We start from the raw sequence: 144,179 nt of genomic DNA, 5'->3' as shown, positions 1-144,179 counted from the left end.
TCATTCTATCAAAGAAATAGGTGACTCCTGCTAGCCAGCCACACAGACTGACTGTTTTCTCTTTCCCCCTCTGACAGATAAATTATTGAACATATAACAAGGAAATTTTCCTTTAAATTCATTAACAGTTCCTCCACACACTACAGCAAGCTGTTATATTTGGATACCTTTCTCTCATAAGCTTCAGGCTGACTTCTGTCTCTTCAAAATGGTTTCCTGGTGGACACCAACATGGTTATGGTGCTGTACAACCTCCTCCTGCACACAGCTCCTCCCTGTGTTTTATCCCCAGTGCAGCATGAGAAGTACCAGGCTCCTGAAAGGCCCCAGAAGGTTCCTTCCTACCTTTGAGATTTTTACCCCAGACTCCCTGTGAAGCACAAGAACACCCCTGCAGTTTGGAATTACACCTGTCTGGCCCCTCAGTCTCACTGAATGCAGCAGTGCAGAGACTGCAGCATGCACTGCCCCAGCTGCAAACATCTGGCTGGGAACCTGCCTGCACCAGCCTGCAGCAGCTTTCTGATGGGGCACATGGAGGGAGTTCTTCCCCAAAAACACTGAGAGCAAACCCTGTCCCATGGGTGTGAGCAATTCCAGAGGTGCCACAGGCAGCCCCAGGTGTAACCACCTTCCTTCCCTCTCCAGGATGCTCCCCTCACCCTGAGAAGCTGCTGTGCATCCCACTGCACACTATAAACAGACTTTCTATCTGTTGTGCAGAACATAAAAGAGAAGTTTGGTTGTCAATCTCCCATTATTTCTGCTGCAGATGTAAGGAAAGGCGGCCTGGTTTATTTAATGGGCACGGTGTCACAGGCACCAGCCCTGCAGCAGCCCAGGGGCACTGGAGAAGGTTACTGCTCCCACTGCTGCCTGCTCCCCTGGCACTGGAAGAGCTCTGAGCACTCATTTTCTGGTGCATTCAGTGACCTGACCTAGACAAGGTTTCAGCAAGTTACTCCAGGATCTGCATTTCCTCAGCTTTGTCACTGGAGCCATCAGAACCTGCAGCACAGCATTTTCCCTTGACGCAATTATTTACCCACAGGGAACCCATCTGAAATTTTCTCCCACACCCAAACCAGCACCGAGCACAGCAGCTGGATTTAATCCAAAACCCAAGAACTTCCCATGGCATAACCTGGGGGTTGGCAGCCCTTGCTGCCTCCCACACCCTCCTCCTCCAGCTGTCTCACCCTTGCTTGCTCTTTTAACTACCAAGAATCCCTAATTCCTGCTACTAGCTGTCCAAAGTCTCACATGTAGAGGAATCATCTCCCCATCTTGCTTGTATTACAAAACAAATTAGAGATATTGAAGTGAAGTGTGTTAATCCAGTAATTATCATGGTTATAATGAGGCAGTTTAATGATCTTGCTAATTGTCTGTTCAGCAAGACTGGACTGGAAAACATTCCTTACCCCATCCACCCGTTTAATTCTGCTTAGATCAGATGTTTCCTGTAAATGTAGCTAGTGTGTATCACTACCCCATCACCAAATTAATCTTTAAAACTTGCTGCAGGTCTAACCAAAGGCCAAGTATTACATTGTAAGCAATGTCTATGTGGCCACAATCAGTAGCTACTCAGCTATATATTAATTCAGACAAGATTGCCAGAGGAAGCAAAAAGAGAAATAAAGAAGAAGTCATCACAGAAAAATCTCTGTGACGACTAAAATTTTGCTTATGGATTGCCTGTTAAAGGTCTTAAAATCATCAGCTGAAATAAGCTGCCTGAAAGTTGCTTCTGCCTAATCACCTGCTTTGCTGTTTATTCTGCTGCAAGAACCCCCCCTCAGCCTGTGGCTAAATACAGGTGCTGTCCCAGAAACCCCTGCAATGGCCCAGAAACTTCATTCTCCAACTCCTGCACACCTCTGAGCAACTCGGGACCCCCTGCCTGGCTCGTCAGAGATCATTAAAAATGATCTTTACAAAAGAAAGCAATCAAGAACGGGAACACAAGTAAGTGTTCACTGCAACGAAAAAAAACCACATCCTTCAAGCACATCAGCTTCTCTGCAGGAGTTGTCATGCATATGCTAATCCTGGAGTAAACTGCAAGTAATTCCAAGCAATGAAGCAGTAATTTAGCTCATGTTTACTGTAAGCAGCTGATACAGCCATGCTTTGCCTGCCATGGCTTGTTCAAAACCCCACATCTCATCCTTCCAGCTCTCATAGCTGTAAAAAAGGTGAAATAAGTGTTCCTGCAATAGGCAACGTTCACCAAGCACCTCAATGCAGAATTCCTGTGTTTCCCCAGCAAATGATTGCAGGAGAATTGAAAAAGAATGAAGAGTCTGTCCACTTAGCCAAAACCACACCTCTGAGCTTCAGAGGTAATTGCAGAATTTCTTCCAAGTACTAACCATCTCCCCGAGATCCCCACCTCACCTGCTGCTACAAAACAAAGGTAACTTGTCATCAAGCCTGGTAATAACAGTGCTGTGAGCAGCCACCCCAAACCCAGAGGTCAGACTTAAACTGATATTAAACCAGCAAAACTCCACCAGTCAGAAAATACAGTGATTTGCAAGCAGTTGGGGACCCAACCTCTGCCCCCAGCAAGTTTTGCACCACAGGCAAACAGCCCAGCACACACAGGCCAGGCTGTCCAGCCCAGCAGAGAACAGACAAACACCAGGAGTTCTCTCTTACTGCAGCCAGATCTTAATGCTCAGCACCTACCAGATTTTGTTTCTAGCGCATTTGACACGCTAGAGAAATAATTAATAGTAATTTGAATTAATCATTGCGAGTTCCATTGTAATTAACAGCAGTGGTTAGCATGCCATATTTATGAATACAGAAGTGATGCATGGGATCAGCCCAAAGATTTAACTGAGCCACTGTCCCGTTTCCAGCAGCTGTCAGCAGCAAATGCTGGAAATACATTTGCAAGGGCAAGGCAGGCGTCGAGCAAAGCTTTCCCTGAACATCCTTCCAACCTCCAATGGCTCACAGCTGAGAAATTTCCTGAGCCAAAGCCTGCCAGGGCTGAGCAGCTGGCACCCAGCAGCACCCACAAACTCCTTGTGCTCTGCAGAACATCTCTGCCTGTGCCTCAAAGGCCAAGCCCCAGAGGGTACAGGCAGTTTCTGCATGCAGCACTGTTTCTTTACTTATTGGAGACACAATTCTCTCACATCACTGCAGGAGCTATCACAGGACTAGAGCACTCCTTTAGCCAAGTGCTGAGTGTAACTTTGCTGAGGAAAGGGCTCACAAGTGAGACAACAGCAGGTAATGCATCTACTATAGTCTAATGATTTCCCATAGCTGTAAAATTTACTGTCACTGCAGCATCTGGCCATGATAACCAGAGGGTGCAATCAGGAGAAGGTCTGTAGATAAGCATTAGATTTCATTAAAACCAACCAGCAGAGATTAAAAATGAAGACAAGACAAGCTTATCAAGACACAAGTCCTCTTCTCAGTCCTATCAGCTCTCCTATTAAACTGTATCCTCTGTCCCAGGGATGTGCCTGACTGAGCAGTGCTGGGTGCAGGAGCAGCAGGGAGCAGAGGTCAGCCCAGTGACACTGCCCTGCTCCCCACCCTGCAGCACACACACACAGGATGGGCCTCACACGCCAAGCAAGACCTGGGAATTAAAGTTCATTTATCAGCAATGGGAAAAATATTCCCTTGGCAGGAGAAGGAGAGGTCAGGTTACAGTAGAATCTATTAAATGACTCTGTTTCTCAGCACTCTTCAGAAAATAAAGTGGAAACAGCAGAGTGATAACATTAGGTGGAATCACCAGCAAGATGAGAATTGAGCACCGGGGAGACAGGAAAAAAACCAAAGGGGTATGGCTGAACTCATTTCCCTCAGATCTACACAGACACTTATTCTGTGCTTCACATGCCTGGTGGCACAGCCATCCACAGGGGGATGAACTGCAGGGTGCACAAGTCAAAGAAAAGATATTGAATAACTTCAGCCAGGTTTTGGTGTAAGCTCCAAAAGCCCCTCCAACTCAGCTGGGCAGTAGCTGTGTGCAAGTCAGCTGTTGCACCTGAAGAAAGCAGCCTTGTGTGAAATCCTAAATAAAATACACAATGGTTATCAGACACATGTTACAGCAAGCAAACCACTGGGGATGATGGAGAGTCTTGCTTGTTTTTTGGCTTTTGGTTTTGTTTTGAAACGATTTTGCAATAACACCACTTCAAAACAAGCTGCCATATATGAAGTGGCAGAGTCAATATTACATCTTAAATAAAACACTCATTTGTTTCTTACTGTGCCTTCAAAATCATAAGCCTCTGGATTGCAAACACCTTTCTCAGAAAACCTCAGATTAAGAGGTGTGGTGCTGGCAGGCAGGATTGTTACCAGCTTTGTATGATCCTCAGCAATACAGCCACACTACAAATGAATTTGCATACCAGAGATCCCTGGGGCCAAATAAAGCAAAACTGCTCACTATTCCTGAGCTGTAACATGGCTCCAAACCATCCCTCTATCCATTCACCATTCCTCTGTTTATTGGTCCATCTCCAATATGAACAACTCGTGAAAAGTTTGGGGTAAAAACTCTGCAAAGGTGAATTTAAGTCAGAACCAATATTTATTCCAAGATTGTTCCTCAGTCCATTTCATCTACTCCCCAGCTCTCCACAATAAATCACTTGGGCTCCCCATATACTGCAGCACATGAGATCTCAACAGCATAGATCAGAATACACAGCTGTGTTTATGAGAAAGAGAAACTAATAAATGAAAAATTATTTGTGGAAATTGAATCTGCTAGACAAATGCTCAGCAATAGATTAACATATGCTGCATTCGCAAAAAAACACTTTAACTCCAGCTTATATTAAATATTGGGATCCCTGAGTTTTCCTCAATGTTCTGCATGTCTTGATATATTGTAAGCAGCATATTTTGTTAGCTGCATATATCCATATCTCTCTAATAACTTTCAATCTCCTGGACTCCTGTCATTTGGACTTATATTTGAAGAGACACTTGAGACCTATAGAAGAAGGGGAAAGAACCCAAACCCAATACTAAAAGCAATGTGCTTTCACTGCTTTTGTCAGTGGAAATTTTCTTTTGAGCTGTATAATTGAAAAGCAATGCAGTAGCACAAAATATTACATGAGATGAGGAACATTTCAGTGACAGCCTTGCAGCCCACAAATCAAAACATAATGCATTGTTTATCACAGATAATTTCAGGCTTTCCAACCCATTTTAATCTTTTTGTTAGCTTTTAAACAAACTCTCTGTCCCAATTTTAGAGACAGGAATGAGAAAAAACATTTGCATTCTCTTCTGAAGAATATTCATTATTCAGGGTAACAGAGAGAATAAACTGCAGAATATACTGCCCTGCTCATGGTAGCTACTCTTTGCATGATAAGATACAAGCCAGTGAACCATCACAACACATTTGCTTTATTTAGCTTTTAGGAATCTGTAACTAAGCTGTAAGCTTCTCTGTTTCTATTCCTTGGCTTTGAATTCATTCTCTACCTTATTTTAATATTTTCTAAATTTAAAAAAAAAAAGCCTCAACAAAGTCAAACCTTTTTCATGCAGATGAGGATGCCAAGAAATAATTCAGTAGCAGATTTATCCCTGAGAACAGAAACACATTTTAAAAGTCATATCTCCATTTTTAATCATTTTTACAGTCTAAGAGAGAGCATTTCCTGGTGAGGTATTTTTCCTCCTGCCTAGAGCCAAAGTCTGTGTAACATCTGAAGTGCTGAAAAATCTACAAGAAGGTCAGAAATGTAATTCTGACACCATTTTTAATTCAGCCAAAGTCATTCAAAGGAGAAAAAACCAAAACATCTTAGTGGTCTATAGGTAAGGAGAATTTTAGCCCACCTCTGTGTTACCAGGACATCAGTGTTGATGACTATTCTTATTTTCCTTACACATCTATCCATAGCCTTAGTATTTGCAATTATGAGTGATTCCACTCACCTCCTGAAGTCAGCAGAACTCCTAATGCTCACCCACTACAGCTGAATTAATCTCACTGCCTACTGATAGCAGCTTCTCTCCTCAGGTGACCCACTTTGACCTCAATATCCATATTTCACAAAACCCCAGCTCCCCTCCAGTGAGACCCCCCTGTGCTGTGTCAGCCACACCCTGCAAGGACAAGGGCCAACACAGAGGGGAAAACCTGTGCAAAGTCAGCTCAGTTTGCTGACACCACTCAGGTGTTGCTCATAGCAGGCACCTCCTCTAACAAGATTTGCAGTGCATTTTTTACAAGAACATTTGGTTAAATTAGTATCTGCAAACTACAGTGCCACACATGCATAATGCAGTGTGGCAGCTCTGAAGATTTAGTGAGGCTGCACAGAGAAGAACCCACAGTGATAAATGAAAAATACAGGTTTTCAAAACACAAAATTGATGTCTCAAGACACCTGTTACTTGCTCAGAGGATAAATGGAAAACTACCAAAAATCAGAATAGGTGTTCTCATTAGGCTGTTCATCATTTCTTACTCTATTCTGCACTGTCAGCCAAGCAGGTCTCTCTGGCTGGGCCAAAACTGTTGCTGTCCCAAATTCAGCCAGTGGGAGAAAGGCAAGCAGACAGCAAAACCTGGAACCAATCTTAACTTGCTCAAGGTGTAGGGATGTTTGAGGGACAGCCCAGAAGGTGATAAAGGACATTGAGTGTCCCAGTCACTGATGTGACACGAAGGACAGTGCAAGGTCTAAAGGAGTAAATTGTAATCCAGTGTTGGCCTCTAAAAAATTGCAGAAGTAGGAAGATTGCACTCACACCCTTGTGCTTCAAAGGCAAGAAACTCCTGCTGCTGAAATGGAGACAGGGCAGTCCTGCAGCTCTTACTAATACCTGATGTAGCAAATTTTTCAAACAGAAAAGCAAAGAAAATAGCAATGCAGGAACACAACAGGGTTTGAAGACACAGATTAACAGATTTCAATATTAATCAAGTTAAGGCAGAGTTGTTATTAGAGACTTCCCTTAAAGTTGCTTCTGTTCATGTATTTAATAATTTAGGTATTTTTACACATTTTCTGTACAGGAAAAAACAGAGAGAGAAATTGATTTTAGATTTCTGAACTATGCTCTGTCCTACTTCACAATTTCCACAGAGCTCCGGAGTGAAGCTCCGTCTGATTAAAATGCCAAGCAGGCATTTTGGCAATGAAGAGCAATAAAAATGCACAAGCAGGAATTATGCCTTGGTAACTCATAGCCATTATGTGGTTCTAACATGGATCCTGCTGCCCAGGAGCCCCAGGGAACAGCCCTGCCATGGGTGGTGCCACAGCACAGCCCCTGTCCCTAAATCTCCCTCTTTGCATCACACCGGTGAATATTGCTCCCTCCCACCAACTCTCTCATCCAGCTGACAATTCCCAAAAGAGGAGCATCTGAATAATCAACCAGCCATTTGCACAGCTGAAATAGCAATAAGTCAATACCAGGGTCATAAACAACCATCCAAGTTCTTTTTTGTGATATTGTTTGCAAACATTTCTACTAGTTCTAACAGAACGAGGTTGGGAGTCATGAGTGAGCAGAGCAATTCCCACTGCAGTTGGATAAACCCTCCCTTCCCAATCTGTTACAGCTGTAACAAGATACACATGGAGAAATAGTGTTGACCAAGGTGGAATAATATTTAGAGCAGAATGTCAGGTTCAGCCACAAATAGATTTGCCTGTGGAAGCAGCTGCTACACCATTAGAATCTTTTAATAAACTGTTATGAAGATTGACACCTTGGAAGTAATTAAGTATTCAGTATTTTTAGGTAATTACTGCAGCAATAACATAAGACGTGCTCATTTTCAGAATGAGGAATTATCTGTAGCTCCCATTGCTGTGCTCCTTTTAATAATCCATAATAGTTTGACACCAATGATTATTACTCCAAGCTTTCCAAGTTTCCAAACAAACTAATAGGAGCAAAAGAAACTGTTTACAGTCCAGGGGAAATCCCATGAGCTGCTTGGATGGGGTTTCTAGGGGAAGGCACACAGAAGGCATGATGCCAAGGCACTGACAAACAGCAAAAAACCCACATGTAAAGCTGTTGCCATCTTACTGCAGGGGTTCCATGCTGTTGTCTCCTTATCACAAAAGTTTCATACCTTCTTGGTGTTTCTCATGGGCAGCTCCTCAGAGCACTGCCTCTTTCTTCCTCACAGAGCAGCCAACTGGCTCCAGTTCCCCTCTCACCCAGCCACCCCACTCTTTTATAGCATCTTCTTCTCATTGGTTACAGCTGTGGCCTGGTAAAGTCAGGCCTGCTCCTAATCTTTGATAATTGGCCCAGCTGCAACTCCTTAGGGGTGAGATTACTTTCCCCACCATCTTTATTTTCTTATCTTCTATCCCCCTACATAAAGCAAACACCTCTAAGTCAAGATCCTGTGTAGGACAGAAAACCAGTACAGCAATGAAAGCAGCCATGAGCAAATGATGTCTCATCTCCAGCCGTGCTGCCAGGTTTGTTGGGACACTCTCACTGTGATGGGGACGCTCTCATACGGTCACAGCTCATGGGCCACCACCCAAACCAAGCTCCCCACCTTCTCTCTTCCACTGACACCTGGACTCAGACCTGTTCCCCGAGCCCTTTGAAGGGCACGGGCTCATCCTGGATGTCCAATCACTGCATTTTGAGACACCAGGACCTCTCCTGGTTCCACACTCACACAGCACATCTCCACAACTGCACACAGAGCCAGACTCAGGCTCACGCTGCTTCCAGGCAGCATTTCACCTGCTAATTGGAAAATATACAAACCCAAAACTTCCCATAGGCACACTGGTTGCTTTTGCCATGAGCTGCCCAGTTAAGCCCCCAAGGTTTCCTGTGAGGTAGTATTGGCAGGATCTCAAGATGCAGATGGGATTTCTCAGTGCAGCAAAGCTTCGCTGTGCTCCCCTGCACAGTGCCCACCTGAAGGTCATTTTAAGAGCAGAGTGACCGGGCCAGGTTTCAGTGCTGTCCCCCTCCTGCCCAGTGCCACCAGTCCAGAACTCAGCAGTGTCCCTGATCCCCCCAGTGCCAGTGGGCTGGAATGACATCCTTCAGGCCCTGACAGGTTGAGAGCACCTGCGCTCAATGGAACTGCTCTGACATCCTAAAAGAAATTCTGAGAATCAAAAATTAAATAAAAATAAATACACATCAATTAGAGAAGAAGGCCAAAGCCTAGAAAATGTTACTGAGTTAAAAAAAAAAAGACTGAAGCAATAAAGGTTAAAAGAAAATGGTCTTGTTGATAAAAAATGCTTCAGAAGCTTTAGAACTACCTAAGAGGGGTTTTGGCCTTATCACTTTCAGTAAATCCGGAGGTTTGTTTTGTATTTTACCTTAAAAGTCAAATTATAAACACACTTTGAACTGAAAACACATTTTTAAAAAACCTTTTCAAAATAGGTTATTCACTACAACTAACCATTTTCCCATAAACAGGCTTGGCTTTGACAGAAAAATGTCAGCATAAAACATAGCCACAGCTCCATTCTGAGCTGTGTGGCCCCTGATGAGAGGATACTCCTAATATGGCCATCTGAAAACATCTCTCAGTGCCCCACCATTGCCAGACCGTTTTTCCCACAGCCTCATCAGGATTTTTAGCTGCTGCCTCACTCTGCCCTCCTAGCAGAGGTGCTCACCAGGGAAGCTGAGTCCCGCTGTTCAAACGCAGGAATGTTGTTCTTGGATGGATAGATGCAGTTATTAACCCCCACTTTGTCTTCATTTGCTCCCATCACAGCAAAGACAGAAATACCTGGCCCATGCACAGCCTCTGCCCAACCCCATTAACGTGTGCTTACAAGAGCCGCCAAAGGAGAGATTAACAGCTCCTCATTTATTTGAAAGCGTTTCCTGGTTTGTGTTTGAAATGCACCATCTGTGCTTGCACCAGGATGTGTTAATGAAACCTGGCTCTTTTAGGGCACAAAAGTGATTTTAAGTGGCCCGGTGGGCTGGAGCCTGAACCAGAAGCTGCAGCTGTGACTGTCAGTAGCTGTGGTAATGGCACATCCACCTTTCCACCTGGAAAACTCATCCCCACAGCTGCCAGGAGATGTCTGAAGAAGGTTGTGAAAAAGCCACCACCAACATCCAGCCTCCTTCACAATTCAGACAAAATGAGGCCAAGGAGAGTTTAGCAGCAGCATCTCTCAAGTAATGATGGGATTCAAACAGCTGGAATAAAGGCAGACTCTCACAGATGGTTCTGACATTTGCTTTTGTTGTGGTTGAGCCAGTAGACTTTGGGATAACTGTGTCTTCAGGATCCCAAGGCTCTAATAAAGTTGCATTTGCCATCAGCTCTATTTTTATTTGCACTGCTACAGGAGGTACCTTGGCATCTGCATGACAAGGCTCACAAAGTGGATCACAGTGTGGATTAGGGCACAAGTTGACTCTTTAGATAAATAGACAAAACCTGCAACTAAACTGTGCTTTGAAGAGGAACTTTAAATTTTATTAAATCTGTTTGGTGCTCTCTGACTGTGTACTCAAGACAGACACCCAAGACTTGTATCCTGCTTAAGCAAGCAGTACAGGTAGTTAAATTCCACAGCAATTCTCTCAGACCCAAGCACATTTCCACAGCAGATAACTCAGATGATGCTAACAAAGCAATGGATTCACTTCTTCCCTCTCAGATGGTAATGCTGTTAAAAACACAAAGCCAAGTGACAGTGTTCTGGCTGGAAAAAGCCCATCAGTTTTGTGCAAAGATGACTCTTATTGAGTAACAATATCTCCTTCTGCTCAGAATTTCCATCATCTGGGGGAGACAGAGAAGGAAGGAAAGGAGGAGGTGGAAATGAGAGTGGGACAGAGGTGCCAACCCCTGCCCTTAAAGTATTTGTTCCATTTGGTAAAAGTGACCCAGCTGTGTTTCTAGAGATTAAAATCTGAGCCTCATATCAACAGTCTGCCTTTTCCTGAGGAACAACAGAGATTTCAACATCTTCATCTGGTGAAGTGGTACTAGTTATCATGGGAGAAAAATCACAATGTTTCATGTCCAGACCAGAAATTAGGTAAACTCTGGAAAAGCAACAGTAAACCCTGGAAACACAAAGTTTTAATTCACATTAAATATGAAACAAACCTACTAAGAACAGAGAAGTTAAAAAAAAGTTTGAATTATGCCCGAAGAGACCCTGGCCATATGTGGTGCCATATTCAGAAATTTCTTTCTAGGCTGCTGTGCCACTGTTCCATTTGTTAAATTATTTTTATGTTAGTGAGAATGATTAGGTTTCTTGTGCAGTTATTGGGGCCCGAAAGGCACCTTTATTTACCTCATTTATCATATACAGCAGCATTCAGCTGAAGTGTAGAGGTAAACAATCTTAAATAGCAATATTCTTGCTAGAATGCAGTCATCTTGACCACAGGAGCTTTGGAAAAATGCAGATTTAAACTGTTCACATTACTGTTTTATCTGCATTTCAGTCTGAATCACTAACTTATCATCTAGCTCAGCAATAAAGAAACATGGAGAGAAGATATTAAATATTTATGCTTTCAGTACCTTACAAGTTTTTTATTGAAATATTAATTGTAAAACAAAAGCACAACTGTTCCAGCTACCAGGAGCAGTAAAGGCAATACTTAAAGCCAACTAACAGTGCCATAGCCAATTAAGTTTGGTGTGCTAAAAGAATTGTTAGCTCAATTCAAATTTGTCAAGGGAAATACTTTGAAAATATATATTCAAAATATTTGTCAGTCACTTTGCAATCAGCACCTGCTAGAACTGTTACAGGATAAACATAAACTGGGGCAATATCTCCCTGCCCTGACTCCCCAGGCTGTGCAGAGTTTCTGTCACAGGATTCCTGCAGCTTTGCACACTCACACCAGGACTGACTCCTCAGTCAGAGCTGCCCTGGCCACGATGCTCAGAGCAGAGCAGGAGCCACTTCACACCAGCCCAGGCAGCCTTTTGTCATGCCCTTATGCCCTTTTCTTAAAAGGTGGTCTGTTCAATCAGAGCATGTCTTTTACAGATATTCATTTTAGTTTTTTACAAGAAATAAAAGCTTACTGCAATCTGAAAGAAACAAAATCTGGTTTTTGCTGAAAGAGCTTATAACAAAAGGCAGCCTGTGTGGGTGAGGTGGGGAGAAAGCCAGCTAAAATGGGCTGAAGAGAAAAATCAAAGACTAGTTGGCATAAATGAAGAAAAGCCTCCCCTTCACAGAGATTAAATTATTAATTATCCTGGAGAAAGGCCTGTGTTTACCTCAAACATGTTCAGTGCCTTAACAAGGGCCACCATCAGTGCTGCCTTCAAGCAGCACAGCACACACGGAGCTGCTCAGCTTATTGCATTACAGAGGATTTTAAACACTGCTGCTCCTCAAAGGCAGTGAGATGGGGTCAAGAACATAATACCCATTGCAGAGAAATCTAATTCCAAAGCTGGGAAAGTCTCTTCCCACCCCAAAATGGCTTTAGGTATTGAAATGAATCCTGTATTACAGCTAAGCTTTGGTCAAAGCAGAAATTCTGACAGATTTATTACTACCTTATCAAGTGACTTCATGGCTTCAAAAAATACATATATTCTTCTAAAATCCATTTATCTAGGCAGAATTTAATAGTTGCAAGAAGTATGCTCATTTAATTGAAATTTGCTCCTAGCGTGTTACTCCAGGGCTCTCTCCATCTGCAGCACCCCACCAAGGCGAGTGTCCTTTTATTCCTGCTGTCTATCTTCCACATTCAGAGCCCACTTAAAATCATGCTAAGGCACTTTCCTTTATGCCTTTGCATTCTCAGAAAATTGCTTTTTAACTTGGGTCAGCTTCAATTTTAACTTTATTTTTTAGGAAATGTTTTTTAATCTGCAGCAGCTCAGCATTTATATACCTCATTTTGCAGTGCTGCCCTGGAAGAAATGAAGGAAGTGGCCAGGCCCTCATCACCCCAAAGCAGTGCACTGTGTTCATCAAATGTGCTGTGAGGCACTGGGGAGACAGGAAAAATGGGCTGTAATTCTGGCTCAGCCCTCCCTGGCCTCCAGCAGGAGGTGAAATCCCTGCTGGGTGGTGCTGGAAGTCAGGACCTGCTCTGTGCTCATGGCCCCATTGGACCATCTCAAAGCATTGCACTCCTACAAACTTGCTGATTAATGAAAAGCTCTAAAAGCCCTTCCAAGAGCTGAGGACAGCCCTGGAGAAGGGTAAGCAGAAATTATCACTCAGCTAAAAGCTTTCAGTTGCATTAGTAGACATCTGGGATAAGCTGTTCAGTTGAGGGCACTTCAGAATGAGCTGGGAGGAGGCCGTGGGAGCCCCAGGTGAGCTGCAGCCCCTGGGACATGCAGGAGGCCGTGGGAGCCCCAGGTGAGCTGCAGCCCCTGGGACATGCAGGAGGCCATGGGAGCCCCAGGTGAGCTGACACCAGGGATCTGGGAGCACTCACTGACAGCACAGAGAGAAAAACATCTGCCAGAAAGGAAACCAGAAAGAGAGTGAATCTAAATTAGAAACTAGGAAGATGTTCTGGACTGTGGGGGAGGTGAGACCCAGAGAAGCTGTGGTCACCCCAGCCCTGGAAGTGTCCAAGGCCAGCCTGGATGGGGCTCTGAGCAGCCTGGAATGGTGGAAGGGGTCCCTGCCCATGGCAGGGGTGGGACTTGGGGATCTTCAAGGTCCCTTCCAACCCAAACCATTCTATGATTCTGTGACATTAAGAAAGCAGTGTTCCATATAATGGAGACTGTAAACATTAAACAAATCTTTGACTAAATGCATATTAGTAGAGAAACTCCTAACCAATTAATGGATGTAGGCTACACACTGAGCTCCTGAAAGTTAATGAAGAAACATTTCAAATACATATTCTGCTGGGTTTGGTTCCCATAATAAATTCTTAGTGTAGAGCAGTTGATGCTTCATATTTCCTTTAGTCCACTTGCAATCACAATGCCAAGTGCACTTATCTGAAGGACATTATTTTAATGAAGTCATTTGTGCCCTTAAAAATTAATATGTCAGAGCAGTTAAAGTCTAGTGACTGTAACCAAACCAAATAATGTATAATGGAGAGATGCAGGGAGAAAAAAATACAGCCTGAAATCAAGGTTAAAGTAGTTAACCTTAGGAAAAAGAGTTAAAAGAAAAGCCAACAGCAATTATACGTCCCCTTGACACCCCATAAAGAATACCATTACATTGTCATCACCCTACAGCATAGAGTTGTGAATTGAGATTATTAACCATCACTGTACTCTACACTGAAGGCACCATGAAATTTATCTTCATTCAAGGAGATAAAAATAATATTCTTGTGGTCTAGGGACACTTGACTTAAGAGAAGCCCCTTTAGCAGCACAGTGCCAGAGCTTCTCACACAGCCATGACTAGAGCAGTCCTTTTTGTTGTAAAGGGTTTTGTGCAAGCCAAACACATTGCAAAAATATGATGCAACATTCACTTTTGCAGTTCTTTAAGACAAGTCATACTGAAACTGCTATTTAATTCCATCCGTTTAGGAAAACTCTTCCCTCATTTTTGCATAAAGCCACAACAGACTCTTTTGGCAGCAGCTCCTTAAATTAGACCAGCTCCAACTCCGGGCTTCTTGTCTTTAAATAGTTCAGCTTTTCCCACATTCAGGTGAAAGTGAACCATGTATCATCTAAAATGCCTACCACATACAAGAATACGAAGTGCACCTGTTGATGTGCTACTACTTGGTCACTTTTCCCACCAGGAGATGTTCTCCAGGGAGTCTGTGATTCCCATCAGCAGTGACAGAGCTGGTCCCTGTGCAATGACAGGAAACGTTCACAGACAGAACTGAGGGTCCCTCCTCCAGCATTCCAGCAGATGTGCCTCCCACAGATTCACTGCCCTTTGGGGGGGTGGAAGGGGATTCCTGGCTAAGCATGCAGGAATTTAAACACAGGAAGAGTTTAAAAACTTCCAAATTTCCTGATAGCCAACACCCCCCCTCACTTTGAGCAAATGGACACGATGTTTCTCTCCTGCAGAGAAAGGCCATGCCCACTGAGCCCAGCAACCTAACACCGCAGCAGCTCACTTAAACTGCTGCTCACAGAGGGGTTTTCTTCATTATCAGCTGCAAACATTTCCAGACAAGAAAAGCACAATCACATTTGCAGATATTTATGTGTTCTTCTTGGCCCATGGAATTTACTGGTTTGATAAACTCCCTTCCCTTTTTAACACAACTTAGCAGTCTCCAAGGTGCACCTCCAAACTAGATTAATGTACCTCCAGAACATTCATAAGGTAAAGAAATGTAATTTAATTTGTGATTGCATAAACCAGTCACGGAAGCCTCCCAAGAAGCCTGAGTTTTCATTTCTTTCATAGTAGACATTTAATTATATGATAATTACTTACAGCTTGCAGCTCAGCTTCTACTTTTATGAAATATAAATTGCTCTTCACTCAAAAGTGCAGGATGAGCATTTAAAAGGCTTCATTAAGGAGGTTTTAAGATTTTTTTGACGACTTTCTTTAAGCTGTGGAAGGGAAAGCAGATGTACCTGTAGACTGAAACTTGCTTCACAGAAGAACAAAGTAGAATTGCTAATGTAATACCAGGATGGATGAGAAAAAAAATTAACTTTTAACAAACATATTTTTTTTAAATAACAAACAAAATATTTCTGTCAAGCTGCATGATAAAAGGGACCAGAAGGGAATAAGCAGTGTTGCCAGATCTCAGACATGAACAACAAGGCTCTTTATTTTAATTTTCCAGAGCTTGGAAACCTGAGTTTGTGTCAGACTCACACCATTATTAAAGCTGCCCAACCAAAAAGCCACTAACTCAATTGTGGCTTCCTAAAAGCCTAGAAAACAGGAATTCTGAAAGCAGAAAGTGGAAGACAAGAAAAATACCTTTTGAATGAATTCATGTATTGTAATTCTGTGACTGTTTTGACCTTGATTTTGATTTTAGACCATTAGGAGATGGCAGTGCTGGTACTTCTGCCCTGTCACATCTTCGCAGTGCCACAAGATCAGACCTAGGAACAAAGGTATGAGGACACAAAATAACCAAAGGCTGAGGTCCTGGCTGCTGTAAAATGTTGTGCAGGTGTTACTGCAGCTCCCTGGTGGCCACAGAAATATCTCACAGTGGTGGCACAAAGATGCTGCTGGCTGCAGACCCTGCAGGAAACCTGACCCAGGCAGGCACTGAGCTCTGCCCCAGGGCTGTGGCTCCTCCACCCCAGGCAGGGCAGGTGAGCTGAGGAAGGTGTGAGCTCCACCTTCTGAGTCTCCAGCAGGTAAGGCTTTCTGATTTCAGATTAGCACTTGGGTATGCCCATACTACTAATCCTATCTGGATTCATGAAACGTGAATATACAAAATGAGACAATGAACCTGACACACACAACCTGCCTGTAAATTCTGCTTGGCAGCTTTGTCTGCCACCCTCCAAGTCAGTGCCCCAGAAGGGAAATTCTCTCTGGAGCAGAGGAACACAAAACTTGAGATTTGCCTAGAGCAGTGCACTGTTGAGGAAATGAAGCAGATCTGAAAGACACAGATTGAAAGCCTCAGTTAAACTGCATTAAGTATTTGTATGGACACTCTCACTCAGAACTAAAAAATACCCCTGATTCAAGCGAGGCTTATTAATTCCCAAGGGAAAACAAAGCTTATTATGATTTTTTGTCACTTAAATTCTGAAGTAACAAGCCTACTGAGAATCTGATCATTTGGTTTAAAAGGTACTCTGGAATAATTTTCCTAAGGGCTCCCATCCAGAGCAGCATTTGCAGACTGCAGACACTGAGCACTCACATCACCCCAGAGCCACCTCTCTGCAGCTCATCAATTCAGGTGATGGTTTTTCCCTCTTCTGGAGATGACACACCCCAAATGGTCACTTTTAATTGTGGCCATGGGCAAGCAGTCCCCCAGACCCTGTCCTGACACAGAACAGTGAACAGTGCCCCTTACACCCTGCTGGCTGGAGTCAGCCATGGTCCAGGGGAAAATAAAGAGCCAACACCCTACAGCAAGCTGAAATGAGTAGAAAAGTTCATCTTTGTTTCATATAGTTTACAAAAGGGCAGAAAATGCCACACCATTTCATTCTGAATAGCTTCCTCCATTATCTACTGCAGCATGTAGCACTTAGCAGCTAAATAACAGCAAAGGAAGGAAATTAAGAAGTATAGAGGAGCAAAAGGAGTTGTATTTCCAGCTGAGACATGGAGAGAATTGAGAGAGGGTGAAAGGCTGCTTTGTGTAGGACTGCACATAACTTCTGTACCCTTACACCAACACAGCCTGCTGGGGTCAGGCTCTCAAACACCCTCATATTGATCAGTAATGTCTCAATCTGTAGAAATCCTCTCAATGCTGAAACAAAAACTACCTGGCAGCACATAAAAAATTGTAAAACATTTTTTGAGCAGAAGTGCTGAAGGAAGGTGTGCCTGGGGGCTGCCCAGCATAGGAGGGTCTCTCCCAAAGGGAAAAGGCCACTTGGAGCTCCTGTGAGACCTTTTGGCCACACGCTTTGCCTTGAAAGGACACGAGATTTTTTACAGCTGCTTTTCTGAAACTTATGTCATGTCCAGAGGGAAGAGGGGGGTTGAGAGACTGGGAGACATCACTGCCTTCTCTCTGCTGGCCTCTCTGTCCTATACCTATTTCCACACTACACCAGGAGAATCATTCAGTGAAATGGTTTGAAGGCAGTGGGGAGGTAAGGAGAGCACCTGATCACACAGACCCATAAAAATAAAAGGTTTCTCTTTAAAGTTCCATTAAATCTGGGTGAAATTTTGCATCTGCAACAACTGCACAATTAAGACCGCAAGAGATAAAGTTGTAATTTAAACCTATAATTAAAACAAAACTTGAAAAGAGCCATCTTTTATTCTTTCCAATCTGTTCTTTTAACATTTTATCAGTTTAAAGCACTTTTAAAGCACACAGCAAGATATAACACCACACTCCTCCCAGAAAGTGAAGTAGCAGGGCCTCAGAAAACATCTGCCATCAGGCAGGTGCACTTTGTGCTCCAGTGAAGAATGCCCCATTTTTCATAGTTGGATACTGCTGGGGAACCTCATTAGAAACCAAATTACTACCTGCATCAGGTTTACACTAATGTATTGACATCTACAGCACTTGTTAAATGAACCGTAAATCCAATACACTAAAGTCATTTTCAACTGAATCAAATCAGGTTTCAGTCAAAAGAATTACCATTGTCGTATGCTTAAAGCTTGGCACTTCCCTGGTGTCTCCAGCTAGATCATTTCAGACACAGAGAAAATTGTGAACCTATGAAAGAGCACAAGCTAAATTGGACTCACTGCAAGCATACTAAACACAGGGTGAGGAGTTTGAGGATGATAATTGACTCTAATTGACTACTTGGTAAAGCCACCCAGGCATCCACAGGCACTCCTCACTAATCTGTTTTCAACAGATGCTATTTTCTTCTCCTTAGTTAATTTATACTTTCTTATTATAAAGCACATTGTTTGCATTTCAGAGAATATTTTAATTTTAAATCTCCACCTCCTGGTACCCCTGGGAAGCAATGGCTTTGTGGGAGTGTGGGTCCTGCTGCAGAGCATAGGGATTGTGCACAGCCCTCCCCAGGTTCTTTCTCTACAGGAAGAAAAAAGCCTTCCAGGCCTTGGGAAGCAAATTCACACTCATGGGTTGTCTCTTCCCCTCACAGCCACCCCTGCTCTTCTTTTAATACTGATATAAAAATGTTTGAGCCACATGTGAGTGAGGACAGCATTAAACCCAAATTTCCTTTTCTCTCAGGGTTGATGATTTCTCAGTAAATCCAGGTCTGTCATGCAGTGTCTGACCATGTGCACAGAACAAAAGGGGATTTCAGCCAAGAGACAAAGCCAGTTTCCCCCTGCTCCTCCAGCCTACCTTTTCAGCTTGCTTAAACCAAGATATTTGAAAGGCTAATTCAAATTCAGTACAGCTACGAATTTGAACTAGCAGATTTGTCCAGCTTGATTTTCCTCCAGACTCACACAGACACTTTCCCTAAGTGGCCTTAGTTCTGCTTAATTCATTTCCCAGAAACAGAAAACAGCAAAATGTAAATTAAAAAGGAAATATATATGAGCCAGCTCCTCTATCAGCATAAATTGAACCTGGTACCAGCGAATCACTCTAACACTTAGAGTCTGAGGAACCAGCTCCTAATCAAAGTTTACATAGATTAAATTCATTTACTAGGCCAGACTTTAAACAATCTCTTTTGGCCTCTCACTACCTAAATCCCAGGCAGACTCTGTGCAAATCCTCCTCCCCTTTCCTGGGAGCAGTGCTGCCTCCATGCCCTGCTCCAGCAATAAAGAGATGCACCTCGGAAGAAGTGGCCACACAATAGAACAAAAAGCCACATTAAATTTATGCAGCCTGGAAGAAATTCTACTGATCAGTCAGAAATAATTGGTGACCTTCTAATATGAGAAGAAACCTCAGTGGAAGGGGTGGACACCACTTGCTTCCATTCATGCACAGAGCTGAGGCTGTCCAGTGTTCTCTCTCCTTTGGCCACTTTCCATCCCCATTTACCATTTCCCACAGTGTTTTCAGCCTGTTCCTGGAGGACACCAGCAGAAAGTCATCCTGCCAGTGTATTCAAGCACACACTTTTGTGACTCACCTGATACATTCATCAGCTGAGAGTAAAAGTGAGGATCACCCACACAGGGCATCTCATTCCCATTTTGTTGCTGAAGTGCTGGATCTATGCCTGGCACAGGACCCCTGAGCCTCCCAAAGCTGGCAGGGAGTCAGCCTGGCCCCTGAACCCAGCACACAGGCAGGCCTGGACCAGGACAGGCTGGCACAGCTCAGCAGAAGGCATTGGGCCATTTGCTCAGTGTGTTTGCTATCAAATCAAAGGTCAGCAATTCATTGCAGAAAAACAGAGAAAATGCTGGTAAACTGAGGTGAAAACACAGCCTCAAGTAGAGTGAAGATGGTTAGAGTGAAGATCACACTTATCTTGGAACAGATTTGTTTTCAATTGCTTCTACCTTCCAATTCCCAAATTCTTTTTTGTCCCATTCATTTTTGCAGTATATTGTTAGTTTCTTACTCCCCTGTGAACAAGCATCTTGCACACAAGTTTCATATAGGTGCAAGTCCTTTCCCTTGCTTCCCTGGACTGCCCAGTGTGGCCATCAGGAGATGGATGAGGATGCCATGGTGCTGACATCGATTCACCTCAGCCATTCCTGCAGTGAGCTGGGAAGGCTGCACCCTCCTCACCACATCATTGTCAACTCTCCTACACTTTAACCACGGTCATTTTATCCCCCTCCAGCCTGCAAAATAAAAGAGTAGGTGTTAATTTAGCAGCTGTGAGGTGGCTTTGCATCCTCCAGAGCCAGCTGCCATGGAGTACCTTCCCAGGATGCTCACCAGACAACCAAAACATTGGTGGGGTAACCAGGGGTAACCAGCACTGGCTGAGGCAGGAAATATGAACTGGAGATCTCTAAAACTAAACACATGAGAAAGAATGCAGTCTGATTTCACCGTAGCTGAGCCTGTAACACACACCCTCTGTGAACCTCATGTTCTCCAGGGGATTAGGGGACCCCACGACTGCACTGGGCTTCCCTTTATGGAAGACAGAAAACCTGCAGGGCAAGCAGGGAACAGAGTCAGAGAAAAGCCTGGTCCATTGGGTAAAGGGAAAGAGGTTCAAAATACTGCCAATGAAAGGGCAATGCCAAGAAATTGAGGTTAGTTCAGAGCCAGTTACAAAAGCTCAGAACAAAGAGTGGCTACATGAGCCTTTAAAAACAACTAGCAGATCCAGAAATAAAAGTCAATCTTAAAGTGAGTTGTAAGGGAGATACATGAAATCCCCAAAATTGTAACAGGTCAGAAAGGTCCTTTCACGGTAGAGATCTCCAAATACAACACAACAAACAAGCTTGCTAATGCTGAGAGAGTCGGGATCATTTTCTTGTAGTACAGAGTCTGTGCCCAACTGTAGTGCAAACCAGACAGCAAGTGCATCAAGCCACATAATCAGCACAGAAGGATCAAAGCACCTTCCTCAAACATCTTTGATGAAGGCTTCTGACTCTTGAATTACCTCCTATGCTTCAATTTATTATTTTTGATGACAATATTTTGTTTTCATCCAAACTAATTATGCCCAAATCAATGGTAATGGTAGATTTGGCATCAATTATCCCTGTAGATGCTCTCAACTTAAATCATCCCATTGCACACAGATGATTCCCTTGGCTACCTCCTGCCAGAGCACTGACACCTGAGTATTTATTTCACTCATTATTCTTTTGCCCATCACTGGAATTTGATAGAAACAATATAAATGGCTTCCCCCTCCTGTGTCCAGGCATCAGAATTTGGGCTCCCTCAGCAGTGAGCCACTGTCCAACAGTCTGCTCAGAAACTGCCCTGAAACTGAGCTGTGCTCACAAAACCTCCCTCAGTCACAGACCCTGTACCAGACAAGGTGTCCCAGCAGGTCATTTGTGGAGCTTTATCAGTACAAGACCAGGTTAACTGATGTACCAGACCAGAGCCTCTTCATTTAAATTACTGGAGAGTCAAGAGTTCAAGAAAGCTGAAAACTGTGGGGGTTTTTTTTGCATAGCATAAAGACTTACACAGTTTTGCGGCTGCCTCTCCAGTTGTCCACTTCTCCAAGTCTTCCCTGGCCTGGAAGGGATTACTCAACTCTGAAAGAGAAGCAAAGCCCACAGTGATTGGGATGACAGATGGATCCACCTGCTGGCATAAAAGCCACATTTTCTGTCTACTCCACTTCAAAATCAGAAAATGGGAAAAAAGTTGCCTACTGGAAGTGAAAGGCTTCTACATTATTATTTACATTATTATTATGATGTCCACCTTTTTTCCTCATATAAAAAAAAAAAATCACCTAGGTAAAAAGTAGTCACTTGACTTTCACAGAAAAAACCATAACAAAATAGATGCAAATATTTTTTGTGACATTCTGACCCAGAATGTAAAAATCATCTCAAAGAGCCCCTCTACATCTGAAAATTGTGTTTACTCTTGAGACAAGTAGGATTAGTCTCAGTGACAGATTAATTTGCTTTTTTGATACAGAAAAAGTGCTCTGTGGGGTGAATGCAAACACTGCAGGCTCCAGAGGACTGCAGGAGAGCATTTCACCTCCAGGTCACTGCTTCAGGTTCCATCTGGAGGTAGGGACAGAAGAATTTTTAATGCCTGATGTTCAATGGTCCATGTGAAATGAATTTTGTTGTTGTGCCTTCAGGTTAACAGTACTGACAGTCTCAGTGCTGAGGCAAGAGCAGTGAGCAGCAAACCCTCCTGCACCCTGAGTTTCTGTTGCCATCTTATTGCAGAGGTTCCACACTGTTGTCTCCTATCACAACAGTTCCATACCTTCTTGGTGTTTCTCATGGGCAACTCCTCACAGCACTGACTCTTTCCTCTTCCCGAAGCAGCCACTGACTCCAGTTCCCCTCTCACCCAGCCACCCCACTCTTTTATAGCACTCTTCTTCTCATTGGTCACAGCTGTGGCCTGGTAAAGTCAGGCCTGCTCCTAATCTTTGATAATTGGCCCAGCTGCAACTCCTTAGGGATGAGATTACTTTCTACACCATCTTTATTTTCTTACATTCTATCCCACTACAAGTTTCCTTGCCATGGAGCAAAGTCTGCTCCTGAGCTGGCTGTGATGCAGTTCTTCAGGAACAAAACAAAGGATTTCTTGACATTGGGCCTTATTAACTCATTGCTTGTCACCAGAAGTAAAATTGTTCCAGGTGAATGCTGAAGGCAGCATTTATAACCCAAAAGACCCAGTGAAAACTCAGATCTGATGCAGAGATGATAGGCTGCTCCCCTCTAGAAGTTTCTTCTTTTCTTCCTATTTGCAGATATATGGCTTTCTCTAAAAGGAATGCATACAGTCCCAAAGCCTAGGAGCCTGCAGTTTTGGAGCATTTCCAGAAACACCACATGAAACACATTGCACCTGGAAAGGTCTGCTGTGGGCAGATGGAAATGAGCAATAAGCCATTTTTCCTTTAGGCAATCCCACAGCACCAATAACACTGCCCAGAGGCCTCATTCCCTGCCTGATCTGCATTTTGAGGTACTTTTTCTCCTGTGACATAACACACTTAATGTCTCTTAAAAGCAAAAAGCTACTTGAGATTTCCCAAGCTGAAACACCGTTTTAGAGGCCAGAACTGGAGACAGACACTTTGTGGCAGGGAGAGCACTGCTGCTCCAGCATTGCTGCTGTGCCAGCCCCTGCAGCAGTGACAGCACTGCAGGCGCTGGGGACAGCTGCTGAGAGGGACAGGGACACAGGGAGAGGGGATCAGGGACCCTGCCAGCCTCAGAGCCTCCTAAAACCACACTGCAGACACCCTTGTGATTCTCTGATGCCGTGATCCAAGGCTGTTCTGGTCACCTTCTCCCACAAAGAGCATCCTTCCAGAATAGCTCTAGCCACACCTCTCCCCTGCTCTGTACACATGAGATTGGAGAGGGGAAGGAAAAGGCAGCCTTGCACTTTTCCTGCAATGAGTAGAGGAAGCAAGAAATCAACTAATGTGTTTTCCAGATCTTGCTGTGATGCTCTATAAAAGAAAAACAGGTTCTTGCACCAGCTACCCACCCACAACAATTGATAGCACCTGATTTGGGGGCATTAACCTGTGCACACAAAATGTGTCAGTTCTTATTATTCACTGTAAACATGTCATCAGCATGGAAATATGCTCCACAAGGCTACTGAGGCTGGTCCTGAAATTGTAAACAGCCCATTAAATAGGAGCAGTAAATACTCCAAAGTGCTGTAGAACTTGGTCAGTTAAAAAAAGCACTAGACAGACTTTAAACCACAAAAAAATACTTGGCTCCATCTAAATCCCCTTCTTGCAATCCAATCCAACACTGCACTGCAGGAAATTGAGGGGAACAAAGCAAGCAGATAAAGCCCACACAAGGACAGGAAATACAGGAGCACTTTCACAGCTGCTGGTGCTGGAGCAAACCCCAACAGCAGCATGACAAACACTCCTCTGCAAGAGAGGGGGAAAGCATGGGCAGGGCATGCCTGTGAGCTCACAGCCTTGTCGAGATCAAAGGGGCACCTGAGCATCTCAGCCAACAGGAGCAGGACAGGCTGCACTGGTGGTAATGGTGATTTTGCACTCAAACACAGAACTGTGGAGGAGGCAGAAACAAGATGTGGCTCTAGCTGACAGGAATATCTTTGCTAAGACAGAAACACCTGATGGAGCTGGTCCTGTGTAACCTGGTCCCTGGCACAGGATGGGGACCTGGATCTTAGCACCACAGAGGAAATACCTGAGCTGATTTTTGCAGGGCTGGAACTCAGCTGATCCTCACAGCAATTTACACTGCTCTCAAGGATGGAAACCACACTCTTCTTTCTTTACCAAAGACAACAAAACTTCATTTACTCCCCTGATTGTGTTAACCAATATGAAACAAAGTAATTTTTAATAAAGTGTGCCATGGCAGAGAAAAATTGATACAATCACAGAGCTGCTATAATAGGATTTAATTCTGCTTCAGATGTGCTAGTTTTAATAAAAAAGGATTGAGCAAATCTAAAATAAATTACACTGAAAGGTCAGGCTTATTGCTTGTACAGTTATGTTAACTCTTCCACAGACATTTTTACAGACTGTATTTATGAGACCTTTTGATTTTCAGAAGAGGTATAAAATACGTCTGCAATTTTCTCATTATTTGCAGCAATGTTTCTTCTACAAGTGTCATTTCTTGGTACTTCAATATAGATTTATTTAATGGACATCTATAAAAAATTATGAGTTATTTATCAGGTGGTTTTGTTGAATTAGTGAAACTGTAATTCCCAACAGAAACTTAAAACCCAACTAGAAAAAAATTTGTTAAGGGAATGATGATTTCCATTTGTGTGCCAGTGACACTCGTGATTTCTTATTCATTAATCATTCCACTAGCATGTCATTTATTCAATGGAAAGCAAATAAATTACTTATTTTTATATATAGCTAAGGCCCTGATGCAGTGAACTACTCAGAACAGCCATGAATTGGAAAGAACTGTAGGCACTGAATCTTATTACAAGGTTCTTATTAATATTACAGCAGCACCTTGAGACCCCACCCAACATCACAGCCCACCTCACTTAGTGCTGCCATCACCCAGAGATAAATCTCCATCCTACCCCTAAAGGAAATACACATTAACAGACCTTAGCAGAGGAAAGAACAGAGTCTGCAGAGGAAGGAGCTTGCTGCAGTCCCCGAGGCGACAGAACAGCCTGGCAGTGTCCCAGCCCAGAGCCCAGGCTCTGCTCTCCTGCATGGCCTGACACAAATCCTGCAGGCTCAGCCAGGGACCCCAACAAGCTGCAGTGACACCATTGCATTCTTAGCCAGGTCCATCCTTACTTGAGCCCATTGTGTGTGTGAGTACAGAGGCTCTCTGCTGCTTCTCAGTGCTTTTACCCAGCTCAGGGGAACAGGATACCTCACACTTGGAAAAGGAACTGTCAGTCCTACATCAATGTTGATATAACATCTAGACACCATGTCAGTCCTACATCAATGTTGATATAACATCTAGACACCAGAAGCTCAACTCTCTACAGCCACACCAGAGAAATCCTGCTGAATTGGACCAAAGAAATGATTGGAAAGAACAGGAAATCCAAGCCAGTCTTGGTATCTGTCTGTATGCACAGCTCCAGGGAAGCTGGGCACCAGCCCACCAGCAGTGAGCACAGACAAAATGGGCTGGACTGTGTCACCAACTTAAAAGTAAAATCCTGGGTCAACTGTGAAGTTCTGCTCAATACTCACACCAGTAAAGAGTCTCTCCAGTGTCAGGAAACTGCACACAACACCTCTGACAGCAGCAGGATAATGAAGACTTGACACAGCAGCCAAGGACTTTCCCCAGGGGTCTTGGGTTTTAAGAGTCACTTCTATTCCAAAACACTGATTTTTATGTCATTCTAATGAGATGAATGGCTACTAGGTGACTAGGGAACTGGAAGAGAGTGTTGTCTTCATTTTTCTATTTGGAAAATACAGCAAACCTTAGAGATAACTCCACAAATCTGCCTCAACAGCTTAAACATCTACCAAGCTCCAGCACATCAGTTCATACACACTTTTCCTTCTGATTCCACTGACTCTGACATGATCTCTGTATCTATTTCCACCTATATAAGATAGAGATACAAACTACAGGCCCTGCTACAACCTGCAGTTACTGCTGCTGTGAATGATATAAATCCTCTCATGTCCCACAGGAATGTGGTCCCCTTCTGACAAAACCATCTATTTTGTCTTTTATTTTAATCGGTTTCCTGCCAGCTGGGGTCTGTATCCATCTGATCAAGTGAACTATGTCCTCAATCAACCCTTCCTGATTTTTCCCTCTCTATTTTTAAAAGCAATGGCCCAAGACCATGAAAGTAGTAAAAAATATTGCATTTTCTCAACTTGTAGCTAATTCCTGATGAGAAAAACATTTCTATAGCAACTCTTAGACAAAGCCCTCAAAGCCCTTTAAATTAAAAATAATTTATTAATGCAGAGAAACTGTCATTGCTGCCAGTTGTTGCCAGATCTCAGGTTGTAGGCACCTTTGTTTAACCAAGAGCAAGTCAGAAAACCAAGGTGCATAACCCAGGACCAGAGTCTGAGCAAGTCTCACTCATCTGCTGAATTTGCCCAAAGAAACTCACACTCATCCTGCTTTACTAATCACAGAGGAACCCCTCAGCTCTCACACACACAGGCAAGCTGGGAGTGACACACATCACTTCATCTGGCCCACAGCACAACAGCCAGGCCTGAGCAAGGAATGGCACAGCCACCCCAAACTCTGGGGACAGGTCAGGAATGGCACAGCCACCCCAAACTCTGGGGACAGGTCAGGAATGGCACAGCCACCCCAAACTCTGGGGACAGGTCAGAAATGGCACAGCCACCCCAAACTCTGGGGACAAGTCAGGAATGGCACAGCCACCCCAAACTCTGGGGACAAGTCAGGAATGGCAATCAATAGTTTCATTCACATCCAGAAGATTGTACTGAATTGCATGGGGTGTATCAATAGGGTGTTATTGGCTCCATATTATTTTCAGTTTCCTCCAGTGAGGAAGACTTTCCTTCTGCCCCACTCAGTTCCACACTGAACACTGCAAGGAGCCTTCTGTGCAGAGACATCCATTTCTGCTTGTGTACAACATTCATGGATGGCACTGGGACCTGGCATCAGACAGCCAAACAATCCTTGCACCCCAGGCTTCTAAACAAACTTTTAAACCAGTGGCTGACAGCCAGCATTTTAAGAAAATCCTGCAGCACCCAAGAAATAAATAGGCTTCCATTACTCTTGTGATTCTGATTCTGCCTCAGGTTCACTACAAAGTAACTTGCAGCTCAATAAATTTTGACATGTTTTCATGTTATAAAAACAAAGACAAAAACTTATTTATTCACTTTTTACCTCATACATCCCAAATCAATAATTGCATCTATTGATCGATGACAAATTCAAAACTTTAATTTACATTGAGCACCATAACCTAATAAGATGGCAACAACTGAATTTGTTGAAATCGATTTTCGTTTCCAACAGAAAATCTTCAGGCCCATAGCATAATAAGATGCAGTACATGGAGCAGTTAATTACCAGTATCACAAAAAGCTAAAATTAAATTTCTTTTTGAATATTGAAAGAAAATGCTGAGTCTCCAAGGCTGACACTTAAGAAAAAGAAATTTCTTGTACCTCTTCCACATGTTCAGTCACGTAACATTAATCAACCCTTTGTAACATAAATAAGTAAATTATTTCAGAGATATGTATGTATAGGAGCCATAAATTAAGGCTGACACACTTTGAAAGAGTAGGGGTTTTTGGTTTGTTTTTTTTTTAATTACAGTGGCATAATTTCAAGTCCCTGAAGAAAAGTCCTGCTTTTTGTGGTGCAGACATGCCTGCCTTCAAGCAGCCACTGAATGGGCTCTAATACAAAGCCAACACAGACCGTGCAGGCTGGCTCTGAGCACCACACCGAGTGCCACATTGGTTATAGCTCAGTTTAAACTTTGAGAGAGGCCTTGTAAGTTGAACATGATGCAACTTCTGGATGGGAAAACCTCCTCAAATCACCTCTTAGATGTCAACTAACCAGCCAGCCAGGCAGTTTGTGTGTGTGTGTTTGGAAAGGAATGGCAGCTCTGAGGAGACAGCTGCACTGCAGCCCTGTCAACACAGCAAGGAAGGAATTGCACAGAGCCCCTCAGAACTGCCACGCCACTGGCCTTGCTCACAGCGCATGGAGCTTCTCCAGCTCCACATTGCCTCCTTTCAGATCCAACACCACCACCTGGGGTCTGAACGGGTAACAACAGGGGAGCGCTGCTGGAGGAAAGGCAGGGAGGAGCAAAGCCCAGGCAGCAGTGAGACACAGGGACAGCTCCAGTGCCTCCCCTCACTCAGCAGCAAGTTACAGTGGCTGTACCTTCAATTTCCATTTACTAGCAATAAAAATAGACAGATTTAGCCATCAATCTACAGTTAATTACACACAGATTTTCCCAGCCCAGCTCTCACCCCTGCCCAGCACAGCCAATTTTTTCCAGGATTCAGCCTTTTTGCTCCCCATTTGAAATGTTGGATGGGGAGCCTGCTGTGAGAGCAGAGCTTGCACAGGGATGGGGCACTGTGCCAAAGCACCCCATCTGTTAGTCTGGACAGCTTTCCAAGGAGCCATGACAGCATGAAAATACCCATGATGTTAACTGACACAGCAAGACTTGAAATAAGGCCTAGAAGCAAAGGCTTAGTCCCAGCTAAGAGCACATCACATACCTGTGCATCTTCCTGCTCCTGACTTCACCCCCTTCCATCCCAACACCAGTCAGGACTTAAAGCAGGTTATAACAACAACTGGCAACCTCTTGTCTTGCTATCTGCAGAGAGCAAAGCCATCTGAAACAACTATAGCTCTTGAGTGAACCCAAAAATTGTTTAGGCTGCTACTGAGGACCAGGTAAGGTGGAACCACACATCTTTTCCCAGCTCCTCCATCCTGGTCTAGGTACCTCACCTGAAAAAGACTGAGGTCTATCAAAAGTTCACTGTGGAGCAGACAGAACTGCTACCAGCCAAAACCAAAGAAACTGGTCCTCCAGTCTGTCCTTTTTTTTTTTAGGTTATCCTGAGGAAAAGAACTGAGCACTCATTTAGGGCATGCACCTCCCCAAGCACAGTATCTACCAAGGCTACAACTTGCTTGTGATCAACAACTGCAAGAAAATTCATGGTTCCTACCTACCATTGTGTCAGCTGGACTTAAACTCCAGAGTATTTCATTTTATGAACACACCAGAGGGATGAAAGAAAAGGGAACCAGCAATACACTTTAATATAGGATCAACATACATTGGGTAACACTGTACTAAGAGACAACACAGCAAGGCTGTCACAAAAACATAGGCACTACTAGTATAGTTTTAGATTACAAAAAAATATAATTTGAAAGCAGATGTGGAACAGCCACACACCCCCTTAGCCACCATGGCCTGAAGGGTATGGGAGGCACAAGAGCAACAAAACCAAATCAAACGATCTTGAAAGTATCTAAGGACCAGAGCCCTGTGTACCAGAACGACCAGAAGACATCAGGTTCATATTAACTTTTATTTCCATGTATGTACAACTTAAGAAACAAATCCCAGATTGAAAAAGTTCAGAAGTCATCTTGAACAACACGACACTGACATACCTTTGAGGCAGCAAATATTACTCCTATTAAGGCTCTCATGAAAGGATGGATACCATGCAAATACAATTAAAGAGTACATTTCAAAATATGCAAACTAAGTTCAACTTTAAGTCTTTCAGAAAAAGAACATATCAAACATTAGAACTATGAGCCACAAACATATTTACATACATGCTTGGAGTATGTGTGAACCAGATAAAATTAAGTAAAATGTAACAATTGTCAACCTCTCTTTAGTCAGATCAGAACTACAGTTGGTGATCAATCCCTTCCAGCATCACAAGTGCCCATGTGTGCACCAACCTCGTAATTTTGCATTTACATAAACTGGTACTGACTGCAAAACTCCACCTTTTTTCAACCTGTGCTTTGGCATTTATTCCTCATCACTGAAAGTACTTAATCCCCCTAGTGAACATGGGCAGGAGGCATGTACAGAGTGCCTGTAACACAGCAGCACACAGCAGGCACTGCACAACAAAGTTACTTCCATTGATGCCAAAATAACTTTTGCTTTTATATATCCTCCATATAGCTACAAAGCCACAAATATATATGCATATATAAAAGCTAAAATCAGCTTGACAACACCATCAGGCACTTAGAAAGATTCTGATTAATTTCTGTATACTCCTTGCTCATCATCTCAAAGAGTGATAGCTGCTTTTTTTTTAAACCCTAACCAACATTAGCACTAAATCAAACAGCAATGCTAATCTACAAGAAAAAAAAAATTATGTAATATTTTACTATAGTAACACCACTTGTGCAAACCAGCATCTAAAGATGGTCTAATATTACCAGCAAGAAGACAGTTCGTTTCTTCTCTGTGTTATTGTAAGAAACTGAAATTAAATACAACGAAGGTGGCTAGCAGCATTAGCTTTTTGGTGTCATCACTAACATAAATCAAAAATACAAGGACTAATAAGTTGGAAATTATGAATATGTGAAAAGGAAACCACCACAATTGCTGTGACCTCTCCCAGGATGTTATGTGCACTGCTGGGGAGTCAAAGGTGCTAGGTGACTTTCTTCAGGCCTGATGTTTACACAAACTTTACTCCTGTCCACTGAAAAGGAATTAATTTAGCTTTCAAAATGTTTTATCTTGCAGCATTTTTGGCAACTCTAAAATTGCCTAAAGGCTCAAACTTTTCAGAAGTTTTCTGTCACATTACATTCAGCACTTACTAATTTCTTACAAACAGTATTCCTCGTCTAAGAAAATAGCAGTTAAAAGTAGAAAGATTCTTTCATTTCTGTCACCTAATTTTGAGTCACAGCAGCATATAATTTAAGATACTGCTAGGCACACACTGTGTGGGTATTGGCAACTAGAAGAATGAAAAAGGGAAAAGAAAGATCAATTTTCCTTTAATCCCAACCAGCAGCTGTTAGCAATTTTCTTTAGTTATCACTGTAGGACATGATGGATGGGAAGGCTCAATCTGCTAGGAACTGGTGTACAGTGTCCAAATGCTCTCAAGGACTGTTGTTCAACAGCACATTCAGTTTAACTGGGGACTACAGACTGCAAGAGGTAACAGATAGCTTCTGGGAGAATCTATCATTCTTCAGAGCAGCTGTCTGATCAAGGGGTGAAAGAACCTGAAAGAACCATTGCATGATCTTTTGCTATATGGTTTGTGTATCAAGTCATTGAGAAGAAAGAACATTAACTCAAGTGGTAACTCAAACCAAAAAATCTGCATAAAACAACATGTTGAGATATTACCACATTTTAAGACTTTCCATACACTTGGCAACACAGAGAAACTGGATACACAAAAAACGTGCAAGTCAAACAAAGCTAATCTACAATAAACAAAACCAGAATACACTTATTTCAAGACTTAAAACATTAAAATATTCATCCAATGCTAAATAGGACCAATAGAATAAGCTCTAGACCTAGCCATGTAATTCCATAAACATTTCAATTGGCTCTTTCAGCCTTTATTCCCCATGTCTTTTAACTTGTTTTTATCATTTCAGGCCATAAACTTAGTGAGTGGCACATGAGCCAAAATTCAAATGCAAGTAAAGCATCTTCCTCTCTCTATTCATAGCAATCTCCCAGGATTTGTGGTTACATATGCATGTAGCTGCACAGCCTTTCCATAATGACATGGGACATCCTCCTCCCAAGGATAAAGCAGGATGTTAACTGCTCCAATTGCACATTCTGAGGACACATGCCTCTTCCTGAGCACACCTATCCCACCTGGGCTGCACACTCATTTAAGAGCAGGCTCTGACTCCTATGACCAATCTCCTGCCTGGAAGTTGTGCCCCATCATTATCAGATGTACCTCTCAGCTCATCAGATGAAGTTCAACAGACAAATACCAAGTCTTACAAATATAAGCCCAGTGAAATAATTAATGTGGTCCCTGGACAAAGGCTACATTCCAAAATACAGAATCTAATATTTTGAATTATCTTTTGAAATGCTCAACCAATCATCACACCCATTTTGCCCCAAACCTTTAACAGACACTACAAAAAAAGCTGGAAATACCTCATCAAACTTAGAGATACAAATCCCAGAAAACTTCAAAGACATACCAATATATTTTAAATGGCATAGAAGAATGTGGGCAGAGCTCGAGAACTTTATTTTATAAAGTCCTACGTTTTACAAACACAGAAGAAGGTAGCCAATGCAAAGCACAAAATACAAAGAGTAAAGAGGTTTCTTTATCTAAAAACACCTCAAACCACTGAAGGAAGCAAACTGCACTAGAAGAAGTTTACAAGTAGTCTTCAAGGGAAGTACCATGTAAAAGCACACTGCATTAATCTAGACCTGACATTATGAGGGCATGTCTCACTGTAGCAAGGTCTGTACTAAACACCAGATCAGAGACAGAACATTAAAGTAAAACATCAGATGTCACAGCCACTGTTCTACTGATCTGGGAAAGGCAGACTCCAAAGTGAGCAGGAACTGTGAACCTGCTTAATAAAGGCCATTCTTGCAAAGTCAAAAAATCATACATCCAACACTTTCATCCCTTCATTAAAATAGAAATACTAAAAAGGAGCACTCCATAACATATCCCCATTGCTTCTGACTGACATGTTGAATAAAAGGTAAAAGAACTTTAGCAGAGATAATTAGAGCAACGAAGATCTTTCAGCACAGGGCAGCAGAGCTGAGGAGCCTACAACCAGAGAGTGAACTATTTTGTTTGCTACTTGAACAACCAGAAGCTGTGAGCTGACTACTTCCTTTTATGAGGCATAGAAAAGTTTTCATCTAGAGGCCATTGTGAGAAACACCTCACCCTGTGTTTAAGCATGTAGCCCAGCAGAAATCACTGATAAAGAAAAACAAAAAGTGTGTATTTGCTGGGTTTCCTTCTGAACATTTCACAGAAAATGTCCATTTAATGCAGAGAGCAAACAAGGATGTCAGTCTAATTAGATTTTGTTCTGTCATGCTCCTGATCCTGTCTAGTACTCCTCTGAAAAAAATCTGATTGATGATGAAGGCACAATTATACAAACCTTAACATTCTCTCTAAATGCAGCTATGCAAAAAAGGGAGAGAGGACAGGGAAAACAAAGGTGAAGTATATTTCTCTTCAAATAATTAAGTCAGTTTATTTTCCAACAGCCATATAAATTTAAAATATGAAACAACAATAATACAGCTATAGAATCTAGGGTTTTTTTCAAAGCAGCAGCATATAAAACATATAAAAGCTAAAACCTCAGCACAAGCTTCAAAAAACCAAGGACTGAGTGAATTTTGCCAAAGACATGGAACTCACAAAATACAGTACACAAAAATACTGGAATGCGTAAGATATAAAGCTACACATTTTAGGTAAAGAAAGGCGTTGTAAAGGATACAAAATTTGCAAAATTAAAGCATGGGACTTGGGGAAGAGTACCATGAATACAAAGAAGTTGGCAATTAATACACATAGATGGAGTGAAGAAAGTGGCAGTTTCATATTTAGCATTCAGTTTTCAGGTTCACGACTTCACTTTCTTAGCATCTTTTTTTCCAGAGTTCTCAGCAGCCAAATCTGCTTTTCTCTTCTGTGACTAAAGAAAAAAAATAAATATAAATTTTACAAGATAGTGGCATTACAAACAAAAAACTTAAATACATAACTGATTATTCAGGAGGGAATGTACAACCCCAATGCATTCTGGATTTCAGTTCACTTTTGTAGGATATAATGGAAAGGCAAACATTAATCCCTGACATAGACACTTAATTCTCCTACACTTTTTATATCCTTAAAATCATTACATGGTCTCAGTGGTGCAGGCACCACACATACCCTGAATTGGATAAAAAGATCAGGACCTTGACTTATACACAATTCTGTTCTAAAGATGACAACCCTTCAAAATAAAAGAAGCACTTTCATTTCTTCTTCCAGAAACTGCTATGTAGGGGAGGAAAAAAATCTCTGAGAAGAAACTGAAGCCACACATGATGTACGTAAGTAGGCAGAAAGTAGGCAGTGCAACTTTCTAAAAAAAGTCTTCCACTGCTACTTAAACAAAAGACTTCTCAAAAAAAAAAAAAGCCCTCAAATCCTATGCATTGGGAATACCTACCTAAGCAAATCTAGGAGAGCTGTGAATAGACAAATATTTCAGTTTAATCTCTCACCTCATGGTTTCTACTAACGCAATCAGTGCCTACAATTATCTTTTACATTTTTAAAAAATATGTAATTGAATTCTACCCCACTGGAAGTAAAGTAAGTGCTGCTAAACATACCGCTGTAACTTTTGCTCCTCTTTTCTTCTTTTCAGCTCTTTCTTTTTCCTCAATTTCCATATTTTCTTTTTCTATTAATGATATGAGAGTATTGCAGCGTCTCTGAAACTCCTAAGGAAAGAGAACACATCAAATTTTTAAGCAAATTATACAACTTCTCTTGCTTACATAACTATGTTCATAATCCTTTAACTTCAAAGCACTTACATTTTCCCCAAGTATTCAATAATACTGATCATTAGCTTGGTTACTATTATCTGTCTTTCCCTCAGTGTAACCTTTAGAAACAGGAAAGGATTTACTGTCCTCCTGACAAGGAGTTTTCAGGATTCTGTCTTCCAAACTGACATTCCAAAGACTGATGTGATCTTTCATCTTGGTTAATGAAGCAAATTACAGCCTACCAGCAGAGTACGCCAGATTTTAGGAAAGAGGTCTTCAAATATATCTTTAAAGCAGAGAAAAAAGGGAGCAAAGCTATCTTAAGCAACACTTTTCTGTGGCACACAGACTAGGGATGTTTTTTTGTGAAGAGACGCAAAAAGTAGAGCTGCAAATTGGCCAAAAATCTATTCAGTCTTAAATTGTAAACTCACTGTTGTGTTTTTATTCAAACAGGTCCTAAATGCTCTAAATGCTTTTAGCATCAACACTGGCAAGCCATCAGGACTAAATGCCATCAGGTTGTTTACACTTTAAGAAGTATTTCCAATACAACTCAAAATATCTGCGTTGCAGTTACTAATGGCTGGCTTGCTTAATAGAACTCACTTGACTTGGACAGTTTATTGTACCCCATTTAAAAGATCTCTTACAAAACACCTAACAGTACCTATTTTTATTATAATTATTCAGTATATTCTATGTATTATTGAGAACAGGATTGCATGGGCTTTTCTTTCCAACTCAAAGCAGGAAGCTCTCTTCTGAGGAAAAAAAAAGCCCAAAAAATATGTCTAATCTCTGCTAAACTCAGTGAAGCATTCTTGAAACATAGGCTACCCTAGAATTACCTAGTAGCACGTATCTTAACCTACAATGGGTCCATTTGCAGTGAAGGGAACAGGTGACCTTTTTGTCCAGAAATTAGTCTCTATTTTCTCAGCATCTGTAAGCTGGATATTCCTTCAGCCATCATGGATAAGACAGCCTTGGTGCTTTCCTGATCTGAACCTTCCCAAACAGGCAGGCATGGGACTCATCTTTGAGACATTCAAACCCTCAAGCTTAAGCAGTCTTAAAGTTCTACAGTTTCCACAGATTCCTCTACAAAGGACGCTCCATGGCCTTGGGCAAAAGCCATGTAGTTCAGAATGGACACAGAGAATCCTACCACCACTTGAATTCTTTTTATCAGACACACACACATAAAAATCCTCAGGACATTTTTCTTTACAAGTCCCCTCCAGAAATGTTCCAGTGTCATGCTTGTAGCTTCACCACAGAGTACTGTAATAAGTGATTTTTATCACATCCCTGGAGCAATAACCCCACTCCCTCCAGTAAAGGTGAAACCATGAATTAGGGTGCCATGCTTGTGCCCTGCTCTGTGGCAGTCCTTCTGGAGCTAAAATACTCTCACTTCAATCATTAAACTCCCTCAAATTCCACCCAAACAACAATGTTTAGATAAAAAAGCAACAACTCTGAGCAAACTTGAGTTCAAGCCATCCCAATATACACTGCAACCTCAAACAGAACAAAAGAGAGCCTCTGTCCCTAAAAGCTACCCTCTACAGATGAACAGAGATGAAAAAAGACCGAAACAGAACAATGACTGTCAACCTGCCACAAGTATTTTACATCATTTAAATTTGTGAATATTGCACTCAGACTTAGGAGCTGAGGTAAAGAGTGGTGACATCATAATTTGGATTTTTTTCTAGCATATGAGAAATGGGATTGTGTTAAACTCAAAACAAGCAACTAATCTGAAAGGACTAAGAAATAACCTTGATCCACTTGCCTAAAGCACACACAGATCCTCCTCTTTCCTGGGGACAAATGCTTGCATAAATATATACATTTATAAAGCGTTTCAGGTTCATGGTTAGACTTTCCAGATGGACTACTGCTCCAAAGCACCTGCTGTGGACAGAGGATGGACTCAAAAACAATTTTCTCTGGAGCATCACAGTATCAGTTGACAGCAAGATGTGACATGCACACAGGTTTCTTGTACATCTACCATGAAAAATAATCGGAGTGAAAAATCCTGCACTAAGCTATTGAAATTTCAATATGGACTGCTGCATTCCATTCTAGTACACTTATTTAAAATGCCTTGCACTTTCAGAGATGACTTTTTATTCTGTGTAGCTTGATACTTTTCTCTTTTGGATGGAAAGAGAGAAGATACACTTTGTTCACCCCCTCACAGCTCTAAGGACCTGGATTGCAATAAATAAGATGGGAGCACTGAACCATTGCCTTCTGCATGGCTGGAGGCAGAGATGCTGACTTGGGAGCAAGGGCTCCCTCAGCTCTGTCCACAGGCCTGGGCATTCCTGTATTTACTAAGAAGTCATTTCTCTTATGCTGGGGAGTGTTTGCAGAAAGCTAAAAGAGAATATCCATAATTTATGACTTCAGAGAACAGATAGATACATGCTTCACTACTGCCATGATATTTTGCATTCTTCCTGCATGGACAGAAATTTTTTAAAAAACCAACCAAACAAATCTGTGCTCAATACAGAAAGCAAAAAAAATTACAATCTTAGGTACTCATGGTATCTTTAAGAATTTACATTTTGGGTAAACCATTTGATTTTGAAATAATTTAATGAAGCAGGATTTGCTTTTTGAAATCTTCAGGAGAACAAACAGAAATAGTAAGATGGAAGATAAATTAGCTATTTATGTGGAATTCAAGAGACATCTAGTGGTTAGAACACAAAGCTTTCTCAAAGAGCCTGTTAAACCCTTTTCTGAATTATGCTGCCCTTTTTATCTTGTTTCGTATGAGTTTAAATGACCACGTGAATTTCAGCATTTCAGGAAGCCTTCTCCACTTTCACTTATTTACTCCTCTATAAATATTTGTATTTATACTCCATTCATTGTTACTATCATGTGATTTTCCAGCACATTTCTTCACCAAAAAAAAAAAAAAAAATCACCAAACCAGTGCAAAATGGACCCATAGAAATTAAGACCTCCACAAATCTCAGGACAATAGATTATATCAGCTATATTACTACACCATACAGAGCATGATAATTCAGAACATTTCAGAAAATTAAATGCACACTGAAAGTGAAAGATGGTTTTAAGTTTGTATTTCCATAATCTTTTTCAACCATATAGTAGCAGAAAAACTAAGATTATTAAGGGATAGAATTTTAAAAGAAAACCTAAGCCAAAAGATTCACTATATTCCCACTGTCTCAGTTTCAACATTAAGGCACCACAGAACATATTTCTACACTTGAGCAAATGATTTCTATCCCCTTTAAAAAAAAAAGTATACTGAACATAAGGATCTGCAAGACTTAAACTGAACATTTAACTCTACCCCTGACAACTATATATCAACTAATATTAAACGCTGAGCTACATTTTTAATTTCTAGTACCCATTTCTGTGATTTATTTAAATGGATTCCTGCATTGACAACTTAAAGAAACTTCTTAATGTGCTAAATACTGCAGGCTTCTCTCTTTATAGACATCATTTTAAAATGCAGTATTTCTTCAAACAGACATTTTAGAAAGAAAGACTTAAAATTCTTTTTAGTTAAGGGCTAACTGCTGCACTATCCAGAAACACTTCAATTGCTGAAATATCAAGTAAAAAGTGTATTGCATAATTATAAGTAGTACTGGGAAAAGCAAATATAGCCACCTGTTCAAATACATATTTTAAATATTTTATTTTAGGTTTTATTTATTCTTAGTACAGTACCCAGAACTCTGAAAGAACATTCTTTCAGACAAACAAATCCTGAGGTCAGCAAATGAAGACAAACAACAAGTAGACAGAATTGAGCAAAAATTTTGGGGCAGATCCAACAGCTTTTTATCATTGAAAGAGTCCCATATTCTGATGTTGGTACCTACATACCTTAATATTTGCAACCACCAAAGCTTCTGTTAGTGTTATCAATTCCTGCTTAATAACTCAATTAAAAATGAATGGCTCTGCTCTAAAATTCTGAGTACTAGTCTACTTGCCATTAACCTTGTATAATATTGTCTAAATTCAAACAAAATTTTCAGTAAAGTATACCTCAAGAAATGTAAGCACTTCCATGGGATAATCCACACTCACAAACTACAAAGTGCATTTTAAACCTATTGCTTCAATGATTAATTTCTATGTGAATCACTAACTTTCCTCATGCTGTTAGAAATTAAATACTGCATTAGGAAAGCTGCTCCCTTCTCCAAGTATATTATTCAGATTTCTTCAGTCTTTAATGTTATGCAACAATTCTAAAAGAGTCATATTTTAAGAGACATTGTTTGGTAAAACACTCAGTTTGCAATAAATATAACAAGGATATTTGTAAGTCTAGTCTACCTCTGCCTTAATGCCTTTGGGTAACATGGGACTTCAGCCTGGCAGGTTTTCTAATCTATGTTTCAGTTGTATTGCATTTTTTTCTGTACTAAGACAAAAGGTTACTATTAAAAAAACAGCAATGAAAATAAACCCCAAGTTATTCTTTCAGCACTTGTTTAAAACAAATTTTATGTGGTGGTGCTTAAAAAAAAAGAACAAGATGGCTCATGTGATGCCTAGTCCCTGTAAGTGGTACCTACCATGGCAGTTCTGGATTTGATGAACCAGTCGAACCTGAACTGAGGAGCGTTGCGCACGCACTGCCGCAGCTCCTCGTACACGTTCTCCTTGTCAAAGCCCATCTTGTGTAACATGCAGATCAAAAACCTGTCTTCTTCTTCTGTGTAATTCTTCCCTTTGTTTGTTCCATACTGAATACGCAGCTGATGAAAAGGTGCTTTGTACCTTGCAATCTGAATGCAAAACAAAAATAAGGATTAATAAACGTACAATGCTACATCAAGGAATCATTACATGATACTGTAGAGATGGTATACTACCTATGCTGCATAAAAAGACAGAACTCTCATCCCCAATTATTCCTTTTCTGAAGGAATTTTTGGAAGAAGTCAGCTGCAGAAAACAAAAAACCTGGAATAATTACTTTGGCATCAAGGGCTTTCTTGATGCTGATCCTGCGTTGAATTCTGGCCTCTCCTCGTTCAATCTGAGCCATAATCCTCTCAATGTCCTGTAGTTCATTACAACGTTCCCAGAAAACAGCTAAAAACACAAAACAAAATTGTTCAATATAATATTTTCCTCTGCTCTTATGACTTTACTGTTAAGATACTCTGGCAAAAAAACCCAGAATTTAGCTTGTGGTTCCATTAATCTTAAATGAGCTAATGCTCTCCAGCTTACTGTGCTAGCCAAAAATTAAGCTTGCACTGACTCTTGATTCAGAATCTTTAAAAGTTAACTGTAAGTAAAGGCTTAGTAAAAATTCTAACAGAATTTACATGCAACATAATTAATTGTAAAATAAATTCAACACTAAAGGGAACTCTTGTGGAGCTCTTCCTTTTTAACTACAGGAAACAACATTGCAAAGTTGATTTTATGAAAGTGTTTAGTAAAATTACATCCAAAGCTGAAAGAGGAAGAAATCTCAAAAGCACTGTGTAAATACAAAAGACAAAGATACAGTGTAAGAGGTAAAATAGCAGAGATACAGCATAAAGAATCACGTTGGCACTATAAGGCAAATGCACAGTTTCACAATTCCATGTTGTCAGCGAGAATTAACTATGTCAAATTCTAAATCTTGACTAAGGAGGGCTAAAGGCAGCTGCAGGTGTTAGTTATATGCTACAAAACCAACCTTTTATAGGATTTAGTCTTCTGAAGAAAAAACCCCAAGTTGCATGCTTTCACCAAAAAAAAAAATTCTTAAATGCACCCAAATTCTCTACCTTGTAATTTTAAAAGAACATGTGGCAAAAATCATGGTAATACTCTGGTATTAGGAAATAAATACATTTCAGAATATTACAAACCTGAGTACTCAATGACCTCCTCAGGTGACTTTCCTTCCACCTCACGGGCAATATTGTCTATATCATCACGACCATATTTCTCATTAGCTTTAATAAACTGGTTAAAATCTCTTTTATTCCAGTTTGTAAAACCCTGTAAGCAACAAGAGATCAAGAAGGCATTATCAGGTCAAAGGGAAGCATTTTCCACGATTCTGATTTATATATGTACTATTTGCTCCTCTGCAACATCACATAATTACAGTGGCTAATGGTCTTTCAGGATTTCCATCAACTTGTGTTATCCAGGGCTTATTACTGAACCTACAACTAAACAGTTATTTTTGGGCATGACTCCACGTGCATTAGTACCAGCTTTTTACCCTTTCTTTTTAAAGTTTTTGTGATACTTCTCCAAAAAAACAAGCTCAGTGACAGCTGCACTCCTGCAGATACAAGCACCACACTTCAGAGCAGTACAAAGTGCAGCAACGCCTGTGTCATCACAAGTTCTTAGAGCAGTGCAAGTATCTAAAGCAAGAGCTCATACTTCAGACATTTACAAACCTGGAACCAGACAAACAGCTGGATGAAAGCATAAGTATGTCAAGAAAAGATCTCTAGTCCAAAAAGATGCAATCAAATGGAAACTCTAAAGCACTGTCAAAGAGAGAATTTGTTATGTACCAAAGAAATCAATCCAAAACTGAACAAGCGAGATGCAATGCACAAAAATATTATCCAAGAAAGTGACATTACAATTTAAAGACAGGGAAAGCAGAAAAGGACAAGAACAAACAAGACAATCACATGCCAGGGCAATAATCTATAGTGCACTGAGTTTCTTTCATCACAGAAATGTATCTACAAGGAACTTTGTCAGTTCAGCTAAATAAGCTCAATCCACAATTGGCATGCTCAGAATGAGTCTAACATAGACAATACAACTATTTCTTTTTAATCATTAACAGCAGTACTGATATGCATATCAGCACTAGCTGAAATATTTCCTCTGCTATACATAAGTGAAATTAATAGTGAAATTGTGACCTTGGAATTTTCTTCCAAGGTACACTAATCCCCAATTTTTCTATAGAAAATTTTCTGAATCAAAAAGTCCCGTTACTTTGAACACACCTTTCTCTTTAACAATCAGCTTTTAATAAGTCCACTCAGCAGGATAATCAGCCAAAAGGTCAAGAAACTAGTCCGTGACAGAAATTCAGCCCCAGTGACAGAAATTCAGCCCCAGTATAAAAAGAACATGCCTAACAACTCGACTGGGACAAAAATTAATGGATGTGACATGCCTTAGACACCTGCATAAACACCATGTATGTTGACACAGGCTTCTCCTGATTCAAACCCTTTTTGATTTAAAATCAACACAGAAGCTTTATGCATGTACAAGGAACCCACTGATTGGATTTCTGCATGTATTGTTGGGTTGTACATCTACTATACAAGCTGTTGCCTCAGAAATGTTCAAGGAAACAGTAGATGACTAAAATGTAAACTTGCTCAAGGACAGGAAAGGTCCCTCAAAGCAAAACCAATCAAAATCATGATGTGTTCTATGCTTTCTTCTTTCAATAACATCAGCATAGCTTTCCTATGTGTATTTACTATTACTTATATTCCACACCAGCAAAAACATAGGATGAAATACTTCAGCTCATTTTATTTTACCTGTGTTAGAAGCTTTTCTTTCTCTTCACTTTCCTCAGCATTCAGAGGCATAGACTCATCTATCTTCTTTTGTTCCTCCTTTTGTACCTGAGCTGCATTTGGAAGGTCAGGATTCCTGGGGACCTAAAATCAAGGGTATCAAAAAAGCAGTAGTGCAGCAATGTTATTTCAAAGACTGCATTTTAAAAGCAGTAATCTGTACAAAATATGTTCTACCCAGATTCAGATCTTATTGCTTAAACCCCTCCTCTCAAAAATAGGACTGGCTTGAAGTTCTAAGTTTGTTATGCCTGAACCCACCACTCCTGCACACAATGACCTCAGGATACTGTGAGAGGCTGAGCTGTCACTGATTCCAGTGGTACTTTTCACCAGCAAAGGATCTGCTTTCCTACATTCATTGGTTTACAATGTTTTATAACTATAGTGAAACACTAAGCTCTGCCAGGTTTACTGTAAAGCCATGCACACTGCCCAAGCAAGGATGAGACACAACACGATGTAAACAAGAACAAGAAACATTTTATCTGTCCCTTCCACAGTGACCAATTTAGTATTTGTGACCTTTGAACTGTGCTCCAATTCCACAGCAAACAAGCCAGAAACCAGTCTCCAGTAAAGGTTTAGTATACTTTACTTATTCCTGTAGCAAAAGGCAGTGGAAGATAAGAACAGTTAAGCTGCTTTTAATATATGAGGAATCTTCTTGACTTTACTGGTTTAAATTAAGACTGACACAAAGCTTGGATTCTGCCTATTGGTTATCTTCTGATATTGTTTATGGCCATTTTCAGTATTTATAATAAACTCTCTTCAGATTGGAAGTTATACTTCCATTTCAAAGTAAAACAAATTTAATTATATTTATCACTTTCCCCACCAGTAAACAATCATACTACTAACCTTTTAAGATAACTATTCATGTTCAAACTTTCCAGGCTGGCAGGTTTCCATAACTGGTCTGAAACACCTCTTTTCACATGCATATTGTCAACATTAGCAATTCTCTCATCCTTCTTTGTTGGAGCATTAATTGAATAAATTCTTTCCCTAAACTAACAGCAAACTCATCTTAATTCTATCCTCACATCCTCATGAAATTCTTTTGGCTGCAAATAAGATTCTAAAAAAACTTTCTGCTTTTTCTTAAAAAAAAAACATTTTACTAATATTAATTCTACTCTCACCAATTTTCTATCTGTTGCTTTGTATGACAATTTTATGTTCTCCAACACATTTTTAGGTGACTTTTGTTTTTCTTGCTGCAACCTGTCACAAAACCTGAGGCTTTTTAAAGCAAGTTACAGACATGTCTGGCTGGAAGTAGAGAATCCATTTGGTTGATTCAATCAATACTGGTCCAAGTAAGGATAACACAATTTGTTCACTGCTTGTCCAGTAATGTCAGCAGGGAAAAGGGATGAATTCAGCTAAGGCACAGTAGGAAGAAAAAAAAAAAAAGGAAATTCCAGAAATCGGTTGTCTGGTTTCCTTTTTGTAGAAGTAATACATTCAGACTTCTCCACACCTTTAAACCTTTTATATCCCACCCAAATCCAAGGAAAACTGATGTCATTTTAATTACCTTCATATCAACACAAAGATATACAAAAAATAGCATACTCTGGAAGGTGACTTTATATTAGCCAAATTATTCTCACCTTAGACCACATGTCACACCTTTGGTTTTGAGAATAAGAAGCATCAGAACTATCTTTCCTTTTTCTACTCTATGTTAACATTAGGAATCCACCACAAACACAAAGCTACACAGATACAGAATTTTTAGTGAAGGAAAGAATGGCAGATTATATTTTTTGCTCCTCAGTAGAACAGAAACAGAAGAATAGAGGCTTTAAGCCATTTCTTTCACAATAACTTGACAAGTCAAGACTGCAACAAATTTACAAAATGGAATGCAAATACATTTCACTGATCTGAAAAGAAAAAAATGCATTACCTTATATCCTATAGTTTTACGGTAATACAGAATTTCTTTTTCCAGAAGTTCAAATAACCGTGGTGGGAAAAACTGAAAATCTTGAATATTTGGTTGTTTTGGAGGTCGTGGAGCCTTCAAAAATATACAGATAAATCAACATTACAGAAGCTTAACTTTCCTGCAAGTAAACTACCATAATTCAACAGCAGTGGCAACCTATGACCTTGTAAATACACAGGGGTAGAGCCAGGGATGCAGCATGGGAGAGGAGGAGCAAAAGAACCACATAAAACCCTTCCACACTTTCCACCTCCTTACCTTGGGGACTTTTGGTTCACTGACACGTAGGGCCTCTCTGAAATAAGCATCCACTGCATAATTGGCTTTGCGTTCTCTTTTTGGAGGCTCAATCCATTCCATCATGCTCAGCTACACACAGAACAGAACAGAACAAAAAACTACTCAAGTAACTGTTTGCTTCCCTAAAGTCACAAGAATAATGACTAATATGGCACTGCAAAACAGGAATGTATTTCTGCACAGCAAATCTAATGATTGTGCTCAATAATTTGGATACTACAATAGAGCTCAAAATTCAGCTAGAAATTATAGCTGATTATAACAAATATTTAAGCACTTAAAAGATAATACACAAGTAAGGCAGTGCAGTGGCAAGAAGAGATTCTTTTACAGTAGTTTAAGTAATTCAGACACCTGAGTAGGGTTATGATTCCATCTACCAAAACACAATGGAAGGGCTGAGGACTTGGGCTCTGAATTCTCTAATTTCTTGAGATATGAATAAATTGCTTCTCCTCTAAATATCACAATGAATAACCTCTATAAAGGCTACAACACAGTCAAAAAATCCATTAGCAATCAATTAATCTTATCTAAATCCTTAATGTTATTCCATACTATGCAGTATTTAACTCACTTCTTGTAATGGAGTTATTAACACAAAGATTTTTATGTGTATATCCACACACTGCACTGTATTCTCATCAAAGCATTTATTTTTCTAAATGTTTTTTCAAAATCAATAAAAACCTGAGTTAGAAGGGCATTTTGTAGTTAACAAGTAAGAATTCACACATCTGATTCCAGGTAAGACCTTAAGGATATCTTCACTATACACCTTGTACAAAACAGAGATGCAAAGGGAACACTGTGGGATTGAGTAACACCTCTTTGTATGGATGATCCTTCTATTACTAGGTAAAATCAATGTACAAACTAAAACCTTGCTGGGGGCTAGGTTTCTTTCCTTTTGTTCCCTTTTAATGCTGTGGTTTGTTTGCCTTGTTGTACATACCAGTAAAGAACTGTTAGTCCTACTGTCAGATCTTTGCCTGAGAGCCCCTTAATTTCAAATCATAGTAATTCAGAGGGAAGGGGTTTACATTTTCCATTCCAAGGGAGGCTCCTGCCTTCCTCAGCAGACACTTGTCTTGCAAACTAAGACAAACCTTCACTGCAAAAACAGACTCTAGTCCAAGAGCCACATAAAAAATTATCAGGCCTGTTTTTTCCCCTTAGTTATGTGACAGCAAAATAATACTGACTGCAGCAGTATAGCAGCATGCAACTCAGTGTTTTTTTTGCAGAAGGGATAACATCTGAGCAATGGTATATCAGATTTTGCCATGAAAAAAACAGTGGGGCTGAAAGTAGTTTAACAAAAATTCAGAATATTGATGCTTGGGCAGAGCCAGGTGAATTTTTCAATAGTTCCTTACTTCTCTAGAATCTAGGAACCTTCACAGTCATAACATTTCTAGTATGGCTTTTATGTTTGCACCTTTAAACTGAAGTCTTAAATACTACAAAAAATTACCTTCTGTTTTTCTCTGTAATCTTCACCTTCAAAGTTGTATAAGCTCATCTCTGTGTCCATAGTGAAATTTCGTAGGGAGCTCTCTCCCATTTTCTGCAATCGTTCATTCATTTCAGCTGTCTAAAATGAAAGGAAGATATTTTTATGCTCATTCAAGCTATTTAATCTTCTCTGAAAAAAACAGCTTTCATCATTACTACAACATCCTCAATATCTTTTTCTGATTTTAACTTTTACTTACACTTTCTTCTAAAGAGAGATACCCATTGTCCTTTTCAATTTAGAGCAATTTGACTTCAAGACTCTCCATTAAACTAAATTTATTATGCTGGGATGTATTCCTACAACTGTACAATTTAACTTTAAAATTCAAATTAAATTTATGCCCATCTCCTTGGAGCTGAAATGGCAGTTCATTTTTTCATAGAGCTATCTATTACCTAATGAAGTTCCATAAAGACTTTGTGTCTGTCGGAATTATTGGCATTAAATTTACATTTTACTAAAAGACCACAAAATAAGCAGTGCTTAAGACAGGATGCACACAGCATGAACCTTGAAAATAATTACAATCACTAATTCTACTTCAAAACTTTCATAATATTTAAAATCTGCACAAATAGTAAAGTAACAATAAATTTACATAAACAGATCTCATTCCATTTCGTGCATAGATATTTTGAATTCCATTTTAAAGGTTCTCTAACCTTCTTTTCACCTCTTTCTAAGATAGTGGTTATATCTTCTTCTGTCAGCTCACTGTCTTTGGAAGCAAACACGTGCGTGGCTCCGTGCCGGATCATCTGCAGCATTTCATCTTTTGCCAGTTTGTTGGACTGCTGGTCTATGAGCCTTCCTACAATCACAAGGAATATGTTGCAAGTTACAATGTGGGAGTTCTAGTAGGACCATGCGAGCAGTGCATTTTTTTACTTCACTGACAGAACAAGAAAGGAAAAACAGAACAACCATACAGAAAAAATACATTTCGCTCAAGATGAGAATTAACAGAAGTCAGGAACTTTGGGGAAAACTAAAAAAAAACAACTTTGACTCAAGCCATAACAAAAAACATTTCACATTCATATAATCTGAATTTTACATGTAAGATCTTATTCTTACAAAGTCAGCTGAACTTTTAAGGTCACAATCTTATCTCAAGATGAAAAATTAAGAAGTATTCTATAATAACCACTAAGAAGTGTTTGACATTTTCAACATTCACATCACTGATTTCAACCCAATTTTCTAATTATTCTTCCCAAAATTTAATTGCTGTCCCAAAACTTCTCTTATCCTATCTCTTCTCATGCTATCCAAATTTTGACCATCATCCTTTCAGTAGCCCACCCTGTAGTAAATACAAACAACCCTAAAAACTTAGCTTGAGTACCTTAGTTTTGACAAACTATTCCTCTAAGTGCTTCCAAACAAAACTACACAAAGGTGTTTTATTTTTCAGTTAACTCTTCTGTGGTAAGAATCATATCATTATTTCAACTGCCATGGAACATACCTGATTTTTTTCTTTCTATCATATCACAAAACTAAGTAACATCTATTCAGCTGTAGTTTGCTTTCCTCATTTAGATTCACTGTAAGTCTATGTCTACATTAATCAGAAAACAGAATTTAAAAATAATTCAGCTGAACAGGTGAATACCTTGCACATCAGGTTGATTTAGTACACTGCTATTATAAACAAGGCCTGCTTTCTCTAACACTGTACATTTGTACAGTTATTTAACATATTTTAAGGGACTGAACAATTCTGTTGCAGACAAACATATATAGCAGTTGATACCTTGTTGTATAACTATAGAGTCCAGTCTCAGTTTTATTTCAGCTCTTTCTACAATCCTCTCTTCAACAGTATTATCAGTGATAAGTCGGAACACCCGTACTGGTTTCTTTTGACCAATACGATGCGCACGATCCTAACAAACATAAATCAATGAGTGTTCAGCAACAAGAACTCACAGGCAATAGACAGTTAGCTTGCAGAAACAGCAGCCTCAAACCAGCATTGTACTTCTTGGTCCCTTGCCTATTCAAAAGCACAGATCACTGTAAAACCAGTATTCTGCTACTTACTTATACCTGGCTATTACATTTTTGAGTCATTCCATAGCAATAAATGCATCTCCCTCATTGTAAATGAAGACAACTGAATGTCTGTCCAGACTGCAGCTGGGAAGTGGACACACAACAGTACATACATGCATACACTTGTATTGCTTTCAATGAATTCTGTCACTTGACACAGGTATTGACATTCTGCATCCCTGGCCTGAGCACATTAATTCCGTGTGCAGAGTTCCTGCAGCCACAGCTCCAACACTGTGCTTGTAAGCCAAGCAAACAAGGTTTATGACTCACACACTACACTCATTTGTAACAAAACCTGTGTTTATCCTCTCTAGAAAACATGTCCTTTTAAATCAAAAAAAGTTAAACAGCTGTCCTTCAAGCTGTGGGTACCAGGATTTTCTCTTTAAACATGAGGTGTTAAATCTTTTACTCTCCTTCATAATATTCATTTCTTCCTGAAAACCCTACTGAAGTTCACAAATCACACAGTCTCCAGGAAGTTGGTCAACTATTGGCAGCCAACATGCATATCTAAAGGATGAGCTCTTGATATTAAATATTTGATGTGCTGAAGTGCATTAAAAGAAAATTTAAAATTACAAACCACTGAACAAATACCTGCCCTACTAATCATGCAAGAAGGCTCACATGAGTTTTATTCCACATTAAACAAATTACAGACTCTATTTTTTTTACATTCAGCACTGAGAAAGAGAAGATTGGAGTAGGTTTAACCCAAAGGTAACTTCCCCCTCCCAGCATCACCACCAAATGCCTTTAGGCTTATGCAGAAACAAAAAGTAAAACCTTAAACTTCCAAAACGACAGAAATATAAGGCTCCATGCTTTTAGTTATCTGTTATTATTTTGGAAACAGTCCTCTATTATTGACTGTTCTCTTCTGAAAAGACAGAATTAAGAATAATTCTATACTTCTATTAACAATATTGACACAGTATTTTGATAGAAGTAACCTCTCATTATGAAAATAATTAAGACAAATATTTACAGACAAAAATCTACAATTTCCATTCATGCCCTTTTATTCAACTCCTTTGGTTTTTGGTATTGTCTTGTGCGAACAAAAAGTAAAGAAAAATAACAAAAGTGCAAGTTCTGAAAATAGTTATACAAAATAGAGCATTGACAGCTTAAACAAACAAATGTGTATTAGGGAGTTAACTCACCATGGCTTGCAGATCTACTTGAGGGTTCCAATCTGAATCATAAAGAATAACCACATCAGCAGTTGCCAAATTAATTCCAAGACCTCCAGCTCTGGTACTCAGCATGAAAATGAATTTACTGCTGTTAGGAGCATTAAATGTGTCAATTGCTTCCTGAGAGAAAAAAAAAAAGTGTCACTAAAGTATCAGATCTTTCAAACAAGTTTCCAGTAAGTTGGTGGCTTTCCAAATAAATTTATTTTAAATTTACACCATTCTCATATAAAAAAGAATTTTATCAAAGTAAGAAATGTATGTCGGAACAGGTGAGAAAATCTGTACTGACTCCACAATATACTGTATTTTTCACTTAGCTGAGGATCAAATGAAACATACTGTGGACTTAGGCTAGGAAAAACATTCCCTTAGCAGCCTTTTAAAAACTGTAGCATTTCTGCTTTACTTTAAACAATGATGTGGCTACATAGATATATGTAAATAATAACTTATTAACCTAAGACAAAGGTTTTTCTTGTTTGCATACAACTTTCCCACCTCTCTTTCCTCATGTGGTGTCTGCCCATCAAGCCTGCAGTACTCATAACCACGCCACATGCAATAGTCTTCCAAAATATCCAGCAAACGAGTCATCTGACTGAACAGCAGAACTCTGGAACCTGACAGAACACAGAGGGTTTTGACATTCATTTCATGTTTTCACATTGATCTTATCACAGAGCTACTAGAGAGCATGACTGAGAATTTATGTGAAATATTCTGTACTATGCCTAAATTAAATAAGTCTTTCTTCTCAAGTTATTTTTCTGGTAGTGATTAAACCACTCAAGAATATTACTTGATAAATTATAGAGGAGAAATATACAACCAAAGAAGCAGAACACTTAAATCCATTGTAAAGAAATCTGGTGCTGACTGATGCACATAGATGAAATAATCCTATCATCAGAAATTTTCTTACAGAAAGGAGAAGGGAGGCTCTACTCTTCCTTTCCTTCTGCTTCTCCATATTTTTAGTCTTACTCACCATTCCCATAAGATTTCTTTCCCTTCATGTGTTAAGATCTACAGAAAACTAATTTTCAAGAAAAACCTCAGAGAAAGTGATGAACACATTCACTGCAGGAGAGGCTAAACCTGTGCTGGTTTTGAAAGATACTTTAACTTAGAAGGAGCATTCCGATCACTGCTGTCCACAAACAGTACTCACCCTGCTCTCTGAGTTTTGCCAGCAGCTTATCCAGAACTAACATTTTCCCACTGTTGGTGATGAGATGAGTGTCAGTGGTGTAAGGAGGGCCGGGCTCAGCACCATCAAACAGGTAAGGATGGTTACAGCACTTCCGCAGCTGCATCAGAATATTCAGCAGGCGCATCTTATCCATCTTGCCAGCTGAATTCAGGATATCAATGTCTTTCATCAGGATCCTGGTGTACCTGAGGTTTTAAGGGCAGTTTTAAACAACTTTCTGGTTTTTAATTCAATGAATGAATTAAACCCTGTAATATCACCATTCTTATTTATGTGGGAGTTGGCTTTGTTTATGTAACAATGAGCTACATCACTAAGAAACATCTGACTGATAAGAAGGATTTCCAAATTCATACCTAAATATGAAAGGGAATCTCTCTGCGAGTGACAATGATCTGCCCTGGATTATTTTACACTTCCATTTTAGTAGTACATAGTGGATTAAAAATATCATTTATTTGACAGAAACTGCTACACTGACCCTGGCTCCTTGTCTCATATCTCTTCTGGGTATGTAGCTCCTCAAGGTTTTCTAATTTCAGGTTAAGACATTTTGGTGCATAAATACTTGGATCAAAAGAGGGAGCTTAGGAGGCATTTGTTCTTTCACATAAACTTAAGGAAGGAAAAAATTTTCTCCTTTTTTCCTCCCAGTTCTTTTCATTACCCTTCCTGAGCTCTCTGAAACTTGTGCATTTTTTACAAAAGCCCTAAGACAGCTATAAATAAGTTTCTCTGACTGTCTCAACATGCAAATGTAAGGAAAAAAGTATCAGTGTGAAGAGCTATAGTGTTTATCAGAAAAGAATCTTACTTTGATGTAAATAACTCACCATTCTCTCTGCATTTTGCTGAGCCCAAGATAAATTTTCACTTCTTTCTTTGGAGGCAAACTCTTTTCTACTTCACCTTTTATGCGACGTAAGAGAAATGGCTTCAAAACCTACACAAATTAAGATGTTTTACATAGATAAATGTATAAAACTGACTGCTACAAATACACTAACAGATTCAATTATCTGATATTTATCCAGAACTAATCAGGATCTATTGCTGTCATGGTGACTCCATGAAAAATTCTGCAAAACGTTGTCCAGCAATGACTAAACTCACACATAAATATGTGTATCCCTATATAAGGATTGCCAGAATCATCCCAGTTGTTATCTTAAGAAGGGGCAAAACTCTTAAGTTTATAAAATTTAATCCTTTTTAATATAAGCCCTGCTTCATTTCCACTAGCAGGGACAAAACACACCAACATTTCAAGTATAAGCAATGCATGTTGTAGGCTCTCTGACCTCTTTTGCTACTGCAAAAAAATGTCTTATCTCACACACAGTAAAACAAAGGTAAAGGCATGCCTTTATTCAGATTAGCATGACATGTATCAGTGTACTATTCACAATAATAAATGTTTTCAAAAAGATCTCAAAATTCTTCATTTCCACATCTTATGTTCAGATTTTGTCTGCTTCAAACAGTAACACACAAAAAGTAGTACCTATGACAGGAAGCTTAATTAATGAAAATTCTGATAGGCATTCCTGTAACTAAAAACCTTCATGTTCATTTTTTCAACTTTGAGATGAAGGGGAAACTAATCTGGTTTTCTTCTTTACAGTGTGCATGCTAATGATGACATGTGATTACAGCTTTAATTACTTACAGCATGAAGTCTTTCTACAAGTTTCTGATCACCGAGGCAATTTTTAGTGTCAAACCACGAGTCAAAATCCTGTGATGAGAAACAGCACAATTGGTAAGAACAGTTTATCATTTGCACTTTTAACAGACACATATTGACTCTTTTATTCCAGCGAAGAGTGGCATAAATCTTGAGACAAATTACGTCTGTGAAAGAAAAACCAGTCTGCAATTCTGTGCCATCTCCCTAGTATGTTGTAACATTTGAGTCAAGTGCATCACACTACAGACAACACACCATTATACTCTGCTTAATATACAACAACTTTCCATGCTCATCACTGCAGTGTATAAGTGCTTCCCTTCAGTGCTTATGTGATGATGGGCCAAAAAGTTAAAAAAACACCAACTTAAATCCTTAAGAAAATGAGATGGACAGCAGAGCAAAAATAACATAATCAAGTAATACAAGCACAAAGAAACATTAACAGTAAAAGAGAAGAAAGATTATTCAAGTTCTAAATTTTAAAAAAAAGGCTTATGTCTATTTCGATGCTTCATATTCTTGCTACTTCATTGCTTTCTCAAATTCTGCATAATTCTTGATCTATTTAAGATATTGCATTTGCTGTTAATGGTCTGAGGCCTCATCCACACCAGCAGAATGCACTGTTTCAACTAGGTAGAGTAAGAAAAGCAGTCTACAGTAAGCCACAGAGCTTTCTCTGAACCTGGGTCATGCACAATGTCCATCTCCTACCAGGCTGGTCATTCTTCTACTGACAGCAGCCTGGAAATCAAAATAATAACACTGTACTTCCAAACATCAACTTACATCTGCAGAATTGAAGACATCAGGTAAAAGGAAATTGAGTAATGCCCACAGCTCATGGAGGTTATTCTGTAAAGGAGTTCCTGTAAGCAGCAATCGATTTGTTGTCTTGAACTCACGCACAATCTCTGACAGCTGGAAACACAACGCAGTTATCAACACCATCTACACTACAGCACAGGCAATCAGTTTTTGAAACCCAAAACAATGTCAATTAAACTTAGAGACAGTGAGCTACCTATGAAATTCACATTTACCACCCAATAGCTTATTGCTTTTATTTTAAAAAAACACCACAGCTAACACTTCAAATCTGCTCAAATCAAATGCATCTTTTTTTTGCAAACTAACTCCCAAGTATGAAAAAATTTCAAATTTACCTTAGACTTCTCATTCTTTATTCTGTGGGCTTCATCAATTACCAGGTACCTCCAGTTAAATTTCTTGAAGACTGATTTCTCTTTAATTACCATTTCATATGATGTAACACAAACATCCCATTCACCAGGCATCATAACATCACGGATAAATGCAGCCTAGAGCAGAAGAACTGGATTAGTAAGCATTTATAAATATGAACAAATTTTATGGCATTCAGGGAAAGCTGTCTCCATCACCATCACTGATGCTCTAAACTAGCACACAAAATTCATCTGAAACATCGTCTCAGTAACTGAAAGTTACTGTAAAAAAAGCCTTCAATCCTTTGTACTTCAAGCACAAAGAAAGCCGGAGTTAAGCAAAACACAAATTAGTTCCTACTCAAAATTAGCTATTAGCTCTTCAGCATCATTTCTCTGTAATTCAAATAGAGTATATACAACCAAAAGGGGAAAAAACCCTTCTGAATTAACTTGTCCAAAGATACAATCCACAGAAGTGTATCAAACCAACTTACATAGTCCATTCCCAACTATCTCCTCTCTTCCCCAGAGAGCTCCCCCCTCTGTCCCATCTCTGTTGTGCAAGGCCCTTTCACATCAAAAAACACCATCCCACAGGCCTGGTGCACCTGAGTGAGGCCATTTCCTCTTGTCCTATCACCTACAAAAACAAGTTCCCTCAGCTGCTCCTCCTAAGCTCTGTTCCCTCCTCTGAACACACTCCAGCACCTCAGTACAAGGGGACAGTCACTGCCCTGGTCCTGCTGGCCACACCATGGCTGGTACAAGCCAGGATGCCACTGGCCTTCCTGGCCACACTGCCAGCTCCTATTCCCTTCCTAGAACCTTTCCAGCCTCAAGCAGTAACAGGCAGGCATGCAATCCATATGAGCAGCTACAGAATTCACAGAAACATCCAGCTTGTTCATCCCCTTCAGTTAGAAAAACATTCTATATCTATTTTAAGGCCTTCACAATGAAAGATGAAAAGGTCTACAGCACAATCCTAGTTACAAGGCCAGGCAGGCTTATAAAATACAAGAGTGGGAAAAGTCACCTGAAAAAAGGTGAAGGGAGAAGTAACAAAGTGAGTGCAATAAAGAAAAATGAGTACACACTGTCACATTACAAATATGGAAGAGAGATAAAAAATAGGTGCAAAAGTCAAAGAGAAAGACAACAGAAAAACAGACAACTCAAAGGGCTGTACTCAGATCCTAGTCTATTATTTAATCTACTGATTTTCAGTTTTCCCTCCTAGTCACAAGCATAACATTTTGCATTTTCAACATTAATGCAGTAAAGATTACTAAAATATACTGTAATTAAGGAAATAGCTTAGGGAGAATTCCAAGTACCCAACTGATATTTTTTGCCAAATAATGCATAAATTTCTAAAATGTGAAGCACTTACTCTAGCATCTTTATCTCCAATAAGGCAAACAGCACGTAAGGATGGAACCCAGCGCTTGAATTCATTCATCCAGTTATGCAAAGTTGATTTTGGAACTAGAACCATGTGTGGCCCAGGAATGTTCCTGTAATGCTTCAGATAGCCTAATAAAGCTATTGTCTGTAGAGTCTTACCAAGCCCCTGCATGGACAAAGAGGGGGGAAAGAAACTTGCTGAAGTGAAATAACAAAGAAATACTTTCAAACCATTTTTTACTATATAATTCTGCCATTTGTTTAAAGCAAACTACACAAAAAATGTTTGCAATGGAATTTCTTTCATTACAATTTCAGATTTGAAAAACCAGACTGCTGTAGAATGAAACATACTACTGCATGCAAATGAAATACTTTAAGCACTTCAATGTTGTATTTTGTTCAATAATTACTACCAAAAAATCCAGATTACTGCTTACCATTTCGTCTGCCAGAATGCCATTAACTCCATTTTCATACAATGAGATCATCCAGTTCAAACCTCTAACCTGATAATCTCTTAGTGTTCCTCCTTTCACATCTGTAAATGCAAGATTCCTCTAAGTAGAAAAATACTAATTCAAAGTAGAACATTTCAATTGCAATCTGCTGAGAGTTTCGTTACACCAAATCAGAGAAGTGTTAGCCATGCTTACATGAAGGGGACTCCTCAAACCGAATGCACACGTTGGAGCTTTTCCGGCTCTCGGACAAGAGCTCCTCATCCTCCTCCTGCTCCGTGCGCCTGTGGCGGTACCTGAACAAAGAGCCCAACACTGATGTGTGAACAAACCGCTTCAAAACACTGCTACAAACTCCAACTCACAACAGAAACAATCAATCACTGACCCACACTGGCAGTGTTCTGGTATCCTGACCCAACTCTCATCCTGTTAAAATGTTACTCCTCAGGAGTCATTCCAGCTTTAATCAGAAAGGCTGATATGAAGCCCTCTCTTTCAGAGCCACAGCTATAATCTGACAATATTGTGAGTTCTCTGAGGCATTTTTTAATGAGCAACATGGACATACAAGATACATCAGTGGTGGCCTTAGACTCCATTATCTGCTAATGACAAAGTTCAGAAAAATCACATATTCGCATTTTTAAAAAATCAAAATTGCTAAAATAGAATGTAATTTTGAAACATTAAAAAAAAACAGTTGCTTGTTATTTCAAGACCTGTCAGAGGCACTACAGGCAGGCTCTGCTGCAATACTAACACACTAACACAGACAGACCAGTGGGGAGAGCCAGTTGGGGCTGAGGATCCAACATCCCCACTACATGGGCACTGCCTTGTCACAACCTGGTCTAGCCCCACCCTACTCCCACTGACTGGTGCACTACCAGCTGGGTCACATCAGGTGGATTTCTGATGCCCCTTCAGCATCATGCAAAAGAAATTCAATTTGTGTTTTCCAAAGTCACCCCACAATACAGACCAAAGCGTTTTACATGGCAAGAATCAGGAAACTTGCTTTAAAAGTGCCTTTCTGATCCAAGGTCACACTTATGTTGATGGAGCAGATGATGCTTTCAAACCAACCAGCTTTTAAAGAAATTGATACCCCACTAATAGGAAATTGTCTGGATTTACTGAAAGTACAATTTCTATGTACAATCTCTACACAAATTACATTAAAAGTCTAAGTTGTTTGAACAAGTAAGAAGCCAGAAATAAAACTAAAACATACTCCCCAGCTGAAATCAAGCTCTGTTTTTCATCTTTCTTCATTCGTGGCCGACCCAGCTTGACTTTCAGTGGAGACGTTGGTGATTTTTGTGCTGCAGGTTGAATAAAATGTGCAAAAAGTTCTGTCTGCTTCAGGAGGAATTCAAACCTTTTTGCTCGATCTGCTTTCTAGTTTCCAAAGTGGAGAAGAGAATAAAAAAAAGAAAAAAAGAAAAATAAATAACTTTTCTTCATAAAAGTGTATTTTTGTTACAAAACAGAATTCAGACACTCATGAGAACAACTTGTATGAGGAAAGACTGACAAGACCATCTGTTAGACAGCTCAGAGGGCTACAAGCATTGTGAAACAGAGCTGGAGCTGCTTCATGGCACACCAGCAGTGGTGAAGGGATGCTTTAATCTTTGTCTACAAAAGATAAAGACAAAACTAAAGTTATGACTTGCAGTAAGGGATGAAATCCTAACCTTGCTCATCAGTGGCAGAACTTTCATCAGCTTCAAGGCTAACAGGATTTGATCAAAAACAACAATGTAGTAGCTCTGCTTTTAGAACTATTTCTCAACTAATGGTTGAACTGCTTTCACTCAAGTTTGTGAATTTTGCTGTCAGATTTCAAATTTTGAGCATTTCAGTTTTGCCATCTCAATGGGGCACACACACTTTACTATGTCATGCAGCAAAAACATGGTCTTCCTTTTACTTAGAAGATAACATGTTACATTATTTTAAAGAAAAGTATTAAAAAAATGAAAATTCTATCTGAGAGAATGCAGGTTCCAAGGAAAAAGCTGTGGAGGAAGCTACATTGTGGCAGTTTTGTGTTGCCCTTGGGATGCCTTTTGCAGCTGCAGTGTGCCTGTGCCTCTTCACGTCCCTGTGATCTCATTCACATCCCATGATATCAGACAAAGACAGAAGTGAATCCGTAGTTCTGCATCGTTTCCAAGGAACACCCGACCCCCGGAACGCCTTTCTGCAGGTGGCTTACAACAAGCAAGAATCAACAGCAGCAGGATCGCCGCCCAGAGGGCAGCAGAACGCTCCGGGCGTGCAATGCACGATGGTGCCACACGAGGGCACCGCGCTTCTTTAACAGCACCACAGGAACAGCTTTACCGAGATCTCCGGGGGAAAATTACTGCTTTTTATTATCGGATCGTTTCTGCAAATAACTTGAGAACCGAATACAATGTAAATATCAAGTAAAACCTTTATGAAAAAGAAATTATAGAAGGGGGAAGTAGAGGCATTGATGTTTATGATCATCAGTATAAAAACAAATCCATTCAGAGGATTCGTAGTTAACAAATAACACATGATGGTTTTGGCAAAATAATCACTGTTGGTAAGAACCTATGTTGGATGAAACAAGATAATTTTCTGCCTGCAATATCATAGGCTTAGTATAAACAGTATGTCTTGATAAAACATTAAAGGTCTAGCTCACAACTGCATAATTGATACAAGGTAGATTTTTTTGGTATCTAATCCCTTTGCCTTAGGACAACTGAAATAACACTGTAATTTAGGGAAGTTGTAAAGTCATGGATTACTGTGAAACAAGTTTAGCTGTTTACTCAATTCATTCTCAAGGAACAGATTGACTGTGGCTCTTCAGCTATCAGTTAGGTGTTCATACATGTAGGTATCAATTTTTCTATGTCTAACAGTTGGATTCTTCCCTGACTTCTGAAATACCCAGTCCTTTCAGACTCTACTGTAATTATTTTGCATCCATTTAACATTAAAGCCTTTAAAAACAATGCAAGACAGAGGTACCAGCTTAAACCAGGAACTTACTACAAATGTCATCCAGGGTGTCCTGCAGGTTTTTGCCTCTTTGCACCACAGAAGTTACCCTGTTACATCCCCTCTCCAGCATTACAAGCTCCCAGCATTGGTGTCATGGACAAATCCTCTTTTGCATTGTTATGGCACACATATTATGGGGCATTGAAATATTTAAAGCCTTGTTTTTATATGAGACAAACTGGCAGCTTCAGTATTTCAATTAAGTAAGAAGTAGCTTAAGGATGCCTCTGACATGACCCAAGGAGTCACCAAATAAAACTGGCAGAGACAATTCAAAACTAAATGGGGAGAGCTGTAAATATAAAATGTCATTGAACAGTAACCCCTTACCACAGATGGGTGTGGATAACTAAAAAAGAAACCACAAAACCAAAAATCCACTGACAACTACTGAGTATAAAAACCACAGGGTACAACTCAAAAAACCATGCAGACAAAAACACCTGGAAGAATGGGGCAGTATTTAACAGAACCACCACTACCTGACATGTGTCCCTCACTGTGAGAGACACGACATGGACATCTAAATTAATCTTGATTTGGTTATTTTCTGACACATCCAGGCTGCAGTAACTCCCTGTAACTGTGCTGATCCGACAACCAAGTGCCATAAAAAGCTGCAGTACATTTTCTCATGAAAGCACTTACCATCTTCTCTTCATATTCTGGGTCAACTTCTTTTTCAGGTCTAGCTGCCTTTGGAGGAAGTTTGAGTTGGAATGGGGGATCATTTTTCTGGAATTCAAAAGTTAAACATTTTATAAATACCAGTTTATTTACTTTTTTAGCAAAATGTATCAAACTGAACAAACCTACAATCTGCAAGGCAAGCATGCTACTTTTTTAAAATAATTATTTCAAAATGAAATGAGTGCATTAATCATATCATTTCACCTAAAGCAAAACTTCATGTCCAGAATGAAACTAAAGAGCCCATATTTATCCTTACACACAGGATCCAAATTGAAAGAAATTACTGAAACAGCATGCAGTTTAATCTTTCACAGGGATCTCACTGTAAATGCATAAAGTTTAATATCTTGAAAAGATATTTTAAAAAACTTAAAAGTTTTGGTTTCTAAGTGTCAGATTCCTAATTGTAAGTTGCTGACACTTGCATTTTGGTTGAGTTTTGTCTGTTTCCACTTCTAGATGAATTGTCAAAAATTCAATTGGAAACACAGCTTAACTACACTAAACCATAAACCTAGGAAGATACACAACCAACCAATTCAATCCAGGCAGCAACAACTCCATGGTACACTCTCAGACAGCAGAAGAACCGCTTTATTTACTATACATGAAAGAAATCTATGAAATTGTAACTAAAATGTAACTTTTGTAGTTTATGAGATTCACGCCTGTCTTCAATTGAAGCTCAAAGTAGCTTTTCCACAACTATATTGGTAAAATGATGAAGTGGTAGATTTTTGCCCTCCTAATTAAGGAAAACTTTCCTAATTGGTCTTTGAAATATGCCAATAAAAAATAAACCTGTTTTGACGTGCTTTAAATTCTAAAAATGTTTTTGAGAAGCTCTGAATAAACTGGAAGGAGCTGCAAGAGTGCATGTCTGCATAAAATATAACAGTGCAGAGCATAAATCTGCTTTAACTATCAGACTACTATTAAATACATTAAAATAATAATTACTCTAAACTATTCAGGGTCCAGTAGCAAAACCAGGCCAAAATGGTACCAAATATTTAAAAATCTGTCAAGCAACATTGCATTTAAATTTCAGAAGTGTTACTGATAAATACACATGCCAGCTTCTTCTTTAAGCACAACCATGCAAAAGGGAGGAATATTTTCTGAAGTCAGAGATTCCTGTTTCAAGTTTGGCCCAAAGCCATAATTCTCTGCAGAGGTGAACAGTTCTTAGTGTATAATGAAGCTGCTTGACAGCTTAATGATTTTATAAATGCTCCAGCTCACCTGTGCAAGGCCAAATGTTGCAAATAGATAATTTAGAAATATTAGAAATATTCTATTCACTTAAATATTCTTCAATCACACAGATAATCAGCTCATCTCAGAAAGCAAAGTTACTCCAACATGCCAAAGAGAGGTGATACAGATGTGGATATTCACATCTCCATTACATCACTAAACAACACACACTCCAAAAAGAGAGGCTGACATTGCTAATATCAGGTCCAGTCCTTCAAGTGAAGTGTTAAATTATTCCTTAAATGAAAACAAATTGACAAGAGGCCATTTCAGGCATCTCCCCCACCTGCCCTAGAAATAAATTAGATAGATTTTGTGTTACTGGAAAAAAGCTGTCTGTCTACCTCATGTAAGAATGAAGTTTCTTCAAGCAGAACAACTCAATATTATGAGAATCCCTTAAAACAAAGTTTTCCAAGTAAATTGCAGTGCAATATTATTTTTCTAAGCCCCAAGGCAGACAGCTGCAATGTCAGTTCCGTTCTTACTCAGATTATCCCAGAAGGATAAAACTTATGGTGGCATACAAATCCAATTTATTCTGAAAGATATATTCTGAATACATTCTGATTTATTCTGAATAACTCACTCTGAGTTAAAACAGTAAATGAGCTGACCTATTGCTGCAGCCACAGCACAATAAAATCCCAGTGTACACCTTGCCCTTAAAGAGAAAACACTGTCCCTGCCTCCCCCCACCTTCTTATTGCAGTGTTTCTGTTGAATATTGATGGACAGGCATCATAGCCAGACTTGCTTCTGCATAACGCTCTGAATTACAAAACTCTCCACTTTGACAATTACTAAATTTTGGTATGAGTAACAACACACCCCCCTAACAACTGGACCACGTAGCTTTATTCAACACAGAAACATAAAATATTTCACAAAGTCTGAGTTTTTCCTAGAAACTTTACACGACACATCTTCATCACATTGAGGGCTGACCTGTCAGGAACCAGGACAGCAGAAGCCTCAGTGCAATTTACCACAACAAAAGTAGTTTCATTTTTAGCTCAGGAAACTCATCAGTAACAATCTGTCTCTACTCTAGGATCTATTTCCATTATAGTTTTGACAGTCCCCTGAAAACTGCTGTCATTTAAACACCTTACAACATCCACACAGCACTTTCAAAGGATCCTGAGTATTCCAAAGATACAAAATACTCCCCTTAAAATCTCCAATATTAAACTACCCTAAACAGAGTTCCCAAATTCAGGCTGAGAGATTTCTATCCAGAAAGTTTAACAGTCCCAAAGTGAGGAGGCCCCATGAACACTTAAATAAACAACTGGGAACAAGAACTGCTGCTGCTTTAGCTGACTGTACCCTTGCAACTTGTGCTACTGAAAACTCTGAACAGATGCACTAAGAATAATTAAGATTCCTTCTGTGTTCAACTCACATATACAAGGTGGAAATACATTTCCAAATAGCCAGTAAGGCAGTTTTGGTATTACAACAAAGACTATTTATGAAGTAAAACACTGACAGGGGAGCAGAGCACAACAGGTTGCACGACTGCCGCTGTTATGCAGACGCTGTGACTGTACATTTGACATGCATATATTTTGCAGAGTAAGTTGCATACAATAAAGAAATAGCCTTTAAACATTTGCTCTTGAGCAACCAAGCAAAGTGTCCCATAAGTGTTTGTATACATAATAATAAAATAAAGCTTCAAACATTCTTTACAGGAAAATGGACTGTCAGTAACTGAGATAAAACACCTGAACGTACTCTTATCATTACTTCCACAATTTTTTCCAGTAACATATATGATGTACGGTCCTCATTCCACTAAGTTTTTTCTAAGATTCATTCGTCGGGTTAAACCTTGTTCTGTTTCCAAGGATACCTGAATACGTCACTTTCTACATGCCTTGTGTCTTTTTTCCGAAAAGCTAAGGAGAGGCGGCTGGCGGCCATACGTGCTCTCTCGAGGGCTGTATTCTGCACCAGGGCACCATTCGAGCTGTGCAGGGGCAGCGAGAAGCCCCGACCCCTGCCAACTCTCCGGGCCGCCCTCCCGCCATTCCCTCCCCGAGCCCTCGGAGCTCCGGGACAGCGTTCCCCGGGGCGCGGGAAAGGAAACAACAGGGCGGGGGCTCCGGCAGCCGGACCCCGCAGGCCGCGGGGCTGGAGGGGCTCCGCACGGGCCCCAGGGCCCCAGCCCCGGGCTGCAGGGCCGGGCCGCGGGTACGGCAGGGCGGCGGGAACGGCGGCCGCGGCGATGCCGCAGGGCAGGCTCGGGGCCGGGGGTGTGCCCGGCCCGCAGGGCGCCCGCGGGCCGCGGCGGAGGGGCCCGGGCGGCCTCAGGGCCGGGGCGGCGCGGGCCGAGCAGGGGCTGCAGGAGGGGGCGACCGGGGCAGGCTCCACCACCCGCAGGGCCCCCCGGAGCGGAGCGGTACCTCCTCGGGGCCGGGCTCCGGCGCGGCGGCCGTGGCGGAGGACGTGGAGGCGCGGGGCTCCTCGCCCGGGCCCGGCTCCATGTTGAGCTCGGCGGGCGCCGGGGGGGGCGGGGGCGGCCCCACCGCCCCTCGCGCCGGGCGGCCCCGCCCCTCCGGCCGGCCCGCGCCGCGCGGCTCTCGCGATAACTGCGCGGGTCTCGCCACAGATGCGCGGGCCTGGAGCTGCTGGGCCGGCCCGCCCGCCCCAGTGACACCGCGGCTCCCTCAGAATTGCACCGAGCCTCAGCCCGCATTGGGGTCCGATGGACCTTAAAGATCATCTTGTTCCACCCACCGGCCATGGGCAGGGACATTTTGCACTATCCCAGGTCGCTCCAAGCTCCATTCAACCTGGCCTTGGACGCTTCCCGGTGTGAAAAACGCCAATCACTTGTTTTTAAAATTTTAAAAGTGTAATAGTAATAAAATGATTATAAAAATAGTAATACAATTAGAGTAATAATAATTTGGACAAATTGAATTAGGACAATATGAGACAATAAAGACAAAGAGTTACGGACGTTCGGGTACCTTTTTCTGGGCATCACGAGCCCGAAAAAGGACACCCGTTGACAAACGATTAACCCTTAAAAACAATAACCTGTTGCATATTCATACACCTCATACACGATGCATAAATTCCATTCAAATACAGAATTCTGTCTGGTCATCGTCAACTTCTTCCTCTGAATCCTAACAGCACCTTTGAGGCGGCAAGAAGTTCATTTCTTCTGATAAGAGAGCAATAAATTCTTTTTCTCTGAAAGATTTAAGTGTCCTGTGGCTGTTATCTCGCTGCGAGTCCTTTCTTTAAAAATGTATCCTACACAGCATCGTTTCTTTTTTAACATTTTTTTATAACCTAAAACTATATTTAACACACTACTTAAGAGAATTAATACAGCATTACTTTCTAACACAACGCATATAATATTCATTTTAATATTTGCAAAAAGCCAATCATAAAATACATGCATTTTTCACACCGGGATCCGGGGGCAGCCACAGACTCTCTGGGAAACCTGTGCCAGTGCCACACCACCCTCACATTAAAGAATTTCTTACTAATAATTAATCCAAATCTCTCCTCGTAGTTTAAAACAGTTCCCCCTTGTCCTATCTGTCCATGTAAAAGTTGCTCTCCTTGCATCATGAGCCCCGTGCAGAACTGAAAGGCTTCAGTGAGATTTCCCCAGAGCTGCTGCTCAGGAGCAGCGCCATCCCAGCCTGTCCCCACAGTGAGCAGAGGTGCTCCAGCCCCCCGCCCTTCTCCTCTGGAATGGCTCCAACACGTCCTGCCATGCTGGGACCCCAGAGCTGGGTGGGGATGTCACCAGAGCCTGGCAGAGCCTGAGATCCTGTCCCTTGGCCTGCTACCCTCGGTGCTTTGGGTTCATCCCAGCAGCTCCAAACCCTGCTGCAAATGGCAAGTGTGCTTTCCTAAACTGCCCCAGAGAGAAAGTCATCTCTTAACCTCTGCAGGTCTAAGAGGTACCAGTGGAGCTCACAAAGCAAAAATAGCTTACAGAATCTTTTTTTTTCCTGAGCGATTTTAAATTCACCACAGTTTGCATATTTCTTTTGAAAATTGCAATAATGAAGCCACTCAGTTTAGTTACTGCAATGCACATATTTCTGACTGTCCAGGCAAGACATTCAGATTTTCAGCTGCTGAGCTGTAATTTTGCTCATACTGCTAAAGAATCCCAAAACAGTCCTTGAGCTGGTAGACTTAAAAAACATAGCCCCAAATCAGCCATGTTCCCTGGTGGTTACTTACAAAGGCAGTAGCATGAGCATTTTGTCCAGTGGCAGCAATGAAACCTTAGCCCAGTGGGCAGAATGAGCAAAAAATGCTACTTCAGTCCAGTGAAAAGCTCAGTAACTATCATCAAAATCTTTTTGTATAACTCAACAACTAAGCTGAGCAAATGGGTTATTGCAGATCTCATACACTGCATTCAGAAAAACTTCTGAGACCTCTATTCCATCTATACACTGGTTCCAATGAAGTGCCAGTAACATATGTCTGAAATATTTCCACAACTGCCTGATTACTCTGATATTCAGTATCTGCTTTATGGCCCATCATAGACGATCTAAGCTCCAAACTCTCCTTTCTCATGTTCTGAAACAGCTGCAAAGCAGTAACAGTGCTGTTCCAAATTATTTAGCACCTTCTGTGTGTGCTACATCGTCCACAAAAAAGCAAGGCCCACAGCATGTGCAGTAGCCCTTGCACATGACTTATTTTTAAAAGCTTTGGGAAGCACATTTTTCATAGAGCAATCGAGAAGAGTGATGTGACTGGTTTTGAAAGAGTGCTCCAAATAGCTTTTCCAAGCAGCACTCTGTAGAAAATGAAGTTTACTGTTAGCTATGACAAAGTCTCTAAGGTGGGAAAATTCCAGTCCATAATGTGGTTGTTCTTAACCCTCAGAGCAAATAGCGCACTAACCACTTTTAATATCTGCCTTTCCTTCTCCACTTTCAAATGCTTGAAGCTTCTGTTTATGCAGAACACTCTCAAGTGTTTGTCACAGCTTGTTTTTTCCTTGGAATTCACAGGAACATTGCATGCTGTACAAAACAATCGAGCTGCTGCTTTTATGAAAGATCTCCTTTGGCTATTTTTTGCTTGTGGCTTCACATTTACATTTGACACTTTGCAGAGATGTTCTTAGCTGCTTCTCTTAGACTATGCTGTGTACTCCTTGCGGATCTACAGCAGTGGCTGAAAAAAATCACTTAGTCACACAACAGTGTTATCATGTGATAATCTAATTAATTGTTTTTAAAAAGTAGGAAGTGCTTTTTTTGTACTTACTTTGTATACTAGATTTTGTAGGCATATTTGAAAAATTCTACCAAATATATTTTTTTCATATGTTGGGAGGGAAGGGGCTAGTTGTCCTGTTAACACTGTAGATTAGCTGTTAGCTCCTTGTTTTCCCAGGTTTCTTACTCTTTATTTTACAGTCTGTTAGATATAATCACCAGAGCTGAATGTGTGGTGCCCAACACCCCTCTGCCCATCTCAGAAAGATGCACTTAACATACTGTATGATGAGAATTGTGTTTCCTTGTCAGATTTAAAAAGAGAAATTGCAAGCTCACTGTTACCCACTTGTATGTTTTAAACACTGATGAAATATCTAAAGAGCTGATAAGATACAGATCCAGTGACATTTATATACTATCCAGGTAATTCCATAAGATTTTAAAATTTTGGACAGTGATTACTCAGCATTTTCTAAACTGTAGCAGTTTTCATTTTTCTAGCACAGAAATAACTGGGTTTGGGTAACTTCTTAAATAAATCTTAATATTCTGTGGAATTACTTTCTAGGCCAAGTTGCTGTACAAGCCCCTTTGTGTGAGCTGACAAACGCTGGACCTGTAACCCAGCAGGCTGCTGAATTCACGAGAACAAATAAACTCAACACGCCAAGAATCTGCCAAATCCATGCAAGGCCAAGGCTAGCAACAGGTTTGTAAGTCAGACCACAGCTGAAGAGCAGTGGCTACGGCTGCTAACTAGAAAGGGAGTGAGACGATTATGCAGGCACCTGTTGAAAAAAGAGGAGTGGTCTTCAAGGACCTTCTGAGCCCCTTGGTAAGCAGGTGGGGCTGTCGCACCAACCAAGAAACTCAGTGTTGGTGAAATGGAACCATGAGAACGCACCGTGGGGATGGTGAGCAGTAAAACCTTGATTCTGTAGAAAGCAACAGCTTAAATAATTAAACGTGTCTTAGATATCAGTTGCGATGTGTGTCTTTGCTGGCTCGACAGCCCGATTTCCGAGTGGCAGCGCCGCTGTCGTGTGCCACCAGGTGGCAACACCGACCTGTGCTCAGCTGCGGCAGTCCTGGAAAGGGCATCCGGCAGCCTGGGGACTGTTTGGTGTGAATGCTGCTCAGTCTTGAAACTATTCTGATCAAGAATAGGAAAAAAATAACAAAAATTATTTTGTAATAATAAATAATAATTTTAAAATTTAAATAATAAAAATTAATTTTACTTGCTGTTGTTTAATTACCTCTATAACTATATCACATACATATAGCACTTTCCTGTAGAATGGCAAGAGGGTTTTGTAAAGAAGGAACTTGGGAAGGTTGTATCCTGTTACTCTGGGATCTGTTCACTCCCACATGCACATTCAGGAGGTTCTCCATTGAATGCCACGGTCCAAAATTCACTTCTAGGACACTGGTTGTTTCTGGCTTAATCCTACCAGCAATCATCTTTACCACAACTGTGCAATGCATGTTACTGTAAGCAATAAACAGCTTTATAATTCAGCTTTATATATAACCAGCAGGACCTGGAAGTAACACAGCTATCTCTGGGGTATTTGCAAGTTGACTTGAATAGTTGCCACCTTTATCTCCATGCCTACATCAGCCTCCAAGTGTGATCAACCACAGTAACCACACATTACCCTGACTGCAGCAGTGCTACCGACTTGCTCAAAATGCTTATATCAAGTGTTGCTCTTTTAATATTGCTGCTAGTAACAGGTTATTTCTCTACAAGTAACCTTGGCTATGTCCAGTAGCAAAGTTCTATGCATTCTTGCACTCACCTGTTTCATTCAGTTCCTTATTTCACAGCTTCCCTTCCAAGTTTACCCCTTAAGGGTTCCAGATTATTTTCTTGTTCATAGGATTAGAAAGAAGCCGAGGATTCCTCCTCTAGAGCTTACAATAAAGAAGGTTCTTCTCCAATGTGCTCTTGGTTTATGTGCCTCTCCTTTGTAAGCCAGGTTTTGCTGAAGATGCCATTTCCAGGGTGTCCATGGCTGCAGGGCTTTGCAGCAGCCGAGAGGTGAGAGCAGCCCAGTTCATGGCTACAAACAAATGCTCCCTGATTCTGCATCAGTAACAGGCAACAATGTGCCCTCATAGACTTGACATTGAGTATTCTTGTAGAAAAGGGTTTGCATGTTTTTGTTGTAGTTGCTTGGAGGTTTTGTGAGGGGTTTTTTTTTGCTTGTTTTTTTCTTCTCTTGTTTGTTTGTTGGGTTTTTTTGTGGTGCAGGCTTCATATCAACACATCAATTTTCTGTATCAAGCTTTCATTTCACCCAACAGAGAGTCTCTGGCATTGCCAATAGGGTTTGCAAATGCAAGACCACATTCAGCATTGGGAACTATAACAAAACAGCTAATGTGTCCTTTGTATCTGGTTCAAAGTGTTGATAGCTGTAGAAATACTCTTTGTTTTTACAACTTTATCCCAATATTGCATTTTTAATCCAAGCTTTAGTAGCCAGAGCTTTATTGTGGTACTTCTAATATCCCTGCATTTCCCAACTACACAGTATTTTACTTAATTTTTTTTTTTGGCTGTGTGTTCATTGTCGCACTGGGAGAGCCAGGAGCTCTCACAGTTTGTGTTCCTGACCCCTTGCACTGTTACTGGTGTTTCTGCAGGTGAGCAGTGGGCTAGTTCAAGATTCTGAAAAACAAAATTGATCCTAACAAAGAGAGTTACTATTTTTTCCTCAGATCAGCCCAGCAAAACAACTCCACTGCCCACGCACACAGGGGCCAGTGCCAATACAGCAGCAAAACAGATCTACAGCGAGATGAAGGGTGGGATTGCAGCCACACTAATTTGTATCAGTTTAAGCTACCATAAACAGGCTTTAATAAACAGCTTTACAACTGTGTATTCTGTCCTGAATGCCAGATTTTGCCTACTTACAAACAATGATGTCATCCAGATATAACAATGATTGGTGATTCCTTTGGAGGTCATAAAATATTTCCTGCTGTAATAAGCTACTACTTTGCCAAAATCTGAGCACTGTCTCAAGAAGACAGTCCCTGACCAGAAGAGCACTTTAAAGAGATTTTAGATCAAAGCAAAAGCTGTCAAAAGTTTCCTCCAACTGCAATGAAGCTGAAGCATAATTTGCTACTCCCTGCAATGGCATCTTTTTCTCCCTAACCTATGAAGTCATTTTGCAATATTGAAAACCTATAAAAACAAACTGCTGATAACAAAGACAGAGCATTATAAAATTTGGAATATTTGTGAGAATCCAGTGAGCAGGCTGGTGCAGTACAGCCTTTAACTCTCTTAAATGTTGCTTAAGATTCTTTCTTCACAAAGAATTCTCTTACTTCTTTGCCCAAACCAAATTATCTCTCTCTTAACCAAAAGTCTGTGGGTTTGATTTCACACAGATTATTTGTAAACTTAACAGTTCTTGTTTAAAGGTTTTAGCATGCACCAGGATTTCCTTTGAATACAGGAAATGCACAAAAGGATGCTGCAAAATACTGCCTGCCTAAGTCTTGCAAACATGGCAGATCCATTCCATAAGCCAAAAGCCATCATTCAGTTACCACAGACTTTACCCTGCTGTGAAAATACTTGTAATCTTGTCCTTTATATCTATTTTTACTTGTAAACATCTACACACTGTGAAAAACTAGACTGAATCTATTCTGTTTTCCAGAGTACTATCCTCCATTTCTGCTGAGGGGTCTGTTAGACAAATGTATTTTATCCTAGTCCACATAGGATATGTGTCTGCTTTTCCCCTTGCTGTCCCTTTTTTTTTTTTTTTTGCTGCTATTTTGCTTCCCTGACTGCCTGGGCCTGCTTTCTTCCTCATCCTGTACTGATTCTTCCTTTTTTGTAACAGTCTCAAACACACAGCTGCCATCAAAACAATCCCTCCTTTCCTGCATTTGCATTCTTCATAGTGAGCAACCTTTTACACATGGAGTTCAGAAATCTGGTCTGTTTGCTGTATTTTGGTGCATTGTTCTATGCTCAATTTGCTGTATTTTGCCCTATTCAATCATAATTAAACATAGTTAATTGCCTGGAGAGGGAAAGTCTCTCATCCACAGTTCTGCCATCAGCATGAAAACTTCTCCCAAGTGTAACAGGCAGGGTTCCTATTTATTCTCAGGCATTTTTGGGCACTCTAGAGAACAGAGGCAGGCGGTGTCCTCTGTTAATTCTCCTGGCTTCATTTTCTCATCGCTCCAGAGTGTTCTCTGGTCTCAGCAGGACTGTTTGGGGGAAGCTGAGACCCATCCTCCAGCTCATGGTGAGTCTTCCACATTTATGAGTCTGAAAATAGCTAGACAGATATTTTTTCATCTAAACGTAAAACTACAGACTTCTTCTTCCATCTGTTTCTTCAGGCCTACCTGGGACCCTTCTTTAAGCTTCCCATCCTAACTTCAGGCTGCTCTAGATAGTCTGGAGTAAACTGGTCTCAGCAAATTCTCACTTTCAGGGTATTAAAATTCAAATAATTATTTGCTCTTTCTGATCTGGAAGAGGCATATCATAATCTTGATGTCAAATAGAATATTTTGGATTCCTTTAATAAAGTAAAGAAAGTAACCTCCTTGAAATTGCCATATAAAGTAGACCTCGTGTGAGTGGAGTACTGATCATTGTTGTGTATGAAAAATAAATTATATTTTCCTTAACTCATAAAAGTTATTAGTACAATTATAATAGAAATTTTGGATCATTAAAAAAGCCTTTGTATCTCCTCCCTCAACTGCAAGGATTATTTGCTGACCTTGAGAGGCCAGTAATATCATTACCCCATGAGGAAATCCTCACAAAATGTTTCCTACTGATTCACATGTGGAAAAGAACAGCCATGACTTACTTCATCACCTGTGTAGACATCAAAAAATTGTCTAGTCTGCAAAGAGAAGCTGAAAATTAGCAAATCCACAATTTTTAGTGCATGCTTTTGTGGATCACAAAGAAGAGAGAAACCTCTCATCTGGCAAAAGAGCCAGGGCAGATGTTTGAACCAAAGTGAACCTGTTTGTTGCCACTCCCACTTCAGAAAAAGACGGTTTAACATTTGTAAATAAATTCACTATTCAGCAGAACTCCATTCTTCCACCAGCTACTTTCCTAAACAAGGGACTTTGCTATGAGATGCTGGATGTCTGCTGCTGTTCCACAGAGGAGATTAGTGCCAGAGGGCGTTGGTCTGTTTTCTGAAAGAGACTGACAGAGTTCTGCCTATGTGTCATGAGAGCTTTTGGTAAAATTAGATTCTGCCCTGTCCACAACAATAAAGGCCGTCCCCACACGCAGCTTACACAGTTCAGAGCTTCCTGGAGCAAAACCACAGCAACGTTTGTCCGCTGTCTTTTTGCTTTTCACAATGGCTCCTGCTCCCAAATCAGGTGTCTGCCCATGGGGTGCCACTGCCACCAAGGTCCTGGGGGTGACAGAGCACAAACCAGGCAGAATGTATTCATCAATCAAACAGCACAGTGCAGAGGGGCCAGCATCACCCTGGGCCTGTGGTCAGGCTCCAGTTCTGCTAGTTAATTGTTTAAACAACAGCAATACATTGTAACTCTGAGGATCTGAGTGCATTCCTCATTTAGACCTGATTTGTATGGTGAGGACAGGCTGTTGAAAGGAAGAGCAGGGGCTGAATTATCCCGTGACTTTGCTAAATTTGTCCTTGTGAATGGAGAGAGAGAGTGAAATGCTTGTCTGCAGGGGGGAGCGGAGTGGTAACTGTCAGGAACAGCTGGAACATATGTTCTGTGTCATGTCTTTTTGTGGCACTGGGCTTCTCTGCTTGCTGAGAGAACGCTGCAGAGGCATGTTAGCATTCTGCTGAGTAAGTGTGGTGCGAGTTCCATATGTAAACAGGGATCAGTTGCTAGCTGAGAGGAAAAGGCTGTTCTCCCAGGGCTGTGGCTGTCTCTTGCATGCACCTCAACCTTCTCAATGCCTGTATGGTCCTGCAAATTAAATGTGAGGCTACATTCTCAGAAAATCATCTGCTTGAGGAAATGTCATTTGAGATAACTCTGGCATCTCTTTCTCCTTTTATACCTATAAATTTGTGAATTAAATAAATCCTTCTGATTTTTTCCATCCTCTCCATCCTGATTATCCATTTGTGCACAAGGAAATAAGAGCTATCACTACTCTCAAAATTAATGATAACAGCACCAGTTGCTGTGCAACATAGAAATGGATAAGCTTAAATAGCAGACTTAACTTCTTTCTGTCAAGTCATGAAGGAGTTTCCCATCAATGCAAGTAGCCATTTTGTTCTCTTCTGCTTTATTAGTGTTGTTTTCCTCTGAAACATCAGTAGCCTAAGTTAGGAAATGAAAGGAGTACACCAGTACTGCCATGGCAAGCAGAGAATTCTCTTGGGGATCTGGCTGATGTGAATTGCACATGCATCCAGGGTTGCTCTGGTCTTTGCTAGTGGCACATAGAGGTTAGTCTTGGGAGGGCAGTGTTGGTTTGTGTGGCAAGGTTCTGACAGCAGAGGGGCTGCAGGGCTGGCACCTGTGAGAAGCTGGCAGATGCTTCCTCCATGTCCAACAGAGCCATGACCAGCTGGCTCCAAGACAGACATGCCACTGGCCAAGGCCAAGCTGATCCGAGACAGTGGTAGCACCTCTGGATAATGTCCTTGGGAGGGGAAAACAACCTGTTCAGCAGTAGAAGAGAGGATTGAGAACTTTCCATTCTATTTCCAACATCAGTTCACCCTCTACATATGTCTTCAACTGTAAGATTTTTAAAACAAAGACCCCGTTATTCACCATCATGATGATGGATTTAAGAAAACTATTTAATTATTTAAATGTGGCTGAAAAATTTGTGCATGGATCAGGAGTGAAAGTGAAATCCCACTTCTTCCATCAGGATGAGAAACCATTAATTTTTAAGCCTGTTATTGTCAAACACGTGTGTGATGATACATTATCAGCACAATGAAAGTTGTCAGTGTAAGAAAATAACTTTATTTGCTCTTTTAATGTTTGGAGCTCAAATTCCAAGAAGGCAACAGCAGCTTTCATAACAAACACGTTAACCCCCACATGCTCTGCTTAATTATGGCTTCCTGTATTTCTCCTCAGGCTGCTGGCATCATAAGTAAGCTGGCACAGATTTTATTTATTCTGAATGTGCTGAGTGCAAGTGGCCAGGCAGGTGCTTCACAGGCAGCTGAGCCATTCCAGCAGTTCAGAGGACAGGAGCCTGTGACAGAGGAGTGACACATCGAGCAGGGAACAGAATCGCTGCACCCCTCCCTGTCACCATGGCTACCACTCAGCGGGCGGGTTTTGGGCACAAGTGCCAATTTAAGCAACTGCTGATTTCTTCTTATTGCCCCTGCATCACCCCCTCCCTTGATAAGGTACGTGCTATTGCAGGCCACAGCATTTATCAGATCAGGAAACTAGTCCTGATACAGCTGGAAAATAATCTCTCTCCCTTTTTTGACTCATTCTTTTCCAAACAGTCAGGTTTGTGATTCAGTTCCTTATGCAGACACAGAAATACACCATGTCTGTGCAGTGCAGCTGATGGCAGAAGTGCAGGGACAAGGACTGCTGGTGATCTAAGCAGCGTTGTCACTGACCACAGCAAAGACAGAGCCAGAGCTCTCCTCAAGGCTGTGGTCTGCTATTCAATGTTTAAATTCATTTGGTAGCCCAGGCTCCTTTTTCCCCTGTCCTGTCCCCTCCCCATTCCCTCTGCTGCCTTTCTGCAAGTGGTTATGCAGCTGCACAAGGAAGCCATCTGTCTGAGCATGATCCAGTAAAAAATGGATATTGCTAGGACAGTGCAGGGATAACACATGAAGTGTATCCCAACTCATTTTATTTTGACATTTGGACATTTTAAAGCCTTTAGTTCTAAGCTACTGTATCTGTCAGGGTGACACAGGCAAGTCACATATGGAAGGAAAGTGTGACTTTCTTTCCCTAAATAAGTTCCATGGCTGGATATATCTCTCCAAGAAGAAGTGTTGCAAAGCCTTGTTCACAAACCTGCTATTAAACATGTGAAGTTGTTAAACCCTCACCATGGATAATGGATAAATGGAGCTGAGTGAAGGTGGTGGTAGAATTGAAGGTTGGGAATCAAATAATACTGTAAGACTGCATGAAAGCCATTCTCAAAAACATGTCTATAAAAGAGCACATTTGAAATATGTTTGTAGTTTATTCATGACAGCTTTCATTTACTGTAGGATTCTTTTGAGACCAGTGATAATGTAAAGCACTAGCAACAGGAATCTATGAGTTTTTACAGAATATTTATATTTTATCTGAATTTACATAGGGCCTATATTTATACAGTTATGTAATTTATAGTACATATTATATTAAATATAATAAATACATATTGCAATCACCTTTTTGCTTAAAAACTTGAAAAACACGTTTCTAGTTTGTGAGATTCGAGAAGTGACACTGCAAGCTGTTGTCAGCCTGCCCTGCCAAAGAGCCCCAGCAGAGACCTGAAAAATTCTGTGAAAAGATTAAACTCTGCCATGGGTGTGCTGGAGCTGATCACACCTTGCAGAGCCAGGCTGCTCCGTGAGTGCTGTGCCTGGCCAGGGACACGAGAGGCTCCTCTAAGTAACAGACTCGTGAAGAACCACTGCGTCCTCTTTAAATCAGTCAGAGTTTAAAAAGCCTTCTGAAAAATGAGCACAGATTGCCCTGTCCTTGAAAAGGCAAGAGTTTCCCACCCTGGAAAGAGGCACAAACTACAAGGATATCAGCAATATTATGCACTCTGTGGGCCTATTTTTTAGTTATGACAGTGGAGTGGCAGTCTCCTTGAAGTCACTTTCTGAAACAGTATGTTTCTAAAAAAATCTGTGAGCAGAAAAACCAAGTTTATTCCTATTAAATTCGTACAGGGGGCTAAATGCTAAAGCACTAAATCCACCGACTAACGAAGCTTGTTACATGTCGGAAGCTGTAGTGGAGGTTTCAGTGGGGACTGGCCCCACCGGCCCTGGTTTTGCCCAGAGCCCTTCTCGTGCCGGGTCCCCACGGGCACCTCCGCGGTCACCGCTGCCTCCGGCGCTCCCACGGCTCAGCCGCGGGGCTCGCCCACCGCGCTCCGCCGGGCCGGGGCTGCCGGCATCCGCAGGGCTCCGGGCAGGGACAGGGGCATCCCCGGGGCTCCGGGCAGGCACCGCCAGTACCCGCAGGGCTCCGGGCAGGGACCGCCGGTACCCGCAGGGCTACGGGCAGGGACCGCCGGTACCCGCAGGGCTCCGGGCAGGCACCGCCGGTACCCGCAGGGCTACGGGCAGGGACAGGGGGCATCCGCAGGGCTGCGGGCAGGGACCGCCGGTACCCGCAGGGCTCCGGGCAGGGACCGCCGGTACCCGCAGGGCTCCGGGCAGGGACCGCCGGCATCGGCGGGGCTCCGGGCCGGGCTGGCCGGGGCGATGCGCGGCCGGGCGCGGGAGCCGCCCGCTGCCGCTGCTGCTGCCGCTGCCGGGGGTGTCGCAGGCGGCGGCGGCGAGCCCCGGGCGCCCATCACGTGCTCGGTGTGTTGCATTGTGCTGGCGGCGGAGGGAGGGCTGGCCGTGTCAGTGATCAATGTCATGACTTCTTCCGCGGGCTGGAGCCGCAGCAGAGCGCAGCTGAAGGAAGCTGATTGCTGCGGTGCGAGCTGGCTGGGAACAATACACACAGACACACACACACAGCCGCACGGACGGACACGGCACGCACACGGGGCACCTCCGGGCACACGCGTCCGCGCACACACACACTCACACACAACACACATCCCAGCAAACACACACTCACATATCCCAGCACACACACACACACACACACACACATCCCAGCAAACACACACACACACATCCCAGCACACACACACACTCACATCCCAGCACACATACACACTCACATCCCAGCACACACACAGACACACTCGCATCCCAGCGCACACGCACTCGCATCCCAGCGCACACGCACTCGCATCCCAGCACACACACACACACGCACGGACGGACGGACGGACGGACGGACACACACCCGCCCATAACAAGCACACACGCACTGGCAGCCCGCACCCTGGCTCCCGCTCCGCCGCTCCGCGCCCGGGGGGAAGATGAGCTCGGGGGACGTGGTTTGCACTGGCTGGCTCATCAAATCACCCCCCGAGAAGAAACTCAAGAGATACGTAAGTGCAGAGGCTTTGCTGATATTTTTTCTCGCTAAAGGGATTTCGGCATGTGCTCGCTGACTCTTCCTTTGAAATCTCTCGCCCGTTTCGGCTTCGCCTTGGACCAAAACAAAAAGAATTCCAAGTCCATGCGCTTATGGAGTATTTTAGTTTCCACCGACATTCTTGTGCCCTCTGGAATTAACCTTTCCCGGCTCGTAAGATTACAGTACTTCAGCTGTTATGCAACATATTTTAGGTTAAAAACCACATTTCGGTTTCAGTTAACGTTGCCGTAACTAACAGAATTGTTGTAATAGAATTGCAGATGTCACTTTTCCAGAGACGGACAAGAACATCCTAAAAGGAAAGAGGAAAAAAAACCCCAAACACAAACAGCCAAAATTCTAGTAATTTAAATTCTCAGGCTTGGTTTTGTTAAGATGCTCTGTAATTTCTATGGCACTTGCTAAAGGCAACATATGCAATAATTTTATTTACCAATGCCAGATGCAGTTGTTAGCAGAAAGCTTCAGAAAGCTTTTTGGTCTGTGATAAAGAGGTGCTGGAAGATGCTGTGCTGTAAAGTTCCTGATAGCTGAAAGGTGAAGGGGCTGGGGAGAAGAAGCGAGCCCTGCATGGAGATCTGCAACTGCACTATGGGCCCCTTGTTTCATTCTCTATCTGCTTGCCTGTTTGTCTGGAAAAAAAAAAAAAAAAAAGGATGTGTGTTTCAAACATGGGAAACTGTCTCATTGCAGGGGTGCATGGAAAGCACTCCGTGTAGGAATAAATGACCCTTAAAAATTTGCTTGGGACAGCATTAACAATATAAACCCCTCATGGGCCATTTTGCATACTCATTTGTGGTGGTTCTTCATCAGGCACGTTGTTATGTTCTGCTGTGACACTTTTGGAGTCGGTGATACCCGTTTGAGTCATGCCCTTCTAACCTGACTTCCCCCGGAGCTCTGCTCCGTACTCGAAGGATGCCCCTGGCCGTGGCTCTGGCGCTCCAGCCCTGGGCACAGCTTACATCATTTGTCGTATTCACTTCTGTTTATCAGCGTTTTCTCTGGAGTGCTGATCTTAGCTTTTCCTGGTAATGTGAGGCATAACTGTCTTGTGGAAGAATATGGTGGATATCATTGGGTAGTGTGTTTTTTCCTTTGGCTAAAAACTAGCAGAAAGGATAATTTACTGATGTTGGAATTATTTTTAACTTATGCTTAGCCAGAGTTTCTTCCTGTAGACCACAGTATTGCATTGAAGTGGCTGAATATTTGCTTTGTTCAGTTAGCATTTTCCAATTCTAAAATAACCACTATGATGTGTCTCACGGGAGCTGCAAATAAATTATGGGCATCTCATTTTTGCTATATTTTGTAACGAGTGTACTAATAGCACTGTATGGCAGGCACACTGTAAGAGCCACTGATTCACCCAGCTGGTATCATTAGTAACTCTGTCAGTGAAGCTATTTTTGATGACTCAATATTCATAAAAGGGCAAAGTAGAGAAAACAGAATGTGATAAAGCTGGGATTTGAAAGCGCCCATTATACAGTGAAGATAATAGTCACAACAGGGGCTCTGATCAGCTCACAAGGCTACTTGCAGTCTGCTCTGCTCAGATTTTGCACTACAAAACCAGGGGAATTTTGGTCTATATTATTCTCCAAACACCATTAGATTAGCCAGATCTCTGCAGATTAAGCTTTGTTTTCTGGTTAGGAGGATAAGGTAGTCCTTTGTCCATAATAAAGCAGAAAGAAATCTGGTGCAAGTACAGCAAAGCTTAAATGTCCTTTCTCACATGACTGGTTACACAGTGGATGCTGCAAACCAAATGGAAATTGTCTCTCACCTGCTGTAAACTACTTCTCCTCTGTTTTTCGTAGAATTTCACCAGCATGGCAGCTCATGCATCTTGCACTGGGGTAGCAGATAGCTCGGGCTGAGCCACGGAGACTGCTTAAAAACAACAGAGCTTTAAAACAATGCCTGTTTAAACTGACTTCAGTAGGTGTCAAGTGTCAGCCGCTTACAGGAGAATGGTGTTGGCTCTGGTTCTGAACTGACAACATACATAAAGCCCCGAGCTCAACACCCTTTGTGCTCTGCTGGAAAAGCCCAAGGTCTGAGCGAGGCTTCCAGGGAGCTTCAAGCGCCAGCCTGGCCTCCTGCTCATGGCACCTCCACACGCTCCCAGCCTCATTTGCTCTCACGGGGTTGTCTCCCAGTTTACATTTTCCTGAGTTCAGCATCCGGCCTTTGTAAGGTCTGACCTGAGGGTCCAGTGTTTTACACACAGAAAAATTCTTAATCCTACATCTATTACATCTATCATTATGAAAATCCATTTCATTTCAATGGAATATGTGGTTAAAAGATCAGGAAAAGCAATGAATTCAGGTTGGGAGATTGGGAACTGCAAGAGTCCCACTGAAGCCACTGGGAATATTTGCAGTGTTTATAAAATTAAATTATTCTTTCCAAGACTGGAGCCTAAAAACCAAAGTATACCTTCATTTATATTTGTTCCCTGATGAAAGCAATTAGGTTTTCTACGCATAAACAAGTCAGCATTTGCCTCTGGGTAAGCAGAACATTATTTTCAAAACTTTGAAAGTGAAAAGCAGGTGTTAAAGAGTCTATATTTTTCCTGCAATGTCTTACAAAGCCGATGCTCTTAGTAACACTATTCTTAGAAGTGTCTTATCATTCCCTAACAAAGGCTGCTCTCCTGCATGTGCAGGAAACGAACATGAGATTAATTACCCTAGTGTAACTTTCTGTAAAAACAGAGAGCTTAATGCTAAACACAAAGAATTCGTTAGAAAGCACAGGGAGCTTTGCTACATCAGGCAAATAATTCACTCTAATAGTGAATTAATGGCATGGGCAATGCTTTTCTCTCAATCTGATACTTGAACCATGAAACCACCATGTCAGCCTGTCTATAGAGGCTGTTGTGCAAGGAGTCTCCCAGGAGAGTACTTGCTGTGTGCTGCAGTCCTTTGTCCTCTGAGTGTGACCCGAAGGCTGTGCTGCTTTCATTTCCCCACTTGGTTCCAGGTTTTCTCACCCACCAGGTCTGCGTGGGCCTGAGAGGTGCCAGGGAACAGCCAGAGCTGGGGGAAGCTGGGTATGGGGCAGGAGACAGAGGAAGAAGCTGCTAACAAAAACTAAGAAGTGGTGGTGATGGAGGTGAAGTCCATCCTGCTCTAGACCAAAAATGTTAAATATCAGTCATAGTTTGACATTCAGTCCCACAGGAGGAAAAGCCACTGAAAATTTTTGCTGTTGATGTTAATGGATCAGTGAATACCAGCCTCTGCAGGAAATTCGATGTAATGGGGGAATCTGCTTCAAATTTGATGGGTTTCACAGCTCCTTATATTGGTGCTGAGCACATCCATCCCAATTCTGTATTGTCAACATTGAATAGCTGGCTCCTTGACAGTTTTCATGTGGAAATTTATCTGATCACTGACTGTTTTATTTGTTGTTTATTTATTGGAGGAGGTGGAAGGAAGGAATGGTTTCATGGCCTTGGAAACAAAGGGCTTAACACAGCCAGTGCAAAAAGTCACAATGAAAGGAAAAACAACATAGAAGAAGGCCCAGAGAATGTCTAATGAAATAAGAGACCAGTGCTATTGAGAAGACACATTGCTCAGGTGCTGACAAGAAGAAGGAGATGGGAATTTTAACACACAGCTAATTGCAACCTCTCCTCAAATTGCCGTCCCATTGTTTGTCACACTGACAGTGTGGAACAGCAGCAGTAGCCCCTCTGAATGCCCTGCCAGTGTTTAACTGCTGTTAGTGTTGAGTGGTTTGCAGTAGTAAAGGGCCATATCCAGATGCTTGCTTGTTGTGTGTCACTGCAGCTCCATTTGAGTTAACGCTGTGCAGCTGTACCCCAGCTGATGAGCTATTTTTAATCTTCAGTACTATACACATTGATTAGGGAAGACCACTTGCTCAAAAAAGGGCAAGTTTCCCACTTTACTTGAGTGACTGATTTCTTCAAACATTGTTGAAAATCAAAATTCCTTGTCAGCATCTCTAGAACAAGGGTCCCAAATGGAGCTCACATTGGAAAATGTAGCCTTGCACTTCCTACCACGCTTCTTCTTGGAGTGTCTGGTCTGAGAAGACAAAGAGAGGTGTAAATTAATGTACCCTATGGCAAAAGCTGCTGGGGCAGAGTTCTTTGCTGCTGTGCCTGTGTGTGGGGCAGTAGTGCTGCCAGAAGGACAGAGCAGAGCCCAGCCCAGCACCTCTGACCGTTGGGGGATCTGCCAGGGCCCAACCGCAGCACAGCAGGGCTGGGGCTTTAGAAGATAAGAGAATCTAGGCAACTTCTCCATTTTTAGCTGAAGTTCTGGTATTTATCAGGAGAACAAACAGGAAGTTACTAAGAAGAAAAAGTAAAGTAGAATTATGGAAGAGTTTGCTCGTGTAATAGGAACAGGAGTCACAGAGCACAGCGAAGGGCGGGTGGGATGGAGAGCATCTGCTCTCTGATCCAGCACTGGGCTGCTGTCACCAGAGGACACTGCCACCCTCCCCTGAAAGAAATCCCCAAGTGCTTTGTGAGGTCAAGTACTTCTGCTGCTTTGGGGTTTGGGGGAAGTTTCTGAAAAATATTCTCAAGAAGAAACCCAAATTTAATTTTTATCCTTAAGTCTTTTTATTTCCAGATGCTCCTTACAAAGCCTCACCTCTTGAGTCCTGTCCCTTTTGAACAGAGAATTCTGACCTCCTTTCATACTTTCCTGAATAAATATCCCGAGCTCCCTGAGTTGCTTTAACCAATTTGCGCGGGTTTTGTAACTGTGGTTCACAGGCTGGGTGGAAGTAGGAGTCACATGGGTGCAGAAAGTTGTCAGAGCCTTTCAGCTCATTCCAGTTGTAAATTTTTTTCTGTTGTTACTTCATTTTAAAATCCAGTGAATATTCTATCTGTCTGGTTTGTCTATTAAAAAAGACCTGAATTTTGAGAACATGAAGGCTTTCAAACAGAAGCTCCTGTGTGGCAGTCTACACCTTCCCTTCTCTGTGAAATCCTGGACAAATTGATCTCAGTGGTAAAACAACAGCAGAATATTTATTTTAGGGAGGAGTTTCCATCACTGGAATTAAACATTTGTAATTATGTGCAAATCAGACCTTGTTTTGGTAGGTTAAATGTGGTGTTTATTTTACACCGTTTTCTTCCCTTTTAACGATGTTTTGATAGTTTAAGTGCAATGCTTAATGAGATAGGTTGACTTCTAAGAAAGAAGTAATTTCTAAAAAACACTGCTGTTTTTGGCAACCTGTGTATCAGAATAATTTCCCTTGAACTATTTATTTGGGTGGAGCCATAATAGTCCTGAAGCCCCAGTTTAATCTTTGACTACATGTTTTCAGTGCACAGGAATGTCCAGCTATTGGTTTCTATTCAAAACAGAAACCCACAAGTTATCAGGTCTTTGCATTCAAAAATGGTGCCTTAAAAAAACATGCTAGTTTGAAATAGAGAAGGAAATGTTAACTCCAGTGGTAATTAAATGAGTGATGCAGTCAAACATGGCTCAGAGGAAAATGCATCACAAGTCATACTTTGGTGAAGTCTTTGTTGTAGCATGTAATCTATGGAAATATGGGTAAACACATTACTTCTACCAATGATGCATTAAAATGCTATGAATATTTGTTATGAAAATTTGATAGGTTTTAAGGGAAAGGGACAAGTTTATTCCTGTAATGTTACTTGTTGGAAAAACAGTAATTTTATTTGCTTTTTTGTCCTTTTCATTTGATTTGGAAATGAATTAGCAATGTGATAAGGCAAGGAAAAAATGCTGGTCTTGAAATAAAATTTGCATGTCAAAACATTACATGCAGCCAGATAAAATACATTTTCTCCTCTCTCATTTAATTGTTAAATAAAATGCAATACTTTGACTTCTTTTTTCTGCTTTTACAATAATATCCTTGACTTGCTTCAGTTTGTGTTGCATCAGGAAAATAAACAAACAAACACATAGCCATGCAAAACTCAATTCTAGAATCTGCTGCAGCTTGGTATTTGTTCAAAATAGACCAAAACTGATGCCTAGTCCTTGTGCCAGAAGAACACTCCCTTTCTGAAGCTAATTCATTCATAGCTTTGTAATTGTTAGAATGAGACAACTGTTCTTGGAGATTTTGTTATTCCCTTCCCTCCTGATGCCAAAAACCCCACCTGACCCCTGCAGTCAAAACTGCATTGTAGCTTTCCACAAAAGCCCTGAACAGCACATTTCAGCTATCCAGGATCCCTTTTCATAGAGCATTTTACAGAAGGGCAGTAAAATGTTGTTATTAGTATGAATTTGAAATTACTTAAATGAGAGTGTTAATTTAAACTGAACTTAGATTGTCATATGAAAGTTTTTGGCTCATTTTTGACAACACTTTTTTTAAAAGACAATGCTTTCTGTGTGGCCTGTTAGTGATAAATATTCATCCTGTGACTCCCAAGTCTTGAGACCGTGGGTTATGTATTCATATTTCTGTTGGACAGAATAATGGCCATGAGGGGACCCTTTCTAACTTTGCAACTGCTGTAATGTCAGCAGAGCACATAGTTTGTGAGCAGTCTGTTTTTACATACCAGATTGCAAACTGTTTGTAGAAGTTCAAGGATTTTACAGTTGTGGAACCATTTTTTTCAAGCTGACACGAACTGGTCGTGCCAAGGAGAAGCCAATAGTTCAGAACAAGCATGAGCTGTGTTTTGCTTGCAGAATTGACAAACAGAGCAGTAAAGCCATGAGCTTTACCAAAGTTCTTCCTGGGTTTGGGAGCGCTGGGGAAGCAGCTTTGGGTGCCTTCCCAAAGGCACCCAAAAGTAAAGTAAAGTAAAGTAAAGTAAAGTAAAGTAAAGTAAAGTAAAGTAGCCAAGTAGCAAAGTAAAGCTGCACTTCCAGGGGCTGTCGCTGTCCCACAGAAAAGCCCCCAGCCCTCGGAGGTGACTGAGCTGATCAGATCACCGAGGGAGGAGAGGAAACATCCCAAGAGATGCCAGCTGAGTTTACAGTAGCAGTGAGGAAGCAGTTTCAGAAGTGATAATGCTCCCTCGCCAAGTGTTCACTGCTGTTCCAGCTACATCATCTGGATTGTTTACTAATATTTATAGTGGAAGCTTTGCAAGCTTAAGAAGTTTTATTTTTAATAAGTTCAACATTTTGAACCCATCCTAAGAAAATAATTGCATTCTCACTGAGGCTTTAGGTTTAAAAATAAGAAGTACTCAAGTAGCTCAGGGAATTGGGGTTTTTGAGATTTTCAAGTGCTTTGCTCCCACTGTAAAAAGGTTTTCAACATGTTTTCCCTGGGTCCTCCCCTGACTCCAGGGCTGCTTTTATAGGTCTTCACTGGTTAACTTTCCTGGTAAAACAGTGAGATTTGGACTGTCAGCTGAAAATGGGACTGGTACTCCCATTACTCCTGTTACTGTTACACTTTATACTTTTTCAAATATTCCTTTTTGACAGATAACTGAGTGTCACACCAGCCTTGAGCTATGGATTATAAAATAATGGTGAGCTGCTTCTGAAAAGTGATGGAAAACCACCAGCTAAACCCCATCATTATTTCAGAATCCTCCCCAGACTCCTGCTTTTATCTACTCTGAGCCCAATAAATAGTCAAGTTGGAACATCATTAAGACAAACAAACAGAAAGGTTAGGGGACAATCAGATTGGCATAGGAAGAACAGGCTTTGTGGTGGTGACACTGCTGTGGTTCCCCTGTGCATCCCTTTCCTTTGGGTTTGTAGACTGGAAGCTTAATAACTCTGGTATTTAAAGTAAAAAAAAAATGCATTTATTGAAAGTGTTACTAGACTGCAATGCTTTAACAGTTTTAATATGTTCATAAGTTCTTTTTTTTGCTTTGCTTTTTCTTCAAATTCACAACTGAAAGTACTGTTGCTATGTTACTGTAATGGTGTGTAGGCTGCTAAATAAATAGAGGGAGTTTAGTCCACGCCAGAAATAGAAAGCCAGGTCAAAGGTGACATTTGGGACATGTTGGAAAAAAAAAAAAAAGAGAATATATAATTATTTATTTCCTTCCTATTATTCTCTTCAGTCTCATTAACCCTAGACTACTTAGAAGGAAATTACAACAAAATTTCTGAGCATGTCAGAGTATAAAAAACGACACCTTGGGAGTTGTAAGTCTTTTGGCTTTGTTCTTTGCAAGATCAAATTTGCACAGTGAAACAGTGGCACCTCACACCCCTGTGAATTGGGCAGGTACTTGGAGGTATCAAAGGAGCCAGGGACTGCTGAAAATTCACTCTGCAAAGGTGCACACAGAAGGGAAAACCTGTCAGAGGGAGCAAGCTTTGAGGGAAAAAAACCCCAGGAAATGTGAGTCCATTGTCCTTTCTGGGGTAGTCTGGCAGGTTCCCAAAGCCCAGATACACAAAATGTGCTCGGGCTCCTTGTGAGCAGCTCCAGGTGCCTGAACCTCTTTGTGAGCCTGGCTTGTGAACCTGCACAAGAGCAGGGGCATTTCATCCTGCTCTGCTGCCCCTGTGTGCCCCTGGGCACCAGGAGCTCTGTTCCAGCCCCAGGGCTGACTCAGTGAATGGGGCACTGCATTTCATCCTGCTCTGCTTTCTCTGTGTGCCCCTGGGCACCAGGAGCTCTGTTCCAGCTCCATGGGCTGACTCAGTGAATGGGGCTCTGCATTTCATCCTGCTCTGCTGCCCCTGTGTGTCCCTGCTGTCCCTGGGCACCAGGAGCTCTGTTCCAGCTCCATGGGCTGATTCAGTGAATGGGGCACTGCATTTCATCCTGCTCTGCTTTCTCTGTGTGTCCCTGGGCACCAGGAGCTCTGTTCCAGCCCCAGGGCTGACTCAGTGAATGGGGCACTGCATTTCATCCTGCTCTGCTTTCTCTGTGTGTCCCTGGGCACCAGGAGCTCTGTTCCAGCTCCATGGGCTGATTCAGTGAATGGGGCACTGCATTTCATCCTGCTCTGCTTTCTCTGTGTGTCCCTGCTGTCCCCGGGCACCAGGAGCTCTGTTCCAGCCCCAGGGCTGACTCAGTGAATGGGGCTCTGCAGAGCCCAGCCCTCCCTCCACAGGGGGCTGAAGCAGAGGCACCCTTAGCCCAGGAATTAGCCCAGCAGCCTCCCTAATTGCAGAGAGAGGCCTCTGGCTTTATTTGCAAGATGTTGAGGCAGGTGTGGAAGCTCAGGGCTGTGTTCCTTGAGCACCAAACCCTTGGCCCCGCTGCTCTGGGAGCATCAGGAGCTCTGAGCCCATGGCAGAGCAGCTGGAAGCTGCCAGAGCTTCCCCTGGCAGGGGGTGGGACATGGAACAGCGCTGAGCAATCAGTTAATTTAGCAGATTTGTAATTAATCTGGAAGATCTTCTCTTTAAATATATATGTTTACTTATAAACAAGTTATTCACCTGACACAATATGAGGCCTCTGATTTCTTTGTGTGTTAGGGAAGAAATCCACAGCAACAACCTTAACCAGTTCAGTCCATGCAGTCCTGTTAGAGATTTTGTGGTGTTATTTTTGTAATTCCACAAATCTGTTACTTTTCTGCAAACAAACAAGTTCCCCCTATGGAAGAGACCTTTGGATTTGAAGCATTCAAGAAAATCCCACATTTAGCATAAAATGGAAGAGGATTAAATTAGAGGTACAACGAGAGCCAAAGATGCAACAAGTCTTGATCCTAAATAGCACAAGGTTTAAAATTTTCTTTGTTAATGCTCCTTGAATGAAGGGATGGAACTTGAATGACTAGGAGCATTTCCTGATATGATGGATGGGAATAGCTGGTTCAATAGGATATTTTCCTATTTTCAGCCCCACACCAACCCCTAGTGCTTTAGACCTTGGGGTGTGTCTGACTTTCCCTGTCAGAAAACAACAAGAGTTTAGGATCCATCAGGGTTGTTTATTTACTTTCATCACAAGTTTGCTGCTGCAATTGGTTGTTTTCTACCACAACCAGTATTCAGCCTCACTCTGAGAGGGTGTTAGAAGCTTTCTTGTCCCCTGTGGAGTTCAAACCCTCATTTGGACTCTGTCAAATCCTTTACCCTTGCCAGAGACTGCATTTATCTCAAACCCTAAAGTGCAATTACTATGATTTATCTCTCTTTGGAGTGAATAAGATTTTACCAGGCATTTTCTCCACAGCAGTCTGCAGCTGGGAGAAGAGCAGCCTACAGCCTGTCCTTTCCAGGGCTGTGTTGCATATGCTCAGTAAACTGCCCAGTTTTAACCAGCAACAGCAGCACGGATAAGTGGAATGAAGGATGAATTATGCCCTCTGCAGTTCTGTTATGTTGTCCTCCTAAGGGATCTATTTGTTTTCATGATGTTTCCAGGTCCTTGAAATTATTTTCTAAAACTTGTAAGAAAAGTTGTCTTTCTGGTTGGTAGATTAAAGCAGTTACCCATTGGAGCAGTCCAGATGGGCTGCAGGGGTGTTTGCCTGTGCTCTTTGTTGAACTGGATGAAATTGTGCCAAGGCAGAAGCTGGCAGACATGGGCAGCTTTCAGATAAGCTGTAGTTAGCTGGATGAAGATTAAGCATATTTGCATGGCTGCTCTCAGTCAGTACAAACTCCCCTCCCTGTGGCACTTACCTTGCCATGGGCTCAGAGATGTTCCAGTGGAAGCTGCCATTAGAGAACAGCAGCACAAGTCTGGGAGGTGAAGAGTCAAGGGGAGTTTGAGTGAAGCTGTAGCTGTGCAGTCCCTCCCAGAACACAGGGATGGAGAGGGGCAGTCCTGGAGATGCTCCACAGTGACAGGTCTGAGGAATGATGCAGTTCAGCAGCCTCAGCTCTGTGAGCACATCAGCAGTGCTGGCTCTAATTCTGATATGCTCATAACTCACTGTGCACCCACAGACAGGTTTCTGTTTGACTTGTTTCTGGGGTTCACTGGATTTTGAAATGGAGCTGGGATCTCTGTATGAGCATATTGTTAGAGGTTTTAGTTCAGAGATTGGGGTTTTTTAAAGAAAGCAGGTATTTATGTGTCATCTATGCATATGAATAAAAGATAAGGAGCAGAGGAAAGCACTCAGATGTAAGACCTTATACCATTAATGGACATGAATCCTAAGGGCAGTTTGTTGTAGGGCAGCTGGTCACTTCTGACTTCCAGCTCGAGTTGCTGCAGTCAGAGTCAGTTTGGAGTGGAAACATGGAGCAATATGGTTGTGCAGAATCACTCCAGGTTAAGTTCAAGGTGCACAATCTTCATGGCTCCTTGCTGGGATAACAAGAAAAGGCACATGAGCCTGCACAGAACAGCAGCAAGGAAATGTAGTGTTGTAGCACAACTGAGTCTGTACCATCTAGCACAGAACTTTTCCCTTCCAGAGTCAAGTGCACCCATAAAGAACAGAAAGGCCAAGTAAATACTGGCATTAATAACTGCTGGAATCAGGCAGGTGCAGAGTCAGACTGGAGGGTTGGATGTGAAGCTTTCATTTGCCTTTATGAGTTTGCATGAATCAGCTTGGAATACCTCTTTGTCCTCTCTGAAAAGGTTTCATGTGCAAAGTACTGAGACTCATCAGAAAAAAACCCTTGAAATAGAAATGGTACCTCATGTTCTTTAGCAAAACAGGAGCTTAGAGAGAAAACAGAAGCTAGAAAATGTAGTCTCAAATTCTAACCCATTATGACTATATTTATGGGGAACATTTAAGTGATTGGAACTGTTTTCCTACATATTCCTTACTAGTAACAACAGTACCTTGTGACTGGTGATGTCTCATCACCTTTAAACACTGAACTTGAATGTCAGGTTGAGCTCAAGGTTTTTCTCTTTAGCTTTTCTGTGAATTGGCTGAATGCAGATCAAGCACAGAGCCATGGTCCTCAGCAGCAAGGGAGTGGGAAGAGAAAAGCAGGTAGGAGGATTTTGCATCCCAGTGGAAACCCCCAGATCTGCCATTATTATCAGAGCTCCTGGTAGCTGCAGTGACACTGGGAGAGATGGTGTGGGGTATGGGAACTGCAGCATTTACCAGCTGGTGATGGGAAACAGGAGGCAGTGAATGGATATGAATATGTTCAAATGCACAGTTTCAGTTCATTTTGTGTAACATCTCACTCACACCATTTTCCACAAAAAGATATTTCAGCCAGATAGAGTTATGGTGAGAAATAAAAGCAGAGCTGCAGAGAAATTGGTAACTTCTTAAAAAGAGTGAACTCACTGAAAAATCTCACTTTCTATTTGAGAGATTAAATCTATGCATGGTGCAGCCATTTTTGCTTTGCCTGGCATAAGATTTGCATGACTTACGGCAAACAGTAGACCATGGCACCATCCCCAGCTGGGGACCTAGAAATACAGAATGCAAAAGCAGATGCTGACTGCTGAACTGATGGCCCTGGTGGATGGGGCAGCACACAGAGTGCAGGCAAGTGCCTGTAATGCTTCTCCCCAGGTGAGGGGATTGATCTGAGGGTGAGAGACAATGCAAAGGCTGCCAAACACCTCCTGTCCTTGCAGCCAGTCCAGCTGATGAGCATGGATGATGTAATGGATCAAGCAGGAGAAGGTTTGCAGTGAGGAGGGTGGAAGATTTGAAAGGCTGCACATAGGAAGGAGGAGTTGCAGTCCTAATTTGAGTGCAGGCAGCTCAGCAGATGGCCCAGCAGACGAGTTGCTATGCACCACAGCATGTGTGAGAACACAGAATCACAGAGTGGCTTGGGTTGGAGGGACCTTAAAGATCATTCCAGCCCCCTGCCAGGATGCCACCCACTAGATCAGCTTGCTCAGGGCTCCATCCATCCTGGCCTTGAGCACTTCCAGAGAAGAGGCAGCCACAGCTCTCTGAGCTCTCTGTTCCAGCACCTCACACCCTCTGAGTGAAGCACTTCTTCCTAACATCTGATGACAACAGGAGAGTGGTGGTGATGCAGCAGCAGGCACAGAGCCCTGCCCTGTGTCTGTACAGGTGCCATCAGATGCCACATTCCTTACCCCAGCTGTGCCCTGCATCCCCACCAGGGTGCTTTCCTGGCTTGCACGCTGTATTTCATTCTGCTGTTCTGCATTACAGCCATTTCCTCCACCGGGCTTTGTCTTCCCTCTCCAAAGGGAGCAGAGCCCACCTCCAGCAGTGGAAGTCCTTGCCAGTCACGGTGACACCAGAGTGACATTACTGACTGCTCCTGCCTGAGGCAGCAGCTCTCTGGCTGAGCTGGCACGTCTGGGGGAGGAAAACCTCGTGCTTTGGGCCACAGAACAGCCTTGTTGGCATGTTTTGGGGTTATTTCCTACAATTCCTGTTCTTCCAGCAGTGAAGTCTAGTGGCCAGAGATATTTAGATATTTCATGTGCTTCCTATGTGGCTTGCACCTTCCCAAACAACTTCAACTCTTGGGGAGTTTTAGGAAAAAAACTACAGAAAATCTTGAAAAATCTCTACATCTCTTTGTTTAAGAACTGGACAATTTGCAGATTTGCAACTGACTTTCTCCAGAGGATCTGTTTTGCTGTTTGCTGTTTGCGAGTCCTTAGGGCTCCGTTTGCAAATCACCCAAGCACTTATGGCTAGATCCAGGAAAAAGCATCTTTACCCTTAATAGCTTAGAATGGCCATTGACACCTCACAGTCACATTGTGATGCCACTCAGCACACTAGTGTTAGAAGCTTCTTTTTTTCCAGGCTGTTAATTCAGAGCAATATATTCCTGTGGGAAATTCCAGTAATCCATGTTTAGTGATTCAGCAAAAATCTGCTTCAGTAACCAGTTTATGTGTAACATTGATGAAATGATTGCCACTGGCTTGTTCCAAGAACCTCCATTTCCAATGAAATCTGCAGGAAACCCACATAGATGTATGGGGATGAGTGAATTCAATCACTATAATTAGGCTGATAAACATCTCGGATATTCTTGGGGTGAGCGACATCTTTTTCCTTTAACTATTTCTGGAGCAATATAAACTAAACTGGGAACAATGTTCTTTTTATCAATATCAGAGTGTTCCCATGGCTTACTCATGCCAGCAGATTCATGGCAGCTCAGCTATGCCAGTAAAAATGCAGACAGCCCTTTGATTCCAGCAGCAGCAACACAAGCAGGGGTAATCCCTGCTTTCCCACACTCTGCCCTGTCAGATTCCTTTTGCTATCTCCAAGTCTTAAGAGCATAGTTCAGATTTTGTGTCTCCTTTGCCCTTGATGTATTTACTCAAATTGCAAATAAAATTAATCCCTCCTATTTTTACTATGGTCCCCTGGAGTCTGCACTAAAACATCTCAATTTACTGAGCTCATCCAAGGGTTCTGTTGCCCCATCACTGGGACAGTAATTGTGTGAGTGGACTAGGTAGCATGGTTGAGGATATTTCACTACTGGACCTGTAGAAAGTGTTTAGCAAGGAGAATGTTCTGATTTTCCATAATTAAATTCAGTATATATAGAAGCCAACCAACAACAAAAAACCCAGGTCTCCATTCACTGCTTGTACAATCAAACTCTCTGAAGTATCTCTCAGGATAAGGACTCTGAGATAAAGTGGAAAGTTTTAAACTAGTAAAGGGAAAAACGAAACGTCATGATCATCTGTCTTATTGTAAAGAAGCAGAAGGATGTTTAAAACTTTGCTATGCTGGCTCTTTTTTTTTTTCCAACAAAAATTATTTTTGGGGACATTGTACATGCTTACAATAAAACAGTTAAATAAGAAAAAGTAAAATCCACTATGAGTTTTGCATAACTTTTTTGTTCATAACATGCTTGTGCAATAGAGTAATCAGAATGCAATAATCAAACTGTGTTTCTTCCATGCTTGAACATCAGTGGCTGTCTGGAAAACTGTGTGTTCCTCATATTCCCTCAGATCCAGCCCAGAGCTGACTCCCTTGTCCAGGGGCTGTGTTCAAATAGGAATGGTGGAAGCAGGCCTGGCCTGTTTCTGCTAAAGACCTTGGAGCAGCCTGCAGAGCAGCAAAGGGAAATGCCAAAGTGCTGGAAAACATCTCAGCCTTTTGTGGAAGGATCTTGTAGGAAGCACAAACTGCTGGTGGCAAGGGCTCTGCCAGTGCAATACCCTTTCTGCCTGCAGCAACTTACCTGAAAAACTCTGTCTCAAGCCACCAATTATCACTGTGCTGGTGCAGAGCTTGCCTCTTCTGTTCCCAGTGTGAGTCTGAGCCTCTGGAACAGGCTACAGGGCTCTCTGTTAGTCAGCAAATACCAGAGCCCCAGGGCAGGGACTCCACATCAGGGGACAGGGAAACAGGGACACATCCAATGGCTGATGGTAATCCAGGTGTTAAAAATAAACACTGACTTGACAAACTTCTAACAAACACCTGTTATGTCAGAAGGGAACTCTGACATGATGATAATAACACTCAGCTTCTAAGGTCAGGGTATAACTGTGGAAAAGGCTGGGGAGACCTCACTCAGCTGAGTGGAAAGAGGAGCTCAGGTAGTTACCTAAATACAGGAGGCCTTGGCAGCTTTGGTCCCTATTCTTTTGAAACCCGTGTCTCACAATGTTTTACATTTGACTCGCTATTATTACTGATCAGCTTTTTGCTGAAAATACCATTAATTACTAGTTTAGTTCAGTGGAATGAGTGCAACAGTGTGTGTGTAGTGCATTTAGTGATTTCAGTCCTGAGTCTGTAATTGCTCTTTCCTGTATATAATGCTGCTGGGAAAAATGCTCAGTTTCACAGTGTCAAGCCCTTAATGAATCAAGGACCAAGCCAGAAGCAGAGAACTCTAGAGAAGATTGTTAGGAATGGGAAGTCTCTGGCAGTAAATCTCTGTGGAAACAGTGCCCAGCATCAGCTGGGGGACTTCCCTTCCAGTTACAGCCTCCCATGGCAGTAAATGCAGAGCTGGTGCTTTTTGCCTGTGCAGAGGCAAGGCAGAGCCACCAATCCATGCTGAGGCATAATCCATGTTCAGCTGTGTCTGGCACAGAGCTCTGGAGCTGTCAGGATGGAGGCAGCAGCTTTGTGTGCAAATAAAAACAACCCCAAAAGAGTCTGGCACTCGCTGCAGCCCAGGACTGGAGTGTCTCTTCAGAGGCCCTTGGCTCTCCTGCTTTTGACTCTCTACAGCCACCTCCACCTCTCCCACATTCCTGCTTTGGTTAATCCTCAGCATCCCTGCAGATGCTTCCCTGGCCCCCTTGGGTGGCTGAGGCCCATGCTAGCCCACATAAAAGTGAAGTAGCCACAGGTTTAGAAGATGGCAAACCAATGAAAAGATCTCTCCTTGCTGCTTCTGTCCCCTGAATGGCAGCTTCTTTAATCAGGGGCTGTTAAGGGGCTCTCGGAACATGTTTGCATTCCTGTGAGCAGAGCTGTGGTCCTGGAGCTCTGGAGGGGCTGAGCTGTCTCTCTCAGAGGGTTTTTGTGACACACAGAGCACGTGGCATCAGTCACATAATGCTGTGAGAAAAGTGTTTCTACCTCAGAGCTGAAGCAATGTGTGAAATTAATCATAGGTGTATGTCATGGGCTCTGATTTAAATGTGGATTAGAAAGCATGCAAGCAACAGTCTGTCTCTAGAGACATTGGTTCTTTGCAGCAAAAGAATGAAAGTGAAAATATCCTGAAAAACACTAAAGAGTGCTATGGCCTGCAAAAATACCAATTTTTCAAACTGGACACAAGAAGTGGTGCAAGGAACAGGGATGCATTTGGGATGATTTCAGTGCTTCCTTCATCTTCAGCTTTAGTTGTATATTATGGGCCTGATTTTGCATAGGATTTTGTATCCAAGAAAAGCTTTCATTTTCCTTTTAATTGTCAAATAGGAACAAATATAAAATCAGACATGGAGAAGGAGCCTTGGATTAAACAAACACAAAGTCCTAATCCAGCTGGATTCAAGGCAATTGGATTATTCTGCCTAATTTTTGTAAAAATTGAAATAAACCATTGTGGAGAGGAGACTGAGGTTCAATATTAGTATTCAAAGAGATAAACAGGAATGTCCTATGGCATATTTAATATATTGATTTTGGATTTATTGAAAGATGACTACTCAAATACCCCAAATTCCTAGATAGGCTTAAAATTCCATTTTCTTTATTTTTTCCAATAAATCATTGTTTAAATTATGTATATTATAATCTCATGACAATAGCAATGCGATAATATTAGTGAGCACCATAATTCTCAACTTATTTTAAGTTATAAGGAACTGACAGAATAAAATATGGACATCTGGACATATGGACATATGGACATGTGGACATGTGATGGGTTTAAAAATTAATTCAAACAGTCAGTAAGACTAGAAGCTCTTTAAGTGCCAGTTATCGTTGCAGAAGTATTCTTTTTATCTATGGGTCATCATTTCCAAGAAACAAGTGAAAAATGTAAACACTTCCAAGCATTTGTCCCTTTAGGCACAGGGTGTATTAAAAAACAACAACAAAAAATACTTCAGGGACTGACAAGAAATGCTGGCCAGGGCATTTTGAAACCAATAACAACTAACCTGGTGAACAAGCAAGAAGAAAAACTTGCAAATTATTTTATTTCCTGATTCATGGAAGTTCTCCATTCAGCTGAGTTTTAAAATTAAGTTCCCTTTAATGTTAAGGAAGCTGATTGGAAACTCTCTTCTGTACCAGAATTCAAAGCAGGAGATGGTTGTGGTAATTACTGGCAAGCAAATAGTAAATAGTCTCAGAGGTGAGAAACCACAGAGCTGGAAATTGTGCCTCTGCTAAGCTGGGTCAGATTCTGTGCTTAATTACACCACATGAATAAATCATTGGAAGACAGTTCAAACTTTTTTCAGAAGAGAAAAGGATAATGTGAGTTCTTACTTTTGCAAAGCAGGGTGAAGGGTGCAAAAGAGCATAGCATCATGAGTCCGCTGCATTATTGGTTTAGAGGGGCCCTTTTGAGTAATACAGGCACAAACATCCCACTGCTCCCAGGCTAGACTGTATAAGTCATTTAAGCATCTAAATCCATTTTGTTTCCTATGTGGGTTCTTTGATGGTGGCTTGATTCACAGTAAAAAGGTAGTAGGAGTATCAAAGATAGTCTGAGTATCCATGCTGAGAGGGTGAAAGAAAATCAGCATCACACAGTCTTTCATTGATATGAACATTAAATAATGGCACTGGCACTGTTTCATCTGAAACAAGAAGCACATTGGAATTCCATAAAAGTCAGCAGGGTTGATTTTTCTTGAAAACCTCCTGGAACCCAGCTGAGCAAACACTGTAAGTTTGGAGCTGCCTGGAAAAAGTAATGCTTTGTGTTTCTCCTCAAGTCTTCATCTGTCCAACTTCTCCTCTGATTGCACACAAAAATAGCTTTGGCAGCACCACAGGGAGGGCCAAAGTCAGAGCAAAATTCTTTGGGTTGTACTTAGCACAGACCATACCCATCAGAAACCACCAATTTCAGACAGTGTTGAGTGTGAAATTCGAAAGTGGCCACTGTCTGAAATTTTTCTGTCTGTTGCAATCCTTGAAATTTCCCCAAGAAAATACAGTTTGCTGGGCAAGGAGTAATGTCATCAAAATCTTCCTTGCCTTCTTTGGAAGCTTTTTCAGTATTCCTCTACATCTTACAGTCAACCCATCAGCCCTCTGGGGTTAGATTGCTTTTCAGCAAATTTCCCTGGTTTGAGACATCCCATTGTATTGCTTATCTTTACCATGCACAGGACGCATGGCTTTGTGTGTGTGTCTGATTATTCTTGTAACCTGCTGAAGTCAGAAAATAAATTTTTCTCCTTGTTTCCCTAAGGCCAGGATGCCATTCTTAATTTTCCTGTGTGATACTGTTTTCTCTCTCTATGGTCTCCCCTCTAAATCAGAATCTTCACAAATGGCAGAGGCATTTTCCTTGGTATGTCCCTGGACAACAGCTCCCTGGGATTCTGCAATGGCTTTCAACACAAACATCAAGACAGCATCACTATCTGATTCTTTCTGGGCATTTTAAAGTAATAAAAACATGTATTTTCTGCTGAGAAAAGGCATTTCTATCTGCAGAAGGACTAGATCAATCATAGAACCACCAGTTCTGGGCCAGTGCCCTCTGAATGGGCACATCTGTGCTACAGCCACTTTTAACTCTCTGGCTGAAAAACCTCTGTAAAGATGGGGTTTGGAATCCACTCACTGCTGGCTGGTTTAGCATCTCTGTTAGTGGAACACAGATCTTTGTCCTCACTAGGTGGTATTTTACCTCCCAGCCGGCCTAATGTAAATCTAGCAATTAGCCTTAGCTGTTAGTCACCACATCAGCAGCAGGCAGCCTGGTGCAGCACACACCGTGCATGGTTCTTGTTGCACTGGACCCTCACAAGGAACATTTACAGTCTGGAAAACGTGGTAAGAAAGAGTCATAAGTGAAGGAGAAGAGTAGGAGTAATTCCGCATTCAGTTCTAAATTTGTGTCAAGTGTGGGATGAGGTTTAAAATAAGAAAAGGTAATAGTTGGGGTTCTGTTGTTTCTTTCCACCTCTTAGTAAAGTCATTTTTGATCCTACTCTTTGCTTCTTTAAGAACGTAAAATCAAGTGATGGATCTTAGCTGAAGTGTTTCATGAGTTAAAATTAAACTGAAAGTTAGCAGGAGGTGTTACTTGCTCTTGAATTTATTTCTAAGGGTTTTTTTCTCATGTCTGACCAGAAAAAGGTAACATGCAAATGTCTCTTAGTGGTTTAAACAAATAAGCATGAGGTCTAAAAAAAGGAAAGCAGTTACAGCTTTCTCTGTACAACCACTGCTTTCAGAAGTCTCTTTTATATCTGCTGCCTGCGAGTATGACTCCATTTTTACTCAACAATATTGTGCATTGTTGGGGCAGGAGGGATCAGGGGAAGGGATTTTACTAGCTTGGTTTTCTCCTTGAAGGGAACTCCTGCAGAATTCCTGCCTGGAAACCAAGAATGACATTGGGAATGGCACAAGGGTAAACCTTGTCTTTCCCTATAGAATTCAGAAGATTTGTTATTCAAAATGTCAGTTAATCCCCAGTAGAAAGCTGTAAAGGCTGCACAGTGCCCATCCCTGAATGCTCCTGACAGCACCCATGATTTCCTTTCTGTGCTGTTCCTGCACTGTTGCTGTGAACAGCACCCAGGCAACAAGGGCAACACCTTAAAAAAAAAACAAAACCTCTTTTCTCATTCAGAACCACCCTTTTGGGGTATCATGTGCAAGAATTATCTCAGCCTACGCAGAATTTCTCTCCTCTGTGCAACTCTGGCTTCACGTTTGTAGACAGTATTTTGTACTTGTGTATTTTAATGAAATCCAGAAGAAGAAACAAAAATTCATTATATTTTCCCTTTTTCTCTTTAGTGTATTCGGGTTTGGTTGGTTTTTTTTCAAACCTTGAGATGTTGGATTTAATTTAATTTAGATCTTGTTCAGTTAAGGTGAGGCACACAGCTTTAGAGAACTGGGAGCTGTCTGCAAGTTAGCTTGGCTGTTCCTGTTACACATTTTATTGCATCTTGTTCTGCTGGAAGGTGTGATGCTTCCAGACTGGTGGTTTCTTTCTCGTGGTTTACTAGTGAATCATAAAGGTCTTGCTCCATTCTATTCTGATCTTTTTTATTTACTGATAATACACACCTCATAGCCCTCTAGTTTAGCAAAATTGATTTTATAAAAAATAAATAGAAGCACAGCTGAAGGATCAATGACCATTGTCTATCTTTAAAATATGTATTATCTGCTATAATACATTTGTTTATTATTTGTGATTGATCTGGTTTCTCACATTACACTTCAGCTTTTGGATTATGTACTTGAAAAGTGTTTGGCTACTGAGCCATCTGTCTTTACAATACCCTAAATAATCAAATTATCCTAAATAATCAAATTAGATAGTAAATTTTGACTTGTTTTAGAGAGGGAGAGGAGCTGAAGAACCCATTGTGGTGAAGCAGGCAACACAGTGCAGCCTTGCATCAGCAAATTTTGGTTAAAAGTAAAATGTGACATTTTTGAGATGCAAGGTACTTAATTTAACTACATAATGGCTTCTTCTAGAAGGCCCTACCCCTTCCAACATGAAGCTGCAAATTACCGACACAGCTGAGAGTGAGCTGACCACTGTTGCAGGAGTAGGAAGAACTGAAAGTGTAAAGGAGGTCTGGAGCTTGAGCAGTCTTTCTCCTGACTTCAGAGCTCTGATCTTCAGAGCTCTCTGAAACATACAGATCATGAATACCCAGGAAAAGAAAGATCATGCATTCCGTCCATCAGCCTCCAGTGCATTTACAAAGTGTGCCTGATGAAGTTCTGTGCAGCACCCACCTCTCTACATCTCCCATGGAGGGGGTGAGCAGTCACAGCATCTCTGCTGAGCTTGTCTGGCTGAGCACCTCTGGGGTGGCTAGGAAATGAACTGCCCTGCTGTCCAGCTTAAATTCCTTTTCATAACTATAGGTAAAAAATAAGTGTGTGATTCAGAGTTTGGCTACAGCGGACCCATGGGTCGAACTGCTGTTGTTTGTTTTTGTAATTGCTATAGTTACCCTGGAAGCACTCTGGGCATTCAGGTATTTTAACTGCCAAAAGCCAGAAATAACTAGTTGGAATAAAAGTGTTAATAGTCTGATGGCTGTGTGTGAGTCACAGCCACAGTGGCCTTTAGACAAAAGAGAGATTGCTCTGAGTGCAGCAGCAGAGAAAGCCCTTCCTCTCTGCAGCCTTACACACTCTCTGCAGGTCAAATTAAACGTCCTTACTCAGAGCACAAACAGCTCTTCCATTTCCACAGTGTGAGCTCCCATAGGCCAAGATCCCTTATCACAGAATCACAGAATCATTTAGGTTGGATAAAAACCTTCAAAATCATGGAGTCCAACCAGTTAACCCAGCACTGCCAAGCCCACCACTAAACCATGGCTCCAAGTACCACATCTACATGTCTTCTAAATACCTCCTGGGATGATGACTCCACCACTTCCAAATAATTAAGGAATCATTGCAAGACTTGAAGAAGCAAACCTTGCCTCACTCTCTCTGCTGAACCAGGGGAAGAGCTTCTTCCCATGCAGAAAGAGGTTAATTGTGCTGCTGGATTTATTCGGCATATTTGCAAATCAAAATTATTAGATGTCAACCATTCAACATCCCAGAAGATTTCCATGTCCCTCTCATGCACATGTTCATGGTGCTTGCTGGCCTCTTGGTGCATGGCTTTTGCTTTAGAAGAGGAAGTGTCCCTTCAGTTTTGTGCCATACCAATGTGTATGTGTTAAATACACACTGTGCAACAGCATTCTTCTGAAAGAAAATCTTCACTGTCTCTGAAGCAAGAAGATGGTTAAATAGGAGCTCTTCACTTAGTCAGAGTCAAAATTCTCCTTTAATCTTGCCAGATGCTGCTCACACTTTGGGCAGTGAAAATGGCAGGGAAAACTTGAACACTGGCAAAAAAATAAGCAGGCTCAATTCTTTAAATTTTAGTTTAAATGAGGTCAAAACTGTTCCTGAGCTTGTTGTGAAGCATGTGCTTAAGAACTTTCTGGAACTGGGACCTTAGCTTGACGGGCAAATTATTTGGTCATGAATGATTGGGCATTTTTTGATACCCTCAGGAAACAGCCTTTGACAGAAAAATTTCTGTCAGGCTGAATTTCAGAAATTTCCTTTTGGACATGAGAGACAGAGACTCCTCTAACTGTGCTAAGCTCACTGGAGTCTCAGGATCTGTGTAGAGTGTTTGTTTGCTCTGTGCTCACACAGCCTTTATCTCACATCACTTTTTATGGGATTCACTTAGCAAAACCAGCCACTGTGAAGTTCATGCTTCTGCTTCCAGCTCCTGCCACCATCCCTGCTCTGCAGGCAGGGCAGATCAGGTGGAGCTGGGGTGTCAGAAGTGACAATACAGCACCACAGCTTCCTGCTCCTGGAACTGGGTCAGACAATGACAGCAAGAGGTTGCTGAAGAATGAACCTTCACCAACCTTCAAGACTGGGACAGGAAGTTCTTGTCTCTGTAGCCAACTTGCCTTTTGCAGAGAATTTCAGAAACTTTATGAGAATGCACACAGACCTTCAGGATGATGTAACATCTTTGCTGATGTGAAATTTGTTGCTGTGAGAGAGCCTCTCAGTGTAGAAGAGCCATGGTTGGGGTGCCTACCTGGGTTTGTGTTGTAGGGCACAGTTTTTATCAGGATTGCTGTCACTGGCCCAAGAGCAGTGGATGGAAAAACACTGGCATGCTTTGTGATGGGTTATGAAACTGTAAGGAAAAAGATCTGCGGTCTGAAGGAATCTGAGTAACAGGTATTCTGTTCTGGGCTTTCTTTTCCTGATGTAGTAGAGAAAAGCCTAAGTTTACAGGGAGCTGAGCTGCAGTGTTTGACATCTGTATGTGGTGGTGTTTATTTGGGGTTTTTTTGGTGTTGTTTTGGTCATGGTAAGCTCTCACACCTACACACTCCATTAGTTGTGCCTGGAAGAGTCCCTCAGTGCTGGCCTACTTCACACGTGCTCGCCAAAGTGTGAGCTACTGCATGTGTGCACGACCTGGTCTTTTTAAGTGGTATCAGCCATATCTGCATGTTTGCTCTTAGATCAAACTCTAGCTGTGATTGAGTTGTGGCTGTAGCCACCAGCTCAGAGTCTGTGGACACTGAGAGCCCAGGGAAATCCCACGTGCATGAGAAGCTCCAGAGATTCTGTTAACGTGCATTATTCTCAGAGTCCTTGGGAAAACATCTGGTAGCTGCCTGCTGTACCACAAGTAAAATACCTGAGTTCAACTGTTGGAAATAAGGTGTGGTGAGAAAGATTAATGATTTATCCCTTGGATACCTTTTGATCTGTGGGTTAACAGATGCCCTGTGTTGTGACAGTCCATGACTGAGGGTAGAAAAAGAGCATTGCATGCAGCACCATCGATCACAGGCTGCAAGTTCTGTTCAGTCTGAGAGCACTAGTAGTTTTATTTTTAATTTCAACAACTCCCCCTCATGATACTTCTCCAGTCTAGTCCAGTCATCCTGAGGAAATTTCCCTATAAAGAGCATTAATTCACGTACTGTTAACACAGATTTTTATGATATTAAATGAGAAGGTATAAATCTTTGAAATGAATTGGGATTTCTTAGTCTCATTTTTTGCCACAGGTACTTTTCCTTTTATTTCCTTGAAATACAGTTTCATTAGCTGATGTGCAATGATTTACCATTAAGTGAAGTTTTTAGGATAAATGTAGTGCTTATTTCTGCTAACAGACATACTTTATCTCCATCCATAAATATCAAGGTATTGCTGTAGTTTAATATACAATTACTCATGTTCTTTATGCTACAATTTTTTTGTTAAAGAGGTATCACTGTGAAAAGCTTGTTTTCCCCCAGCAAGGATTATTTAGTGTGATTTGAAGCACGTTGCAATTGAATAGAATTGGAAAAATATACAAAAGCATTTAAACACTTTTAAAAGGGATTTTAAATTAATGAATTCTATTAAATTACCTAGGTGGGTTTTCTTTGTTAATTTTTCACTGTTGGGGTTGCAGATTTCTTTTTATAAAAACTTATTCAAAATTCGAGTTTGTTTGACACTTCCTATGTAGAAAGCAGTAAGTGAAATATATGTTGGAGCCAGAACTTGATGCAAACAGATAAACAGTGCAGTCCAGCACTGCTTCCTTCTGCTGCCTGCTGTGCACTGAGGCTCACAGGCTCAAGTGTTACCCTCTTACTGTATTATACAATTACATTATAAATCACATTTGCTGATACATATCACTAACCCTGAATTCCCCTGAGGCTGAAAACCTGTGAATGGTGTCTTTGCACAGAAGTGTTAAGTATGTTGAACTTTTGTGTTAGGACTTGTTTGCAACAGAAACGTGACTTGGCTTTGGGACAGCTCTGCTTTTGCTGGGCAGAAGATCCATATTTTTATTTCTTACTTGTTATGAAACTCACTCGTGCTGGGAACAGCCCAGCTCCAGCTCCAGCTGCAGCCCTGGGACAGCTGTTTTCCCTGTCCTGTCCAAGCAGTGCCAAGGAGGGAGGGCTGACACCTCCAGGAAGGTGACCCAGCCCCGGAGGGTCAGGGGCTGATAGCTGGGCTGGGCTGGATATAGCCTGAGTATTCCTTGGTGTGTGCCAGGGGATCTCCAGCTGGCACTGCTGGTGGCCAGAAGAGTACAAAATTACCATTTTCAGTCAAGGATCCTGCCCACAAGGTGCTCTGTGTTCAGTTGTTCAAAGGAGTATCAGTAAAGGGCCAAGATCATTCCTACTCCAGACTTCAAGAAAGGAGAGTCAGAGGCAGCCAGGCTGTGAGTGAGTCACACAGGAATACACTAGCACACATGTTGTACATAGTGATTTTGAGTACTGATGAGTAAAATACAAGAAACAACTAAAAGCTTGCTTAGAAAAGGCTTTGTTTGAAGTACATTTCCTTAATACTTTGGGAGATCCCAACAGATCTGTTGAACATTGTGCTGAAAATGTCTAATCTGTCAATGTCACCTTTAAAGGCTGCTACAAGTCAATTTAAGATGGAACAAAAGCGATGCAGAAGGGCATCAAAAGATGCACCTCAGCCTCAGTGGCTGCCCAGTGTCACTGGCTGTGCTGGAGCAGGGGCAGAGGAATGGAGAAGGAGGAGGGGGAGGCTTGCACAACCATTGCCTGCTCTCATCATCCCAAAGGATCAATTTTCAGACCATTACCTACTTTCCCACACACGCAGACACACACACATCACTGATGCAGAGAGGATTTATAAGTTACCATCTGAGGAATCACTATCAAAACACAGACACCATTTGCTTCAGGGCTGTTTGTGGTTCTGCAGTAATGGCTAATGCCCAAACCCAGAAACAGCCCCAGCCCAGTTGTCCTACTGGGGACAATGTATAATGCTCTCAGCTTATTTTTCTCTAAGGCACAGCTGTGTCTTTGGGCTCCTTTAAATCTGTCTCCAGCTCAGTCAGGAGCAGAGGCTTTCTCCGTTCCAGAGCCAGCCCGACAGACACAGCTATCTAGCAAGCCAGACTAGCCCTCTCCAGCACAATCACAGGAAGTTATTCCAAGCCTCAGACAAATCCCATTTCTATCTCTGGAAGAGTAAAAGGTCAAAAAACACGAGGCTGTAGCTGTGCCAGCAGCAGCAGCCCCAGCCCACGGCAGGGCTGAGCAGAGGGGACGCGAGCCCAGCGGCTGCTGCCACCCAAGCTCTGCCCTCCTGCCAGGACCAGGGGCTCCTGCCCATGTGCCTCCAGGAGCCCCTCCAGGGCTCTGAAAAGGCTTCACAGGCTGTATCATTCCACAAGCAACCCCAGCAGAGGGAAGAAAATGCATAAGGACCGGGTGACCAAAGCAGACTTTCCCTGGGAGTCAGCGAAGCCCTCTGGTCCCGCCCCCCATATTACTGTTGGCATCCAGCCACATCCCCATCCTCTCCCAGCAGCAGACAGCTTAATTAGCACAACTCCTGATTAGCTCTTGCCCTCTGCTTGCAGTGCACTAGCAAAACAGGAGGTTTCTAGGGTTCTCTGCAGTTCTTTAGCAGCAGCCAGGGGTGCCAGCTGTGAGCTGCCCAGGCCAGCCGTGCCCGTCACGCCGTGCTTTGGGCACTGCGCTGCGGCACTGGCAGCTCCTGAGTGGCAGCAGGGATGTGAGGCATTGTCTGCCATCATTCCTCACTGTTCTCATAGGATTTCAGTAACAGCCTCTTCCCTCCTGTTGCTTTGCTGGCTTCTCTGCTTGGCTTTAGCTGAGGAGACACCTCATAACAATGCATACAATGGCCAGCCCACGGCCGATGATTCACAGTGTGATGGGGCTACTCCACCCCTAGTAAAAACTAGGTCTAATTTTGAGAAGTCCTTGCTGGAGGAGCTGTGCCTTCCTCATGCTGGAATCAGGGGTTTACAGTCAGCTTTCTGCAGGTTGTGCTGTTCGTGAGCTGCTGGGGATGAAGCTGCTCCTTTGTGACATCCTCCCTTCCGTTCTCTGTATGGTCCCCACAGTTCTTTTTTAGTTTGTCCTTCTTCCTTCAGCTTTCCTGCTCCTCCCATTCTTGTCTTTCCAATATTCTTGCCCATTTGGGACTCCCCTACTGTCTCTTTTTAGCTCTTACTTTAACTCTGCCTTTGAAAACACTTATTATTCTGTAGTCTTGCTTTGCTCCTAGAACATAAACACCCTTGAAGTGACCTCTCTGAAGAAAGCCTGCATCCCTTCTCCCATCACTACCCTACAAGCACCAACAGGCCTGTTGATACCCACATGCTGTCACTCCTAAAATAACATCAGGCAGGAGCCTAAATGGCAGAGCCAGGGAGCAAAACATTGCCTGCTAAAACAGAAGTGGATTTGAGACCTGTTATAAAAAGACTAATCTGCATGGCTCCCAAGAACCACATTTCAGCTGAAGGCTGAATTTCCACAGGGAAATTCTGCTTTGCTTTTGTCTACCAGGCCGAGCACTGCAGCTCCAGGGCAGAGCTGAGGATGTTGCACGTGGTTTCTTTGTTGTGATGTGTCTGTCTCCACACCCTCCCTAAGATAAATGCTCTGAGCAGGGCTTTCCTGACCAATGTGAAGGCACTGACTGTCCAGGATTTGCACTCTTTGAAATGAGCTGGAAGCACATTGCTGGGCACAAACCTTCAGGTATTTAACCATTCTGTGGCTGGGGCATCATTGGTGAGAGGAAGAGGAGAACTCAGCAGTGACTGGGGAGGGGAGTGCACTGTCCTCAACACAGGAGGAGAGAGAGCCCCGTGGATCAACTCTGCTTGCACATTCAGCTGATCAGAAAATGGTCATATCTGTGGAGAGCTTTGAATTTTTATGTGTCTGCATTTTGGTTGGAGCAGATCTTAGTGTGTAATGCTGTCTTGGCATTTCTGCTGCTGGTTTCTCTGTCTTCATTAATCTTTCCTATAGGATTAGAAGCAATAAAACCCACTTCAAAACTGAAAATTATTTAAAAATTCAGCAGAGGAACTCCAAGGCAGCTGGAATTTCACTTCAACTCCTGTTTTGCAATTCAAGTTGACAGCATTCAAGCAGTTCAAGTATTAGCATCAGCCACACTTGCATTTGCTTCCTTCAGAAGCATGTGCAAGCACTGCAGACTAGGCAGATGACTGTACACTTTTGGCTTTGAAGATCTATAGAATTTGGGCTGGCTGAGGTATGGCTTTAAAGCCAATTGACCAACTCTTCCCATCAGAGGAAAGCAGAACACACCTTGGTCATGGCCAAGGGGACATGGGCCTTTCATCCCAGCACAGCAGCCTGGCCTCAGCAGCTGGTTGGGATGGCACCATCCTGGGCAGCCCTCACTGCAGCCTCCTGGGGCTGGAGTCACATGTGCTTCAGATGCCCTGGATGTGCTTCAGGGTGTCCCCAGACATCAGGACACAGGGGGAACAAATGTACAGCCATTCCCCTCAGGGCAGAAGGTGTGTAGGTGACCCTGCACAAAGGTGGTGGCACTGTCCTGCCATGACTGGCTGGGAGGGGCTGGGAGGGCACAGGTCACACTAAGGTGAGGCAGGGGAACGGGCAGGAAAGGGAATGGCCAAAGAGCTTGTGCAGTTCTTCATATTCCCCATTTGCCTGCACCTTTGTAATAGGAGAGGGTGGCTGGGTGAGGCATGACAGACCCTTACAGCCCTCACCCTTCATGGGATGCAGCAGCCTGGGTGTGAAGGATCCCTCATTGTTTAGCTGCAGACACCAGGAGGGCACAAGAAAGCTCTCCCTGAAGCACATCCCATCTGTCTGTGTTTTTCCCCAGTGCCTGTTCAAACAGCACCAGCAGCAGAGGCAGTGGCACAGCATCACACAGAAGCAATCCAGTCTTGATGCCTTCTCCTCCTTCCTGGTCCCTTCTCTGGCTGCTTCCAGGGAGCCCTGGGGAGAGAAGGCAGCCAGCAGCATGCAGAGAGCAAATGATGCAGTCACAGTCTGCATCCACATCCTTACTGCTCCCTGGTGACCTCATTTTCTGGGTGTAGCTCAGAGTGTATAAACCACAAAAAAAAAAAAAAAAAAAAAAAAAAAAAAAGAGGATAGGGAAGGGAGGAGAAGAGATAGAGAAGAAGTTGCAGAAAAGCAGAAATAAACGCTGTAGTTTTGAAAATGCCTGTGGAAAAACCCAGCTGGCTCATTGTCCTCACTTTTGTAACAGTAACATTGATCCTATTTCACCATCCCACAAGCACATACTCTTCTGATAGCTTTACTGTTTGAAAAAGACATAGATCCAGATAGGCTGCACAATATCACTGCCTTCAACCACGTTTACCAGTTTACATTACTAAGAATTTGGATTTTGGTGTTTCATAGATTAGTGTGCTGACAGGTTGAAAAATGATAGAAAGGGAGCTATTACCCTTCTCCCACATTGCTCATATTTAAGACATTGCTGAGCACATTAATTGCACGTTGTTCCCAATACATCAAGCTGAACTTTCATTTCTGAAATCTGTCTTTACTCCCAAACTGTTCCACTATTTGTGGAGTTTGGCAGGGAGTTTTACTCCTGCTGTACTCACAAAAAAAATCTGCATTACAAATCCCTGTCAACTGACTGAACATAACCCCAAAGAGAAGGCACCTGCTCAGGAAAGCTGGCCTGTCCTCTTGCAGGCTGCATCTTCATCAGCCTGCAGCAATGAACCCTTCTGGGTGTGAAATCCATGGGGTTCTGCAGAAATTAGCACTTTTATTTTTCATTCTTTCTCTCCCTTTTGTTGGGGCGTGTTGCTCTCCCTGGCATCAGCAGCCCTCCCAGGATTCCCCATGTGGGACCTGGCCTTTCCCAGCACAGGGAGGACGTGAGGAGCAGCCCCACTCTGCCCTTCCCCTTGCCCATGGCCAGCGTGGGGAAGCTCAGGTAGGCACAGGTGGGTGCCCAGCCAGGCAGGGCAGTCCTTGCATTACCCCTCATCCTTTCAGTGCCACAAAGAATTTGAGCCTTCTGCACCACAGGGACAGCAGGGCAGTACCCAGTGCTGGCTTAGGCACATTCCTGAGTGGCACCAGTCTGCTGCCCACGGGCCAGCAGGAGGAAGCTGGTTTGGGGCATCCTGAAGTTTCTGCCTGCGTGTGCACTGTGTGGTCTGAAATCCTCAATGTCCAGGCAAAGCTGGGTTCAGCAAGTCTGGGGCATTTCCTATGAAATAAATCATGGTCCACAGTTGTTTTAATGGTGCTGTGATCAGAGTGCAAGCCTGTAAATATGCTGGGATACCAGAATCCAGAGTGTTAAAGTGTGCAGCATGCCAGAAGTAATTGTTTTCCTTCGGCAGCCTGTTGTATTCAGATGTTGAGGAAATGATTTAATATTTCTGAACATGTTGTGATTTCATCATTTGGTTCAGCAAGGGAAGTTTGAGAAGTCATGGAAGTGAAGATAAACTTTACATGTACTCTTAGGACCCTATTTGCCATGCTGAGTTTTTTCAGTATACAGAGCTATAGCATATGCCAGCCCTGGCCACATTCATGTCTCCACATCCAGGCAAAAGCTGCAGCAGTAACAAGGGGCTGAAGAAGGTGAAAGATGAAATTAACCTACCTGTGATCCGAAATGGGAAGAACTAGCCTCAGGAGGTGAGAAGAGAAAGGGCTGATGATGAGTATGCTTCCTCGTGAGGGTAAAAAGAGATGCAGACACTGATCTCCTGTTTGGTGACCAGTAAGAGAACCTAAGAACAACATGAAATTGTGTCAGGGTAGGTTTAAGCTGGGTATCAGGGAAACCTTCTTCACCCAGAGGGTGGCTGGGCACTGGACCAGGCTCCCTAGGGAAGTGGTCACAGCACCAAGGCTGACAGAGCTCAGGAAATGTTGGGACAATGCTTTCAGGCACATGGCGGCTCTTGGGGATGGTGCTGTGCAGGGCCAGGAGCTGGACTCGCTGACCCTGTGGGTGTTCTGGGAGCAGCACAGCTCAGGACCAGGTGTGTGGGAGCAGCAGAGCCCCAGGTCCAGAGGCCAGGTTTGTGCCCTGCTGCCCCTTCCCAGCTCCACAGGCTGCTGTGCAGAAGGCAGAGCCCTGAGGCAAGCGGCGCAGGCTGCAGGGTTTCACAGGCAGCAGCAGCGCCTTCCCAGAGCTGAGCAGTTATCCCCCGAGCATGGGAAGTTTACACAAGCAGTGTGTGCATGCTCGAGCTGACTTTAACCAGCTGACTTTGTGAAACACACCTAAAACATAAAGGAAAGCAAAGCTCACAGGGTGCTATTTCTTCAAACCCTTCGTCCTGAAACCCTCTCTCCTTGGATGACACACAGGGCCCAACATCAACAGAAAAAGTACTGACAACTCAGAGAGAATTCTTAAACAAAAAAAAAGAAAACCTGGCAAAAGGAGCATTGTTTATATGTTTCCTCACATTTATGTATTTTAAAATAAAAAATGACAGCCAGTTAATGCTGTATATTATGAGCCATGTGAGTGATGACCGCTTTTACACAAACTAAGGAGAACAAAAAAATAAGTCTAAAAATATTTAAAAACTAGCTCTGCCTCCTGTCAAGTATAAAGCAGAGACTATTTTAAGACAGCTTTTAAAGTAAACCCAGGTCTGGAGATGTAACATTGCTTAGAGAATAATTAAAGGTTAAGCATCACAATTTAGTTGATGAGAAGACAGGTGAAAACTGCAGAAGTGCAATCAAAATAGAATTATAAATTCCATCGAGTAGCTGGTTTTCTAATAATGTACTTTGAAATGAACAAATGGGTGCAAAAAGCAGCTATTGAGCACTTTCAGCCACCTCCAGTGTTTTGAGGTTCAACTCAACTCACTTTAAAGGAAGCATGGGCCACCTAAATATGCCCCCTTTAAAAAAATCAGTACTTGCATATATGCAATGTAGAGACTTCATCCAGCACATTCCACCGTCTGTTTTGGTTTGTGCCTTGCCCACACACTTGGTGTGCTCTTAAATATAATTATAATATTTACTAAATAGGTCTGACAAATAACTCTTAGTTTATAATCTGGTTTGTTTTCTGTAAATATTCACCAAGGGAATCTGGCCAGTGATGACTGGCTTTGGCTGAGCATCTGAATCACACAGCACTGCTTCCAGTTGGAGGCTGTAGAGACCTGATTGCTCAAACCACATTTCTGGGACAAATACAGACCCTTCCAAACTTCACTTTATTTCACCATAATTCGTTTGTTTTCTGGTTGCATTCCAGCAGTTTTCCCAGTGCAGCAGACACCCTCTGCTCCTGAAGGAGCCCTGGCAGCTCATCGTGGTGCCTGGCTTGCCACTCTGCCCGTGTGGCAGTAAGAGCTGGGTGTTTGTGCTGCACAAACCCTGCCCTGACCAGGTATGGCCAGGGTAAAACCTATGGGGGCAGCCTGCCTTCCCCCTAACAGGGCTTTTATCATGCCTGAAGTCACCAGCAGATATTTGCTCTTTGGCTGGAGAAAAATCAGTTGTAGGCAGCCTGTGTGCAACCCGCAAAACCCAGGCTAGAGCCACGAAGGGAGAGTTCATCCTCTGATGTGGTTGCTAGAAATGCTCCTCATAAGTCCAGAGGCAGATTTCCTTTATTCAGATAATTTTTTCATATCATGTTTCCATTTTTGGGAATCTCTGAATTTCTCAAAGCTTCCTGTCAAGAGGAGGACCTGGCCCCCTCAGAGCAAACGGGAGCTTTGCCATTTGCATCAGTGCAGTTTAAATGTCACTGCAAAGGCCGGGTGGTTCCCACGGGACTGATTGCAGGCCAATACACAGATCCCAGAGGAGATCTCTGAGTCAGTGTACCTTGGAGCCTGCAATTCAATCAGTGCCCGCTCCTCATGCTTAAAACCAGAGCTCATCTGGATACTATATAGCTGCTGTTGTGAGATTGGATCTATTCCTATTTTTCTTTCTATCTCTGTCCATATGTGCAGAAAGGTTGATTCTTATTTTCAACAGAAGTGACCTGTTCTCCACAGCAAGTCCTCCCACACATGTGTGCCTCCTCCCTGTTTTGCTGCCTGCCTCCCTCACACTTCCTTTCTCCAGGCAATTTTAGGAGTGAAATGAAGTGCAAAGGTCAAAGTCTTTGCAGCCGTGAAGTCAATAAGGATGTAAAAAAGAGCAGCCCAGATTTGTCCTGAAGGGGATGTGGAGGATACAGCTCTTTACTCCATGTGCACCCAGATCAGCTGAGCAGGACACTGAACGTGGGGGCGTTTCCTGAACCTCATTGTTATGATCAGGCAAAAGTGCTACAGCCTAAACATTTGCAGCTTTTATTCTGCTCCTGCTGGCTACTCTGCTTTTCTTCATTAGGTCTGACAGCGTGTTGCTGCACACTTTAAAAAAAAAAAAAAAAAAAAAAAATTGGTGTTGTGGTCCCTTACTAAAAGAGTCACTTTGCCCAATTTCCTGTTTATGCTGGAGCTGCAGCATCATGTGAGCACGGACAGTTGTAGATAGGCTGGCGACTGTTGCTGACCTCACACCACATGTTCAGTTAACAAGGTGAAACAGCAAAATTTGTTCTGTTTGTGTAAAGAATACTGAGAAAACTGCCAGTTCCAAGTAAAACAGAGGGAGAGGGACTCCCGATAGCCTGAGGCAGGGCGCAGTCTTCAGGCAGTTTTTTCTGCTCTTTAACTGCTTTGCACATCTGTATTCACACTGTGCTGCGAGTGACAAGAAAGGGGATTAACCCCTACTCCTTTCCTTAGCAAAGCAGGTTTGGAGTCCTTCCATAAAAGCTATTAGTTTAGCAAATTTGCTCAAAATTTGTCCAAACTTCAGTCCCTTTGGTATATACATTTTCCTGTACTCGTTTCCAAAACTGACTGAAGACTCCTGTGACTTAGTTATTATTCAGTTATTCAGCAGATGCTTATATCCGGCATTTGTATTTCAGAGCTGCTGTTTCTTAAACAACCTGGGAGCAACCTATTTTTCATTAAGATCTCAAAGATCCGTGCAGAGTCTTCCAAAAATCCTATAAGACTGTGCAAGACTTTTGGATTAAAGCCATTCTAAGAAATCAGAATTTACTTCTATTCAAGATTTCATCTTATTCCTTAAGTGAGTATTTAAGAATTTATTGTGAACTAGTCAGGGGGATCTTAAGAGTTTCCAGACCATTTTACACAAGTACTTTTTATGTAAAAGTAGGAATTCCTATCAGGCAACTTAAAGCTTCAGCAGAATTTTTTCCACTTACAACAAACAAAGTTAATGGTTAAATCCAGGAAGGCCTGTCAGTGTATTTTTTCCTTTCTCTCTGTTTTCAACTTGTGTCTGTAAAAGACCCAATCCTGCATCCTGAGAAATCCAAATTTTGGTTTTTAACTGACCAGAGAAGTGGTGCGAGGCCAGACCAGCAGTTCTGTGTCCACCAACCTCGGCCACCTTATGCAGCTAATGAAGGGTTTCAGATGCAAAGGTGTCACTGCAGATTGGCTGAGGCTGAACACACAGATGGGAGTGCATCCCTGTGGGTGTGTGGAGAAGCAGTCCGAGTGTCAGGAACACAGCACACCTTCAGAGGCAGGTGTATCCTGTGACAGGTGAACAAATCTCAACATATGGAGGCTGTAACCATGATGTACTGGTTGTCAAGTGCTTTAGGATTCAAAGGTGAAAAAAAGCACTCCAGAAACTTAAACTGCATTCAGGATGATAACAATGTCATTTTAAATGCTACGTACAAACATGCTGTGAGGGAATATGGAACTAAAACTCTTGGCTAGCAGGCGAGGCTGTAAACATCCTCATGTAAAGAGTCCTGCCTGTAAGTCTTCACTGTCAGGGAGCTTAAATGCTTGCAAAAATGTGGCAGCAGTCAGAAGGTGTCATTTGAGGGGCAGCTTAAAGGAATTAGTGTGTCACAGTGCCAGTACTTGGGAAGGAAAATTGTCCTGGAGGAGCAGAGGGCTCTGTGTGGGAGGAGGTCCTTGAATGGCAATAATCACTGCAGCGCTGTCTTCTGCTGCTGGGAACTCTGCTCTAAGCTGTGACCTATTTTACATCCCCACTAAAAGTGAAAAAGGAAGATAAAATGAAACAGAAGGTATGAGGCTGCTCATGAGGGTGCTCATGATGTGAGTCAAATCCAGCCCTGGTGCCCAGTGCTTTGGTACCCCCTGCCTGGCATCACAGCATGCAGGGATACAGGTGGGACAGGCTCCACCTGCCTGCCCAGGCAAGGTCTGCTGGCCAAAATCAGCTTCCCTCCACCCAGGGCTTTTGTTCATCCATTGCATCCTCTTGATGAGAGCTGGTGGTCCACTAGAAGTGCTGGCAGCCCAGATGGAAGGTGGCCATCCTGGGGCCAAGGCTGTCCCCAGACCTGTGCAGATATCACACACAGCTGGCTTTCTTTTCCTTAGCCTGATTTTACATCAGTTCTGCAGATCACTTTGGGCACAGCTTTACAGGGATGCTGAGTCACAAGAATTCCAGTTGTTTCCTGAAAGCGAGTGAGATTGTTTTTACCATTTTGTTAGTCCCAATGAGCCACAGCCAAGTGCAGCTGGGGAGTTACTTCATTTTTTATTAATACCAACTGTGTCTCTTCCTGGTGCCCCACAGGTGCTGTCAGGTTTGTCGGCTGGCCCTGGTCCCTTGGTGCTCCTGACAAAGCGCCCTTGGCCACAAGGGGAGGTGGAGCCCTTGGGGCACAGCTGGGCTCCTGCCCTGGCGTGGCAGGCAGCACTAATTTCATATTGATTGATCCTTATGCCTTCTGCACATGAGCTCAAAGAGGCCTGCATGTATTTGCAGGGCAGCTGTTCACAAGGAGAGCTCCCAGCTTTCAGCACCACTGCTGCCAAAATAGGAGGAAGAATAGAGGTGTGATGCCCTGGGCTGGCAGTGGGGAGGGCACTCATTGGCTCCGTGCCTGTTGCAGGATGTCAGTGTTGAAGAAATACATTGAAAATGGATTGCCATCCTGCCACCACTCCTTGGGTGTTTTGCTGCTGTGTATTTCACAGGCAAGGCTTTATCAGCCTAGAGCCATCTCCATAGCCTGGGACAGTGGTGGGCAGTGAGCTCTGTCACTCTGGGGTGACAGTGAGGTCCTGCCTGCCCTACAGACTCAGGACAGGACCCTGTGAGGCCATTTGACATATATCAAACGAGGTGGAGCTGTGTGGTTTTCCGCTGTGGCGTGTTTGTTGTAGCTGGTATCAGTCAGTGAGCTCTTCCCCACAGCAAGATCTTGTGGGATAAGATACTCCATCAGCACCCTCCCCTGTGAACTCCAGGGACTCATGTGGGCAGCACGACCACAGCACCCACATTTATTCTCTGTGGGAGAGCCCCTTGACATCCACCCACCAGGAGCCATGGGGAAAGCAAAGAGGGCACAGCACTGCTGCTCCCCTGCAGCCCACAGCGTCCTGTGAGCAATTCCTACCTGCATGAGGAGCAGAGGGATGCTGTGCCACCGTGCCAGTGTCCTCAGGGGAAACCTCTCATCAAAATGACTGTGAGGAGCACAGTTCTTTATTACCCTTACTAAAGGACAGGGCACATGAGTAAAATGATATTTCTTCATCCAAATGTCTGGCTCCTTTCTCCCTCCTCAAAATGAAGTGGTTTCATTATTGATTTTACCTTCAGAAATTTTCTTATCTTCTGCAAATATTTTAAGAACATAAAGTTCTCAAGTTTTTGGGTCCCTGTGACTTTGACCCTCCATGCCCAAACAAACCCATTAGAGTAACAAAGAATCTTCATGTTTATTAAATAGCAGTGACTCACTCAGATGCAGATGTTTGTTTATGTAAGGCACCATAAATATTATGGATTAGGGTGTAGAGCAGGCAATGGGAATGTGTGTAGGTTAGCAGGCAACATATGAATGCAGGATTCTTTTCTACTTTTTTTTAAATGTGTGTCAGCTTTTCTTCACAAACCACAGATTCCTTTATGTAAAGAAACAGAAACAAAGGACACGTCTCTGCTTCTACAGGATATCCTCTAAGGTGCTTTATTACAAAGCTCTCATTGCGCTTAAAGTGCAGGAAATTTTCAGACTGGTGTTTTTAGTCAATTAACATAGCTGTATCACCTTGAAAGGAAGAAGGTATTTCCCCCTGTACTACGTACCCATCACATCTCCTCCGAGGGCTCACGGTGACTTTCTTGAAATGGGGTTCATTTAGAGTCATTCTGAAACTACACACTCAGAACATGGCAGATGGAAATCCATTGTGAGGCTGTAGCCTGTCCTGAACTCACTGTGTGACAGCCCTTTGCACAGGGTGAGCCAGAGCATTTGTGCCAGTCTGTGTGGAAAGTTGTTTTATATGGAAACACTGGTTAGCTCTGAGCCTTTTCCCACCAGAGCTGAGCCCCAGCCTTGAGAAAGCAGAGGTGCAGTGGGCATGAACAGGCAGGGAGAGGGAGAGCCAATGCCTTTCCAGCACAATGGAGAATGCCCCTCAACTTCCAGGCACCCAAGCAAAGGGAGAAAAACTACTGCAAAAAAATCTTATTTTATTCTCCAGATTAAATAGAATTACCTGCCCGTGGAGGCAGAGGAAGGGTCTAAGGGAGAAGTATCCCTCTCTGAAATGGAGTATTTATTGATTTTTCTTTCCTAGTCATAAACCATGAGTTTCAGCTTCTCACTACTGAAGACATTTGTGAGAGCTTAGTGGAAAATACAGGAGACAAAATCCAAGAGAAGCATTAAACCAGTAAGTGATGGGCAGTGAGCTTGTCTGCTCCCAGAGTGCTCCACAGGGACACACTGGAAGGGACAAGCAGGCAGCCTCATCAGCGAGAGATTAACTATGCAGAGCTGATAGGTGCTGCAGACCAACAGCCACAACTGAAACAGCAAAACCATAACTCCAGCTGGGGGACAGGCTGGGTGGTTTAAGAGTGGTGGTCTTTTTCATCTGATTTCTGAGAGTGAGTAAATCAAGTGTTACAGCCAAGCACTGCAGGCTGCCAGGGTGTGAGCCCTTCTGCAAGGGTCTCACATTCTGAGGAGCTGCATGGAACTGGCCCTTTGCTCTGGGAAGGGTGGCACAAAGAGCTCCCAACAACGTCCTCTTTGAACACGAGGATGTTTGCTGGGAACTGGTCCTGAGTCCTTGCCAGCGCACAGATTCCTCTTGCAGGGACCGTGCTCTGCAGCCCCACTCTGCAGGCAGGGAACCTCTGTTACATACATGGTCTCAGTGGGCTTAGAATCAGCTACTTACAAACCTGACTACATATGAATTTTAACTTCCTCTTTTGGGCTTTTTATAGGAAATGCTATAAAGTTCCGCTTAACTTCTTTTTTCCACAGGAATATGTTTAAAAACTGTTCTTTAAAAAAGACAAGCTTTGAAAACTTGTCTCAAGTGCTGGCACTCCCATGGGACTATCATCCTGCAGCTCTGCTAGTGCTCTTGCCCCAAGGGTGGTGGCTTAAGCTGTGGGCCCACTGGGAGTGGCAGGAGGAGCACTGTGCACTGAAGCTCCCAGCCCTCACGCAGCTGTGGGAGAGGAGCCATGCCAAGCCCTTCCCTGCTGGGATTTGCTGCTTTCCCCTCTCCAAGGGATGTTGCAGGATGACAGCAATTCCCAATACTCAAGCCTTTTGCAGTCATCCCTATCAGTGAGTCTCAAACTCTTCTTTGAGTGCCAGAGGCCCTGCAGCAGGTGTGGGGATCAGCACATGTCCTGTGCCATGTCCTTGCAGCCTGTCCTGGCTGCAAGGCCACCAGGCAGGCAAGGAACCAGCACACAGCCACCTTTCTTTCTGCTTCACCCTGTCATCCCCTTTGCTGCATTCTGTAAAATGAAGATTATCCTCATGGGGGAGTTGTAAGCATTAATATAGCTGGTCAGGAATTTCACGTTTGATTTGTTGGTTGTTCTGTGTTTTGTTTTTAAAACCAGAGAAAATCAAAACTCAAAGGGCAAATTAGATTTCAAATTGGCAAATTAGGCCAATTTACCTCACTGAGCTTGTATGTCCTCTAATAAATTATTTAGATCTCAAATACTGGATATGTTGTACAAACAAATGAGAACATGGTCCTCAGGCAGAAGGGAAGTGATGAAGGTCCTTGGCTAAACCTTTTCAGCTTTCATTCTGCCCTGTTCACTAGCCAGCTGGTTTTCAGCTCAGAACAGGTTTGCTCGTGGCTTTTGTCAGACAGTGCTGAGGTAGAGCAAATGCTCACATGTAAGAGCAGCCCTCTAAACCTCACACCACTCATGCAGCAGAAGCAGATGTCAGATTGTGGAAGGAGCAATCTCTTTCTTGGAAACCCTACTGAAATGGAAACAGAGCTGTTCCTCTTTCTTTTAGATGTGACTCTGGAATTCCCAAAGTCAAAAATTCAGGAGCAAGATGAAAACACTGATAGCTTGTGTTACACAAAGGAATGTGCTGGCAGCCAACCAATGCTGCTGCAAATTCTTTCTTTCTTTTGGCATTGAACTGTTTCACTTACGAAGGGCAGATGAAAATTGTTCTAGATTGATGTTGGCTCTTGTGGTAGTTGTGTTTCTCTGACACAGCCTTCTCTCTAGTGCCCACAAGGCTTTTGAGGATGTGTAAACTTCTAATCATCCTATCACTCCTTCATCAAGAAAATAATAACTTCAGGAGACCCCAAAATAAATGTAATAGCCTAGATAGATAGAACCTTTCCATAGTGTGACTGAAGAGCCTAAGCTGAGTGCCAGGAATCAGTACCTATTGAAGTATGTGCTTCATCTCAGCCATGGGAGCGCAGTCTTTCACCTTAAATTGATCCACATTCTCCTGTAAATTTGGCAGCATGTGCAGCTCTAGACTAAATATTGGCAGATATTATTGGCTCTGACCAGCTGAAATAAATCCCTCCTCACCACAGCCCAGCCACCCTGGCCCTGCTGCCTCCTTGGGTGTCCCCACTGGCCTCAAGCCACTGCAGGGGCTCCCAGGGTCTCTCTTAGCCTGGTACCAACACCCTCAGCAGACACAGGGACAGTCCTGTAACAGGGAAAGGAGGAGGCAGCCTTGTGACTGGAAAATGGTAAAAAGGAAACTATCAAGGATGTACAGCTGTGTAAAACCCACCCTACCCTGGGGCTGGGGACTGGAGAGAGGGACAAGTGCCTGTCCCGTGGACAGGGACTGTGAGGGGCCAAGCAGCCTCTGCACCAGGGTGTGTGAGCTACTGAGGCCCTGAGAGATAAAACTGCTGCTGCTAACTTGTCTGGCCAGGGCTTGTCACTGCTGGGCTCCCAGTGACCCCAGTGTGCTGCATCCCTTACCCTGGGGGAGGGAGGTGTACAGCAGATTGCAGGCAAATGCCAGGAAAATGAGGAGAGGATATTTGACTCAGAGATAAGAGCCTCCTGCTGCAAGGTGTGCCAGAACCAAAACCCCTGCTTTGCCTGTGCCACAGAACAGGGCAAGTCCTGTGTATTGGCAATGGCAAACCTGCTCCTGTCCAAAACCCCTGTGCACTGTCACTCAGCATTGTAGAATAAGCAAAAAGGTTTTGGAACCAACATTTTGTGAGTAAAGGCACATACTGGGGAAAGTTTCAGAATGGAAATTAGTCTGAGGAGGCAGTGATGGGACTGGATAGGTGAAATGTAAGAGGATGTGCAAAAGATGGTCCTTCAACCCCACCCACACACGTATCTGTGTCATGTCAGCCGCTGATGCTACTTTTTCCTTAGAAAGTGTAGGACAGAAAAAGGAGCCGAGAGAGCTGGGGTGTGTGCTGATGCAGTTTGATGGTACAATGAAGCTGATATTAAGAGCAAGCACCCAGGGAAGAGGTGTTCTCATTTCCTCCCACCCTTCTGCACCCTCCCTGGTGCTGGGTGCCTGTGTCCAGCCAAGGCTGTGGGCTGGCAGCACTCCCCATTTCCCAGTGTTGGGTGAAGCGGTGTCTGCTGCTTTTGCTCCCTCAGACAGCTCTTTGGTGTCAGTCATAGAACATCCCTGGCACAAGGCAGCAGGTGAGCTCACCAGGTGGTTCCAGCAGACTCCCCATTGTCCCAGGCCACTGCCACTCTGCCATGGCACCTGATTTCAAGAGCGCTTGAGTGCTTTAAAGTGTGCAAATGTTGATTCACCTGCGCTGCTGGCTCCGGCTGCCATCCCTCTGTGCCTCTCCCTGCCCTGTGCTCCAGCCTCAGCAGGGGTTGGCAGCACAGGCAATATTTGCTTTGGTCCCTGTAGTGGGATAGAATATAAGAAAATAAAGATAGTGTAGAAAGTAATCTCACCCCTAAGGAGTTGCAGCTGGGCCAATGGTCAAAGATTAGGAGCAGGCCTGACTTTACCAGGCCACAGCTGTAACCAGTGAGAAGAAGAGTGCTATAAAAGAGTGGGGTGGCTGGGTGAGAGAGGAACTGGAGCTAGTTGGCTGTTCTGTGAGGAAGAAAGAGGCAGTGCTCTGAGGAGCTGCCCATGAGAAACACCAAGGAGGTATGAAACTTTTGTGATAAGGAGACAACAGTGTGGAACCTCTGTGATAAGATGACAACAGGTCCCTGCAGCTCCATGAGGCTGAGAGCACAGTAATGTTTGGGACACTCCATGGTGGCACCCAAGGGCTGTTGGCTTGCCTGAGCTTGTGGTATCACCAAAGGGCAGTTCCTCTGTCTCACTGCACCCCTCCTTTCCTGCCTGTGTCTGTAGTCTCTGTGTAACCCCCCCAAGAATAATCTGTTTGTTTTTCAGCTGGCCAGGGTGGCCTGGGACCCACTGCTGGCTGGGGGAAGGTGCTGAGGCCGCCCTGCCCAAGCGCTGCAGATCTGGGCAGCCATCTGCCATTGTTTCCCCTCAGTCCTGCTCTCACGGCTGCTCAGCTGTGATAGCTGCTGTTTTCTCCCAAAGACCCAGCCCTGTTCTCCTTTCCCATCATGAGTTCTCTGACAGGCCACCTCTCCATGTCCAGCCCTGCAGGGCCAGTCCCATGACAAAGCTGCTCAGGCTGTGTGTCCCCAGGTTAGCAGGCAGCTCCTCACCTCTCCATGTCCAGGGCCAGTCCCATGACAAAGCTGCTCAGGCTGCTTGTCCCCAGGGGAGTCTCCTGAGGGACAGAGCCAAGCCATGGCCCTCACACACATCCCGGCCAGCCTTGCTGCCTCATGGAGGCACCCTGGGCTTCCTCCCCCCAAGCACAGCAGCAGTGTTCTCTGTTCTCTCACCAGCTGCTGGGTGCTAAATGCAGCCTACACACTTATTTGGAATCATGAAAACCAAAGTGCTTGGGAGTGAAATCAGGTACTGGCTGTCCTGCCTCGGGGTGCTGTAGCAGCCAGCAGCAGGGAGCCCTGAGCTCCCACCTTTCCCCAGCTGGGTGCCAGGCAGCAGCTGCTCCTGTATCACTTCCCTCCTCAGCTTGCTCAGATGCAGGGCATTTCTATCCCATTTCCATCAGCAGGAGCCAGGTGTATTTAAGCTGCAAGGCTGGCAGCTTTGGGAGGGGAAAAAAATAGGAGGTGGTTTTGTGGTAAAGCTGGTGGGGGTTTTCACCTCACTGCCTTAGTACTCTGCTTCTCTGGGAGGTAAAGGAGCAGTTCTTGTTTGTCTCACATCTTCTGAAACCTTTCTCTTTGGTTGTTTAGGGGTCAGGTGTGTTAGGAGATGTGACCTTTCTGTCCTGAGCCATCTGTGGGGGGTGCATTGAGCCTGTGCAGGACTTGGATTGCAGGTGACAGATGTGGGCTCCTTTTGGTACCATACATGATGTACCTGCTGGCCCATGTTCCAGTGTGGTATCTGGCTAGTCTAGAAAGTTCCTTCTCCATTAAACATTTTTCTTTTCTTTCTGTTTCATGTTTCTCCTTTTCCCTGTTTTCCACAAAATTATGGTTGTCTAAGACGTGTCAGTTACCTGTTATTTCTACCTACTTCCAGCAGAGAACAAATCACTTTCAAACTTTAATAGGTCAGTAGGGGCAAGACTTAATTTTCTTTGTGCAATACACTTTGCACCTCATCTCTTTCTCCTGTTTATTCCTGATGTGATGCCCCAGTCTGTATGCTCCTCCCATACACAGGCTTGTTAAGCCTTGCAAGAGCTTTTTCCATTATATTTTGTTCTCTGTATTTGAAGAATTATTTGCTTTCAAAAAAGATTGAGGTACTGCCAGGCTGAACAGACTTACTAAGATACATTTTTGGGTGAATATTGACAGCTGTGAAAAGCTGGCTGCACTGCAAAAAAACCAAAAAAATTATTTAGGGTACAAAAAGCAATGCTTTTTCCTGACATAACAATTGTTAATATTCTTTTGTTGCTCGTTTTTACTATCACTATGCCTATGGGACCTCAGCATCAGCAAAATCTGTAGTGCCTAGATTATCTTAAACTGGGCCAGTAAGAACTCTTACATCTTACTGCAAACAGCCTGAACTCAGGCATTTTGTCTTAAAATTGAATGGTTTCTTGTCTTTAACCTGACAGATCCACTCTTTGCAAAATGAGTGTGATTTTTTAACTCAAACCCAAGCTACCAGCCAGATTTACATCATTGTGACAAAGTCCTTTCTCAGGGTTCTTGGTTAAGTTTCAGGTAGGGAGGTTGTGGTAGTGGTTGTTCAGATGTTCCTTTCAATGAACTTTTAACTCCAGTGAAGGCAGGTGGAGCAGCCAGTGTCTGTGCAGTTGTTGGAGGTCCCTGGCAGTCCCTGCACCTTCCCCAGGTTTCCATTAGAGCTGAGGCAGCTGCAGCCTTAGCTTTGGCTGCTCCCTGGCCTGGCTGGTTTGGGCATGACACATCCAACAGTTTTTATGGAGTTTGGCAAGGGTGAATGTCCTGATGTCTTATTTTGGCTTTTCCCTGTAGGACAGAGATCAGGATTGATTTCTTCTAGCCCAGAGTAGGTGCTGGTGACAGCTGTAATCAACACAGAGGTGCTTACACTGTTGATGAACAAAAGCAGCTGCTGGATGAAAAAGGGGGAAAGTATATTAATTTGAGCCTAGAAACAGGCATGTAGCTTTATAGAGTGATGCTGCAGGACTTCATTTAAGCCTGTATGTGATCCATACATTCAGTCACAAGGGTTAGAAAACATCGTTGCTTGCCAGGTTTCCTTCAGCTTGACAGTGCCTGTGTAAATAATTGTCCTTTTGTAAGATGAAGTTTTCTGGTTTTAGCACTACAACTCACTCAGGGGTTTGTTCTGAGCTCTCAGAAGTAATTGGCAGCTCATAAACAGCTTTGTAATAGCACTGAGAACCATATGAGGGAAGCTGCACAGGGTATCTGGAGCTCTGGGCATTGCTGGGCAAAAGGCACTTGTTTCCAGGTGTGTGCAGTTCTTGGTATTTTCGTTTTACAAAAAAAAAATTGTGTTCTCTCTTCTATGGATGAGATGGTGATGTATTGGATCACTTTGATTGCATCATGTTGGGGGGGTGAGGAGAAGGGAAAATATTCATCTTGATCTTCCAGGGACAACCCTCTGCCTGTTTTCCAATCTCCAATGCAAGCTGATAGCAAGTGCATCAAATAAAAATCATAATTTGGCCAGCTTATCAAAACAACTATAAAACCTGAAAGAAAGTAAGCATGGAGCACAAGTCCTGTGAGGAGCAACTAAAGGAACTCAGGTTGTTGGGCCTGGAGAAGAGAGGCCTGATGGAGGACCTTATTGCTCTAGAACTACCTGAAAGAAGGTTGTGGCCAGGTAATGAGGAACAGGACAAGACAAAACAGCCTCAGGTTGTTTCAGGGGAGGTTTAGTTGAACATTAGGAAAAATTTCTTCACTGAAAAGGTGGTTAAGCATTGGAACAGGCTGCCCAGGGAATTGGTGGAGTCACCATCCCTGGAATTCTGGAAAGCGCATGCAGCTGTGGTGTTCAGGAGCATGGTTTAGTGACGGGCTTGGCAGCGCTGGGTTGGTGCCTGGTTCCCTGAGCTGAGGGCTCTTGTGAAGCCCTGCAGGCGCTGTGTGGGGTGGCTGCTGCAGTGGTGTTTGGCACTGACGCTGTTTGTGCCCCTGCAGGCCTGGCGGAAGCGCTGGTTCGTGCTGCGCAGGGGCCGCATGAGCGGGAACCCCGACGTGCTGGAGTACTACAGGAACAGCCACTCCAGAAAGCCCATCCGCACCATCGACCTCAACGAGTGCCAAGTGCTCAAGCACTCGGGGCCCAACTTCATCAGGAAGGAATTCCAGAACAACTTTGTCTTCATCGTGAGGACCACCTACCGCACCTTCTACCTGGTAGCCAAGACTGAGGAGGAGATGCAGATCTGGGTGCGCAACATCAGCCAGATCTGTAACTTCGGACATCTGGCAGATGGCACAGGTAGGGTCACGCTCATCTTGGAGGCTGGGACAATGCCCAGGGGTGACAGGCATGGACCTTGCTGTCAGGCTAGGCTGGGCTGGTGCAAGAGGACTGGTTCCTGTAGCCCCACACAGACTGAGATGCTGCTTAACCCTGATCTCAAAGTTCTCACTGCTGCTGGGTGGAAATACTCACTGGCTGCCTGGCCTCACTTTGATGAAGTAATTCTTCCTTAATATAAGAAAAGGTGCTGTTTATGTGAAAAGCTGCCTGAGTGTTATCTTCTGGGGCCATTTATTTCGTTACGTGTCCTGTATTTATTTAGTTAGGCATAATGTAAGACACCTGTTTCAGGAAAGCATCCTGCACAACTCCCATTTTCTCAGGCTTTGCTGGGTGTGGAATGTGCACAGACTTGGGTGTATATGCCTGCACATAAATCAATGACAGAAATACTAAGCTGCCTTAGTCTGTTAATAAGAGAAAACAAAGAAAAGGCAGAGGATAGGAGTGTTAGAAGTGTGTGTATAGACTTAAGAGATGGTCCTGCCAATGAAGAATCAAGGCAGCTCTTTTGCCAGGCCCTACACCTGTATATACTCAGCAGAGTGAATTTCTTGAAAAGCTGCCAAGAATTAACCACTCCAAGATGGATGTAGCCAGTAATTAAAGTGGGAACCTGTACCATCATTAACTTACCTTTTAAATGAGACAATCAGGCTCAGATAACAGCAATCTGTTTTTCCCTTGACAATTCCAAGGGGCAGATAGAGCAGCAATTTGAGAGTTGCAGAGGAAGTGAGTCAGAATGAAGCCTTCAACGGTGATAAAAGGCAATGCAGGAGTAGAAGAGGGGGCCATGGAGGGCCAGGAGCCCTGGGGCAGTAATGTGTTTGGGGGTATCATGTGTGGCCAGGCAGTTTATCCTTCCATGATCTTTGTGCTGCTGCACTCAGAGTGCTGCTGGTGCCTGCAAGTGCTGCATGGCCACACCATTACCAAGCAACTTGATAAGAAACAAAAGGCTATGGGAAAAGTTTTATTTTAATTTATCATGGTTCCTGGCATTGCTTAGCTGCCTTTTGAGTAGTGTCTTCTCAGGGAAATAGGAGTGGCAAGAACACTGCAGTGGTCCTGTTACAAATGTGATGTCTGTTCTTTTCCCATTCACTTCAGAAACCACCATGAAAACTTGCTGACAGATTATGTGTCAGTACAAGCTGCCCATGAATACAAATTTCAAAGTAGCTCTGGTAGGGATCGGATTTTACTGCCCTTTGGAGGCTGGATGGAATTAGAGATATTCAGTAACTACCTCAGTAAACCTCAGTTGTTGCTCTTGGATTGTTATTTCTGGTGCAGGTTTGAGATACAATTTTACCAATTACTCTGAAATTAAGGTAAACCCTTCTATGCAAAAGAGAAAAATAATTTTTCTCTCTAAATGTGTAGGCAGCCTTCTCTTGGGCTCTTTGTGAGGATGTTGATGGGGGATGTGATCTGTGGCAGAGGAGCTGAGACAGTGGCTGTCCCAGACAGATGCATTTACACTGGGAAATGCCTTCTCTGTTTTGCTGGTGCAGTGCACTATTGCTTGTAAGACTTACACATGGACAACACTCAGAGTGTTGCACATTGGTGTTTCTCTCTGAGCAAAGATTGCCAGTGTGGACACTGATGGATGAGAAATGACAGCTCTTGCAGCAGCAGTTGGGAAAGCTGACACTCCAGCTTTCCAAGGCAGATATTACCCCCCAAGAAGTTTAGCACTGCTGAGCATTTGCCTTGATTCAGTACAAAGTCTGGCACTTGAACTTGCAGCCCTCATCAAGGATGGTGTGAGCTAAGCCCCCAGACATGCACTTACTGTGTCTCTAATGCCAAATAGCTCCTAAGAGCTTCTATTTATCCTGCCAGTGAGCTCAGGTCTGGGGTGTATCCAGGTCAGGCTGCCAAGCACATCCAGATCCTCTGATTTAAATCTGCACAGCTCCAAAAATTGCACATCACATTTCAAACAGTTGCTAATTGCTTCAGCTTTTCAGGATCTCCTAAGTTCTCCAAAAGCCTGTAGGTTTAAACAAATTACCCTTTAAAATTAACATTAGAAAAGAAAAGTCCTATTAAATGCCACATGATTTTTTAAACTTAAATGCTACTGCTTTAAAAAATACTAGTCCCTGCTATGAGTCATATCAATCTTAATCTGTGCATCGCTGAAAATTTGCTGTGACTGAGGCCAAAACACAATCTGCTGCTCTCTCTGCTTAATGCCCAAAGTGTAGCCACAGGTTTATGCAGTGACTCAGCTTTAAGGGCTGTCCTGTTGTTCTCAGTTAGTCCCTTCCAGCAGCAAAAGATGGACAGCCAGGCCCCCAGCCCAGAGGTGTTGGCAGCCAGATGCAGAGTGAAGTTACAAAAGCTCCTGTGAGCACAGCTCTGTAGTCAACAAGAGAGGGGACAGCTGGGAGGCAGAGATGACATGGCAGCTCCAGGCAGATGTCAGGAAGCACCTGGGAGGGTGGCTGTCAGGAAGGACTTGCCAGCAGCACTCACACACTGCTGCCACCAGAAAGTGCTGCTGGCTGTGCTGGAAATGACAGGGAGCTGGCACCTTTGGGGAGTCAGCTGGAGGAGAGAGGAAGAGGCCTTGCTCCTTGTTTTCCTACCCTATCTCAGCAAAATCCTGCTTCCATCTTTGGTGAAACCTCCCAATAGAGCCATCATTCCCCAGCCCCACGGGATCCATGGCCAGGCAGGGGACTGGGAGGATGCTTGGCCCGAGTGTCTGGGGCAGGGGAGGGGTGAAATGAAGCGGCTGTGGGACACCAGGGGCACAGTTTATCCCATGTGCAAGCTGAAGCTGTGACTAATTGACCCAATCCAATGTGCCAACTTTTCACTGGAGAAACAAGTGGGAAGGTTGTTTAAGCAGTTTCATTAGGAAGCCTTACTGTTACGATTTCTACCTTGGTGTCAGTGCAGCCTTGGGGGTGGCTGATGTGAGAGGAACACCCCTATTCCACCGTGTCCCTGCATGGCTGTTGCACCATAGCAATTCTTGGGGAGGGGGGTGGGGTCCATAGCAGAAGGGAAAAGCCCTCTGTTTCTCCAAGCAATGGCCCTTCATTGATGGGAGAAGTCACTGTGGAAGATGCTGTGCAGCCTCTGTGGTGTCTTTCTCCATAATTGCAGGGCAGAAATGTTTGGTGTTAGTAGCCACCAAAGCAGTTATTTTGTCAGCTGGAGCTTGCTGTCTCTGGCAAAAGGGATGGCAGGCACCAAACCTATTCTCTGCCTTCTCACTGTTGAAAGTAGCCATGCATAATTTATTCTGCCCAGCTGCTGTCGTGGTAGTTTTAATGCACACGATTCCGTTACCAGCAGAGCTGGCAGGGACAGGAACAGTCTGTGAGGAGCTGGCTGCAGGTCCCTGAGCCCCTGAAGGTCAGGAAAGGGCAGGTCTGTGCTGTCCCCACCCCTCCCTCCTGCTCACAACCGTTGCCATGTGGTCTGCAGCTCACAGCCTTTCCTGATGGGATAATCCATGGCTAAACCCTGTGAGTACCAGATGGAGTTCAGGCCTGTTCGTTCTCTGTGTTAATAACTCAGAATGTCATTAATTTCTTTCTTATGCGTTGTGGCAGTTTTAGTTGCTGGTTTGTTGGAGTTTTTTAAATGTAGTCAGATGGTGAAGTGAACATGCTTTTCTGAGATCCCATGGGAGTTAGCCCAGTGTGTGTTTGATCATTGTCAGCTTGCAAGACAGCTCTGAGTCCTAGATTGAAAAGCAGAGTTACTGTCTGAGCCAGCACGATGAACAAAAGTTATTTTTCAGATGGGAAGGCTGCAGCCCTCAGCTCTGCTTTGCAAACGTGAAACCCTGTAAAAGCCAGATGATCACTGATGAAACCCTGCTGCTATAAGCACCTGCTCAAAATTAAAGCAAATCCTTTGCTTACCTTTGAATTTAAGCATGTTCTTACATGCTTTGCTGACCTGAGGCCCACCACTGCCCAGATCTCTGAAGCTAACTGGAGGAAGCAGCAGGGAGTCCATAGTGGGAGATGGGAAGGAAAGAGGCAGCTCCCTCCCAAGTTGAAAGGGATGAGATGTAGGATAGTGCAGGGAGGGAAGATCAGCTGTTTTATTCTTCTTCTGCTATCAGGAAGATGAGGGGTGAAGCCTGCTGTGGTTGGTGTGGGATCCTGCATCACTGGAATCATGGACTATCCTCAGTTGGAAGGGACCTGCAAGGATCACCAAGCCAAACTCCTGGCCCTGTACAGGATGGCCCCAAGAGTTGCACCATGTGCCTCAGAGGGTTCAGTTTGTGTTTAGTCATGTGCTGTCTAACCACCCAAGCCTTGGCAGTCCTCTCCATCCCCCTGGTCTGCTTGCATGTGTACCCAGCACCTCCCAGGCTGAGAAGTGACTACAGCAGCCTGGTGCAGTGCCAAGGCTTGTGCCTCTGTTGAGGCTGGGACTAGATTGGACCTGCTGGAAGGTCTCAGGACCTCATCACAGAGTGCAGGATCTGGGGCCAGGACACATGCGGCTGGTCAGGGGCTGGTTCCCAGCATTTCCACCAAGTTCTGGATATCAGCATTACAGAAATCTGCCATCTTGCTGCACGTTGAAGGCACGTTAATTCTCAGTGTGGTTTTATCAGCAGTTCCTGGTTTCTTGTGTTTGTTTCTGCTGTGGGGTTTTTCATTTTGGAGAAGGGTTTGGCAGCTTTGCCTCAGGCAGTGTGTGAGCCAGAGAGATGGGCATCCACTGCCAAGCCCTGCAGGTGCCAGGGACCCAGTGAGCACTGCCCCATCCCCACACAGCTCTGGCCAAGGAACTGCCATGCAGCCACCTGAAACTTCAATAGAGAAATCATATTACCTGACTGAGGACTTGTGCTCTTGGTGCACTGTTTGAGCTTGCTGCCAGGAGCAGCTGCTCTGTAAAGACACCCTTCCTACTCCACAGCTGCCCCTTGTGGGAGGTCTGGATTGCACTTGATTTTTTGAGTTGGAATGCCCCAAAAGCTTTGTTTATTTTGACTCTGTGTGGCTCAGCCATTGCAGGGACAGAGGTTGGGAGAGGAACAGAACCAGACTTCTCTGCTGCCAGGCAGTGCTCAGGCCAGATGAGTGTTTCAGCCACAGGCAGCCAGCTCTGGGCCAGCCCCACTGCCTGCAGCCCAGACCCCCTCCTGTCCCACTGCCATCCCACTCTGTGCTGGGGACACTGGAGTGTTATGCCCAGAGAAGGTGGCACTGAGCTCAGGCTCCCATGCTTTGTGACCTCCAGAAACGTAGTGTCACTTTTCCCAGCAGAGCCAAGAAGCCTCCAGCTGGGCAGTTACAGCCACAGCACTGCTCTTGTGGTTTGGTGGCCAGCTGAGAGAGGCACAAAAAGCTTGCAGACAAGTTCAGAGTTTGTCTGGCTACTGCATGAGCTGGAAAGCTCAGCTTTGTCTACTGAGATCTAGAAAGTGGCAAGAAACCAATCCCTTTCCTTGTCACCATTAAGTTGAAGTGTTGAAGATGGATAATTAATTATTTGCATTAGATACTAAAAAAATACTTGATAAAACAGGCCGCTGTGCCTCAGCTCTTTCTTCAGCAGAGTCTGTTCTTCATTGCTGGCTGCAGGAGGGGAGAGAGGGACCTCAGACCAAGCAGCCTGCAGGACTTTGATAGCCTGGGGCAGGAGGAGCCAAATCAGGCTCCCCTCTACCCAGAACCAGTGTTTGCCTTGCCTCTCTGCTGCTCTGGCATAAAACATCCCTGGTGCAAAAGCAGGGTGGTGGAAGCCAGGACAGTCAGAGCTGTGCCTCAGCCGGGCCATCCATGTCCATTGCAGGTTCTGTGGAGAGCCTGTCTCACACGACCTCGTCCCCACAGCCCTCGCCGGCCGCCTCCACCCACGCGTCCCGCATCGCCGACCCCTCCTTCTCAGTGGAGCCCGCTGCTGCTGCTGACGCTGCTGCTGAGGAGACCCCCAGCGAGTCGGGCTCCGTCTTCCTCCCTGACTACCTCTTCCTGTCCAACTGCGAGTCGGGCAAGCTCAGCCACAACAGGTGAGTCTGGGCTCTGCCACATGTGTCAGGCTGGAGCCCCCCTCTGTCTGTCCAGGCATGAAACACAGCCCCAGGGAGCCCTGCCACTCAGAGCTGGCTCCCAAACACAACAGAGGACCACCAGCCTAATCCAATTTACAGGGTGCTTTTCATAGCACAGATTAGTGGTTGAGCATCATACATTGGTCTTGTCCCTTTCCAAGGTGGGTGGCTGAGGATCTGACATGCAGCCTCCCCCCAGACACCTGCTGTTGCCCAAGGTGCCCCAGCCTCCAGTCCAGCTCAGAGGAGAGGGACAGATCTTGTCCCAAACTGGGTGGTTGGGTGTTGTGTTTGCTGTATTCTTACAGCCAGGAGAAAAGGAAAGTCAGGTCCTGACCTCTGTCTCCTTGCAGGTGTGACAGCTGGTCAAATTCAGACAGATCTCTGGAGCAAACATCATCAGATGATGTTTTTGTTGACTCCTTGCAATCCCAGCCCTCCCTGTACCTTGTACAGCCAGCCAGCGCCGTGCAGCAGGTCGGAGCCCCAGTGGCAAATCCCAGCATGGTGTCCAGGAACACAGACATTAGTGGCCCATGCAGTGACTTTTCCTCCTCTTCCCCGCTGCTGGGGACGCCGCTGAGCCCTGAGTTTCAGGCTGACAAGAGCCAGAAGGCGCTGCCCTTCGGGGTGACGCAGCTGGACGTGCTGTCCAACACGCCGCCGCCGCGGCCGCCCAAGCCCACGCACTTCTCAGACCGGAGGGGAGAGGAGCTGGGGGCCCTGCAGAACGGCCACGCAGGGATCTGCCGGGGCCAGGTCGCTCTGGTGCCCAGAAGGATCTCCTTGTCCAGCTTGGACAACATGAGGAACTGGAAAGGTGAGTGCACTTCCAAGAGCCAGCAAAGCAGCACCAGTGTGATGGAGCTGCCCACTTGCACAGAGTGGTTTTGACTTCCTGTTGTGCCTCGCTGTCCTCCCCTCTGTGAAATCTTACACCACCCAATGTAACACCAAGTGTTCTTTCAAATGAATTAGCAAGCAGGATTCAGTCCCTTAGGTTTGCTCCTGCTGTGTAGAAGCCTCTCAGTATGTGTGCAGATGGGCAGCAGTTTGGCTCTGATCCCTTCAGGGTGCCTCATGCCTTGCTAATTTTCCCCTTTCCTCCTCAGAAGAGAAAGCAGTAGAAAAACCAAAATGAGAAGTCAGCCACTGAGTTGGGCAATGCCAGACTCTGTTAATACAGGTCAAAATGTGGGTTTGCATATGGGAAATGCCTCTGGAGCTGTGCTGCTTTGCTACACCCAGTCTGTTCTGTGAGAGCTGTGTGTCTTTTCACAGCTTAGACTAAAGACCAGGAAGTCAGGGAGACACTGGGGATGGGATGTAATCCTGGCTGAACCAGAGACTCTGCGTGTCCTTGAACAAATCCCACTCTGTCCTTGCACTTGGGTCAGGGCAGTCTGAAAACCTGCTGCTACAGAGCAAGGCAAGGCTGCAAATTCCACTCTGAGCTGAGCTGGCTTTTCCACTTGCTCCTGAAATACCTTTATCACAAACAGGAACAACAGTCAAAAGCCAGAACATCATGGTGTCATAAACCAGCATATGCAGTATGAGAAAACTTAATTACATGGAGCCACAGAACAGAGGGAGGCAGCTGGAATACCTGGCTGGAAATTATCAAGTATATTGTAGTGATGTGAAAACCTTCATTTCTGATGAGGAAAGAAGTGTAGGTTTTTAAAGGCAAGCATCCTTTAGACTCCTGCAGTTTGAATGACCAGACAATGTGTGGGGCTGTTAGATCTTGCTCTTAAAGCTGAGAAACTAAAGCAAGGAGATATCTGCTCAGTCTGTGTACAGACAATTCTTGGAAGGTTTCTGGAGAAACACCCATCGGTGGAATTGCTATTCTTAATTATCAGCTACATTTGGTTGCTCCCTGAGAGGTGCTGCTCCAACACAGCTGGTTCATGATCCTCCAACCCAATTTACACCAAAATGTCTCTAAGAGGATTAAGTGGCCAAATGTCATGTTGTGCTGCTGTGCTGCAGGGTTGTCTCTGCCTGATGGGGGCAGCAATGAATTAATAAGTGCTGCCACCTTTTCTTACCCTAAGTGTAGCTGAAACCGTTTTGAAGGTTAAACTCTGAATTAAAATGTGTTTAACAAGAAAGATCAGAAAAATAGAGGGAGAAAGCAGCAGCTCCTCACCAGCTTCCCCAGTGAGTGCACTCAAGTTATTAACTTAATTTTTTGCCCTGCTAACCTGCAAAAGGTGCACAGATGTAATTAGCCCAGGGAGAAAGCAGCATGAGCTAGTGGAAGTGCCATGAAAGGAGGATGAGCTGTGAGGCACCTGTATCCTGGCACCTGCCACAGCCTTGTGCCTCAATGTCTTTTTGCCAAAATAAATAAATGTAGCTGTCCCAGGATAGTGACTGTGTCTGTCTGAAGATGTAGCTGCACTAACAGAATTGCTTTGTTCTTGTTTAGCCCTTTTGGCTGGTACCACAAAAATTCCCCCAGTTGCAGTACTGACATTTCTACCATAAGAGCAGGGAATGGATTAACATGGTTGCAGGGATTTGAGGCATTCCCACAGAAAAGCCATTTTCTGCACAGAAAATCCCTTTTCAGAAAAGGATGGTGGTTGTAAGCATCTCCCACAGCTGAATTTCTATGTGCTGAATGCTAGATTTTAGGTTTTTTTGGCTTTTGTTTGGAAAATAAAACTGACCAAGACCAAGGCCCACCTGCACAAGGAGACTGGTGATTGTCTCCATGATCTGGCTGTTCATTCCCCATCACCTTGAGCCCCTTGCACCACATCAGCCCTTCTGGATGAAAAAACAAAGAATTTTTCTCCTACCATTAAGTTCCCCCACACACCACATTCTGTACAATAACAATTGCTTCCCTGGCACCTTAAAAGGCTCTGAAATAAATATCCAAGAAATAATATCTATAATAACCCCTTTTCATATAATTTCCCCAGTTTGACAGATGGGAAAACAGAGAACAAATAGAGCAGGAGCTGCATTTAAATTCTTGCTTGCTTGCTTCCACACCAGCCTTTTTCCCCAACTGTTTGTGATACAGGAGGCATAAGTCGCAGCTGGATTATACATGAACAGGTTCCTTGGTTTCATACTTAAAATAGATGTAATCACTCTTGAAATGCTGCTGAGTTGGATCTGGTCTTAAGTGTCATTGTATTTCCTCATTTAGGAGTTATGGAATCTTTATAAAACTCCAATTATTTTAGAGCCATATGTTTTTCTCCAGAATTATCTCTGTAAGGTTGCACTGCCTTATCCCATTTTTAATCATTTTTTTTTTCCTCACAGCAGACATGGAAGGCAGTTCCCTAAGAAGTCGAGATAAGAGGCTTAGCTTGAATTTGGTAAGTACTCTGTTTGCACAAATTTAAAACAGAAACTTCCCACTGAATCACTTCACATCCTGATACTCAATCATTCCTCTCATCTGTTCAGCAGAAGAATTTAAAAAAATGGAAAAAGTGCCTAGCTTTGGGCAACTTCAGTGCTGGCTGCTTTGTGGCTTCAGTCGGCCTTTGAGAGAAGAGGGAGGGAGAGGCCTCAACCCTGAGCGCCCCGACTTTAAAGCAGATGAAGCTGGGTCTGTTATGACAAGGGTTCCCAGTAGCCTCAAGAATTAAACTGTTGACCAAGAGCACCAGGGCAAATGGCTTATTCCTTGAAAAGGGGGTCTAAAGAAGCCTATCGCTCTGTGGTCCTGAGGGACATCTCTTCTTTAGGACATTGGAAAAGGTCTGCTCTCACAGTGCCTGGGATTGAAGGCTCTATCAGTCCACAGCTTCCTGCCTCAGCCTGTGACAGACACAGTTCTAAGCAGCCCCATCTCACATCTCGCATAGCCAGTCTTCAGCCTGGGGCTGGATGTTGTCTTCTGTGGCAGCTCCTTTGCTGGTGCTGGGCAACTTTTATTTTTCTACTTTTTGAAAGCTTGCAAGGATTGTAATCGCTCCCTCTCACCAGTCAGCCAGCACTAACCTGCACAAAGTGATTTCCTAATGCTAATTCTCAGTGATCAGAAGTGTGTTGTAGGTCTGGGTTTGCTCTCTCAAGTTCCACATTTGCCAAAGTCTTGTTCATCAGGTGTTCTCCTTTCAGACTTTTTTTTATATTCAGGATCTTGCCTCTTACAGCAGTAATTCTGACCTCATTCTATAGATCAGAATAGAACTGCTGCTGTGAGAGGCAAGTGCAGCCTCGCTGAAGTTGGATGATTTAACCAATGAGCTCCCCAGTCAGTTTGGTTCTTGTTTCCAGCAGTGACTCGTGAAGCTCAGCGTGGACTGCTCCAGAGCTCTGGAGGGTTCACCTGAACGCACACGTTTGTGTCTTGTCCCATCAGAGCAGTGCTGGGCTCAGCTCAGGCTGGGAGGTGGGGGCAGGCTGTGCATTAATGGAGCCCTTTCTGTGTGTCCCTGCTGTGTCCTGTGTTCCCAGCAGCTCCCGGCTGGGAGGTGGGGGCAGGCTGTGCATTAATGGAGCCCTTTCTGTGTGTCCCCGCAGCCGTGCCGCTTCTCCCCGCTGTGCTCGGCGGACAGCTCCGAGGACAGCTACGTGCCCATGCGCCCCAGCGCCTCGCCCTCCGCGCCCGCCTCCGACTGCTCCCCCGACGGCTACATCCCCATGAGCCCCGGCTCCGCCACCTTCACCTTCCCCGTGGTCAGCACTGAAAAACTCACCAGCCCCTTGCCTGAGCTCCCCTCCGACGTGGAGCCCCCTCCGGTGAACCGGGACCTCAAGCCTCGGAGGAAGTGTAAGCCCTGACCTGAAGTGCAGAGCCTGGGGGTCCTGCTGGTGGGGACATGGGTGACCTCCTTGGATAGTGTCCTTGGCATGTCTGAAAGCAATTCTCCCTCTAGAGGATGGGTTGAAATGCTGCACGGGTGACTTAGAGCACTGTAGCCTGGGATGTGCTTGCAGGGTGGTTTTTGAGTGAGGAAGAGCTTCCACGGCTGCTTCTGCAGTCCCAGCCCAGGGGGCTGTGTAAGAACAGTGCCTGGCTCTCACTGGGACTGCAAACAGCCAAGAGGACCTAGCCTGGGAGAGACAGCAGGCTGAATCCTACCACTCTGAGGAACATGCACTCCTGTCTCACCAGCTCTCTGACCTGCCAGGAATGGGACATCCAAGCACTCAAGTACTCAAACTTGGTGTGTTGGCTGTGGTTAAACCTCTCTTGGGCAGGCACAGCTGTCTTAGTTTAATGAGGAATTTTCCGCAGATGCTTTTGCTGATGGTAATTTTCCACTCCTGGTTTTCATGGCGTGTCCAAAATCTGGGTTGCACTTTTAGAGAATATGCTGGGTAAAATTCAGCTTTGAAGTGGAGAAATTGCCTAAACCTAGCCTACAATAAAGCTCTTGGGGTTGCAGAACTACAGGGTTACTCAGAAATTGGTTCAGGCAGTGGTACTATAAAGTGGGGATGGACATTTAGACCATTACCATGAAGAAAAGCAAATTCATATCCTTCCTTAAAGGGCCTTGAGAATGGTGGGCACATGTACATTGAATGGTGACAGGGATGGCCCTGATCCCCATGGATAGGATTTTTTTGTTTAGAACACAATCCAAAACCTGTTCTCACCTGTAGGCTGAACCAGCCTCTCCAAGGCAGCATATACAGAGCATATTTGGGGCAAGTGTATGTATCTTGTGTGGCATTTGGTCTCTTTATGCCCACTATATTTATTTTAGGGGGATTGGAGGACTTTGCTTTCCAGCACTGACTGAAGAGGTCATTTGTTACTGATTTCCTTCTTGGTTATGTTCTGTGAAATACTCTGTTAGTTTCTTTCTGTTAATACAAAACTGCATTTTTCTAAACAGTCTGTACTTTTCATTGAAAACACAGTTATTTTCTTCTTTCTTACAGCACGACCACCTCCTCTGGACTTGAGGAACCTCTCCACGATCCGGGAGCATGCTGCCGTGACCAGGATGTGGACTGTGCCTTAGTAAGTCAACAAGAAACCTGCCATTCCAATCTTCTGAGCATCAGCATGGAATAGAGTTAAAAATAACTTATCCCATCCCACAAGAAAGATTCCTGGCAAAGCCAACAAAGAGAAGTTCCCCAAGGTTCCTTCAGTATCCCCCAGGCTTTTGCTCTGAAAAGCAGGGCTCCCTTTCACAATGGGCAGCTCCAGAGAATTCAGTGTTGTGATTTGAAGGTTCCTTTTAACCTGGAGCTGGTCTGCACTCTGGTGTGGCTGCTATGATGTCTAAAAGCTTGGCATACCTAAACTATGATAGAGCCATTTTTGCTTCTTAAAATTATTATGGCAAAGTAGAACCAGATCAGATGAAGAGCTCCCTGAAATGTAGACTGGGTGTAGAATTCTGCACTGCCGCACAGCAGTCCAGACTTGAACTTTTGGCATGACCTTTTGTCACTAGAAATTAGTTATTGGTAAAACAAATGCTTTTGATCCCAAAGCCCAGGTAGTATGAACAGATGATACTGTTGGGCTCCAAGGGCAGCAGAAGACTCATCTTCAGGGAACTTGTGAGCAGGAGAGGCCTTTAGCCTGCTGGCTGGGGTGTCTTGGCATAAAAAAAAAAAGCAGCTGTACTGAAGTGTGTGTGTAAAAGCCAGAAATTCCCACCAACCTCCTCTGCACACCCTGGGCACTCCAGAAAATGTGGGGTTTTGCTGGCATGAGTGCCAGACAGGGCATTTCCACTCCCCCATTTCAGGTTGTCACATGAAGGGCAAAAGAGACACAAGATGAGCAGTTTCTCAGTTGCAGAGCCCTCTCTCACATCCAGCCCAAGGCTGGTTAAGCCCCTTGGCACTGCCTGTTAGGGAAAGCCAATACCCTGCCTCCCCAGCACCCCTGCCAGAGCACTGAGGTTAATCAGTGCTGACACAGTGCAGAGTCCTGAAGGATAATGAGCTTAGAGTGAGTTTGCATGTTTTACACTAACAAAAATAAAAAAGAAGTTATGCCCAAAACTAATACAGCAAAAGGAATTATGCTGTTCATGCACAGAGAGGCCATCTAATTTCCTATTAACAAAGCCCATTGTGCTTGCCTGTGGTAATTTATTCACCATGCACCTCTGAGAGTTGTGTTCATGGGAGAGACTGCCTTGTGCAAGAGCTGAGTCACAGCCATCTCCACAGCACGGGTGGCAGGTGTTGACACTGTGCAAAGCCAGACCGATTTCCTTTGCATGGACCTCCAGCAGCTGATTAATTCACATCAGTCTCCAAAATGTGGATACCTGCACAGCCAAGTAGCTGCCCCCATCATTACCCAAATGAATGATAGCTCTGTGCCCCTTGGTAGAGAATTGCTTCAATGTTTTATGGTTTGTTGTACCAGATAGCAAACTTTCATAAATCCCAGAGGAAAAAAATCAACAAAATCAGTCAGCAATATAGTACACTATTTCTAGAACTAAGGAGTGGCTTTGGACATCCTCTCCACAAAGGCTGCAGCCTTAGTGTGAGTTTATTCACCATATGGACTGTGTCAGGCTTTGGCTTCATTTCAGTGCATCTGTAAGATGCTTCCTTAACCTCTCCTGTGTTTTTCTTCATAGCAATCGAATGAGCTTTATCTCACCAGAAAGAGACAGTATTAATTCAGCAAGAATATTTGCCAATTCAGTTTCCGGAGAAGAGGAAGAAAGTTACATTCATATGGTAATGTCATTTTCACACAGCCATCCTTTGCTTTATTCTGCTCTGTCACATTGATGGAGAATGCAGAAGTTTGTTTTCTAAGAAAAAAACGTTGAGGAGGTTTGTCCTTTGCCTTCTGGTCTGTTTCTTTTTTTTTTCAAATGATGAAATGGTTTTAAACCCAAGACACTGGGACCAATTTACAGAGAGATAAGGGAAGCCCTTTTCCTGCTCTGCAGAACTCAGCTGTTCGCCCACGAATGTTGCTGAACAGTTCCAAGAGATCACAGGGATCAGCCATATTTACATGAGAACTCATTAAGACAAAAGAAAATTAAATCTTTTCACCTTTTTAAAGTGTGCCTTGCAAAATCTCCTAGGAAATAACAGAAAGCCGTTAGTGCACTTCCTAAAGAAACACACCAAATATTGTGCAGAAACAGAACTCCCATTAAAGTCTCATTGCTTCTGCTTTGGCTGGTGGCACTAACCCCACTTCCCATCCCATGAAAGAAGAACATCTGGCTTTGTGGCTTCCTTTTTTTCATTTAGTCTTTAGCCATATCTTGCAAAAGATCAGAATCTTGTTTTACTTTGAATTTTAGGTGGAAATGGATCTCAAATCCATTCATCTGAACCAATGTCTACAGATCTGCTTCATAGCCAAAGCCCAATACCAATAGCTATAAAAATATATTGCAAAACTGACAACAGTCTCCATAAATCATAGTTTCAAATTTTAACCCACATCTCTACCAGACTGAAATCTGCTCAAGAGGGCACTTCCAGTTGTAACCGTTCCCTATTTGGTTTTTCTAGTCTAGAAAAACCTGACATATGTTTGTGGTTATTTGTGATTTTAGGAGAATAATTGTCAGTTTCTGGATTTTAACTGAATTTTCACCATTTCTTCAAATTCATTGAATGATGATGTTCAAGTGGGCACCCCTGCAAATCTGAGCATTCTGAGGGCTTGGATCGAGAAGCTGGGCACAAGTCCTTCTTGATAAACTTGAGTGTAAATCAGCCTGTTTTGACTTTTTTGCCAGAATTATCAGAAGAAAAATGTTCTCACGATTTCTTTATCCCACAATTATCAGTGCTATGCTGTGGTTAGTAACCAAATGCACCCCTGGCTTAGACAGAGGGCCCTGACTGTTCTCATTCACATTCTGCCAGGTGAATCTCCCAGTTGTGATCCTGTTTCCTTCTAGGATCATGTTTTTAGAGCATTAAATGTTTTTCTTCTTTCCTGACAGGAACACAGACAGGCCACCTCTCCATACAGTGGTGCTTTTCCATGGACAAGGAAATCTAACCTTGATTACTTAGCACTGGATTTTAACTCTGCTTCCCCATCCCCTGTGCAGAAGGTAGGAGTCATCAGAAAAACCCCACAGCCTCCTGCCTTTTTGTCTGCTGCGAAGAAATCCAGACGCAGGGTTGCATTCTGCTAGGTGCCCTGAGTGCCATGATGAAGCCAGTCCTGTTTCCAGCTGACTGTGTTTGTGTCAGGCCCAAGATTAACGTGACAAAAGCATGGTGAGGGTGCTGAGGTGTCCTTAGTGTGGCTCACAGGGATGCTGCTAACATGAGCTCAGCCCAGGGTATGAGACTGCTCTGGGAAGTGCAGCCATGGGGGCTTGTGGGCCAGCAGGTTCATGCTTGCAGGATGGCTGCATGCTCCTTCATTTTCATCAAGTCTCCACAAAGCCTTTCCTGCTAGTTTTCCCAAAAATCTCTTTGTAGTAACAAGTTTGCAGCCTGTGATAAATCCATGGGGTAAAACTGTACCATCTCTTATAATCTGGCAAAATGTGTATCTTTATTCTTGCATCACCAAAACCATTTCAATTTCTTTTGTAATGCTGAGAAAATGCATTCCTTGTTCCAAAGAACTTCTAAGCTGCCCAAATGGTGGGTAGGTATGACTGCAAAGCAATGAAGTGTTGTCAGTTTGGATCATTTTATGTCCTGTGTATCATTTTCCCCATACTCCCAGATGAAAAAGACTCAAGACTCTTAAGCTTTCTTTTTTAAACCCTCCCTGTATCTAAAATCAGTTAGGTTATCCCTGCAGCAGCATCACTCAGATGAGGAGAGAATGATTATCTGCATGGAAATAGCCAGTACAGCATGTTTCCCTCACTTGCTGGGCTGAGTGACAGGGTGACAGATGGATAATTGTAGCTAAAGCAGGCTGTAAAGCAATGCTTTTGTCAGCTGATGTCACTGTGAGCTTCAAGGTGAAGGGAAGCAGTCAAGGAATGAGGGAAAGGGAAAACAGAAAATCAAGCTAAGTTTTACTAGCACCCCTTTTCAACCTGAAAATTAAAACATTGGTTTTTTTCCTCTCTGTCCCATAGAAACCTTTTCTGTCTGAGGAACAGAGAGTGGACTATGTCCAGGTAGATGAACAGAAGACTCAAGCTTTACAGAACACTAAGCAGGAATGGACAGATGAACGACAATCAAAAGTATAAAGGAAGAAGATTTGGGATCTGGAGGGTTTTTTTTTTGCACTGGAACCACAATGTTAATGAAGCAGCTATCAGAGGAGAGCTCAAAGGAAGAGAGAGTTGTAAGATGCTTACAATCTCTAGAGGCATTTTTACTGGAAACCTTTGATTTCAGCTGGAAGAAGTATGCTGAGTTGAGTGAGTGGTTCACTGATGACTCAAGTAATGCATTAGCCTTTTACTGCCCTTGCCAGTGTGCTCCATGGTACCATTTCCTGGCATGATTCTGCAACGAGTCATACACTTAACGCTAACAAATCCACTACAAGTTGTATTAATCTAGTTCGTCCTGCCTTCTCCCTCTGTTGCTTAATTCCTAGTTGCTAAAGCTATTTTTTGATATTCCTACAAATGCTGCAGGTGCTCGGAGTGCTTTTGTGGCAACAGGCACCTGACAGGTTTTGGTGACTAATCAACTAAGGGCTAAAATACTGAAACAATAATAATAACTTTTTGAATATATAGTGCTTAAGCAAAGAGAATTTTGAAAAATATTTTTCCCCTGGGTTTAAAAGGTCTGGCTGTGAGCTGAAGCTGTCAGAACTCAAAGCAGAACTACGTGCCCATGCGACTGAAATGCATGGTCTGTGACCCTCTGGATGGTGGTCCTTGTACTCAGCTTCTTCCCTCCATTGTGGCTCATACCTGTCACTTTTCTGTCTGATTCCTACTGATGTTTCCTCCCCTGTCTTGGGAAGTGTCTTCAGCACAGCACAGCTGCTCTTCTTGTAGGAGGCTGCAGCCACACAGCTCTTGGCTGGCCAAAAAATAGAAAGGGAAGCTGTGAGCCTGTTTCTGCAAGCCTTGAGAGAACTGGCAAAGGATCAAGACTGCTTTCATCTGAACAGCAGAAGGAATGCCATTGGAATGCTGGTAGCAGTCGTCAATCTGATTGTTTCACTAGACCCACCCCAAAATAAAAAAGAGCATTAGGAAGTGCAGTGTGCTCTGGGAGGCCAGGAACCTGCCAAAACAGGACAACAATGTGCTCACACAGCATGAGGACCTCTGGGCTCAGGAAGTTTATCTACCTTGGGACTTGTTACAGGCACTATCTCAGGATGACATGTGTGTGTAGTTTATAAGATATTTAACTTTAAACACTTGGCTGTGGTCTTTATTTTACAGTGGCACACAGCCACTTGACTCATGGAAGTGGGCAGTGGTGCTGAGTGACCCACACTGGGTTTGGTCTCACAGGCTTTGCTCCTGTAGGTGAGTCCCAGTAGCCATAAGAGGTCTGATCCTATCAACAGGGACAGACAGACAGGACCCTTACAAAAGATTTCTTCTCTGACAGTGCCAATTCCCTGGCCTCCCTTCATGTGCCTGTTGTTACCACTCAATTCATTGCTGTAACCTGACATCCTAAAAATTCTAATCTCCAAACAGAGGTCATAGAAATGCCATTTCAGAAACCACTGGCATGTCAAGGCTCCTACTCAGCTTGTTCCTTACCCCCTGTGTGCTCCAATCATTCAGGCACTCTGGGAGGCCATCGCTCATCCCATGGCATAGGCAGCATAGCTAACAGAAACACAGTTTTCCTCCTACCTCAAGAGAGCTGAAGGGCTTGCAGGTCTCACTGCTTCTTTAGCCCAGCCCCTGGGGATCTGTGGTGACCAGGATCTCACTGGGTTACCCTGCAAGAACAAGGTTCACCAGCGCCTTCACTGCCTGGGGCAAACAGGGCACCCAGGCCTGACGTGTGAAGTGTCCTGGACCAGAGCTGCTTGGAAATTGGGGTGAGTCCTGCAGGTAGCTGACCTGCTGTTCCCTCCTGCCCCACTCCTCCCCCCTCACCAAAGCTCTCAAATTAAAGTTGATGTTCATAAAAATTTTCAAAGTAATTCCTACTTTTCCACATGCATCTTGTCTGTCTGGTGTGAAATTTAGTTTGTTAAACGCAGCTGTTTTCTTCTCTAACTGACTTAGCAGAGCTGGGAGCACCCGTGCCCTGGGAGTGGTATTGTGACAGGGGAGAGGCAGTGGAGATCTGCACCTGCACAGAGGTGTCAGAGAGAGGGAAGCAGGGGAGGGCCACGGGTACTGAGACCTTTGCCTTTCTGTTCAAAAGAATTGCCTTTCTTTCAAAGTGTGCAGGTAGCACGTGTCACTGAAAGGGTTAAAAGACGAGCTAAAAGGCATTTTAAATTACAGACAGACAACCTCCACAAGGGGTGAGTGAAGTTATGTTCTGCTACTGCAGATCCCAGGTTGTGGAGTGATGGAGCAGCCTCTGATGCAGATCAGAATCTCATACAGATCAGCTCGTGTTTGACTGGAATGTTTCCTTTCATGCTGTCAGAAAATCTTCTGAAGTGGAAAAACACCAAGTTATTGGAGACAACTGACTCACTTGTTATTCTAGTTTATTGTAAAAATATTTAAACTTCAACAAACCTGGCTAACAGATCATTCAGAAGTTTAGAGAAGAAAGAGCTGTATCTGGATTTCTACTCCCCTAAAAGGACATAAGCATATAGCTTGGCAGGGACTGTCCTTAGAGGAGAATGGCCCCTTTCAACTTCCTGTGTCCCCTGCTTGCCCTCACAACACTCTTATCTTGATCAAATGCTGCTCACCGGTTTCTAACTTTTAACTTAGAGCTAAGTTTGAGGGTTTATTCTGATTTTTCATGTGATGTCCATTTTTACCAGCTGCTGCAGGGCCCATGACCTTCTTTGCAGGTACAACACATGAAACAGGAGCAATTAAAAATACTAGGGAAAAAATTTAAAAGCAGAGCAGTCCTTCTCAAAGGCTTTTTTTTCCTTTTTTTTTTTTGGTCAAATTCCTCAATACTTCGAAGAGGGTAAAGAGGAGCAGGATGGTGGGAGGATGGCAAAGCCAAATCTGCTGTGGCCACCTCACCACTAAGGATTTGGGTGTGAGGGGAGCTGCAGCAGCCACGACTGACAAACCTGTGGGCCAGTGCCCATAGAGCAAACTGCTGGCAGTGGAGGAGTGTTACAGAGCAAAAAGGAGTTGCTGTTCAGTTAAGGCTGTTCTTAAATCCTAATCCCTTGGCCAAGAAGGAAAGAAAACATGAAAACTGAGTCAGCTTTTGACAGTGTCATGACTGAAAATATAGCCCAGGCCAGAGCCCTTGGTTAGTACTGGCCCTGGGGCCAGCCAGGCACACTCCTGATGATGTTCTCTTTTTGCCACGGGTCTGTTACTTTTGTGTATTTTTTCCAAAAGTGTGGTGAGAGCTGATGCAGAGAGATGCTCTGCACCTGAACGAGCACAGAGTGGCCAGTGGTCCCTTAGCAAACTCTGCTGAGGGAATTGGCACTGCCCACCCAGGTATTGTAGTGCCTTCTCCAGCACTGCTGGGGCCTCTCATTAAAAATAGGCAGAGCACTAAATGAGCAGAACTGTTTTGGTTTAATTGGAAATGTCACCTTGTGGAGTTGCTGGATGAAGCTTGGTTGCAGAATTACATGGAAAACAACCAAGCTCAATGGTTTGAGTCCTGTGGTTATTGTTGGGTTCCCCCCGCTGAGGTGTTTAATATGGCCTTACTCTCTCCTTCAATGACTGCACATTTGACCAAGGTATAGCAGGTCCACAACTCATTTGCTTTTTGGACATTTCCCATATAAATGTCACATTTCTAATTCCTTTATGACAGGAGGCAGCATTAATTTCCTTACTGGCAGAAATGAACACTTAACCTGAGAAATGCCAGCAGCCATGTAACTGGAGCAAGGTGTTTTCAGCCAGCTCACTTTGCCAGTGGTAGCACCTGCTTTCTTCATTGTCACTAACTACATTCTCGATGTAGATTTTGGAGTTGCATTCACTTGCAGTAATTCAGAAGTTCAGTAATTCAAAGACCATCAGATGCTGTGATGAGAACAAAGTACAGGGCAATGCCTTCCCTTTGTCCCCCCGTTCTGCAAAACTTGCTCAGGTTTAAAAAAAATGAAAGCCACCAAAATAGCAGACATTTGCCATGTCAAAGCCAGGATATTTTTTGTTTTCAAATAAAAATAAACTTTTTCTTGTGCAAATGAAGCATTATACTTTTTTTGTATTTGTAAATCTGTGGGGAAGCATTAAACAGTCATCTCTGTTACGAAGGGACAAGTCATTGCTAGAGGGAAGGGGCTCACCTTCCTCATGTTTCATTGTAATGTTTGGTGTATATATTTGTACATTAAACTGTATCTTTTTTTCTAATAAATTAATATAAAATGTAGTTGTGATCTTTAATTATTTTGGTAAGTGAAGGTGCTCATGGGATAAGCTCCCACATCTTTCATTTCATGCTTTTTCCATTTTTAAATTCTCTTATTAGGCAGTGACTGGTTCATATAAAATATTTGGATGCAAGTTGAAACAAATTTGCAAACAAATGTCATATGCCTGTGTATCAGGGAGATTATCTGCAGAGTAACAAAGAACTGTGAAGTTGTGACTTGGACTCGTGTCTGTGTCCTCCTGGGACAGGAAGAGCTGCAGTCCCCCAGTCCCAACCACAGCCAAAGGGCAGGAAGGGGCCACAGCTCCTGACCAGCCATGTAGAGCACAAGCACAAATTTATTCAGCACATGCTCCAGGCTTGGATTCCAAGGCTGGTTGTTATTTAACCTGGTCTTTTAATTGCTCTGTGCTGGGCAGTGTAGTTGCTGGTAATACAATTTCCACATGCAGCAAGCTAGGGGATCCATTCAATGTGCTCATCCTGGGATTTGGAAGTTGAAACAAGGCAGTCCATGGGAGCAGAGCTGAGCAAGCCTTGCTGCTAACAAGCCAGGTAGTGTGGAAATAGTTTATTTATTGCTTCAGGCAAGTGCCACTTTTGGATCTGCATGCGTTGTAATCTGGCTGGAGACACAGCGTGGGGATGGAGGGAGGTGGAGCGCTTGGAGAGCCCTGATGGAAACTTGGCTGCTCAGCTCAAGACACACAGACACGTGTGGCTCAGATAAGCCCTCGCCTGCAGGCTTGATAGAAGGGAACTCCGTGACATTTTGTGTTTGGTCTTCAAGGGAGGGCAGGTCAGACAAATAAAAGGTCAGATAAAGTCTGACTGACGTTTCACAGCTCTTCCATTTCTGCTCTGCCCAGCAGAAATGGCAACGGCCCTTTCAGCAGGGAGCACTTCCCAGCAAAGAGCCCTCCCTCAATGCCCCTCCTCCCAGAGCCTCGGAGGGAAACAACTGTGTCAAAAAACAACTGCGTCAGCCCTGCCACCATGGGATGAGCCAGGAAGCTCCCACACTTCCACACCTCCATGCAAAGTGCTTTACTGATTGGATAATAATAACAACAACAACAACAATAATAATAATATGAAAAAAATGACAGCAAAATGTCTGGATATGTAAGCACTTGGCTCTATAGAGGCTGGACTCTCTAGTTACATCTGCGTTTTCAATCCACATCCAATATTTCCCTGAAGCAAAAAGCCACAGAGCAGCCAGCCAGGTAGCAAATCCAGGTTATCTTCGTGGGGTGTGAAAAACAAACCTCTCCAAAAAGGCAGTAATTCTCCATCATAGAATCAGAGAATATACCTTGAGTTGGAAAAGATCCACAACAAACACTGAAGTCCAGCTCCAGGTCCTGCACAGCACAGCCCCAAGGATCACATCATGTGCCTGAGAGCCTTGTCCAAACTGCTCTTGAGCTCTGGCAGGCTGAGTGCTGTGACCACTTCCTTACAGAGGCTGTTCCAGTGCTCACCCTCTGGGTGAGGAACCTTTTTCTCATATCCACCCTCTCAGCCCAGCACTTTTTTGTCTCCTCAACTCTTCTGGTAAAGTGCAATTGCTTTGGTCCTTTTTAGCCAGAGCTGCCCAGGAGAGCATCAGCCTTAGAAACAGGCATTCCTTCATAGTCCTTGTGCTCTGTATCAGCTCAACACAACAGTGGTGATCGCTCATTTCTCTCCAGGAGATCTCCATGATTTTTGGCAACAGAGCCATACTTTATTTCCAGTTTTTCATGTGGCTTTTGCAGGACAGTGACTTCCCCCAAGCCAGTGGCAGTAGCAGAAACAACACTGAATTTGTGAGGTCTTGGTCCTGCAATTTTGCTAGCAACTTATGCAGGCTTCACACTGTGTTTTGACAGGTCTTAAGATCTGCATTTCCCCATCAAACAGCATCCAAAGCTCCTCTTCCAGTTGTTTAGGGCATAGAGTGCAGAGGGACTCAGGGGTTATACATATTTATGGGAGCACACTGGGAGCCAGGGGTACCACATCCAGCACAAACAAAGGATGCACTTGCAGAGGCTCAGCCCATTCCCACCTGGGGAGCTGATCCCAGGCCCTGTTGTAATGCAGGAGGGAGCAGGGAGCAACCCAACCTTTCATTCACTGTCCTGTTTTGTTCTACTTTGATTTTCCTTTCACATCCAATTTTAGCATAAGCTCATTGTTAAACAGCCCCAGCATCCTGCTCTGACAGCTTTGGGATCTTGGCATATCCATCACTGTGTAAGAGCCTGAAAAGCCCTTGCTCTCTGGTGGGCTCACACTGAGGGTCTTAAAGCTTGGAGCAATTTGAGGGGGTGTTTTCATGGCATGTGTTTGTGGTGGTTGTTGCACTTCAGTTTGCTCCTTCGTTCAGAAATTCCATTCTTTGTCAGGAGCTCAGCTTCTTGGAATTGCCTCTGACTGCTGCTATCTTCACATGGCTGGCTTGGCCACTGCTGCTGTCATTTCTTAGCATCCTTCCCAGCACGAGCAGCATGGGGGAGACCTGCTCTGTATTTTCACCCAGAAGGGGAAAACCACAGACCCCTCCCATGAAGCATCCTTTCTGCTTCTGTCACTCTGCCAGCACCTTGGTTTTCTCTGGGAAGCCACAGAGTGTTTTGTAGAGTTACACAACAGT

The 144,179-nt window shown here is 43.3% G+C and overlaps 2 protein-coding genes across 3 annotated transcripts; one reads left to right on the top strand and one right to left on the bottom strand.

The window, feature by feature from the left end:
• Nucleotides 1-29,434: 29,434 nt before the first annotated feature.
• On the bottom strand, nt 29,435-62,886 carry LOC136562731 (probable global transcription activator SNF2L1). Its single transcript, XM_066559722.1, has 24 exons — nt 62,781-62,886; nt 59,062-59,148; nt 56,600-56,766; nt 55,558-55,658; nt 55,342-55,442; nt 54,888-55,067; nt 53,471-53,626; nt 53,094-53,225; nt 52,281-52,349; nt 51,445-51,554; nt 50,570-50,796; nt 49,897-50,018; nt 49,363-49,515; nt 47,889-48,021; nt 46,792-46,940; nt 46,085-46,204; nt 44,566-44,676; nt 44,266-44,379; nt 42,306-42,428; nt 40,638-40,770; nt 39,743-39,861; nt 39,339-39,551; nt 34,573-34,683; nt 29,435-33,881 (listed from the first exon to the last, which is right to left on the bottom strand). The coding sequence occupies exons 1-24, from the start codon at nt 62,859-62,861 to the stop codon at nt 33,810-33,812; spliced, it is 3,084 nt and encodes a 1,027-aa protein (XP_066415819.1). The 5' UTR covers nt 62,862-62,886; the 3' UTR covers nt 29,435-33,809.
• A 12,775-nt stretch (nt 62,887-75,661) lies between these two features.
• Nucleotides 75,662-141,532, top strand: GAB3 (GRB2 associated binding protein 3). Of its 2 annotated transcripts, none has more exons than XM_066559697.1 (10): nt 75,662-75,810; nt 120,768-121,071; nt 126,913-127,129; nt 127,525-127,991; nt 130,469-130,521; nt 131,678-131,927; nt 133,049-133,130; nt 134,725-134,827; nt 136,066-136,179; nt 137,173-141,532. In XM_066559697.1, exons 1-10 carry the CDS (start codon nt 75,739-75,741, stop codon nt 137,287-137,289), a joined length of 1,779 nt encoding a protein of 592 aa, XP_066415794.1. In that variant the 5' UTR covers nt 75,662-75,738; the 3' UTR covers nt 137,290-141,532. The 2 variants fall into 2 exon arrangements, with proteins under 2 accessions (XP_066415794.1, XP_066415793.1); XM_066559696.1 differs by having other exon boundaries at nt 130,466-130,521.
• The last annotated feature ends 2,647 nt before the right edge of the window (nt 141,533-144,179 follow it).

This window comes from Molothrus aeneus, chromosome 14 (assembly GCF_037042795.1).
Source record: "Molothrus aeneus isolate 106 chromosome 14, BPBGC_Maene_1.0, whole genome shotgun sequence".
NCBI classification, from domain to species: Eukaryota; Metazoa; Chordata; class Aves; order Passeriformes; family Icteridae; genus Molothrus; species Molothrus aeneus.
Note: the sequence above shows the minus strand (reverse complement) of the source record. Positions and strands in the feature narration are given on the sequence as shown.

Coding starts and splice junctions, on each gene's coding strand:
- LOC136562731 (XM_066559722.1), bottom strand. CDS start 62,861: ATGGAGCCGGGCCCGGGCGAGGAGCCCCGCGCCTCCACGTCCTCCGCC. Junction 52,350..53,093: donor ATGTCTTCAATTCTGCAGAT/GTAAGTTGATGT, acceptor TTCTCATCACAG/GATTTTGACTCGTGGTTTGA. Junction 50,019..50,569: donor GGCAAAACTCAGAGAGCAGG/GTGAGTACTGTT, acceptor GTGTTCTGTCAG/GTTCCAGAGTTCTGCTGTTC.
- GAB3 (XM_066559696.1), top strand. CDS start 75,739: ATGAGCTCGGGGGACGTGGTTTGCACTGGCTGGCTCATCAAATCACCC. Junction 130,522..131,677: donor AGAGGCTTAGCTTGAATTTG/GTAAGTACTCTG, acceptor GTGTCCCCGCAG/CCGTGCCGCTTCTCCCCGCT. Junction 133,131..134,724: donor AGGATGTGGACTGTGCCTTA/GTAAGTCAACAA, acceptor TTTTCTTCATAG/CAATCGAATGAGCTTTATCT.